This window comes from Eumetopias jubatus, unplaced genomic scaffold (assembly GCF_037043125.1).
Source record: "Eumetopias jubatus isolate StellerSeaLion01/CBP00866 unplaced genomic scaffold, mEumJub1_p1.0 scaffold_11, whole genome shotgun sequence".
NCBI classification, from domain to species: domain Eukaryota; kingdom Metazoa; phylum Chordata; class Mammalia; order Carnivora; family Otariidae; genus Eumetopias; species Eumetopias jubatus.
In genome coordinates, this window is record NW_028274817.1 from 97,794,455 (window position 1) to 97,938,633 (window position 144,179).

The 144,179-nt window shown below is 35.5% G+C and overlaps 2 pseudogenes; one reads left to right on the forward strand and one right to left on the reverse strand.

Moving 5' to 3' along the window:
* Positions 1–10,885: 10,885 nt before the first annotated feature.
* On the forward strand, positions 10,886–117,022 carry LOC114199436 (small ribosomal subunit protein eS8-like; annotated as a pseudogene).
* Positions 117,023–143,135: 26,113 nt separating this feature from the next.
* LOC114199440 (small nucleolar RNA U3) lies at positions 143,136–143,335 on the reverse strand (annotated as a pseudogene).
* Between the last annotated feature and the right edge of the window lie 844 nt (positions 143,336–144,179).

The window sequence follows — 144,179 nt, forward strand, 5'->3', positions numbered from 1 at the left end:
ATGGAGCCCTGCATCAGATTCCCTGCTCAGTGGGGAGCCTGCTTTTCCCTCTCCCTCTACTGCTCCCCCTACTTGTACTCACTCTCTCTCTCTCTCTCTCTCTCTCTGTCAAATAAGCAAATAAATAAATAAAATCTTTAAGAAATTAAAAAAAGAATTACTACTATTAGAGATGTTGCACATCAAACAGGAATTAAAGTTATTATAAAGTCATATTATTAACAATTCTATTCTAATACATTCAATAACCTAGATGAATTGGGCAATTTTGAAAGACATGAATTATCAAATTGACATAAGAAGAAATACGAAATTTGCATAGCCTCATATCTCTTGAAGAAATTGAATATGTATTTAAAAATCTATCTCAAAGTGAATGTCAAACCCATATGAATTTCCTAGTAAATTGTATCATATCAAGAAGAAATAATACCAATCTTACTCAAAATATTTTATTTATTCATTTTTATTTATTTGTTTTTATTATGTTATTTTATTTTTTTAAAGATTTTATTTGAGAGAGAGTGCATGAGTAGGGGGCAGGGGCAGATGGAGAGGGAGAAGTAGACTCCTTGCTGAGTAGGGAGACCAATGCGGGGCTCGATCCCAGGACCCCAAAATTATGACCTGAGCTGAAGGCAGACACTAACCAACTGAGCCACCCAGGTACCCCTCAAAATATATTTTTTAAATAGAGAAAATATATTAGAAATAACTTTATGAAACCATTATGACTCTGATCCCCAAATCAGCAAAGTATGACATGAAGAGGACACTAACCAGTATTCCTCATGAAGATAGATACAAAATTCCCTAACAAAATATTAGCAAGTTAAATTTAGTAATATTGAAATATATACTGCATTTAAACAAGATAAGTTTACCCTTGGAATTCAAGGTTGCCTTAACATTCAAAATTCAGTTAATAAAATTTACTATATTCATAGAGATTGAGAAAAGCTATAACAGATCTTCGGGAAGTGAGGGGAAAGCATTTGACAAAATTCAACACTCACTCATAATTTAAATATAAACTCATAAAACTAATAGAAGGGATTTTTTTCAATCTGTTTTAAGGCAACTATGAAAAAACTACAGCTAACATTTTACTTAATGGTAAAATATTGAATGTTTTATCAGTAAGATTAGAAATAAGAAATGGATATCCATTATCACAATGTCTATTTAACAGTGTAAAAGAAGTTACAGTCAGTGCAATAAGATAAGAAAAAGATATAGGAAGTAAGTAGATGGAAAATGAAAAAAAAGGAAAGGAAAAAATAATAAAACATTGTTTCTTGCAGATAACATGATTATATACATAGAAAATTCTAAATAATATATAAAATAACTACTAAATCTAATAAGTAAATTTAACAAGTTTGCATAATCCGTATTCAATGTACAAAGCACCAGGAACATTTAATATAGTGTATCAATGAAAAACTGGAAAAATAAAATAGTATTTAAAATAACATCAACAATTATAAAATACTTGAGTTTTCATAGATTGGAAGACTAAACATTATTAAATTACCAATTCTAATCCCCAGGAATTTCTACTGAGTCTCTTGACTCTCTATTGATTCAAGGCAAATCCCCCAATAAAAAATTTCAGCAAGCTTTTTTTTCCCTCCTCAGATATGGTTGTAGATGCCCCACATAAATAAAGGACACTCCTATGGAATTTGGAAAATTCCAAAGTTTGAGATTTACTTTCCAGGAGGTAAGTACAAAGGCCAAGCATGTCTTTTGGTGAGGCCAAATTCCTTGCAACATAGGCAGTAAGACAGGAATACTTAAGAAAATATCCATCTCAAACCAAAAACAACCACCACAACCACAAAACAATTAGAAGCATAAGCCTAGCATAAGCCTGCTAGTGATAATAGTCATTCTTCAATACATATATACACACAAAATAATTATCATACTAAGTTCTAAGCATTATTACCTCACATTATAATTATGCTTTAAGAACAAAATGATAATAGCAATTATACACAGCAATAGAAAGTCATTTCCTGTTTGTTTTTTATAAAAAGAAAGATTTTATTTTGGGGGGGAGCAGTTTTAGGTTCACAGTAAAATTGAGCAGAAAGTAGAAAGAGATCTTGTATACCCCCACTCCAATACAAGCACAACATTCCCTACTATCACCATTTCCTACCAGAGTGGTACATTTATTTCGATCAGTGAACCTACATTGGCATATCATTACTACCCAATGTCCACTGTTTACATTGGGGTCCGCTCTTGATGTCATATATTCCATGGGTTTTGACAAACATAAATGATGTGTATTCACCACTATAGTATCCTACAGAATAGTTTCACTGCCCTTTAAAAAAGGTCAGCTTAAGCTAAAATTTATATCAAATTCCAAAGGTCTTCAAGTAGCAAAGACAATCATGAAAAAGAAGAAGAAAATTGGAGGACTTAGATTAGTTTATTTCAATACTTTCCATAGAACTACTAAAATTTACAAATTGTGGTATTTGCGTAAAGATAGACAATAGAAAAAACAGAGTTCAGAAAAGGACTCACAATTATAAGATCAATTGATTAAAATCAGGCAATGATACATTTGAATGGAAAAGATATTTTCAGCAAATAGTGATGGAACAGCTGTTTTGCACATGGGTAAAATAAACCTCAAACCATACACAAAAATTATTTGATACAAATCATAGACCTAACAATATGAAACTTCTAGGAGAAAAAAATAGGAGAATATCCCCACAATCTTGAAGGATTGGGCAAAGTACCTCTAGAAAGCACTAACCAAAAACAATTTATAAATGGACTTCATAAAAAATCAAAACTTTTACTTAATAAAAACAGAAAAAAATTATACATGCTACAGACTGTGAGAAAATATTTGCAAAATATATGTATATATTTTTTAATTTAATTTAATTATGTTATGTTAGTCACTGTACAGTACATCATTAGTTTTTGATGTAGTGTTCCATGATTCATTGTTTTCATATAGCACTCAGTGCTCCATGCAATATGTGCCCTCCTTAATACCCATCACCGGGCTAACACATCCATCTATCCCCCTCCCCTCTAAAACCCTCAATTTGTTTCTCGGAGTCCAGTCTCTCATGGTTTGTCTCCTCCTCTGATTCCCCCCCTTCATTTTTCCCTTCCTTCTCCTAATGTCCTCCATACTATTCCTTATGTTTCACAAATAAGTGAAATCATATGATAATTGACTTTCTCTGCTTGACTTAGTTCACTTAGCATAACCTCCTCCAGTCCCATCCATGTGGATGTGAAAGTTGGGTATTCATCCTTTCTGATGGCTGAATAATATTCCACTGTATATATGGACCACATCTTCTTTATCCATTCATCTGGTGAAGGGCATCTTGGCTTTTTTCACAGTTTGGCTATTGCAGACATTGCTGCTATGAACATTGGGGGCATATGGCCCTTCTTTTCACTACATCTGTGTCTTTGGGGTAAATACCCAGTAGTGCAGTTGCTGGGCTATAGGGTAGCTCTATTTTTAATTTTTTGAGGAACCTCCACACTCTTTTCCAAAGTGGCTGTACCAACTTGCATTCCCACCAACAGTGTAAGAGGGTTCCTGTTTCTCCACAACCTCTCCAACATTTGTTGTTTCTGCAAAATATATATTTGACATAATATATAAATGACTTCCAGAACTCAATAATATCAAAATAATAAACCCATTTATTAAAGGTCAAAAGGTTGAAAGACTTGGTAATGCACATTAAAAAAAGGTTTTATGAATAACCAGTAGGGATAAGAAAATGTGCTTGACATCATTAGTCTTCATGCAAATACAAACATACTATTATATACACCATAGAATGATAAGAAAACTGACCACTGTAAATGTTGGTGAGGATGTAAGCAACCAAATTTATCATATGGTGATAACATATGATATGTTATGATATATGGTAAATTCCTATCAAGGGAGTAGTAGAATAAAATGGTAAAACCTCTTTGGGAAGTGGTCTGGCAATTCCTCATAAAGTCAAGCATGACCTACTACTCAGTGTTTATACAGAAAAAGTAAAAACATATGCACAAAAAATGTGCATGTTTTGAAGTATGATCATAGCGGCTTTGTTCAAAATAGCCAAAATCTGTAAATGAACCAAATGTCCACCAAAAAGAGAATAGATTGTTTTTAAGATTTATTTATTTTAAAGAGAGAAAGAGAGGGGAGGGGCAGAAGGAGAGAGAGAGAGAGAGAGAGAGAGAGAGAGAAGCAGAATCCCCACTGAGCCTGATGCAGGGCTTGATCTCAAGACCTTATATCAAAAACTAATGATATATTGTATGGTGACTAACATAACATAATAAAATAAAATTTAAAAAAAAAAGACCCTGAGATCATGACCTGAGTTGAAATCAAGAGTCTGACGCTTAACCGACTGAGCCACCCAGGTGTACCAAGAATAGATTATTAAAAAATATGGCTTAGCCATCAAATAGGACAGTGTTCAGTATTAAAAAGGAACTAATAATGTACATACAACATAATGGGCAAACCTCAAACCATAGTAGTTGTCAAGTTGAGACAGTTTGGCTCCTCTCCCCCAGTATATTGGCAATACTTGGAGATATTTTTGGTTATCACAATGGGCAGCAGTGGGACATGCTATTGGCATTTAGTAGGTAGAGGTTAGGGATATTGTTAAGCATCTTACACATAGGATACCCTCACAACAAATAATTATCTGTCTCAAAATATCAACATGCTGCTTGTTAAGAAAGCCTGAGTTTTGGGACACCTGGGTGGCTCAGTTGGTTGTTAAGCATCTGCCTTTGGCTCGGGTCGTGATCCCAGTGCCCTGGGATCGAGTCCCGCATTGGGCTCCTTGCTCAGTGGGGAGGATGCTTCTCCCTCTGCCTGCAGCTCCCCCTGCTTGTACCCTTGCTCACTCTCTCTCGCCCACACACTCTCTCTCTCTCTAACAAATAAATAAATAAGTAAAAATCTTAAAAAAAAAAAGAAAGCCTGAGTTTTGCTGAGAAAATGAAGGCAGATAAAAAAAGTGCCTATTTAATTATTCCACTTAAAAACATTCTAAAACTGGTGAAACATCTATGTTGGAATAAATCATTAAAAAACTTGCTTCTTTAAAGTATAGGGCAGGGATTGATTGGGAAGGAAATGAAAGATGTTCTGGGGTAAGGGAAATGTTCTATATTATCAAATAGGAACAAATCTGGACTTAAGTAAGCAGAAATTTCGTTTGAAAGGATTATTGCAATAAAGGAAGGGGGGCTGTTACAAAAGGGAGAACACTAGGACCATACAGTCTGAGTATCTCAATGGGTATTCAGAAAAGGGCTTTTCTTTTATAGGGAATGAAAAAAATAAGTGGAATGATCTGTTGAACATTTTGTTAGACTGACATTTGTTGGATGGTCTTAGAAATCCAGCACTTGATGACGAATGGCTAATAATATAACAAAATAATTACTGAAGGCTGAATAAGGGAGTAAAACTGAGTCTTAAGGCCTCAGGTTTACTAATTAAGAGGATGCCAGTAATGAACTATAGAAAAGAGGATGCCAGGATATTGGCCCTAATGTCTCTCTAGATGGCAGGGTGAAGGTATCATCATTACCCAACACATTTCTCTATTTATATCTATTTTGCAAATATTTTTTAGTTATGACATAGATACTGGGGTTGTTTCAGAGACCACATGCCCAGCAGCCACTTTTGACCACTGTACAAGTGTCCTCTCTCAAAGTCAGACTCTCATGCCATGCCTAATGGTTGTGAAAGAATGTTCCTTGGAATTCTTGCAGTTTTAGGGTTATGGTATTGGTAGTTTCAGTGAGATTGTCCATAATTCTTGTTACTTTCTAGAACAAATATTGAAAAAATGTTGGAGTTTTAATATACTTTCTAAGTGGCTCACCCAAAGGAGGCTCCAGGCAAGAATGTTGCCTATGCATGATCCTCAATAGCAGGTAAATCCTCTAGTTTTACTCACAGTTCCTTGGCTTTGCATTTCAAGGACTCTTCACAGCCAATGAAAAGGGAGAGTCACAGTTTCCTTTGAAGCTGGATTCTTCTGTAACTAAGTGGAGAGGTTTTAGATTGGTTAGTTCTGTTGGAACTAAAAATAGGTCTAAGTCAGAGGTATCAGAAAGGTTAAGATGAAAGAAAGACAGTGTGGTTAAAGATCTTGTAAGGGCTAATGAGATCATCTAGATAGGAGGATTAGGTCCAATAGGAAGGTAGATACCAATAAAATTGGTTTCCACAGGCAAAATAAATATTACTGGGGGTTGTCTAAAGAGAGTAAAAATAATTATTAAGTAACTTTCCAGTTCAACCTCTGCAGAATCAGGTTGAGATTTTTTCTTCTAAAAATGGATCTGGAGATGTGAGTTTTAAGGAAAAGGGCATCAAATTGTAAATAAGTCTAGGAACACAGGGAAGGGGGTTGATATTCTGAAGAACAGTGTTAGAAACCAGGTGGGTATGTAAAATTGAAAAAGGCAGTGGATACTAGGACTTAAGAGCTGATCAAGTAGTAATTCCCTCCTAAAGAAGGACTCAGTGAAATTGCTATAAAAACACGTTTCTATAAACTTAAGAGACAAGGATATTTAAAATATCAGGGCCCTCTTCAGAAATAAATTCATGGATAATCAACTGATCTTCAACAGTCTACAAAAGACACACAATGGGGAAAGGATAGTTTCTTCATTAAATAATATTGGGAAAACTGGATAGCCACATGCAGAATAATGAAATTGAACCCTTATCTACACCATATAGAAAAATCAACTCAAATTGGATTAAAGACTTCATTTTTTAAAGATTTTATTTATTTATTTGAGAGAGAGAGGTGAGTGAGAGAGAACATGAGCCAGGAGAGGGGCAGAGAAGCAGACTCCCCGCTGAGCAGGGAGCCTGGTGTGGGACTTGATCCTAGGACTCCAGGATTATGACCTGAGCTTAACTGACTGAGCCACCCAGGCACCCTGAAATACATATATCTGATAAAGAGTTAATATCTAAAATTTATAAGGAACTCATACAACTCAATAGCAAAATAAATAAATAAATAAATAACCCTAAAAAAACCCCTAAAGATGGGCAAAGGACTTAAATAGACATTTCCCTGAAGAGTACATACAATTGGCAAACAGGTATATGAAAAGTCTTCATTATCACTAATAATCAGTGAAATGTAAATCATAACCTTGGTGAGATATCACTTCACACCTGTTAACAGTGTCTGGCTATAATCAAAAGGACACAAGATGAGAAATTCTGGCAAGGATTTAGAGAAAAGGGCACCTTAGTACACTGTTGGTGAGATATAAATTGGTACAGCTATTATGGAATACAGTATGGAGATTCCTCAAGAAATTAAGACTAGAACTACCACACCTTCCAGCAATTTTATTTTTGGGTATATATCCAAAGGAAATCAAATCTGGATCTCAAAAAGTTTTCTGTACACCCATGTTCATTGCAGCATTATTTACAGTAGCCAAGGTATGGAAACAATCTAAATGTTAGTCAACAGATGAATGGATAAATAAAATGTGGTCTATATATACACACTGAAATATTATTCAGCTTTAAAAAATAAAGGAAATCCCACCATTTGCAATAGCCTGGATGAACCTGGAGGACATTAAGTAAAATAAGCCAGACACAGAAAGACAAATATTGCATGATCTCACTTAAATGTGGAATGTAAAATAGTCAAACTCATAGAAGCAAAGAATAGAATGGTGGTTTCCAGGGGTGTGGAGAAGAGGATATGGGGAGATGTTGATCAAACATAAAGTTTCAGTTATGCAAGATGAATAAGTTCTGGAGATCTATTAAACAGCATGGTGACTACGGTTAACAATAATGTATTATATACTTGAAATTTTCTAAGAGGGTAGATCTTTAGTGTTCTCACCACAATGAAAGAAAGAAAAGAAGATGGTAACTATGTGAGGTGATGGATATGTTAATTAGCTTGATTGTGGCAGTCATTTCACAGTATATACATATATCAAATGGTCGTGTTGTACATCTTAAATATATACAATTTCTTTTTCTGAGTTACACCTCAATAAAGCTAAAAAATGTATTATGGCCTTCTGTAGCTTATAATTGTGATTGTAAGCAGAGTATATTCCAAGAACAGTGTAAAGATGGAAGATCATGTCTATAGTATTGTTTCCAGGTAGGGGAAGGAGTACTTGTGGAAAGCTGGAAAACTCTAGGAGTACATAACCAACAATCAGAGCTAAGGTTATAGGTTAGAGGTATAAGCTGGGGAAAAGAATGCCATAATTTGGGGGGTCTTGGAAAGGATGGAGGAATGATCAGAAGAGGAACAGCTTGCATAAAGGGGAGAGTAGGAAAATAATACAAGTGGAGAATCATCATGGAAAGCTGCGGAGAATTAAGTGGATGTCAAGGATGATGTTGGTGGTAACATAGAAGAAAGATGCAGCAAAGAAGGAAAATGAGAATGTTAAAGATAGGAAACAGATACTGAGAGGTCTTATTTTGACATTTTCAGCAGAATCTGACTGTGTGGAGATGTCATCTGCTTGATCTGCAGTTCTTAGGAAAGCTGTTTACTTCATAAAGCCTTCTATTTCTGAGGCTCTGGGAGGGCTTCAGTTTAAGATCTCCAGGTGGAGTAGATTTCCATTCTATGTATATCTTGTGCCTTCTTAATTGTGCGATGTGGAAACAGGGTTAGATTCCCTGAAGTTTGGTTGGCGTGATAGTGGTAAGAAAGACCGTGGGGCGCCTGGGTGGCTCAGTCGTTAAGCATCTGCCTTCGGCTCAGGTCATGATCCTAGGGTCCTGGGATCGAGCCCCGCAACGGGCTCCTTGCTCAGCAGGGACGCCTGCTTCTCCCTCTCCCACTCCCCTTGCCTGTGTTCCCTCTTTCGCTGTGTCTCTGTCAAATAAATAAATAAAATCTTAAAAAAAAAAAAGATAGTATTGGTGCCCTACCAGAGTATTTCAAGGTTAGTTTTTTGGTGATGTCATCTCCAGAGGAAAAAGTGTCCAGTTTCTAGATTGTGAAGTAGTTTTGGTGACTGCAGGAAAAGCAACCCTAACTTATTTATTTATTTATTTATTTATTTATTTATTTATTTATTATTACATTCAGTTAGCAAGTATTTAGTATATAGATTTTTATGTATTTATTTGTTATTTATTTTTTATTATGTTCAGTTAGCCAGTATTTAGTACATCATTTTTAATGTAGTGTTCGATGATTCATTAGTTGCAAATGACACCCAGTGTTCATCATAACACGTGCCCCCTTTAATGCCCATCACCTGGCAACCCTAGCTTATTAATAATAAATGTAGGTATATTTAATAAGTCCCTCACAATTTTAAGAATATTTGAGTTAATTAGATTGAATTCTTTTATCACCCATGTGGAGTATGGATTTCTTACAGGTCTGCCAGTAATTATTTCCTAGGGGAATAAAGGTGAGGTTCAGTAAAAGAGGACCTGAGACCAATCAGGGCCAAAGTCAAGATGTTGGGCCATGAAAGACTGAGTTCTTCTGAGAGTTTTGCAAATTTTAGTTTTAATTGTCTGGGCACTCAATCATTTCAGATAACTAGGTGTGGTAAGGACAGTGTTATTTGTAGGACAAAGGAAGAACTCAGATTTCTCTGGTAACTTTACCAGTGATATAAATTCCCTGTTCACTTGAGAGGGCAAGTGGACTACCCTAGGTGGGGAAGATTCCTGGTACAGAAGTGTGACAGTAGTAATAATGGCCCTTTTACATGGGGAAGCTTCTAGCCACTGAGAGGACATGCAAATAACGGTAAGGAGAGCCATCAGATTTAGGGAGTTAAAGAAAATCTAATTTTCAATGGAGAAAGGGTACTACTGAAGGTGTGGCTCTCTTTCTTAATCTGCCCTTACAGCTTTGCCAAGATTATGGTTTTTGGCAGATGTGGCAAGAGAGTACCACTTGTTCCAGGTAAGGAGTGAAGTTTACGCACCAAAAATTGTGGAAAAATTGATTTTTTCCCATGATTGGTAATCTTGTGAAGGTCATAGGGCAAATTTCGAGTAAGGGAACTGAGTAGAGATGAAGTGGTCTTCTGGGTGTCTCAGAATCTCATCTGAGTGGATACAATATCCATCTTGTTTCTAATTGGCCTTTTAATCTTCAGGAGCCTTAAAACAAGAGATTTTGATTTCCTTGATTAGAGGATCAGGTGGTAAGTGGAATGAATAATATCTTGTCTGATTATAATGGGATTAGGACAGATTTATAAACTGCTAACTCACATATTGTAAGCTAATGAGTTTCCCCTTGCCTCAAGTGTTTTATCGCCAATATGGGCATTGATTTTGAGTATAATCACCTCTTATGGTAATAATAAGGCTTTAGAAGGTCAACCAACTATTTCCCATTTTTGATTGGTGTTCTAGCTGCACTCATAAATCCCTTGGCTTTCCATAACATACTGAGTCATGGAATACTCCAGGCAATTGGTATAGACATTAACTCTCCTATCTTTAGCTAAAGTAGAAGCTCTGGCAAGAGCCATGAATTTTGCTATCTTAGTTGACTTTGCATTAGAGGTTCATATTCTACAGGGTTTTGGAAATTTGTGATGGCATATTTTACCTGGAAACACTGTTTTGATCTGTGGAGGTATGAACCATCAGCAAAGAGAATGAGATCTGGATCTACAAGAGGAATTTCAGTAAGACCAGGGCGGGGATGGGTTGAAGTTTGGGTGGCTGCAACGCATTTCATGTGATCACTCTTCAGTCAGAAGAGAAAGGCTAGTGGGATTAAGATTTTAAAAACACTGTTTAAGAATGTGAGAAAGAGTAGAAAATAATGTTAAAAATAGAAGCAATATGGATCTCACTAGAGAAGGGAAGAGTTTGAAAAATGTTGCATATTTTCAGTCAGGAGAAGATTTTGGACAACATGGGGTATATGAATATTCAAAGTATGACCTAGCACGTAAACTGTGGTTTGAGCACCGATCTAGAATGAGGGTAAGTATCCAATGTGCCTCTGTTTCCCGTTATGATTCTGAGATGCTTAAAGTATGTCCTTTCTTACAAACAAATAGAAAAAAGGGCAAAGGAATTTGGGAACTCCAAATTGAAGGCAGAGGAAAGGGAGATTTTTAAGGATTCAAATGCTCTTCACATATTGAGATCCATTGTATGGATTCAGACACTGTTTCCATAATCATATAAAGGAAATCTTATAGTAGAGAAATTAGGAATCAACATCCTACAATAGCTAATCAGTCCCAGGAAGCTCGGAATTTATCTGTTCATTTCAAATACAGGCTAATTCAGAATGACCTTGGTACACTCTGGGGACAAAGTTTTTCCCTTAAGGAAGATATCATGTCCTAAATAAAGAGCCTAAGGACTGCAGTATTGTATTTTTTTTCTCAAAACTTTATACCCCTTTCAAGCCAGAGCTTCTAATAGGTATTTGCCTATCTGTCAGTGAATTATCAATTTTACTGGAGAAAAGAATGAGGTGATCTACATATTGAAGGGGTATTGAATTATGTGGAAAAATAACATCCTTTAAATTAATTTAATACCTGAGGAAAAATAGGTGGGGGCTTCCATAAACCCCTGAGACATAGCACTCCAAACATGTTGTTTTTCCAAAGTGAAGGCAAATAGGTCTTGGAAATCATAGTGGAGGAATATACTGAAGAAGCTGGAACATAAGTCCACAAGAGTGAAGTAATGGTAACAGGGAGTATAGAAGTGAGAAGGCTATTAAATTTGGGACTAGAGGGAATCTAAGTCTTAGTAGTTTATTTTTGGCCCCCAGGTTTGGAACCGATGGATATTCTTTTTTGTTAGGCTTTTTCACAGGAACAGTTGGGGTATTATAGAAGCTTGAGTAGGGACCAGGAATTCTTTGTTAAAAAGTCCTTAAATAATAGGTCTAAAACCTTCAATTGCTTTAAGTTTTAAAGGATACTGGGGTAGCTTAAGGAGGGACGTAGTGATACCTATTTCCACTTTTAAGGACTCTGATTGTCAAAATATATTCTGTGTCTGTTGATTCTATATCCCAAAGAGACTCAAGAATATGAGCAAACATATTCTGAATGCAAGAACTGTTAAGGGATTGGGGAAGTACAATGAGAGCAAGGAAATTTGGGGTGACAAAGCTGTTAGAGAAACGGTGAGTAGGGGAGGATTCCAGGTTTTCAAGAGTTAGTCCTTCAGGGGGTGCCTGGGTGGCTCAGTCGGTTAAGCATCTTCCTTTGGCTCGGGTCATGGTCCCAGGGTCCTGGGATCGAGCCCTCCATCGGGCTCCCTGGTAAGCATGGAGCCTGCTTCTCCCTCTCCCTCATGCTCCTCCCCCTGTACATTTTTTCTCCTGTTCTCTCTCTCTCAAGTAAATAAAATCTTTAAAAAAAAAAAAAAAGTCCTTCGGTAGAACATACACATTAATATTCCAATTAGGAAGTAAATATCTGCCTAACAGATTAACAGTTTGTAGAATCATTTTTGTTGGGTATCATGATCATGGAGTCCAAGAAATAGAGAAGGTAGTTTAGAAAGAGACAAATCATGTTTATCTAACACCACCACCAGGATGGTTTGTGTACTCTGAGCCATCATGGTGGGGAATTGTAAAGTATTAAGGGTGGAATAGGTGGCTCCAGTGTCTACGAGGAAGTTGGTTGGGAGCCCACTGGCTGGGAATTATTTTATCCAGTGTGTTTAAGAGTATTTGGGGGCAGACAGAAGCAGATCCCTTTGAGAGAGTCATTGAGACTTCGATTTATTTTCTTTTTGGTTAATCTTTAGTCCAATAAACCTTTTTCCTTACAGTATCTGCAGGTGTTCTGATCTATGGGAGACTGAAGGGAACCTGAGGATGGCTTGAAGTCCTTCGTATGATTACCCTCAATTGGTTTCAGTTGGAGAGCCGTGAGTAAATACTTTTAAGTTTTAGTAGCCTGTACATCTTCATGGTATTTTGCTAAAGCATGGATCTCAGAGAGGGATGCAATTAATGCAGTATTTTGAATATGTTCTCTCAGTTCAGCACGGAACCCATTAACAAAACTGGTGACTAAAGTGAATGTCATGTGATCATTTAGGATTCTATCTGAATGATTCTTCCAAATGTTTTCTAAGCAGTGCCTCCAGTTAGAAACTGATCCATCTCTTTGCTGTCTGCACTCCTGAATCTTTGACTATTTACTTTTTGATGGGAATGGAATCTAACATTTTTCCTTTTATTTCCTTAGCCCTGTTGTAGGTTATGGATATATTTTAGTTTAATTGTAAGTCATCATGAATTTTGACACATTTGGCCTTAAGGCCATAGGACCACAAGGCCATCGGGACACCTTCAAGTCCTTGAAGAAGTTGGACTAATTGGCACAGGTCAGGAAGCTCAGGAAAATATACCCCGAGCAGTAACTTAAATTTTATAGAAAATTCATCCCTATTCTTTTTTGGATAAGGGGAATCCTTTATGATGGCATGTAAGTCAACTCAAGACCAAGGCTTAAATATGACTTGTTGTGGGGGCTGGCAATTGAGGTTCTGTAGCTTCTTGTCCATGGGAATCCAGCACGGGGGGAACAGAATCAAGATCTTGAATAACTGTAGGAAGTGAGAGGGCTGGAAAAGTAGTGTTAAATTCAGGAAAGGCAGGTAAATACAAGGAGAGTGGAACCTGGAAGTGAAGGAGACAGAAACAGGTTTGGAGAAGCTGAGGGTGAACGAGAGGGAATTGAGGAACATATAAGTGACTTTGTGTTTGGAATGGATGATAGAGCAACAGGAGGTTGGCAGATGATCCTTCAGAGACTGAATGGACTCAGATAAGATAGACTGATATTACTAGATAGCCTGATTAAGCTTGGACTGAGAAAGAAAGTACTTATTCACCTTCCTAATACTGTGAGAAATATGCAAATTGTTCAGAGGGCGTTTTGGATTACCAGGATTCAAGGTACCCCCAGAGATGAACACATTTAGGGAGATCACAAGAATCCCAGAGAGTCATTGCAGTTCCAGATTAACCTTAGTGAAATAATGTTACATTTAGAGATGGATGTTTAACTGAATTAGTGCCATAACGTTGAAGCATAGTCAGTGGGAGGAGCAGAGGGAGGGCAATTGATAGGTAGAGGTCCCCATGGGATTAGAAAATGGAATCAGAGCTAAGATCTTAAATGAAACAGTAAACAGTCCTGCTTGATTAATTTTCCTTCACAATTTTCTGGTCAGAGAAAATCCCCACCCCAAGCTTCCCATCCCTGCCAAGGAAATTTGTTAAAATGATCTCCAAATTTAAGAGCAGAGGAAAAACCAGAGGAGTTTACAAAGAAGGGCCAAAGAAAAGTTTCTTTGCCTTAAGGAATCAAAGTAACTCCTTACAACAGATAGGACATGGCAGAACACTGGTTTGAGAGTGGAATTCATCAAATATAGTTGAATTGCTGAACAGAAGACCAGTTTGAAGGACCTACAAAGTGCCATTATTGCCACAGAGATGGTGGGAGTCTGTAAGTGAGGCCCATGCTCCATTGGAGTCAGAGCACCAATGACTGTCAAGTGAAAATAAATCCAGATTTTGGTAAGGAGAGTACTTGAAAGATTTAATAGCAATAAGGGGAGGAGGACTATTACAATAGGGAAAATTTTCAGACCATAAAATCTGCAATCATCTCAAAGGTCAGGCAGAAATGGCTTTTCCTTTTAGGGAGGAGTAAACAAGGCTTAGGGCTAGAAAGGACCAGGTAGAGGAAAGTGGGAGGAGAGAGGTGTGATTGAAAAAAAGATCAGAGATGACTTTACCCTGAAGTCAGCCTATTTTCAGAAGGGGCCATTAAGCAGGGTAGGGGTAAGAGTGGGTCACAGTTCAGGAACCTAGGGAAGGAGAGAAACTTAACCAAAATTTATGTAACAAATATTTGGTTCTGTTTGATCAGTGGGGACAAAACAGTTTAGCTAATCATTTATGAGGCAAAGAATGGACATTGGTAGGGTCTGTGTTTTTCCTTGTCATATAGGGCCAAGGGGACATTTATGAGTCTTAGGTCATATAAGGAAGGTTGTTTCTTTGTGCTAAGCTGTTTCCTATAACACAAATGGGTGGGAATATTTCTTTCTATCTTTCTTTCTTATTATTGAAGTATAATTGACCTACAATGTTATATTGGTTTTAGGCGTACAATATAGTGATTTAACAATTCTATACATTACTCACTGCTCACCACGATAGGTGCAGTCACCATCTGTCACCATATGCTATTACAGTATTTGACTATATTCCTTATGCTGTACTTTTCATGTCCGTGACTTAGTTTATAACTGGAAGTTTGTGCCTCTTAATCTCTTTTATCTATTTCGCCCATGTGCCCACCCACCTCCCTTCTGGCCATCACCAGTTTGTTGTCTGTATTTAAGAGTCTGTTTTTTATTTGTTTGTTTTGTTTTTTAGATTCCACATATAAGTGAAACCATATGGCATTTGTCTTTCTCTGACTCATTTCACTTAGGGTAATACTCTCTAGGTCCATCCATGTTGTCACAAATAGCAAGATCTCATTCTTTTTTATGGAGGAGTATTTTTCCATTGTATATACATACCACTTCTTTATCTATTCATCTATCAGTACACATTTCATTCCCTCTCTTATCTTGGCTATTGTAAATCATCTGCAATGAACATTGGGGTGCATATATCTTTTCAAATTAGTGTTTTCATTTTCCTTGGATAAATACCCAGTAGTAGAATTACTTGATCATATGGTATTTTATTTTTAACTTTTTGAGGAACCTCCATACTGTTTTTCATAGTGGCTGCACCAATTTACATTCCTACCAACAGTGCACAAGGGTTCCTTTTTTTCCACATCCTCATCAACATTTGTTATTTCTTGTCTTTTCGTTACTAGGCATTCTCACTGGTTTGAGGTAATATCTCATTGTGGTTTTGATTTTTATTTCCCTGATGGTGAGTGATGAGCATCTTTTCATGTGTCTGTTGACCATCTGTATGTGTTCTTTGGAAAATGACTCTTCAGGTCCTCTGCCCATTTTTTAACTGGATTGTTTGTGGGGTTTTTTTTTTTTTTTTTTTTGGTATTGCGTTCCTTATATACCATTGGATATACCATTGGAAAATATCTTCATCCATTTACTAGGTTACCTTTTTGTTTTGTTGATGGCTTCCTTTGCTGTGTAATTTTTTTTTATTTTGGTGTAATCTCAATAGTTATTTTTGCTTTTGTTTTGCCTGAGGAGACATATCCATAAATATGTTGCTAAGGGCAATGTCCAAGAGATTACTGCCTATGTTTTCTTTAAGGAGTTTCAGGTCTCACATTTAGGTCTTTAACTCATTCTGAGTTTATTTTTGTGTATGGTGTAAGAAAGTGGTCCAGTTTCATTCTTTTGCATATAGCTGTCCAGTGTTCCCAACACCATTTATTGAAAACACTGTTTTTCCCCATTGTACATTCTTGCCTCCTTTGTTATACAATAATTGACCATATAGGCATGGGTTTATTTCTGGGGTGTCTATCCTATTCCATTGATAAATGTGTCTATTTTTTGTGCCATTACCATACTGTTTTGATGACTACAGCTTTGTAGTATATATTGAAATCTGGGATTGTGATACCTACAGCTTTGTTCTTTCTTAAGATTGCTTTGACTATTCAAGGATTTTTTGTGGTTCCATACAAATTTTAGTATTATTTGTTCTAGTTCTGTGAAAAATGCTATTGGTATTTTGACAGGGATTGCACTGAATCTATAGATTGCTTTGGGTAGTATGTACATTTTAAGGATATTAATTCTTCCAGTCCATTAGCATGAAGTATCTTTCCATTTGTGTGTATCATCTTCAGTTTTTTTCATCATTCTCTTATAGTTTTCAGAGTATAGGTCTTTCACCTTTTTGGCTAAATTTATTCCTAGGTATTTTATTCTTTTTTGGTGCAATTGTAAATGGAATTGTTTTCTCAATTTCTCTTTTTGCTACTTCTTTATTAGTACATAGAAACACAACAAATTTCTTTATACATTAATTTTGTATCCCGTGACTTTACTGAATTCATTTATCAATTTTAGTAGTTTTTTGGTGGAGTGTTTAGGATTTTCTATATATAGTATAATGTCATCTGCAAATAGTGGATTTTGCTTCTTCATTACCAATTTGGATGCCTTTTATTTCTTTCTGTTGTCTGATTGCTCAGGCTAGGGCTTCCAGTACTATGTTGAATAAAAGTGGTACAAGTGAACATCCTGATCTTAAAGGAAAATATTTCAGTTTTTCATCATTGAGTATGATGTTAGCTGTGGGTTTTTCATGTATAGCCTTTATTATGTTGAGATATGTTCCTTCTAAACTCATTTTGTTAAGTTTTTATCATTAACAGATGCATTTTATCAAATGCTTTTTCTGTATCTATTGGGATGATCGTGATTTTTATCCTTCATCTTGTTCATATGATATGTCACATTGACTTGCAAATATTGTACTACCCTTGCATCCCTGGAATAAATCCCATTTGATCATGGTGAATGATTTTTTAATGTATTGTTAAATTTGATTTGCTAATATTTTATTGAAGATTTTTCCATCTATGTTCATCAGAGATATTGGCTTATGGTTTTCTTTTTTATAGTGACTTTATTTAGTTTTGGTATCAGGGCAATGCTGGCCTTGTTAATAAATTTGGAAGTGTTCCTTCCTCTCCTATTTTTTTGGAATAGTTTGAGAAGAATAGGTATAAACTCTTCTTTAAATGTTTGGTAGAATTCACATGTGAAGTTTTATCGTCCTGGACTCTTGGTTTTCGGGAATTTTTAAATTACTGATTCAATTTCATTGTTAGTTATTAGTCTGTTCAAATCTTCTACTTTTTCCTGATTTACTTTGGAAAATTGTATATTTCTAGGAATTTATTCATTTCTCCTAGGTTGTCAAATTTGTTGGCACACATATAATTTTTCATAATATTCTCATAATATTTTTGGTATTTCTGTGATGTAAGTTTTTATTTCACCTCCTTCATTTCTGATTTTATTTATTTGAGTCTTCTCTCTTTTTTCCTTGATGAGTCTGATGAAAGGTTTAAAAGTTGGTTTCATTGATCTTTGCTATTGTTTTTTAATCTTTATTTCACTTGTTTGTGCTCTAAGCTTTATTATTTCCTTCCTTTTACTGGCTTTAAGCTTTATTTTTCTAGCTCCTGTAGGTGCAAGGTTTGGTTGTTTATTTGAGATTTTTCTTGTTTTCTTGAGTTAGTCCTGTCATTTCTATAAACTTCCTTCTTAGAACTGTTTTTGCTGGGTCACAAAGATTTCAGACTTTTGTGTTTTCACTTTCATTTCTGTCTATTTGTTTTTCATCTTGGAGTTTTCCATTGACCCATTGGTTGTTAAGTAGCATGTTGTTAACCTCCATGTGTTTGTATTTTTTCCAATATTTATTCTTGTAATTGATTTCTAGTTTCATACTATTGTGGTTAGAAAAGATGCATGAATTGATTTCAGTCGTTTTGAATTTGAGACTTGTTTTATGGCATAACATGTGATCTGTCCTGGAGAATGTTCCATGTGCACTTGAAAAGAATGTGTACTCAGCTGTTTAGGGATGGAATGTTCTATATATATGTATGATAGGTCCATCTGGTCTAATGTGTCATTCAAAAGCTCTGTTTGTTGATTTTCCATCTGGATGATCTATCCATTGATGTAACTAGGGTATTAAAGTCCCCTACCATTACTGTATTACTGTCAATTTCCTGGGGAAATTTCTTTAATTGTATCTGTTTATAGGATCACAGGGCCTGGGTAAAAACAACGTTGTCAATATCTTGATAGCTGTATACATTATACCATGTATTGTAAGCTATTGTCAAAGCTCATCAATCTGTTCATTTAAGATCTATATATTTTATTGTATGCAAATTTTCTTCTCTAAGTGGGTACTAAAGAGTAGGAATATTATGGATATGTGTGTGTGTGTATGTGTGTGTGTGTTTATGTGTAGCACTGAGGAAAGGAAAACAGAATACTTTCCATTCTAATGATTTAAAAGAAAAAGAAAATGATCAATGCTGACCTAAGAGATGTTGTGTTTTTTGTCAGTTTTTCTGGAAACTTCCAAGGTGTCCCTGTGAAATAAAATCCTTTTGAAAGATCAATATACATTGACAAACCAGGGTTAGCTGAAACTTTTGTGAAAAGTCATAATCTATATTCTGCATCTGTATTCAGGCCTGAATTATCCATGCAGATTATCTGCTTTGATCTACATTGCTGGGTAATTTCTTTCATTGTGGCTAACTTCTTTTCATTCAGATCATATTCACATATGCAAACTGAATGGGCCACCCTCCTGACCCATATGATTATTTTGGCTGTCTTTATGATCTGTGCAGGTTATTGCATGATTAGTCCAGCTGTGACCAACAGTGCAGATTTTAAAGATGGAATTATTGAGTCTGCACATATACTGACCCAGTCATGTGCTGTTCACTTTTTCTCCTTGGATTCTATATTATTTGTTTTTTCTATTTATACTGATGAAAGAAATGGACAGTTAATTCCCAGTTCACTGTATGCTGTGAGGATACAGTAAGTATTTTAAGCTAAATGTTTCATTTGGTGTTGTATTTTATAAATAATAATGACCCAATTACATATTTTTGCATTAATAGAATTTTGAATCATTATACTTTATATGCAGTTCATTTTTTACTGTAATAACATAACATTTGAATCCCAATTTCTCATTTTCGTTAACACTAGGACAATTTTCTTCGTGAGAGTTAAAAAGATAAATATAATCATAGGTTTTATAACTTGAATAATGGACTTTTTCCTTAGATTTTCTAAGCAATAGCTCAACTTTTTAAAGAGCACTTCTTATGCTAATCCAAGATTTAAGGCATCTCTCCATGTTGTTTGAGGACTGGATAAATAAATTTTTTGCGATTTCTTTTGAACCAGTATAATTTATATTTTCCCTTTTACTATATTTGGTGGATCCAGGAAGACGCACACCTCCTTGTCTTAAGTGACTATTATAGTTAACATTATCTTCATGTTCACATCTTTATATTCTTTTAAGTTTTAATAGTAAATTACTTAAAGAAAGGGGATATCTGTAAAAGTTAAATGTGTTAGCTTTTTCCATTGTATTTTTCTATTACTGTTATATAGCTACTGTGTTTATGGCCAAAGTGAAGATTGATGTAGGTTCAGGTACACTGATGATTACAATTGCACAAAACAAGGAGTTTTCAATTCACATGGAATTTCAGCCATCCTGTTAGTTGTTCCTTCCTGTGAGTATGCACACTCTTTAACTTTGAAGTGTGAGCTTCTGACCATAGATGAATAATATTCCAAACTGCAAAGTTATGATTAATACATAACTTTTTATGACTTTGCAGAATGATGCAGTTCTCAATTTCATAGTCAGATTTCTTAATGCCTGAAATCAGATTGGTCATGAGTCATCCTAGAGAGGGCTTCCATAAAAGAAAAAAAAAGGTGGGGAAGGATGTGTTATTTTATTTTGATTGTTGTTCTGTATTTGTGGCCCCCCCTGGTTAAAGGACATCTGCTTAAGAATGACAGAGATTCTTTTAAGTCTAGAAATCATGAATGTTATTTTTAAAAAAGCAATTCGCTAAGAAGTCCTTATTTCACTTTATGGAATTAATCATATGTAAATACCTAACAGCCTCAACTTCAGTATACACTACAGGTATACAGCAGGGTAAAAAAAAAATCATACTGCCTGGTTGCTAATTTGATTTCTAACAGTCGCGGCATAGTCCATATCCATAGGAAGCAAAAATTTATACTGCTCTTTTCAAATTACAAAGACCAATGGGGGAGAGAGAAAAATATATGGAATTTTGCAGTTGCTTCCAATTGTTTTCTGATGCTAAAAGTGGAAACCCAGTTATTATGGCCCTTTGTCAAAGGATGCACAATGAGTCCTTACAGAAAGCGTACTAAGAATAACTGGGCCTCTGATACTAAGTGCAAAGGGTTCCTGAAAATGGAGGAGTAAAGAGAAATGAGTTATCTTGAAGGGAAAGAAAGAATTTAGCAAATTGTTCTGGAGCCTGTTAAAGGTTAAGTTTCAAAAAAGTTTATAATCATGACTTCACACAAATATAAAATGAACACATGTTAAAGATATTCTTTAATTCATTAATTAATAAGGAAATCAGTAAGATGTTATGACTAGTTTAAAAGAGATTTCAGGGAACCACCCATACATAAGCAATAAGTAATGCTTAAAAATATTTACAGTGAAATGTAAAAGTGATTTATAATGGGAGAGATCAATGGCATTTCTACTGGACAAAATTTACTTATATGTCTGTGGATAAGAGTCATTTGTATTGATATCTATGTGTGCTTATACAATGTCTAGCTTTCCTTTGAAGACATTCAGCAATTTTTTAGAACCTATATCCTGAGAAAAGTGGCCAGTAGAAAAATACCTGTCAAGTACTAAAAAAACTTTTGCAAACTGCAATTAATATCTAAATATAATATATTGCTTGATATAAATCTTCTTCATGACTCCAAACATTTTGTAAAATATGCTACATACAGAGATGATGTAAGCAAGTTAATTTTTTTTCCCAGTAATCAAGGAACACAGGCTGAGTTGCACATCTGCATATTAGGTAACAAAAAGAAGACAAGAGCAGTGAAATGTAAGATCTGGAGTTTGCTAGCGGAAGGTACTAGGAACAAGAATTTGCCATGAGAAAAAAAATTCTAGGATATTTACATAAGTCTGGAGGAGGCAAGTGAATTTCCCACAGAATTAGAGATCTTAGACTTGAATCAATTATATATAAATGTGAAATAAGAGTGGTTTTAATTGCCATCTGTATTTCAGTGCTTTTGTTGTTAATTATTAAAACTTTTTACGAGTGTATTGGCAAAATCCTTAGTATTGAATGATTAAGATGATCTCTTTTCTACCCCAGTTTTTATTCCATCAGTCTAGTTGAGCACACCAACAGCGTCTTCCTGTTTATGTGGTTCCCTGGCTTGTGCAAGTGATATTATTTCAGGCCGAGAGCTTCTCTAGGTCACCCCATCAAATTTCTTTACTTCTAGAGTTATTTCTTGTCTCGTTTCAGACAGCCAGGAAATTATTTGCCTGTGGGATTGAACTTCAACTCACCAGTTGAAGTAACACTTTGCTGTTTTGTGGTTTTATGCCAACTACATCTGTGTGTATGTGTGTTTGCATGTTATAAACTATCTTGCAGAGTTGCTAGATTGCAATAACATTTAATTCCCTGACCATACCTGCCTTGTTTACTGCTGTATCCCCAGTGTATAATGTAGAGCCTGGCACATGATATGTTAAAAAAATACTAGTTTTGTAAATGCATGCAGTAAAGGGTCACAACCAGAAGTTGTTTACAAAGCTAACTCTAGGGAAACAGATGGCAGATAGTGTCAAAGAGATTTTTTTTTTCTCTTTCTATTCAGAGAATGGACATAGTGTACTTGAGGAAAACGAATCAATTAATAAACTTGAAGCAATCCTTTATGACTTTCTTTCTTTTTTAAAAAGATCTATTTATTTATGAGAGAGAGAGTGAGCGGGGGCGAGGGCAGAGGGCGAGAGAAACTTAAGCAGAATCCACGCCGAGCACAGACCCTGACACAGGACTCAATCCCATGACCGTGAGATCATGACCTGAGTCAAAACCAAAAGTTGTATGTCCAACTGACTGCACCACCCAGGCTCTCCTCTTTTTTTTTTTTTTTTAAGAGAACATGTGAGAGCTCGAGAGCATGGGGGGCGCTGAGGAAGTGGGAGAGAGAATCTTAAGCAGGTTCCACACTCAGCATGAAGGCTGACACAGTGCTTGATCTCACAACCCTGAAATTATGACCTGAGCTAAAATCAAGAGTTGGACACTTAACTGACTGAACCACCCAGGCGCCCCTATGACTTTCTAATATATATATATACATATATATATGTATATATATATTTTATATTTCAAGATGGTGTTGCAGATGGTTTGAATAAAATGTCCATGTTCAGCATTTTTTTTCAGCACATGTGATTAATATTAGTCCTGTGACTGTATTTTAACAAATAGAGCCTGTTTATAAAGTGGCTGCCAGTGTGAGAAGCACACTTACAGAGCGTGGATAAACATAAGGCTAATAGGCAGGGTTTTCTGGTGCTATAGATCATGGACTCAGTATAACTTAAAACATGCATACTTATACATACGTATATATAATGTCCTGACTTTTAATACATTAAGAATGATGAGAAGCAACAAAATGGTTTGATTCCTTTTAGCACATGGATGGCCTTTCAGAGTAATCCTCCCTCTCACTCTCTGATATTAGCACATGTCACATTCTTTACTTCTAAGAGGCAGAGTATTAAACAGTTGAGACAGCAACATTTATGATGACGATCAGCAACACAATGAGCAGGATAAATTTTGTGTCTTAATAATATGAGCCAAAATTCTCACTTAAGAATGTGTTTTCCAGGGACACCTGGGTGGCAGAGTTGGTTAAGTGTCCGACTCTTGGTTTCAGCTCAGGTTGTGACCTTGGGGTCATGAGATTGAGCTCCATGTCAGACTCTGTGCTCAGTGGGGAGTCTGCTTAAGTTTCTCTCTCCCTCTCCCCTGTCTCTTCTCTCTCTGTCTCTAAAATAAATAAATCTTAAAAAAAAAAGAATGTCTTTTCCATTGCTTAAATATAGTCACTTTTCTAAATGGAGCACAGGTAGTTCTTCCCTGAAAGATGAGGAAAATTTACAAATTTGAACTTTGTCAGGGCTTACAGCCTAACTTGGGGTGCAAAACAGTATGGTATCTTCATATTGTCAAGTGGAAAGAGCTTCAATTTATAACTTCCTAAAAGATGGCTGCTCTGGCAATACTGGCCTGTCATCTGACCTGCATATGGAAAATCTGATAGTTGGGTTTTGAGTCAGACTGACTGAACAGGGTGATGTTGCATTCTTAGTCTCCAAAGCTTACAAGTAATCATACTAGTTTTCCATTGAAATTTGCCATCAAAGTACAAAAAAATCAGTTTATGAGATCAGAAAAAAGATAGGACAATGAAAGTCACAGAGCCTACATTCTGTGTCTTAATTAAATATTTTCTGACACAAACATTTTTCCCCTAGGCCAAGTTCATTTCAGTGAAGAACACTTTAAAAGTCTTGTATAACAAGCAGCATCTCTATAAATAAATGTGATTTTTAATAAAAGCCAAAGAAGTAAACAAGCAACAAGTATATTTTACTTTTGTCCAATTCTATTAAAGTGATGTTATTAACATAAATGGATGAAGACAAAATTTTATACATGCCAAACCTCTCATATAGTTACTTGCTAATTCTACACACATTTGGTATCATCATAATTAAGGACATATTACTTTTATTTTATTTATTTTTAATTTTTTGGAACTTTTTATTTTTTTAATTTAAATTCAATTAGCCAAGGTATAGTACATCACTGGCTTTTGATATAATGTTCAATGATTCATCAGTTCAGTATAACTTTTAAATCTCAGATTAGTAAAGTTTGGTTGCAGTAAAATACGATAATCTGAAATAAGATGACCAGCATCAATTTTAAGGAAATTGTTGAGGTCTTTTTTTTAAGGTTTTATTTATTCATTTCAGAGAGAGAAAGAGAGAGCACATAAGCAGGGGCGAGGGGCAGAGGAAGAGGGAGGAGCATGCTGCTGGCTGAGCAGGGAGCCTGATGTGGGGTTTGATCCCGGGACCCTGAGATCATGACCTGAGCCTAAGGCAGATGCTTAACCTACTGAGCCACGCAGGCACCCTGAGGTCTGTCTGATGCCTATTATCAAGTCCATCAAACTTTCACTACCATTATTATTTCTTCTAACATATAACCATTTTTTGTTGTCATATGACTACCAAATGATCCATTACAGCCCCCTATATAGGTCTTTCCTTCTTTCTGACGCATTATTAAACAAATACCGGAATTATATTGTTCTTTTGCTACTCCTTCACATGCTGTCCCTCCTTATATTTTGTCAACTTCATAATAAACCTGAATAGCATATTTGTTATATATCATTTATAGATATTGAAGTATTAGTATGTTACCCCTCCCAGTTGACTAGCATGTATTATATAGAGACCTTCTGTGTGCAACACCCAAAAATTTTTTAAAAATATCTCTAAATTTAAGCATTATTGCATCCAGTGAGGGATATGCTCAAGGGGAGCATATAACAATATTCTATTTGTTAACAATCCCATTCTGGCCCTTTCCTTTCTGTATCATAAAAATTTGCACTATTCCTGCTGGCCTTCTTTTTAAATCCACTTCTCAGCTTTATAAAACAAAAAGCATTGTAGTTTTTCCATGAAAAAATCTCCACCAAAAGGAAAAAAATAGTCCCTCTCTACAGATACAAAAAAAGGACATTCTTTCTTCATCTTAAAGCTTTTCTTACTTAAAATTTTCCATACATCTGACAAAAATATTTAGGGCACCCTGAAACAAGATGGTTGCTAAAGCTTTTAAATGCTAACCTTTAAAAAGTTTGTAATTCTAATTGGATATCTAACTTAGTAACTGCAGCCCCAGTAATTCTGTTTAAATGGACATCTCTGTCTGATAGCTATAAACTTATGTGTTTTCTTTGCTGGGTCAGAAAAGCCTCATTCATATTTCACTTTTTTCTTATATTCATGGGGAATCCAAGTCTCTGTGGATTTCTTATTTAAAAAGAGTGACTGAGGGGTGCCTGGATGGCTCAGTCGGTTAAGTGTCTGACTCTTGATTTCAGCTCAGGTCGTGATCTCATCATTGTGAGATTGAGCCTGGCTTCAGGCTCCACGGTCAGTGTGGAGTCTGCTTGAGATTCTCTCTCTCTCTCTTCCCATGCCCCTCCTCCTGCTTGCTCTCTCTCTCTCTCAAAATAAATACATAAAATCTTTAAAAAATTAAAAAATAAAAAGTGAATGAACTTTTTATCATTCAAATTAATAACAGTTATAGTGGGGACATTAGCACAACTCACTAATATTTCCAGTTATTCTCTTTTTGGGGATACTGAAGCATTGCATGGTCCTATTCCCCTTTGAAGCTGAGAGAGGCCACATGACTTGCTTTGGCTAAAAAAGAGTGAGTGGAAGATATATGTACTACTTTCAGATGAAAGTAATCAAGAACTTTAACTTGGTTGACCAACCTGCTTTTTACTCTTTCATGACATGAGGTGTCATAAAATCCCTGCATTCTGGAAAGCTGAATGAACACATGGAAGACAGCTGAACTGGAATGTCAGTCAGAAATGCAACATACTTTGCACAAGATACTTGTATTAGATTAAGCCACTGAGATTTGGGGGCTGCCTGTTAATACCACAAAGCTCATCTTTTGCTGCCTCTGTCTTCTATACCTGTAAAATACCTATGGTGATTATTAGACTATGTTTGAATATAGCTGAACTTACTTTATCAAATATTAAATGCTATGTTCTGATTAGGTGAAATTTGGAAATCTCTTAGTATCATAGATTTTTAAATTAGCACAAGTATTTGAAATACAGAGCTCTGTATTTGAAATACAGAGAATAGTATATAAGCATGGCAGTGATAGGACACATAATTTAGGAAGCCTGCCTTACTGTTTATAGTGCATCTATATGGGCACCTAGCTAGCTCAGTCAGTAGAGCATGACAGTCTTGACATCAGGGTCATATTTGAAGCCCCATGTTGGGCGTGGAGCCTAGTTAAAAGTATAAAATAATATAAAGTGCATCTATACAGTCTTTATTATCCTGAAATATTTAGTTCATTGAATACAATAGCATTATAGTAGAGGAAACATCATGAATAGATAAGATGTAGTTATTCATTTATTTTTTATTTATTTGTTCACCAGGAAAGTTTTTCAGTGTGTTCTTTTATTTGTAAACAGCTCCTTGGTAACTAAGAGACATTAAATTAAAAATTAAACTGACTTTGCCAGGTGATAAAATTCTGATCCATAATAAACTTTGTGTATGAATAAAAGCAGATCTGTTTTTTCCATCCAAGAGGTATTTCTTTACATTTCTAAATCCCAGTGTCTCAATATTCACTCCTTGTAGAATTTTTATAAGTGTATAAAGGTAAATGTGCAAATAGTCAAAGAAGTATAAGAGGGTATTGTGGATTATTTGCAATGATGACTAGAATTATTCTCTCCCATTGCCCATGCCCCTTTGAAATGTGACTTTGTAGCTCATCCCATCAAGAGAAATATTCTGTTTCCCACCACACGGATCTAGGTTGTTCCTGTGACTTCTTTCACAGATAGAATGCAGCAAGAGTGACCTGACAGTTATAAACCTAGAACTCAAGAGGCATGGCATGCTTCCACTTACTCTCTTGGAACTCTGTCATTATCAAGTAATGACCTCCAAGGTAACCTGTTGAGTGATGAATGACACATAGCTCAGCCACCCTCGTCCCTGCCACCACCTATTTGTCCTATCTCCAGACATGTGAAGGAGACTATCCTGTAAGAACCAGCCTATGGCCAACATATTTGCTAAATAAAGAGATATGAGCAAACCATCCAATATCAGTCATGGCTGGCCCAGATCAGCAGAACTGCCAACTCAGTCATAGATTCAAGAACAATGATAAATTATTGTTTTAAGCAACTATGTTTTTTATTCTCAATGCATAATTATTGATACAGACCATTAATTTATACAGTTATCCTGTTTTTGTAAGATTTGGATCGCTGGAATGACATGCAACAGTGTATGAAAATTATGGATATAAAATTAAAATATGTGTTCAGATTATACATAAAATCATTAGCATCATGACTTGGTGATTGATGGCCAGAAAATATAAGATATTTAAAATTAGTCTGGTATGCTATATAATATTAACAGAGATGTTTAGAAAAAGGTCAAAATTTATCTTAATTCTTTGAAAAGTGAAAAAATTAGGAATTATTAGAAAAGCATATTTTATATAATCCTCAATTTTTTTTTCCAACAGAGTTTTCTTGTCCAAATATTTACTCAAAAGGAGCAAAAAACAATGGGAGTCTGGTAAAATGAAATATTATTCTTTCTTTCTCTCCTCATTTAATTTAATTATCCATAAGAGATCAATAAAACATCCAAATGGTAGGAATGTACTTGTAGACAGGAGGGCACAAGGAATTCTGGGAGGGCACAAGGAGGGCACAAGGAATTCTGGGAGCAAGGACCCATGAAGAAGTTATAAAGAGAAGTACAAAGCTACGGACTTTGGTAATAGTGATTTACTAAATAATCAACAGTTACCTGAAAGAAAATACAGCCAAAAAGGAATATTAAATACATCTTTGAAAGGTATCATGGAAAACACCTCATGATAATGGTCTCAATTTAATGTTTCCATATAGTCAAAGCTTACTTCTTAAATGAAAAAATAGATTAATATTAGCCATTTTGCATAGGAAAAATTAAAAGTTATATACATGCCAACCTGTTGGTGTTTATTTAACATATTTTAACCTGAAAATTTGATTCATTTTATTGTCAAATCCAGTAATTCGAGGGTAATAATAATTATAACAGTTACATTTACATAGCTCTTTCTATTTCATCTAATTTAAGGTCCAAAACAATCCTTTGAAGTAGATACTTTATTATCCGAGCAAACACTAAGGCACAGAGATGTTAAGTAACAGAGCCACTAAGGACTCAAATTAGGGAGTGAGGTTCTAGATTCTGTGTCTAACACCAACACCCTAAAGCAGACACATGGAGCAGTGTGGAGAGGATGATACTATGTTCTCATTTAAGTCAAAGTGTTAAATGTTGCCATAATGGACTAGCTATGTCTTTCATGGATGAAGAAGGATGGAGTGGCAATACTTGTGTTTTATATTTACTATTCCTCTGTATAAAGTAGTATAGTATTCATGCATATCTATTCAACTCGTGTGAATATGTGAGTCATAGCAGTTTTCATTTGCTTTTGAGATTTTTGTTCCTTTTTTTTTTAACCTTTTTCCCTCTCTGTTTTTCAAGTTATCAGCAGGATCTGCTCTGTGCTGTCTGTAAACCAGATTTTAACATCTTCCTCCATTTTACTGATCATAGTCTACCCTTCATTATGATTTATGCATATCATTAATAAAAATTGAGAAAACACAAACATATTTTGAAATTATTTACTGAAATGTTTATTATAATTAAGCATATTAATTGAGTTAAATAAAATAGCTGATCCTGTGTGCCTACTATACTGAGCTAAGAGAACTACATATATTTCTATGTAAATACTTCACCATAGTTCACGAAGAGGATGCAGGGGGAGAAGGGGGTATATGGTAACTAGAGTTAAAATGGTTGAGGAACTTAAAATTTGCAGAAGACAATTTGAATTTGGCATTATAGAAAACTAATTGAGCTGCTTTTCCTTAGGATTTGAAATTGGAAAAGCCTAGGTTTGAAGCCAGGGAGCCCAGTTCTTGATCAGTGCATTATGTTACCATTCAAGGAGAACACATGTTTCCTCTTGGAATATTGTATTAGTATTTTGGGTGCTTAAAATTATTTGACTCTTCACTCATGTTTTGGGGCATTGCATGTCAGAATTTGTAGATACAAAAATCTGATTTCTGAACCAATTAGTTGTCACTTTAATAACAAAAGGGCAACATAATGGATATGGAAACAATCTTCTTCAATTTTATATTACCTTACTATAGAGGGAAAAATGGTTTTAACATGCAAACATTTGGAATCTTTGTCAAGTATTCATCATCATAAAGAAGGAAATATAGTTTCTTACTACCATGGCCCTAAGGAACATGCCTTACACAGAGTAGATGTTCAATCTGTTCACAGAACACATACAAATAGTTACACACATGTGCACACATATACACACATATCTTTTTTAAACATTCAAATCTATGATACAAACCATGTTTTCTTTTTTGCAAATCGAGATACTCAAAATGATGATTTATGAATAAAGAGAAAATGTTATAGCATTGAAGGGATTAAGAAATGCTTTGATTTCTGTGGAAAGAGCTATCACATACAGATTTACAGATAAGGTGCATAACATAATTCAACAGACTGCCTAATGTTTATGGGAGACAAAAAATGGAATGAATTTTTAAAGTTTGATTTAATCAGAAATTATAACTGGATGTGAAGGAGTGCCATGATTGAAAACAATCTTGTTTCTTAAAATTGAACAATCTGTAGTAAAAAGAATATACTCAAATTAGGTGAATGGTAGATTTTGTACTCTAATAAGCAGTCTTTATAGTGGAATCAACTGGAATCAGCAAAACAATTATTGGAAATCTATGTATGAGATAATGGTCCAGGGCCAGGTATAATTCTTTATCCTTTGTTTTATTTAAAATGGTAAAATTTTACTCTCCATGGATAGAAATACAAATGGAAACTTCCTGTAACATTAACAGTTTGATTTGATTCATTCTCTAAGAAATGAGAATGTCCATGGATTCACTTATCTATTTTATATCTGAAAGCACATATAATTTCAGTCCCTGCAAAAATCTGCATGAATTTTGTCTGAATGAACATCTAGTAGTGACTTACTCACACATCCAGTTAATCCTTTTGGCATTTATAGCATTAAAATTGTATTAAAATGAGGATAATAATTTTCATGTTTAATCTAGTGTAGTATCTAATGAGTGTCATCTCTAATATTTGTAAAATACTAGAATCCAATAATATCTTAGAATTATGACACAGCTCTCCGATAACATCAGTGCTTTTATTGTACATATGCTAATGGAATGCCATATGTTAATGAATCCTTCTTTTTATGTTGGATATATTGACCTGAAACCTAACCAGCTAAAGGATGCTGATTGGGAAAAACCCTTTTATTTCCCTCACATAATGTTGTTTATTTATGTACTTCTGTAGGCTTTAGAAATGTTAGATATGGATCTACTAAGTACAAAAGGAAATTGGAGTTTTATTGATTGCAGTTTCTTTTTTTTAATTTTATTTTATTATGTTATGTTAGTCACCATAAAATACATCATTAGTTTTTGAGGTGGTGATCCATGAATCATTGTTTTCGTATAACCCCCAGTGCTCCATGCAGTACGTGCCTCCTTAATACCCATCACCGGGCTAACCCATCCCCCACCCCCTCCCCTCTAAAACCCTCAGTTTGTTTCTCAGAGTCCATAGTCTCTCATGGTTCATCTCTCCCTCCAATTTCCCCCCCTTCATTTTTCCCTTCCTTCTCCTAATGTCCTCCATGCTGTTCCTTAGGTTCCACAAATAAGTGAAACCATATGATAATTGACTTTCTCTGCTTGACTTACTTCACTTAGCATAATCTTCTCCAGTTTCTTAAAGTCAATAGACAAAATCTAAAGAACAGTGGCTGAATTATTTTTCTAGGTAGCCAATTTAAAGTTCTCCTTTGTGAGCTTTTATTTTAGTTAATTTGATTCTATTTACCAGGCATCCATACCTTCACCTGAATCCTAGCACTGGGTCTTCATTTAGTCATGCCTTGACTAACCCAACTATTTCTTCACACTGAGCAAACATATGAGAACCCCATGACCATCCACTGGAACACACATATCCTAAGTCCAAATCCATTGAACTCCCTATTCCCTTCACTACATAATAGGTTCATATTAAAAATATGTAGTAAATTGACCTCCAGGGAAGATGGTAGAGTAAGAGGATGCTAAGCTCAACTTTTCCCCCAGATAACAACTAGATAACACTTACATCAGTGAAAATAACCCAGAAAATGACCTGAAGACTGGCAGAAGACCCTCCACAGCTAAGTGTAGAGAAGAGGCCACATTAAAGAATGTAGGAAAAGAAGAGACATGGTCGGGACCTAAACAGACACATGGGACTATCTGTGGGAAGGTCATCATAGGTGCAGAAAGGGGAGAGGACCAGACCAGACTCTCATAGCAAGCACATCAGGCACAGGGAACCTGCATGAAGACCAGAGGGGCATAATTTCATGGGTTTTTACAGTCAGTGGGTCTCAATACTGAGAACTTTAAAAATCATTGGGCTTGGCTCTGGGAGAGCCAGGAGGGCAAGAGGAAACTGAGTCCCTGCCCTTAAGGAGACAGCACAACAAGCAGCCCCACTGAGATGCAGCATAGGAACAGCAGTTTGAGGGCGCCTGGGTGGCTCAGTCATTTAGCATCTGCCTTCAGCTTAGGTCATGATCCCAGGGTCCTGAGATCGAGCCCCACATCGGGCTCCTTGCTCAACAGGGAAGCCTGCTTCTCCCTCTCCCACTCCCCCTGCTTGTGTTCCCTCTCTTGCTGTCTCTCTCTCTGTCAAAAAAATAAATAAAAATCTTTAATAATAATAAAAAAGAAACAGTAGTTTGAAAATGAAAAGGAGGGAGATTTATTTACTAATCTCAAAGCATATGCTGGATGGACACAGATCATTGGGAGACCTCCCCAGGAACGAAGGAGCTGGTGGGCACTATTTCCCTCCTCCACCCCCCCAACCTAGACATAGGGACACCTGCCAGAACCAACACAGCACCCGAACTCTCCACCTAAGTCACTAACAACAGGCTCACTGCTGAATCCTCCTGTAAAATGCCCCCTCCAGCCAGGCCCCAGCTCCAAGTCCCCTCCCACAGGAGACCATGCAAAGCTTGCTAACACTGTGCACCCCAACCCCTTGTTTTCCTGTCGACCCGCCCCGTCCAGTATGCCCCTGGTCAGACCCCATCTAAGGCAGTACCACAAGCCGTTCAGTGTGCAAGCAGCCCTGACTGGCCAACACCACTCCAAAATGACTCGGGCCCTAGGGAGAGGAGACAATAACCACCCACACGCACCAGTCTGACTACAACCCCAGCAGTGGGCTGGGGGCAGACATCTGGTATGACTTCAGGTTCCACCCACCAACTCCAAGCTTCTCAGGGATAACACAGGGACAGTGCCCAGCAGTACAGTGCTACTGTATATCTGGAAAATGCCTGGTCTGACTTAACTTAAGCCCAAGGTGGCCCCAGACTGGCCCACTAACAACACAGGGACTAAAATCTTCCCACAACAGGCAGAGAGCCATTGTAGATGACTGGATTGAAGGTAAAAGTGGCTAAGCCACAACACTGGGGTGCATGCAACACACATAGGACATAACCCTGAAGTGCCAGGTTCTGTCAACAGGGCACACTGCACTGCAGGGCAAATATTGGGAAAAACCTTAATAATGCCCATTCAAAGAAAAGAAAGCGGTTGAATAGACTATGGCACATACGGAGAAATGATTACTAAAAAGGTATAAAAAAGAATTTTGGAGATTTTTATGACTTGACATGGATTAATTTCCAGTATATTGGTAAGTGAAAAAAATCAAAGTACAAAAAGTACCTGTAGTAGGCTGTCATTCATGTAACAATGAGGATGCACACAAGCATGCTCAACATAATTATGGAAAGGACAAAATAGAATCTGATGATATTGATTACCTATAAGAAGTGGGTGGTTGTAAGAATGGAGGATGAGAATTGGGTAGTAAGGATAGAAGGGTGACAGTTCTCTGATGATACCTATTAGTATAGCTTTGACTCTAAGCTGTGTTAATGTTGCACATACTGCCAAAATAAATAAAATTAAGAAAGAGTTAAAAGCAACCCAAAATATGGGAACCAAAAAAATAGAATGCAAACAGTAATAAATGAATCTAACCCTATTATAATTGAAACTTATAGCCAAACTGAAGGGAACGAAGAAAAGAACTAACCCAACTAACTTTGAAAAATAGTAAATGTATCCTGTAAGGCAAAACAGAAACTGAAACACAAATACTCTAGTTAATAAATTTGCACTCAAAAGAGTATGAGTTAGAAATACTAAACTACAATATGTGTATACTAGAAATAAGTAAATATTTTGTGGATAATGAGAATTGGGTTTCTCAATGTCAGAGAAAGTTGTTACAAATAAGGAAAGAGAGAAGACTAAAATGGACCCTAGACGTTCTATTGGAATTGGATGTATCAGTATGAAATAATGGATATTACTATATATACTGATCAGTAGATTTAGAAATAAAGATGATTTTGTGTGAAGATGGATGGATTGATAGATAGATAGATAGATAGATAGAGATTTCTTAGCTCTGTCTGATGAATGATCTAGAAGCAATGACAACCGGTAGCAATAAATGGTCAAACTTAGTGCTACTGTCTTAGTTTTTAAATACTATTCTCTGATTAAAGGAACCAAGGATTCTTGGAGAAATAGTTGATACCTGGGATAGAGTAAGGAAAAGGGAAGATATTTCTTGGTACTTCTGGTACTGCCAGAAAGTAAGAAATCCCTAAAAAATGATGGGTTTGCAGTAGGATGAATGTTTATATTCCCTCAAAATTCATGTGTTGAAATCCTAACCCCCAATGTGATGGTATTAGGAAGTGGGGTCTTAGGGAGGTGATTAGGTCCTGAGGGTGGAGACTTCATGAATGAGATTAGTGCCCTCATAAAAGAGACACCAGAGAACACTAAATCTCTTTGCCATGTGAGCATACAATGAGAAGTTAGCAGTTTACAACCTAGAAGAGGACTCTCACCAGAATTAGGCCATGCTGGCACCCTGGCCTGGGACTTTCAGTCTCCAGAACTGTGAGAAATAAGTATCTGTTATTTATAAGGCACTCGTATGGTTTTTTGGTATAGCAGCCCAAACAGGGTGTATGACTAAAAGGTACACAGAAGCCAACTTCTTGGAGTTCCTAATGACCGATATGGGAATAAACATCCATGAGTCCATATTGACATAAATAATCATGTAAATAAATAAATAACAGGGGGGGAGGGACAGCTCTTCCTTACAGTAGAATTCCAGTTAATAAGTACAGGAAAAAATGATAGAAACAGAAAATCATAATTAGGTAAATACTGCAATAATAATTATTATAAGCAGGAATCATTAATGGTTACTAATATTTGTGGGTAAAAGCAGGAGGAACATGATATTTATAGTCTTAGCTTATCATCATAAAGTATACTTATTAATGACAAAGGGGGAAAATTGGCCAACACAACCTAAATTAAGGGACTAAATTAACATAACCAATAATAATACATGTTGATATCACATAGCCCCAGAAATGATGCACTGGCAAAGGGACATTGTCACTTCTGTTGTATTTGTGCCAAAAATGCATAATCTCTATCTAATCATTTTACAAAATAATTGGCCAGTAATCTTCAAAAGTGTCAAGGTGTTGAAAGACAAAGTAAGGCTGAGGAACTATCATATAATAGAGGACTTAAGGAGACACAAAAATTGATGTATGTGATCCTGAATTAGAATCTAGACTACAGGAGAGGCATAAAGTAGAAAACTGGGCAGAAATAACTCTAGATTAGTTAATAGCATTGAATCAGTGTTAATTTCCTGATGCTATAATAAGGTTATGTAAAATAAAACCATTTTGGTTTAGCTCAATTAGGACATTTAGGTACTCTCTCTGTACTATTTTTGTAACTTTTCTGTAAAATTTAAAATACTTAAAATTTTAAAAAGTAAAAAATCATTCTGTGTTAAATAATAAACCAGATGAGCCTCAAGAACAAGACATAAGTCATGATTTTTTGGATAAACTAGAAATATGCTCTCCCTATATGATGAGCCTTTAAAATTTTATATTACAAACATAAGTATTTCAGAAAATAAAAGTCATTGTAATTAAAAATTATATATATGATAAATAATATTTACAACAACATATTCATATTCAGCAAATGTGAATTAGAAAAATATAATTCTTCAATATATTATTCTCCATATAACAAAATATCAACATAGCTATAATTTATTCTGTAATAGCAAGTTCATAAAAATGTAGATTTAACAAAGATAAGATAACTATTATATTTAGAGATAACATTTGAATCTGTAATTTTCAGTTGAGGAATATTTCAAATTTCACATTATGTACACTGTCCTATGAGTTAGAAATATTGATATCTTATTATCGCAACTTTCATATTTTCAATTCAAAATTTTAGAATAAGTCCTTAAAAACTTATTTTGGAGTTTTGGATTTTATTTTCCCTGAGTAGCTGACTCATTCCAAGTTTGGTATGAAATGCTGTCACCTCCATATCCTATTAAAAAAATCTCTGTCCTGCCAGAGGTATTTTCTCATGTAACATTCTGCCTCATAGCAAGAAGTAAAATAAGTCAAGTCACACTTACATAACACTTTTCCTCTAGAGAGCCTAAAAAGTTTCCACAGTTATTTCATATTTCAGATATTTTACTTACATAAATAACATCTGTCTGAATGTTTTCTTCTCATATATATTTTCTGACTTACCATCGCCTTCTCATTTAACTTACTTATCATTTTGGGTAGTGTGTTCCTCCTCTCCTAGCTTTCTTCTCTGTCATCTTTTACCATGTCAAACTTATTTCTCCTTCCTTTAATTTCTTTCCTTAGCCACATTCTGATCCATTGTCCTGTGTAGTACTGCTTGCCTGAAATAACTTATTATTTTCTAAATTGGAAATCTACTTCCTTCTCTTCAGATGTGACCCACTTATTCTGGAATTGCTATAAAAACTTGGAAAAGGACAATAATAACTGTAGTTCTTAGACACTTTCAGGATTATGTATTTATTGTATTTATAGTTTCTTTTTTTCATATAACACATTTAATGTAAATTTATGAATTTGAGCAATTTTGGAAATTGATGTTTGTGTTAGATCAAACCATTAGCTATTTTTTTCAATATAGCATACCATAGCAACTAGACTACCAGAGGTCAAATCCTGCCTCTAATGCTTGATATCTGTGTAGACTGGGAAAGTTAGAAAAACATTTAGTAGCTATAAAGCAAAAGAGATGATTTCTTGAAACTAAAGCAAAAAAAATCTACAAATAATAAATGGCATATGATTTTTTTAAAAAATGAAAAAGGTCCACTTCCAGTAAAAGTGGAGTAACTTGCATAATAATCTTTTCACAGATAATACCTATAAACTCTGGATAAAATAGTAAAACAAACAAAACCAAAATGAAGCAAACAAAAACACTTGTTAAAAGTAATGGAGAATAATCAAAAGCAGGCAGAAACTCAGAAAGTGGAAGGAATCCACACTTGAAAGAAGGGATTTACACTGGGTAACATTAGAGTTTAAATAGCTTTTTATAAGAGCGTCCACCCCAGATTATGGACAACATGAAATCACTAGGACTCAAAAATAAAGCTGTTATCTTGTTGGCAAAAGCAGTCAGAGAATGGAGGTTAGGGCTGCAAGAGCATCTAAAATGTGATGTAGGAAATCAGAAAACAAAGCGAACCATGGAAGAGAAAGCATCAAAATATGCATAAGATCATAGAAGAAAACAAGAAAGGCTTAAGGAACTGAGCAGACATTTCACCTACTTCCCACAACAAAGAAGACAGATTTAACAGCCTTTTTTTTAAGATTATTTATTTATTTATTTATTTATTTATTTGAGAGAGAATGAGAATGAGAGAGAGAGAGAGCACATGAGAGGGGGGAGGGTCAGAGGGAGAGGCAGACTCCCTGCTGAGCAGGGAGCCGGATGCGGGACTCGATCCCGGGACTCCAGGATCATGACCTGAGCTGAAGGCAGTCGCTTAACCAACTGAGCCACCCAGGCGCCCTTAACAGCCTTTTAAAACAAAAAATAAAATCAACACTCATCAGAGGAAGATAAAATCAGACTATTTACATTGTAACATTCACAAGTCAAGCAAAGAAATGGAAAAATGTGACCTGTAGTGAAGAGTCAAAGAGTAAAAGCAGTTAATAGACACAGACTCTGAGGTAACTCAGATGTATTATTTTTTTAAGATTATTTATTTATTGGGGGAGGGGTAGTGGGACAAGCAGATTCCCTGCTGAGCAGGGAGCCTGATATGGGGCTCCATCCCTGGACTCTGGGATCATGACCTATGTCGAAGGCAGACACTTAACTAAGCCACACAGGCACCCCAACTCAGATGTTTTAATAAACAAACTAGGACTTATAACTATTGTAAATGTGCTTCAGTATTTTAAGGAAAAAAAATGGTCTAAATGAGTGAATAGATAAAGAAAAATAAGTGAATAGATACAGAAAAATAACAGAAATTCTAGATTTAAATGTACAAAATACAAAATTAAAAATCTCTTTAAAGGATTAACAGGAAAAAAGAGATGACAGAAGAAAAAGTCAGTGAATATAAAGATAGATCAACAGAAAGAATAAAACCTGAAGAAAATGGAGGATAAAGACTAAAAAGAAATGAACACTACTTCAGTGATATGTAGGACAATATCAAACAGTTTAACATACATGTTTGCACTCCCCAAAGGAGAGAAGAAAGAGAATGGAATAGAAAAATATACGAAGGCATAATAGCTGGTAACTTACCAATTTTATGAAAAACTCAGACTGAAAAATCGAAGTGTCCCATCAAGCCCAAAGAGGAATAAATAAGAAAATCAGATCTAAGTACAGCATATCTGATTTCTCATCAGAAACAACAGAGGCCAAATATCAAAGGAATTACATATTTAAAGTGCAGGAAGTAAGAAAAAAAGTCAACTTATAATTTTATACCCAATGAAAATATCTTTCAAAATACCTATCTTAAGATAAATGAAGGGACGCTTGGGTCGCTCACTTGGTTAAGCTTTTGCCTTCAGCTCAGGTCATGTTCCCAGAGTCCTGGGATCAAGTCCCTAATCAGGCTTCTTGCTCAGCGGAGAGCCTGCTTCTCCCTCTGCCTGCTCCTCTCTCTCTCTGACAAATAAATAAAAGATCTTAAAAAAAAAAAGATAAATGAAAACTGACAGAATTTATTGCCAGCAGAACTAGAATACAAACGTTTCAAAAGAAAGTTCTTTGGTCTAAAGGGAAATTTTACCAGATGCAACTCAAATATACAGAAGGATAAATAACAGATATGGTGAATATATGGAGAAATTTAGTGTTTTCTTTTTCTAAAATAAATTAAAAGTATTTAAACCTTTCCAGGAGGAAAATACAATATTGTGAGATTTATAATTTATATAGATGTAATACATACTATAATGATAGCTTATAGGGGTGCCTGGGTAGCTCAGTCAGTTAAGCATCTTCCTTCAGCCCAGGTTATGAACCCAGGGTCCTGAGATCCAGCCCTGCCAAATAAAAAATCAATCAATCAATCAATAGATGATAGAGAAAAATCTTTAAAAAATAATAGCATATAAAATGGTTACTGAATTTTATGTAAAGTGGTAAACTATTAACTTTGAGTGAACTTTATAACTTAAGTATGAACATTTTAATCCATAGAGAAAATACAGTAAAAAAAAGAATAATACAAAGGGGGTATTGCTAAAAGACCACTAAATGAATTGCAATGTGTTTTAAAAAATACTCAAACAATCATAAGGAAGGCAGTTAAGAAAGAAAAGAAAAACAAAGAACAGATGGGCTAAATAAAAATAGTAAAATAATAGATACAACTCAAAACATATCAAGAAAAAGAGTAATATCACAAATGCAAGTTATTTCATAATGATCAGAGTTAATACATCAGAAAAATATAAAAGTGACAAAGTGTATTTGCTTATTAAAAGAGTTAAAAAATGCATTGTAAATGGGTTGAATTGTGCCTCCCCCAAAAGAATATGATATGTTGAAGTCCAAACCCCAAGTATCTTAGAATGTGACCTTTTTGGAAATACTTTCATTGTAGATATAATTACTTTTGTTAGCATGAGGTCATACTCAGGTAGGATGTACACTTAATCTAATATGACTGGTGTCTTTATAAGAAGATGGCCATGTGAAGATCCAGAGACATAGAATACCATGTAAAGATGGAGGCAGAGATTAGAGTTATGCTCTACAAGGCAAAAAATGCCAAGGATTGTTGGCCATCCCTAGGATTCAAAGAGAGGCCTGGAACAATTTCTCCCTTAGATCCCTCAGAAAAAAAATCAACACTGGGACAGTCTGATTTCAGACTTCTGACCTCCGTAATGTTTAACGGTAAATTTCTGTTGTAAACCATTAAGTTCGTGATACTTTGTTATGGTAGTTTAGGAAGCTAATATATACATGAAACAAAAAGTGACACAATCAAAAAAGCTGATGAATCCACAAATTTAGAGTTTTATTATACCTATACAATCACTCGATTGATTAGCAAAAAAAGGTAAGAATTTAGAAGAGATAAAAACATTCTTTTTTTTCCATCTTAACCCAACCACATCGGCTTTAATTGTCCACTACAATCAATAATTTTAGAATACACATACTTTTTAGGTTCACATAGAATGTTCAATAAATATAAAAAGATTTAAATACTACAGATTATCATTACTAGCCACAAGGGAATGTAATTCAAAATAAGAAAAAAAACATAAAATCTTCAAATATTTAGAAGTTGATCAAGACACTCTAAAATTCCCACATGTTAAAGAATAAATCATAGAAGAAATAAAATATATTATTTCAAGCTAGATGACAATAAAAACATCTGCTTTTGTTATGGAACAACTCAAGCAGAAACTACAGGGAAAGTTGTAGCTTTATTTTTTAAAGTTTTTATTTTAATTCCAGTTAGCTAACATACAGTGTTACATTAGGTTCACATGTACAATATAATGATTCAACAATTCCATACATTACCCAGTGCTCATCGTGGCAAGTGCACCTCTTAATCTCCATCACTTATTTAACCCATCCTCTTATCTCCCTCTCCTCTGGTAACCATCTGTTTGTTCTCTATAATTAGGAGTCTGTTCCTTGATTTGTCTTTCTCTCTCTCTCAGATTTTTCCCTTTGCTTGTTTGTTTTATTTCTTAAATTCCACCTGTGAGTGTAATGATACGGTATTTGTCTTTCTCTGACTTATTTTGCTCAGCATTATACTCTCCAGCTCCATACAAGATGGCAAGATTTTGTTCTTTTTTTATGGCTGAGTAATATTCCATTGTACATATATACTACACCTTCTTTATCCATTCATCAATCGATGGACACTTCGGCTGCTTCTATATCTTGGCTATTGGAAATAAAGCTGTAATAAACATAGGGGTGCATGTATCCCTTTGAATTAGTGTTCTTGTAATCTTTGGGTAAATACCCTGTAGTGTGATGGCTGGATCATGGCATAGTTATATTTTTAACTTTTTGAGGAAATTTCATAGTTTTCCAGGGTGGCTGCACCAGTTTGCATTCCCACCAACAGTGCATGAGTGCTCCATTTTCTCTATATCGTTGCTAACACATGTTGTTTCTTGTGTTGTTGATTTTAGCCATTCTGACAGGTATGTGATTATATCTCATTTTAATTTTTTAAATATGTATAATTAATTTTTTATTATTAACACATAATGTATTATTTGTTTCAGGGGTATAGGTCTGTATTTAATCAGTCTTACACAATACACAGTGCCCACCACATACCCTCCCCATTGTCCATCACCCAGCCACCCCATCCCTTTACCCCCTCCCCTCCAGCAACCCTCAGTTTGTTTCCTGAGATTAAGAGTCTCTTATGAGTTGTCTCCCTCTCTGGTTTAATCTTGTTTCATTTTTTTTCTCCTTCCCCTTGATCCTCTGCCTTGTTTCTTAAATTCCACATATCAGTGAGATCATATGATAAGAAAGTTGTAGCTTTAAATGCTTATATTGAATTATAAGCACTGGTGGTTTAATTTCCATTTCAAGAAGTCAGAAAAGGGGAGAGCAAGTTAAATCTAAAATAAGAAAGAAAGAGGAAATAATAAAAAATAAATGATATAGAATACAGATGAAAAGAGAAAATTCGATAAAACCAAAGTTTATTTTTCTGAAAGAGTAATAAAATTGCTAAATTGCTATCAAGAATAATCAGAGAAAAAGCATAATTTACCAATAACAGAAGTAAAAGAAATTATATCACTACATAGTCTACAGACATTGAAAGATAAAAAGAGAATTTTTTAAAAGCATTATGATAATAAATTTGATTACTTGGATGAAAAGGACAAATTTGTCAAAACCACAGTTTTCAAAAGGTGACATAAGGATTAAGAGAAAATATGCATAATCCTAAATTTATTAAATAGGTTGAATTTTGGGGGAAAAAAAAAGAGATTTAGGCCCAGATGGTCTCAGTGCAGAATTCTATAAATCACTTAAAAAGAAAATAATATCAGGGATGCCTGGGTGGCTCAGTCGGTTAAGCGTCCGCTTTTGGCTCGGGTCATGATCCCAGCGTGCTGGGATCAAGTCCCACATTGGGCACCTTGCTCGGCAGGGAGCCTGCTTCTCCCTCTGCCTCTGCTGCTCCCCCTGTTCTGCTCTCTCTCTCTCTCTCTCTCTCTCTGACAAATAAATAAAATCTTTAAAAAAAAAGATAATACCAATCTTACAAAACTATGTTTTTATTATGTTATGTTAATCACCATATATTACATCATTAGTTTTTTATGTAGTGTTCCATGATTCGTTGTTTGCAAATAACACCCAGTGCTCCATTGAGTACGTTGCTCTTTAATACCCATCACCAGGCTAACCCATCCCCCCACCCCCCCCAGAACCCTCAGTTTGTTTCTCAGAGTCCATAGTCCCTCATGGTTCGTCTCCCCCTCCGATTTCCCCACCTTCATTCTTCCCTTCCTGCTATCTTCTTCTTCTTCTTCTTCTTTTTAACATATAATGTATTACTTGTTTCAGAGGTACAGGTCTGGGATTCATCAGTCTTACACAATTCACAGCACTCACCATAGCACATACCCTCCCCAATGTCTATCACCCAGCCACCCCATCCCCCACAACTCCAGCAAAACTATTTTTAGAAATCGAGAAAGTAGGAAAATTTAGCAACTTGTAATATGACACCAGCATAACCCTGTAACAAAACCTGAGAAGATCCTAAAACAGAAAAATTGCACAATATTCATCATGAACCTAGAAGGAAACCTTTTTATTTTAAAAGATTTTATTTATTTACGAGACAGAAAGAGAGAGTGAGCACAAGTGGGGGAGAGGGACAGAGGGAGAGGGAGAAACAGATGGCTCCATCCCAGGATCCTGGGACCATGATCTGGGCCGAAGGTAGATAGTTAACCGACTGAATCACTCAGGTGTCCCTAGAAGCAAACCTCCTTAAAAATAAGAAAATCGAATCTAATATTATATGCTTCATGACCAAGTGAGATTCATCCAAGGAATGTATGGTTTGTTTAACATTCAAAAATCAGGTACTATTTTTCACCACATTAGCAAAATAAGGCAGAAAAACACTTGATTGTTAAATAGAGAGAAAAGCTATTAAAAATGCAATACTCATTTATAATAAAAACTTGCAAAAACTAGGAATAGAATGTTTTCTCACTTTGATATAAGGTATGTATGAAATTCCTTCATCTAAAATTATGTTGCATAATGAAATATTGAAAACATACCTCCTAATTTCCAAAATAAAGGAAGGGTGTTTAGCCCTAACACTTTTTTTTTTTAAATTCAACATTCTCTGGAAGCTTAAGCTAGAACAATAAAGCAAGGACAAAAAAATAAAAATCTAAAGGTTAAAGAGGAAGATGTAAAACTGACTATATTAACAATGTGATTATATGTAAAGTCCTATATAAAAAGTCCTAAGAAATCAACAAGGCAATGAGTATAATTGAACTTAGCATAGTCACGGTTTATTAGGTCAATATATAAAAATCAGTCATATTTCTTTATACTAGCAGTGGTAGCGCCAAAAGGACTGCTATACTAAAAATTACAAAGTATTAATGAAAAATATTAAAGATTACCTAATTATATGAAAAGATATATCACTTTCAAAGGTTAGCAGACATTATTTTTAATATGTCACCTCTTCACAAATTGGTATGTAGAATCCATTTCAATGACAATAATAACCCCATGAATCAAACAGAACTCATATATTGCTGGTGGGAGAGTAAAATAGTATTACTACTTTGGTGTACTATTTAATAGTTTGTTATAAAATTGAACATACACCCATATACAATGGAATATTATGCAGCCATCAAAAGGAATGAGATCTTGCCATTTGCAACGATGTGGATGGAACTGGAGGGTGTTATGCTGAGCGAGATAAGTCAATCAGAGAAAGACATGTATCATATGACCTCATTGATATGAGGAATTCTTAATCTCAGGAAACAAACTGAGGGTTGCTGGAGTGGTGGGGGGTGGGAGGGATGGGGTGGCTGTGTGATAGACATTGGGGAGGGTATGTACTATGTGAGCGCTGTGAATTGTGCAAGACTGTTGAATCACAGATCTGTACCTCTGAAACAAAAAATACAATATACGTTAAAAAAAAAAAAGAAGGGGCGCCTGGGGGGCTCAGTTCGTTAAGCAACTGCCTTCAGCTCAGGTCATGATCCTGGAGTCCCTGGATCGAGTCCCGCATCAGGCTCCCTGCTCAGCAGGGAATCTGCTTCTCCCTCTGACCCTCACCCCTCTCATGTGCGCTTGCGCTCTCTCTCTCTCTCCCCCTCCCCCCTTCTCTCTGTCTCAAATAAATAAATAAAATCTTTAAAACAAAAAAGAAGAAGATAGCAGGAGGGGAAGAATGAAGGGGGGGAAATCGGAGGGGGAGACGAACCATGAGAGACTATAGACTCTGAAAAACAAACTGAGGGTTCTAGAGGGGAGGCGGGTGGGAGGATGGGTTATTAAAGAGGGTGATGGGTATTAAAGAGGGCACGCTCTGCATTGAGCACTGGGTGTTATACACAAACAATGAATCATGGAACACTACATCAAAAACTAATGATGTAATGTATGGTGAATAACATAACAATAAAAAATTTAAAAAAAGGAAAAAATAAAATAAAATTTATGGAGGCAAAAAAAAAAAAAAAATTGAACATATACCCAATCTAGGTGTCAGCAATTTCAAGTTAAGTCTATATCATATAGTAAAGAAAATACGTGTTTACATAAGACTTGTACAGGAAAGTGCATCACAGCTTTTTTCCTAATTATGAAAAACTTTACAAAGGATCCAGTTTTCCATCAACATGAGAATGGATAAGCAATTGTAGTATATTAATATGAGAAATAAGATTCAGTAATTAAAAGGAACAAATTATGCATTCCTTCCACCATAGGAATGAATCTCACAGACATCATGCTGCACAAAAGAAACTGGTTATAATAGCACATACTACATTATTCCATTTCCATGAAGTTCTAGTACAGATAAATCTAATACGTGTTGAAAGCAATCATCAAATAAGTTGTTTTTTTGGAAAAGGGCATGAGGGGATATTCTGGGGTGATGAAAATATTCTATATCCTAATTCATTTGTGGTTTATACAGTTACATATATTGGTCAAACTCATTAAATTGTACAATGAGGATTTGTATATGTCACTATATTTAAAAATAAAATATTGAACTATAATTAGCAGGGTTATTTTCAGCAGTAGCATGGGCTTGTCAATTCTGAAATTATTTTCTGTGTATTATAGACAAGTAAATATATTGCAGGTAATTGGGATACAAGTTTCTCATTATTGGAGAATGGGGTTGCTGATAGGAAAAAAGGAAGATATACCTTGTACTATTGGACTGGAATCAGAAGTTTTTATATAAACTTAAACTTCTTGCTAAGAGACTTAAGAAGAAATGACATATGAGTAGCAAAGAGCATACCCAGGACATTGACCTTGGTTTCTAAACACCATTTATTCAGGGCTAAGGTAGGAAAAATGCAAGATGAGCCTAGAACATCCTTTTACACCAGAGAATAGTAAAGACTCAAAGAAATATGGATATATCAAAAGAACACAAGAGACTAACCTGAAAATATATGAACTCAAAATAAATAATAGTATTTATGGGTTATAATTGATTAAAGGAAATAAAAATCCGTTAGTCCATGCTGTTGAATAAATAATCAAATGGATTAGGATTTACAACTTTCAATTAATGCACAAATTTTATAGGGTAGGAATCAGGCATTTATTTGATCTTATAATTATGTTGCAAGTTAGGAATAATTATTTGTGTTATACATATGAAAAATAGAGACTGAAATATTTTGAGTAAATTTGTAAATAATACATATTTAATGCTAGGCAATCCAGGATTTATATGCTACTCTGTCTTACTCTGAATCTTAATTTTCTCTATTCTGTACCATCCTTTTTCTTAAATAAACAGCTAGCCTATTGGTTCACTGAATTGACTTCTTTTGAAACAACTTTAGTTAATATCTGAAAATAAACTTTTTTTTAAATAAACTAGAAAAAATATGAAAAACTCTACCATTCCATCTAACAAAAACAGTATTAAGTATATAAAAATACTCCCTATCTTGGAATTCTAATAGCAAAAAAATCTGAACACTTTGGAAGATTTAAATTTTTTTGAATGATTTCCTGGTTATGAAGATATCCATAGTAATACCCCCCCATACACACATATACACATACGTAGTTCACATATATGCTTTAACCTCTTTTTTTAAATGAAATAATTGTAGAAATCACTCATTTTGAAACACTGATAGGATGGATTGAGTCTTTTTCTTTCAGAGAATCTTCTCTCCATGTTTTCAGGTGGTTTCTTCATGGGGTTATAAGTGCAAACTGGCTACCCCAAGTTTGCCTGTCTAGAACCCATGTATTTTAAAAGGTGTTCCAACCAATATGACTCATAAGTGACCCTAATGTATCTACTTGGAATTGCTAAAAAAATATGATTTGTAGTGAATTCAGATTCTAAGAGAGATGACAACCTAGACTGCAGAACTCCCAATATGTTTAGAGGTTCAATAAAAACATTTTAATATATATAATAAATGGTTTTGTGGTATGACCGAACTTCAAGCTTTGAGTTACTTTTAAATGACTAACTGCAAACCAGTTGTAGGGTACATCATTTTGCTAGTAAGCCTATTTTTACATTAAATACACATGATAAAATATTTGTAATTTCTATTTTCTTATTGGTATAACATGCAAAATTGATTTTGCATTCTAGATTTGTCATTTACCTATTTTAATAACCAGTCATATTTGTGATATCCCAGATCTCACAGACACCTTAAAGTATTTGTTTTTTTATAGATATCTTTACTTTTAAGCACTGCCGACATTCAAAAAAAAAGGAAATTAAAAGGTAAAAAAAACCAATACATATACACATAAACTATAGATAACTACCACTAAATATTTTGCGTATATAATCAGAAAAATGTGAGAATACAAACATTTCACCTATAAAATTGGCCCTTGCTATTTCATACAGCTTGTGGAAACTCAACACAGCTCTAATCTACTAGCTTCTAAAAAGTTCCTAATTTGGACAATTCACTTCCAATTTAGCAAAATGTATTGCATCCAGGAAAAAAGTCTATTTACTGACACTTTTCTCAACTATATATACAACTAATCTTTCTAGTCAGAAACATTGAGGTTTTTCACCAACAGAAACTCAAAAACAACAAAAAATGTACTTGAATTTCTACTGTTTTCAACATCAGAAATATATTTTATGAATTTAATTTAGTAAATATTAGCAAGGTTTACCTCTTTATTGCTAAGTTTTGAAGTATTCGTAAGTTCCTTAATTTCTAGGTTTAAAAAATTCTTTTCATGACTTTTTACAGCAAGGTTTGGTTTTCTCGATCACTTACTCTTACCGAGTTCAAGGATACAATCTTCTGTGTATGGGTGTGGGTGTGTGTGTGTGCGTGTGTGTGTGTGTGTGTGTGTGTGCCTGAGTGTTCTCTAATTACATCATAGCAATACAGAAGAAAGTCTAGAGTGAACCTCTTTCTTTTCTAAAACTGTTAGTCTCTAAATTTTAAGTGGCAGTCAAGTCTAAAATGGCTTGATACATAAACCATGCCTGATACACTCTAGAATTTCAATATTCCCAAAATTTAAAAATGAAACATTTCTACATTGATGTATCAAGCTCCTGATAAAGTCTTTCTAAGTGCAGATTAGGCAGTGATTTCAAAAATGAAGGAAAAGATCAGAATCAAAGTATTGTCAAATAATTCTATTCAGAAAGTAGAGCCATCTGGTTGTATATATGTAATTTAGGGCCTTTCTCTAGATGTGTTCCCTTCTTCTACCAGGCGAAATGTTATTTCCTCATCAGCTTAGACCCACTAAAATAATTAATAAAGGAGAAAAACAGATTTGTTTTTCCCCTAAAATATGCACTCTTTATTACTTAATTTCATTGGCATAAAGCAGTATAGTATTTATATTTCTGAATGTGCTTTTGAAAAACATCACAAAACAAATATGTATAGGATACTATTGATGTCCCTTTCAATACTTTGTTGGTTACCTGAGTAACATTACAGCTGAGAAAAATGCCTAGCATGCTGAAAGCTTTCATTCAAAACACCTGTGTCTATATTTTTTCTTCTCTGTCTGAAGGATTTGTCCAAGAATATGGAACTTGCTCAGTTGCAAGCTGTTCATGTTGGGTATTTAAGCCCATGCATCTCTTCCCATACAACTCTCAGTCAGTAAGGGATGGGAATCAATAAAGAAGTGTCTACAGCTGCTTCAGCTGTACCAGCTGCCCTGGCTACCAGTGAGGTAATTCCAAGGCATGTTCTGCGTGGTACCTCAGAGGACCCCTTTTGGACTAAGTCCCAGTTTCTCTCAACAACAACAACAACAACAACAAAATATATTTGTTTCCACATCCTTTTTTGACTTTTCCTTATTTTTTGCTATATCTTCCTCATTAGTTTCCTTTGATCACCTCCAAATAAATGATCTATATTCAAATCTTTGTCTCACCCTTTGCTTTTGAAAGAACCCAAACTAACAAAGCGTTTACCCAATTTAGTTAGAGAAGCTAATATCTCTGGATGCTTTCATGGTAAAAAAGAAGGATTCAAGATCTTATTTGTAGTGAAATTTCAATCACCGTTACCAACTCCCTGAGCTGGGTCCATGCCCTTTTCTGTTTGACTTGCTGTGCAAGAGGGATGCATTACATATCTGGAAGTTTGATCCAGTGCTTCAAAATCCTATGATATACTCTCCTGTAGTAATGCTGGACTCATGCTGAAAACATTAAACATTTCCATCTCATAAAGGGAAGTCTTTGTAGCAAGTTCTCCTAAGGGTTAATAGTTTGCAGCCCTGAGAGATTTGTGTAAGATATACTAAAAGAGCTTGCATTGACAAATAAAGAAAACAGTAAAGACCTAATAGGAGATGCACACTACAAGGCTCTAAATGGCATTTATAACCACAAAATTGTGCCTGGATTTACATGTGTCATCAAATTTCTTCATGACTTGACATTTAGCTACTTCTAAAAGCCAATCATCTTACCAGGGAAATATATTTTGATAAAGGAGAATTTGAATTTATCTAAATCTTTTCAGTCTTCTCACTACACAGAAGACCTTCCAAAATGTATGAAATCACTGGTCAGTGGTTACTTCCTGTGGAATACAGATCTCTGACTCCTGACAACAAAGTGTCTGGATCATCTCATTTAATGATATAATTTATAATGTAACTTTTATTGCCTGCTTGGTTTTTGACAGATGCTGATTTCATAACCCACTGAAATGAAGCAAGAGAGTTTCTCGTTACTGGCAATTTTTTGTGTGTTCTTTCTCTTCATTTCCACTTTTTTGTCATTTTATGTCTATACAAGTTGCACAAGAACGTCCTTCTGAGCATCACTAATACTCTGCTCTGCATAGCAAGATCTTTAAGATCTAACTCAGCAGACAACTGATTTCATTTTCCATGTTACTCTTATCTGGTCTATTGCGCTGAAGGAAATATACATCTTTAAGATTTTGATTGTCAGATGTTGCAACACCTTGAATGTTTTGCTGTTGTACAAGGCACTTAAGACCGTCGTATTAAGACTGAAGCGATGTTGTACAAACACTGTTAGTGTCGAATCTCTTTTGTATTGAATATTATACTCTGCATGTCCTACATTGCAGTCAATTATTTTCAGCCCATTGACAGTTTTAAAGTCCCTTGGATTAAGCACCTTGCTAATTAGTCACACCATGAAAGTTCTACTGAAATGTGAGGGTCTGTACAACAGGATGCCTGTATCGTGTTTAACACTAACATGTCTGTTCCACTTCTCTGAAGGAAATATGGACATATACTGTAAAATATCTCTTTCCAGTAACATTTTGCTGGCAAACTATCCCTTTGATTTTAGTGCTTCAAATTGATAGAATATATTTTTACATTGTACAATATTTCTAGCCAGTGTTTATATGTGACTTTTCCCTTGTAACTAAATGCATTTGAAAAAAAAATGATCATAAAGTCTTGAATTACAGCCCTAATTCCATTGGTACAACATCAGAATCATGAGGAAATATTTAGAAATCCATATCAAGTATCAACAAGGGCAAGAGCCTATCTATTTTGTTTGACATTCCTAGATCACTAATACCTAAAGTATGTGTTCAGAAATGTTTTCTAACTAAGCAATTAATTTAAAATGGATTACTGGGCCCCCAAACGTCTCATGTCCTATTCACGGTGAAAAAGTCAATTTTCCAATATTGCTTATAAATTAGGTTGATAATTTTCACATTTCAACTTAAATTCTCCCTTCATTCTTAGATGACATGGCCCATATTACTATTGCACTGTAGGTCTCAAATCAATCTGTGAGTTAGCTTGCTGGTGTGTGCATGATGCAATGGCCATTAACAGCATTATAATATTCAAAAGAAATAACTGAGAGAAGAGTCCAGAGAAGGCACTGAAATTTTTATGAATGTGGTTTTCTGTAGTCAATTACTTTGTTCAGTACCATAATGTAGGTGCTAAAAGCCATGTCTTTTTGGTCTCTGGGGCTCTCTTGGAATTTTCCCAGATCTTTGGGAACCTCAGGATTGTGTTTTATGAACATTTCTCTTTATATCTGACATACCAGAACACAGACTAAAATAATAAAGACACATTATTAAAATAAATACTATATAACTTGAAAATGTATTTTGAATTTTATTATCTATATCCATGTATGATAAAGTATATTGTAACATAAATGTGCTGTAATTATTTACCTGCAGAATGCCCTAGAATACAACATAAAATCAGCATTATGTTCCATGGTTCATTTTATAGAAAATTACTGGACCATCTCACTTTATCCCAGTCTTGCCTTTTACCCCATTTCAATTTCTAAATCTCCCCCACTTTAACTATCATGTTTGACTTCTGCTATTTGTTTGTTGTTAGCCCCTTTGTTCAGCTTTTCTTGTTTTCATTCTCAATGCTTTCTTGCATTTACTGCCTGGATCTTCCTCCTTCCAGCCACTGATCCTGGTAATTGCTACACTAAGACAAGCCCAACTCCGTGAAGGTAAGGGAAAACTTTCTCTCTTTCTCTCCTCCTGTCTCTCTGTCTCTCTCTTTCTCCCTCAGTGTCTCTCTCACAATGTAGTTATCTTATTTTTATTTAAAAAATTCTTTTTCAAACAAAATATGCATAATTCTGATTCCTAAAAAATGCATAGTAAATTCAAGACAATAATCTTTGTCAGTTTAGGTGCATCCGGAAACAAACACTAAGATAGAAATAAAAGTGTAAGGGGCACCTGGGTGGCTCAGTTGGTTAGGCGACTGCCTTCGGCTCAGGTCATGATCCTGGAGTCCCGGGATCAAGTCCTGCATCGGGCTCCCTGCTCAGCAGGGAGTCTGCTTCTCCCTCTGACTCTCCCCCCTCTCATGTGCTCTCTCTCTCTCTCTCTGTCTCATTCTCACTCTCTCAAATAAATAAAATTAAAAAAAGTTTATTATAAAAAAAGAAAAGTGTAAGAGATTTACTGGGGGAAATGCCTGTGAAGGAAGAAGTGGCAAGGAAACAGGAGTAGGAAGGGAGAAACATAGACCATGAATCAGATCTGACACCAATGAAAAGAGAGTTGAAAAGAAGGAAGATTAGATAGGAAGAGCCCCAGACTATATTTCAGATCTTCATATTACCCACTATAGGAGTCACACATTGAGCAGAAATGGGCATGCTCTAGTTAGTACCTCTGTCGTGTTCAGTCATTGGCTAGAAGCAGTCCTAGGGAGAGCTTGCCTTCATTGTAAGCATTGTGAATTTCATAGGTGTTGCAGCTGGAGGCTATCAGCTAACTTCATACCTTGCAGCTGCCACATATTCTAATATTGAACCATTTCTTTATCAAATATTTTGGAAAGATCTAAAACATGGTTTTAGGCACTAGGGAAATAGCAGTGAACAAAACATGATATACGATATCCTTTCTCTCCTGGAGATTACACATAGTGAGGGGAATAGAAATTAAACAAATGAAGTAAATTTATTATATGACAGATGATGACAAGTGATATGAAAAAGCATGAAACTGGTTAATGGTAGTAGGGATATAGCTTACTACTTTACATAGGGTATTGAAGAAAACCCTTTCTGAACATGCTACATTTTAGCAGAGACACAAAAGAACCTATGGAGCCTCGCAAATATCTGAAGGAAGATGATTCCTGACAGAGGGAAAAACAATTACAAAGGCCCTGAGGCAAGAAAATGCAGAGTTAATTGGAGGAACAATAAGGAGACTTCTGTGTCTAGGGCCTGGTGACTGACTGAAGAAAAAATTATGTCACAAGGATAAGATGGAATCAGCTGGATAAGATAACTTCAGTTAGGGTGGTAGCATTGGGGAGAATAATAATTGGTTGGATTTTTTATTTTAAATTTCTTGAAAGAAACTGACAAAGCTTACTGATGCATTTGATTATGAATTATCAGGGAAGAATAGTCGAGAACACCTCCAGTATTTTGGTTTGAGCAGCCAGTAGCATAGAAATACACATTCTCTGCGTTGAGGAAGACAATGGGAGAAATAGGTTTTACTGTCACTATCACTATGTTTTTGAGGGAATCTTGGGTGGCTCAGTCAGTTAAGCGTCTGCCTTTGGCTCAGGTCATGGTTCAACAGTCCTGGGATCGAGTCCCAAATTGGGCGCCTTGCTCAGGGGGAGCCTGCTTCCCCCTCTGCCTGCCACTCCCCCTGCTTGTGCTCTCTCTCTCTGACAAATAAATAAATACAATCTTTAAAAAAATGAGTTATGTTTTTGACATGTTAGGTTGAAATGTTTACTTACTTTATCACTTTAGTGAATAATATTGTTTTGATATATAGCCAAAAATGACAGCAGGAAGCCCATTCTCATAAAGACACATTTTAATTACGTGTTTAATATTTTAGTATAATATCAGTGTTATCATCAAATTTATTTTTGTGCCTTTTCTAGTTATATGTAATTAAGACTGTCCTGAATCTCACAAATACGTAGTTTTGTTTCCACTTCTACTAGTTTGAAAATGGAACGTTATGAAGGCCTAAAATTAAAAATAAGGAAATGGTGGATGAAATTTTCTTCATCAGAAGATCTTTTTTTAATTTGCAGCAAATATCCAATGTGTATTGCTCATACATATTACTCTTTTTTTTAAGTTAACATACAGTGTTCTATTAGTTTCAGGTGTACAATATAGTGATGCAACACTTCCATACGTCACCAGATGCTCGTCATGAAAAGTGCTCAACTTAATCCCCATCACCAACTTAATTAACCATCCCCCCGACCTCCCCTCTAGTAACTATCAGTCTCATCTTTCTAATTACAAGTCTGTTTTTTGATTTGTCCCTCTTTCTTCACTTTTTTCCCTTTGTTCATTTGTTTTGTTTCTTAAATTCCACATATGAGTAAAGTCATATGGTATTTGACTTTCTCTGACTTATTTTGCTTAGTATTATACTCTCTAGCTCCACCTATGTCATTCCAAATAACAAGTTTTCTTTCCTTCTTTATGGCTGAGTTTTATTCCATTGTATTCTTTTTTTAATTTTTTACTTTAAATTTTAGGTAGTTAACATACAATGCAATAATGGTTTCTGGAGTAGAATTCAGTGATTCATCACTTATATACAACACCCAGTGCTCGTCATAACAAGTGCCCTCCTTAATCCCCATCACCCATCTAGCCCATCCCCCAGCCACTTCCTTCCATCAACCCTCAGTTTGTTCTCTATTGTTAAGAGTCTCATATGGTTTGTTTCCCTCTCTCCCTTTTTTCTTTCCCCCCTTCCCATATGTTCATCTGTTTTCTTTCTTAAATTCCACATATGAGTGAGATCATTTGGTATTTATCTTTCTCTGATGGACTTATTTCATTTAGCATAATACTCTCTAGATCCATCCATGTTATTGCAAATGGAAAAATTTCGTTTTTTTTCATCAGCTGAGTAATATTCCATTGTGTATATAGACTACCTCTTCTTTATCCATTCATCAGTTGATGGACATTTGGGCTCTCTCCATAGTTTGGCTATTGTTGATAATGCTGCTATAAACATCAGGGTGCATGTATCCCTTCGAATCTGTATTTTAGTATCCTTTGGGTAAATACCTAGTAGTGTCATTGCTGGATCATAGGGTAGTTCTACTTTTAACTTTTTGAGGAACCTCCATACTGTTCTCCAGAGTGGCTATACCAGTTTGCATTCCCACCAACAGTGCAAGAGGATTCCCCTTTGTCTGCATCCTGACCAACACCTGTTGTTTCGTGTGTTGTTAATTTTAGCCATGCTGACAGCTGTGAGGTGATATCTCATCATGGTTTTGATTTCTATTTCTCTGATGAGTGATATTGAGCATCTGTTCATTTGTCTGTTAGCCATCTGGATGTCTTTTTTGGAAAAGTGTCTATTCATGTCTTCTACCCAGTTCTTAATTGAGTTATTTGGTTTTTGGGTGTTGAGTTTGAGAAGTTCTTGGTAGATTTTGGATATGAACCTTTTATCATATATGTAATTTAGAAATATCCCATTCCATAGGCTGCCTTTTAGTTTTGTTGATTGTTTCCTTTGCTGTGCAGAAGCTTTTATCTTGATCAAGTCTCAGTAGTTCATTTTTGCTTTTGTTTCTCTTGCCTGTGGTGATAGGTCTAGTAAGAAGTTGCTTTGGCCGAGGTCAAAGAGGTTGCTGCCAGTGTTCACCTCCAGGATTTTGATGATTTCCTGTCTCACATTAAGGTCTTTCATACACTTTGAATTTATTTTGTGTTTGGTGTAAGAAAGTGGTCCAGTTTCATTCTTCCGCATGTTGCTGTGCAGTTTTCCCAACATCATTTGTTGAATAGACTTTTTCCCATTGGTTATTCTTTCCTGCTTTGTCAAAGATTAATTGTATAGTTGTGGGTTCATATCTGGGTTTTTTATTCTGTTCTGTTGATCTGTGTGTCTAATTTTGTGCCAGTACCATACTGTCTTGATCACTACAGCTTTGTAGTATACCTTGAAGTCTGGAATTGTGGTACCTCCAGCTTTGCTTTGTTTTTTCAAGGTTGCTTTCCTATTCAAGGTCTTTTGTGGTTGCATACAAACTTTAGGATTGTTCTAGCTCTATGAATAATGCTGTTGGTATTTTGATAGGAATTGCATTAAATGTGTGGATTGCTTTGGGTAGTATAGACACTTAAGCAATATTTGTTCTTCCAATCCATGGACATGGAATGTCTCTCCATCTCTTTGCATCATCTTCAATTTCATCATTGTGTTATAGTTTTCAGAATATAGGTTATTTCACCTCTTTAGTTAGGTTTATTCCTAGGTATTTTATTGTTTTTGGTGCAATTGTAAATGGGATTGTTTTCTTAATTTCTCTTTCTGCTGCTTCATTATTGTTGTATAGAAATGCAACAGACTCATGCTTTTTATTGTTATGTTAATCATCATACATTACATCATTAGTTTTTGATGTAGTGTTCCATGATTCATTGTTTGCATATAACACCCAGTGCTCCATTCAGTATGTGCCCTCTTTAATACCCATCACCAGGTTAACCCATTCCCCCACCTTCCTCCCCTCTAGAACCCTCACTTTGTTTCTCAGAGTCCAGAGTCTCTCATGGTTCGTCTCCCCTTCCGATTCCCCCCCCTTCATTTTTCCCTTCCTGCTATCTTCTTTTTTTTTTTTTAACATATAATGTATTATTTGTTTCAGAGGTACAGGTCTGTGATTCAACAGTCTTACACACAAAAAAAGATATAGTAATAACAATAAAAAAAGAAATGCAATAGATTTCTATATATTGATTTTTGTATACCACAACTTTACAGAATTAGTTTATTAGTTCTAGCAATTTTTTGGTGAAGTCTTTCTGGTTTTCTATATAGAGTATCATGTCATCTGCAAATATTGAAAATTTTACTTCTTTGCCAATTTGGATGCCTTTTTTTCTTTTGTTGTCTGATTGCTGTGGCTAGGACTTCCAATACTGTGTTGAATAAAAGTGGTGGGAGTGGACATTCTTGTCTTGTTCCTAACCTTAGAGGAAAAGCTCTCAGTTTTTCACCATTTATGATTATATTAGCTGTGGGTTTTTCATAGGTGGCCTTTATTATGTTGAGGCATGTTCTCTCTAAACCTATGTTGTTGAGAGTTTTTATCATGAGTTTTATCATTCTTTGTCAAATGCTTTTTCTTCATCTATTGCAATGATCATATGGTTCTTATACTTTCTCTTATTTATGTGATGTATTACATTGATTGATTTGTGAATATTGAACCACATTGCAAACTGGGACCAAATCCCACTTGATTGTGGTGAATGTTTTTTTTAAATGTTTTGTTGGATTTGGTTTGCTAGTATTTCATTGCTAGTATTTCATTTGCATCTATGTTCCTCAGGGATATTGGCCTGTACTCTTTGTGTGTGTGTGTGTGTGTGTGTGTGTGTGTGTGTGTGTGTGTGGTTTTGGTATCCAGGTAATGCTGGCCTCATAGAATGTATTTGGAAGTTTTCCTTTCTGTTCTATTTTTTTGGAATAGTTTGAGAAGAATAGGTATTAACTCTTCTTTAAATGCTTGATGGAATTTTCCTTTGAAGCCATCTGCTTCTGGGCTTTTGTTTGTTGGGAGTTTTTTTGATGACTGACTCAGTTTCTTTGTTGGTTATTCATCTGTTTAAATTTTTTATTTCTTCCGATTAGGTTATATGGTCCTAGAAATTGATCCATTTCTTCTAGGTTGTCCAATTTGTTGTCATATAGTTTTTCATAATGTTCTCTTATTATTGTTTGTATTTCTGTGGTGTTGGTTGTTATTTGTCCCCTCTCAGTTGTGGCTTTATTTATTTGATCCCTTTCACTTTTTTTCTTGATAAGTCTAGTGAGAAGATTATCCATTTTATTGACTTTTTTTTTTTTCAAAAAACCAGCTCCTCATTTCATTGATCTGTTTTATTGTGTTTTTGTTTTGTTTTGTTTTGTTTTTAGTTTCTATTTCATTTGTTTCTGGTCTGATCTTTAATATTTCCTTTCTTCTGTTGACCTTAGGTATTGCTTTTGTTCTTTTCCTAGCTTCCTTAGGTGTAAGGTTAATTTGTTTATTTTGACACTTTTCTTGCTTCTTGAAGTAGGCCTGTATTGCTATAAACTTTCTCAAAGCCACTTTTGCTGCATCCCAAAGGTTTTGGACCATTGTGTTTTCATTTCCATTTGTTTCCATGTAATTTTTTTTATTATGTCCATGTAATTTTTTATTTCTTCTTTTATTTCCCGGTTGACCCATTAATTGTTTAGTAACACATAACTTAACCCCCATGTATTTGTAGTCTTTCCAGATTTTTTCTTGAGGTTGACTTCTAATTTCAAGCCTCGTGGCTTGAAAAGACACATTATATGACTTTGATCTTGAATTTATTGAGCCTTGTTTTGTTGACTAATATGTGATCTATTCTGGAGAATGTTCTGCATGCCCTTGAAAAGAATGTGTATTCTGCTGTTTTAGGATGGAATGTTCTGAAATATCTGTTAATTCCATGTGTTCCAGTGTGTCATTCAAAACTATTGTTTCTTTGTTGATTTTCTGGTTAGATGATCTGTCCATTGATGTAAGGGGGGTATTAAGTCCCTTAGTATTATTGTATTATTATCAGTTAGTTCCCTTATGTTTGTTATTTACTGTTTTATATATTTGGGTGCTCCCAAATATTTGGTGCATAAGTATTTATAATTGTTATATCTTCTGTGTTGGATTGTCCCCTGTATTATATCTTTATTTGTCTCTTGTTACAGTTTTTGCTTTAAAGTTTAGTTTGTCCAAAATAAGTATTGGTATTCTGTCTTTCTTTTGACATCCATTTATGTGATAAATGTTTCTCTTCCCCATCACTTTCTATCTACAGGCATGTTTGGATCTGATATGAGTGCCACATATAGGCCACATATAGATGGGTCTTGTTTGTTTATCCATTCTGTCACCCTTTGTCTTTTGATTGGAGCATTTAGAAGGAATTATTAGAAGGAGTTATTGATAGATTTGTATTATCATTTTATTATATTTTTTGTATTTTTTTCTGAGGGTTTTCTCTCATCCTTTTTGTTTTTCTCAACTTCATGGTTTGCTTATTTCCTTTAGTGATATATTTGGGCTTCTTTCTCTTTATTCTTTGCAAGTTCATTAGTGGTTTTTGATATATGGTTACCATGAGGCTTGTATATAACCTTTTCTGCATATAACAGTCTATATTAAGTTGATGGTTGCTTAAGTTTGAACACATTCTTTTCAAGTCTCCCCTCCATGTTTTAGGTATATGTTAATATATATGTCCTTTGTTTTGTGAGTTCCTTGAATGATTTTTTTACAGAAATATTTTTACTGCTTTTCTGTTTCCTGCTTTATACTCTCACTTTTGGTCTTTCTCTTCCGCTCAAATAGTCGCCTTTAATATTTCTTGCAGGCCTAGTTTAGTGGTCACAAACTCCTTTAGTTTTTGTCTAGGAAACTATTTCTCCTATTCTGAATGATAGCCTTGCTGGATATAGTATTCTTGGTTGAAGATTTTTCCCATTTGGCACTTTGACTATATCGTGTCACTCCCTTCTGGCTTGCCAAGTTTCTTTCTGTGAAAAATCCCCAGCTTGCCTTTTGTGTTTTCCCTTGTGTGTTACTGTCTTCTTTTGTCTTGCTGTTTTAAATTTTTTTTCTGTATCACTATATTTTGCCAACTTAATTACAGTATGTCTTGATGTGGATCTGTTTTTGTTCACTTTGATGGGAGTGTTCTGTGCTTCCTGGATATACGTTTTTTTCTCCTATTAGGGAAGTATTTTGCTATTGTTTCTTCAAATACGTTTTCTGCCCCCTTTTCTCTTTCTTATTCTTCTTTTCAGACTCCTGTAATAAGAATATTATGTTTAATGGAGTCACTGATTTCCCTAAGTGTATTATCATTTTGCATAATTATTTTTTTTCTTTTTTCAGCTTGATTACTTTCTATTACTCTGTCTTCTAGGTCATTAATTCATTCCTCTGCTTCTTCCAGCCTGCTGTTCATTCTGTCAAGCCTGTTTGTCATTTTGTTTATTGAACCCATTATCTCTACTATGCTGCTCCTTATCTCTGTGTTAAGGGTCTCACTCATGTCTTCCCCTCTTTTCTCAAATCCAGTGAGTATCCTTATGATCATTACTTCAAATTCTCTATCAGGCATGTTATTTATATCTGTTTTGCTTAGATCTCTGGCTGTGGCCTTGTCCTGTTCTTTCATTTGGGATAAATTTCTCTGTCTCCTCGTTTGGTCTGCCTTTCTTTCTCTGTTTCTGTGTGTTAGAAAGTCAGCTGTATCTTCTGTTCTCGAAAGTAGTGACTTTATGAAGAGGTCCTGGAGTGCCCTGCAGTGCAGTGTCCCCCATTCACCAGAGCCTGGCACTTCAGGAGAGTATCCTATGTGTGTTGCTTATGCCCTACTGTTGTGTGTGACTCATTTTTCCTTTCAGTGCAGTCATCTATACAGCCTTTCTGCCTGTTATGGGCTGTGTTTGCTCTCTGTGGTGTTAGTGGGACCCAGGCAGGCCAGCTCTGAGGAGGCTTACCCAATGGGGAACTTGGGAGTGGGGCAGTGTTGTTAGCAAAATTTGTCCTGGGCCACTAGTCCTATGCTGGATTCTGGTAGCACTGCGGCAGCTGTGGGTATAAGGCTAGTCACGGTGCAACATGATAGCTGCGTGCGGCTGGGCTCAGCGTGCAGTGGTGGCAGGGGGCATGCAGCTGGGTGCTGTGTTAGGTGGCAACAGTGCACCAGGAGCCTGGACATGGTGTGCACACATAGCTTTAACACAATTTGCCCTGAGCCCTGGGGCAAGGCTACAAATGGCTGTGCAGCCCTGCCCCTAGCAGGTGGCTCTGTGTTTATGCTGGGAGTTGGGAGGGAAAATGGTGCCACCTCCCTTGTTTTCAAAGAGGTCCCTCAACACATGCCAAAATCAGTATGAACAGATCTGTCTCCTCTTTGCCCCTTGCATTGTGCAAACTGCCATTTTTATGTTGCCTCTCTGTGCAGACTGCTCTTTTTTTTTTTTTTAGGATTTTATTTATTTGTTTGTCAGAGGGAGCACAAGCAGGGAGGATGGCAGGCAGAGGCAGAGGGAGAAGCAGGCTTCCTGATGAGAAAGGAGCCCTATGCGGGGACCTCAGGTTTATGACCTGAGCCCAAGGCAGATGCTTAACCGACTGAGCCACCCAGGCATCCCAGGCTGCTGTCTTTTTAAGGGTGGCAACACAGCTATCACTTGCCCTCAGGTTTGCCCAGTTCTGAGTCAGCTGACTTCCAAAGCTCCAAGCTCCAAGACCCACTGGTCATACAAACTCGTGGAATTCACCCCATCTAGTTTTAAAAACCAAATGTTATGGGGATTAGTCTTTCCTGTGTGAGCTCCCTGCTATGAGGGCCTGTTTTTCTGCCCTCTCTATGCACACACCTCCCTCCCTCCTGGAGGAGACTCCCTCTGCTTTTCTGACCTTCCCAACCTTTCAAATGCAACTTCTTCTCTATTTTTAGTTGTAAAGTTTGTTCTGCCAGTCTTTGAATTGCTCTCCTGTTTATTTACTTTCATGTGGATGATATCTAGCTGTAAACGTGGGATGAGGTAAGCTCAGGGTCCTCCTACTTTGCCATCTTCCCAAGGTCCAGTCTCATCAAAGATCTTTTTTATTTCATCATCAGGAAATATGGTAGGGAAAATTTTTGTTCAAAGGTATTTTATTTGTTCAGTGGCATTAATGGATTACTGGGAGTTTGTTGCCAGATTTATAATATTTAAAATTTCTTGAGATATTACAATTATGGGGCATTGAGTCAGGAAGTATCTATTAATATTTATCCTTTATGGTGTTTGTTTCTACTCCTGAACACAATGAAACATGTATAGATTGAAACCAAAATGGCCCAATCAATGCGGTCAGTCTTTGGTGAATAATGTCGATCTTGGCTAATAATATCGGAAGTGGAATAGTGGACTTGGAGTCATATCTGAGCATCTGGCAATAGTGCATTGAAATTTTAGTTTTAAGGGATCTATAACCCACTGGCTTCTAGATCATATGTTCAAGATAAGACCTGTATTCTGTTCTCCTTATTCTAGTACCTACCACAGAACATTGCCCCCCAAGTTTAATGAATGAATAAATTCTTTAAAAATTACTTAATTTTCTTAGCTATGAACCTGCACTCATTTTTTATTAGCCATCATTTCATTTCCTGCCAATTTGATAACCTCTTTTTATTTATTTTGTTTCTGTCCTCAGCAGTTTGCCACACAGTTTTTCCATTTCCTTTCATTTAGAAGTCTAATTAAATGCTGTTATTCTCCACAAATGTAGAAACGAGAAAAAAAAAAGAATATAGGAAATGTTATGGAGGTTATTTAATCAATAATGCTTACCTGTGTGTTTTGTTGTCTATGTGTCAGTAATAGATGCTTGCATATTTATGGACCAGAATAGAAAAGAATTTAAGTTAGGACATTGGTGTGATAGTCTTTGCTCAAAAAATGTAATGGAATGAAATGAGGATATCCTATGAGTTTTTTATATTTTAATTAGATCATAGTAAATAAATATGATTAATGTTACAACTTAGAACAATATATAGAGATTAATAACTCTCACAAATAAATATGTATTAGTATAAACAAGAATTATTTTTTAAAAAAGAAAAGAGGGAAATTCAGAAGCCAACTTAAACACAGATTTAATGGTCTTCGTAGCTCTTAAAGAGATCATTATGAAAATAGAAGGAGTATAAAAAACAAAACCAAAGGAAAACATTGCATGAAGCATTTCAGATATAGTACAGAGACAAACCAATCAACTAACCAACCAACCAACCTACCAATAAACCAAAATTCTAAAATACCAAATAAATGGAGGTTTGTGATAAAATATTATGATAACAGAATAGAGTTATTTCAATTATGCTTAGAAAAGAGAAAAAAAATGACTATGGGGGTTGATGTTACTAGAGAACTAAGAGCATAAAAAAGAGAAAGTTAAACTGCATAGTTCATAATTCTTTCCATCTTCCCTGTCATAGGAAATAAAGGATGCCAGTAAGAAGACATTGAGTCCCAAAGTAATCAAGGTGATTTTATAGAAATTGCTGAAAACTTTCTAGATTTTTTAAAATGGAAGATACTATAGCCTGTCAAGATTGATATTAACCTAAGATATAAATCTATAGTAGATTATTAAACAGATCATCGATATTTTAAAATATAGGGAGTCATGCCTAGGATGTAAGATACATTTAATAAGAATAACCAAAATGAGATGCACCTGTGTGGCTCAGTTGGTTAAGCATCTGACTCTTGGTTTTGGCTTAGGTCATGATCTAATGGGTCCTGAGAGCCATGCCCCTGCATCAGGCCCTGTGCTTAGCAGGAAGTCTGCCCACCCCTTCTCAAATAAATAAATCTCCTCCTCTGCCCACCCCTTCTGAAATAAATAAATAAGTCTTAAAAAAAGAATAACCAGGGGCGCCTGGGTGGCTCAGTTGGTTAAGCGACTGCCTTCGGCTCAGGTCATGATCCTGGAGTCCCGGGATCGAGTCCCACATCGGGCTCCCTGCTCGGCAGGGCGTCTGCTTCTCCCTCTGACCCTCTTCCCTCTCGTGCTCTCTATCTCTCATTCTCTCTCTCTCAAATAAATAAATAAATAAAATCTTTAAAAAAAAAGAATAACCAAAACAAGGGTAAACATATTTGTTTTTAAATATTTTCTGTATCAAGGAATAATCACTGGACATGTATTATTGATTTCAAATATATTTTAATACATTTTTAAAAATTAAGTTATATTATAGGAAAGTAAACTGGGTACATTAATACTTAATTGAAATATATTGTTGGTACATAAGCATAAAATTATGACACTTCAATATTTGGGAACATTATTTCTTACTTAACATAAAAATGTGGAAGAAATAAAGGCAGCATGTAATAGTTAAGATTTTTGATTTGTAGAAGCATTCCAAATTTAGCTAATAATCCTTAAATTAATTATTTCACAGTATTGGTGTATAAGTGATCTATTGTTTTATAGCATATTATCTCAAAATTTAGTGCCTTAAAACAATAAACATTTATTATTGCACAATTTCTGTGAATCAGGAATCTGGTCATGGCTTAGCTTGATGCCTCTCCTCAAGGCATCTCATGACAAACCTTAACATTGGCCAGGGCTGGGTCACCTGGGTGGCTCAGGCATTAAGCATCTGCCTTCAGCTCAGGTAATGATCCCGGGGTCCTGGGATGGAGCCCTGCATCGGGCTCCCTGCTTGGCGGGAAGCCTGCTTCTCCCTCTCCCACTCCCCCTGCTTGTGTTCCCTCTCTCGCTGTCTCTCTCTCAAATAAATAAATAAAAATCTTAAAATAAAAAAAACATTGGCCAGGGCTGTGGTCTTATATGAATATGTGACTAGAGGAAGAACTGCTTACAAGCTCACTTATGTAGCTTTGACAGGCCTCAGTTTTGCCAGAGACATCAGTTCATTGTCATATGCATTATCTCCATAGAGTGACCCATAACAGGACATCTTTTTTTCTCCCAGAATGAAGGGGAGAACAGGAATGGAAACTACAGTCCTTTTGTAACCTAAACTTCTGAGTGATATCTTACCATCTTTGTGAGATTCTTTTTGTTTGAAGGAAGTCACATAATCCAGCCCACATTCAAGAAGTAGGGGATTCATAAGGGTGCAAGGACAATAATACCAGAAGGTGAGGATCATTAGGGGACATCTTGGACATTGCCTACTTCTCTCAAATTATTCACATTCCCCACATGCAAAATATACTAATCTGCTCTTCATTCTCACAAAAGTCTTATCCCATTACAGTATCATCTCAGAGTCCAAAATCTCATCATAAAAAATAGATTCAGGAATAGACAGACCTTTTGGATGTAGTTCAGCTATTCCTGCACAATTCTCAATTTGTAGACCTGTGAAACTAAAGAGACAAGTTGTCTGTTCCTCACGTACCATATATACATTGATGAGACAGGCATGAGATAGGTGCTTATAGACACTCCTGTTAACAAAGGGGCAAAATGGGAGTCATAAAATTTCATTGCTCCATGGAAATTCTGAAATTGACCTGGATAAGTATTGGAAGTTCCTTAATAATTGTCCATGGCTGTCACCTCCACCCTCTGAACTCTAACTTATGCATTGGTGGGAGCTGGTTAAGCAGTATCTGAGAACCTGTTGTTTTTACATTTGATGGTGGTGGAGCTGGAAATACAGGGTAGGCTGTCAAGTAAAAAAAAAAAAAAATGGGTGTAAATGCTGAGAACAAGAATTAATTGGAACCCAAAAGCACAAGGTAAAGACAATGAGGACAAAACCAAGCCAATGTCAGTTCTTGCTTCCCCTGAGCTTGGTAGTTTGAACATCCTGCTGAAGCTAAGGTTCTTTGTCATGGAGATTAACATTCACACCTAGCCTAGGAGTTGGAGAAGCTGTAGAATTGCAAGGGAATAAATTTCTGTTGATTTTAGCCACCAAGTGTGTGGTAATTTTTTATACCAGCCTCTGTAAACTAGTACAAAGGCCAGTGGTTCCAAATGGCCCCTTATCAAATTGTACCAGTATCTCTATTGGTCTAATTCAGTCTTACTTTATTCTATATACTTTTCAATGGTTCTAACAGGGGTAAGAATTACATTTTTGAATGATGAAAGCTGAGAGTTTCTCAATAATTTTAGATAATAGAAGGGATTTCAACCTTATCTACCAGCACTTCAATTTTTCGTGTGTACTACAACTACTAGCACATGCACTACTAAGCTTTTATTCAAAAAACTTGATTGGTGTTACCAGTTCCAGAAAAACTTGTCACAAATTGATAGTAATATTCTGTCCTTATGCCCAAGATTCAACTGAAAAATACAATACGAAAAAGACATGACCTAATAAAAGGGGTAAATTTATTCAGGTTTTTAATGGACTCAAACTAAATATGAGTCATTGTGGTGACTGAATTAAATAAAAATGGTGGCAGTAAGGGGATGAGACTTAGATTTCAGTGGCTGGATGATTATGTTTTCTACCCAGGGCATCTCCCTCCCAGTAATAAGGCCTTTGAGAAATCAAATGAATAATCAGACAGTCTCTTGGTGACCAGGAAAAAAAAGGATAACTTGAGAGATATTTCATCTAGGACATTCCTGTAGCATTCCTGCAACCTAAATCCAATGTCTGATAAAACTGAAAAATTCTTTACATTCTTTTCAAAATTCCATACTGACTACTCCCTTAAATTAATACAGTTTTTACTCACTTAAGGTAAATGTAATTGATTTTTTTTTTCATTTTTCTTAGCTAAAATGATATTCTTGCCCTGTCTTCCCGAGATTTCATTGATAAAATGTTTAGGATTAGAGATTAGGAGGCTAATAGCATTGTATTCTTCTGCCTCAAAGTTCTTGATAATTACATAGGTGAGATCCTAATTTTTTTTATTATATTTGATCCTTTCTAATTTCATCCATTCTAAGGAACTGGGGTTTGGGAGGAAAAGGTGACCAATTTCCCATTATCAGGTTTTGATTCCACACAGTAAGTAAGGAAAACTAACTTTTATTTTATCAAATCACATGAACACTTCTCTTTGGTTACTACAATTTAAAGAGAACATTTTCAAACTGGAATACCCAGAGGAGAGCAATCAGAATTTTTAACGACTTGCAAAATCAGCATTTATGAGGATTCATTGAAGGTGTGGGGGATATTTGGCCTGAACAAAAAGAAACATAAGACGTCTATTTTAACTATATGTTATGTTTTAAGGCTATCACATGAAAGGGATGAATAAGTATCAGTGAATAAAATTATAAAAGAATCAGATTTCTGTTAAGTAGAAGGAAGAACCTTTTTTAAAACAATTACATATATCCAAAAAATCAAAATATTGCTGACACTAGAGGTATTCAAGAATGATCAGATCATCATTTATGTAGGTGATGAAGCTGATTAATGCTTGTTATAAAATATGTGGACTGGCTAAATCTAAGGCAAGGGTTTTTAACCTGGAATATATGGTCCCTTAGATCTTCAGAATATCTTTATTTTTTTTAAAGATTTTATTTATTTATTTGAGAGAGAGAATGAGAGATAGAGAGCACGAGAGGGAAAAGGGTCAGAGGGAGAAGCAGACTCCCCGCCGAGCAGGGAGCCCGATGCGGGACTCGATCCCGGGACTCCAGGATCATGACCTGAGCTGAAGGCAGTCGCTTAACCAACTGAGCCACCCAGGCGCCCTAGAATTTCTTTAAACTACCTATAGTGAAGCAAGATTTTAAGTATGCTTCAGGTGTATATTTTTTAAAGAGAGAGCTCATAGCATTAATCAGATGCATGAAAGAATCTTGTCTCTTGAAAAAGTTAGAAATCCTTGCTCTAAGTTTTCTTGTAACGCTAAAGTCTCAAGATTGTACTCAAAGTAATAATGTGCCTTTAGGTATATAGCTCTGTGGTAATTATTTTTTCTTTGATCTTTTACGATTTTAGAAAAATTCTAGCTTCTTTTATCCACATTGTTGTTAGTTCCTTTTGTTAGTTCCTCTGCCCAGTGTTTATTTTTTATTTTATTTATTTTTTTAAAAGATTTTATTTATTTATTTGAGCGAGAGAGTGAGTGAGAGAGAGAGAGAGAACAAGCAGGGGGAGGGGCAGAGGGAGAGGGAGAAGAACACTCCCTGCTGAGCAGGGAGCCTGACGTGGAGCTAGATCCTGGGACAAGATCCTAGGACTCAATCCTGGGACTCTGGGATCACGACCTGAGCCAAAGGCAGATGCTTAACCAACTGAACCACCCAGGTACCGCTCTGCCCAGTAAGTGTTTAATTTGGTGTTTATTACTTTATTTGCCATAGAAAAGTAAATGGCTTCCGCTTGGAATTACTTTAAGAATATCGGTTGTTTATTTTCAAAGTTATGAGGCATCTGTTACATCAGAAAGATATATTGAATGAGTCCACATAATATACTCAATATCTCTGGAGCTTTGAAACTGTTAAATAAAAATGATTAATAATTGTCACAATGGGCAAACTCAGGGGAGATAGATTTCTAAACTGTTAAATATAGCTGAGAGACTATTAAAAATGGCAATTGGAATGAGCTCAGATGAATTCAAAGATCTTTTTATGAATTTATATATGGAAGAAAATGTGCCTCTAAGGGCAAAATTGTTCCCCACAGTCCCAATATCAAGAACTTTAGCGCACTTTGTACTTCTTTATAATTATTGCTGGGAGTTGAAGGGCTCTGTTTTCTGTTAGCCACTGGGGAAATCAGATGAAAATGACCTTTAAATAAATAATTATAAACTAGGTTTCATTGCAGTCTTCAATCACTTCTCTCCTTTTAAATGCACTTTTAATATGTTTTTCTGATTATTCTGAAGAGTAGATTTTGAATAAATTTGGGCTTTGAAGTACTTTAGAAAGATTTCTATCCAGATTTCTCAAATATGTAAAAGAGAGAGGAATATAAACTGATGCAGTAGCTTAAGTGCATCCAGAATAAGCAAGAAAGAAACATATTAAATTTAATTAGGATGAAAAAGTGGCTTTTATCTCATACTTATATGGATGAAGAAATGATTCTAAATTATAACTTTTTTTCACTAAATTAGCCAAATGCATATCCAGGGAGATAGAGATTTTCAGCCTGAGACTTCTAGACCACTTGGCTAGTTATCTTACCTCCATCAAGATAAGTGGAGACTTACAGCTCACTGTGGGTTGTTGCTTCTTTCCCCTTTCATCAAAAATGAGAACATCTGTAATCATCACAGCACGTTGCTGACCTGTGCCTCTTGGATGGTGTCCAACAAAGACCTCCATTGGGCAAAGCTTGGATAGCCCCACCTGAGGAGAATAGACAATTACTGAGAATGGCTGAGAGAAAGAAAATTCTGAGTTTGTAAAACAAAAATAGCTCACACTGTAAAATAAACTAGAATGTGCAATATGAATGCAAAGAAATGAGATATATTCAAGTATAAACTTAAAGATGTATTTTATAAGAAATGCATTTTAAAAGTTCAGAAAGATTATCATGATAATTTCCATTATTATTACATAAAAATGTACAAAGTAGGAATACATTCATGTGTAAGCTGTAGCTTAGTGTCTACACACAGGGAAATGATTTTTGAGAGGAAAGGGAGTGATATGGGGGTGGGCTTAGTTCATATTTTACAATGAGATAAAGTGATAAGCATTTAGTGACTGCATTCATGTTTAAGAACAGACAGTATTATTATGTGATAGGGCATGGAATGACAGACAAACCCAGGGAGAGAGATATGAAGAAAGAGGAAGCAAATTATGGAGGAGAATGATAACTAAAAGGTATTTTAAAAAACAGAAAAGGGAGAGAGGAAAGAAATTAAAGAGATAATAGAGGTGTGAACAGAAAGAATGAAAAAAAGTAATTATTTTTATGCCTGGTTTGTATCTGTACTGACATGTTTCTCATATTGCACCTGCAATCCTAATTTCCTTCTTAGATTACCTGCAGTAGTGTCAACTATTCCTTTGGGGAAAAAAACAAGCAACAAAGACTTTTTTAAGGATAGTTTCAGCTAGGCTTCCACAGTGCTCTCAAATTATAAACATAAGCTGTAATTTACATGGGATAAAAGATATATTTATTTTAAAGTTCCAACAGAGAAAACCTGCAAAAAGAAAAATATGTATTGTTCAACCACTGCTATGTTCCATCTTATCTTAGAGATTTGGCCGTAATGTTTTCCCCTAAGCAGCATTAAAATGCACAAGTAGATGATCCCTGAATTACTGCCCAGATCCTTTACTCTAAGTGGTTTTTCCCTAAGTCTTCTGTATATCTACCTGGACTCACAAAATATACAGTTAAGACATAGTCCTTCATCTTTTGTCCCATACTCCAGATTCTGAACTGTCACTAAGCTTTACTTTACTCCTGATGTGTACCATAGAGGTAATGACGTAAAGCTTAGAAAAAGATCTGAATATGAATCCCAGTTCTGCCTCTATTAGCTCTGTGACCTTAGAAATTTATTCAATCTCCCTATAAAATGCCAAGAATATGAGCTACCTTGAGGTATTGTTTTGAATATTAAACACTTAAAGAACATACCATAGCACAATGCATGACACATAAGTGTTCAATATATATGGGCCATTGTTTTTATTATTTTTTTGAATTTTTAAATTTTTTATTAACATATAAGGTATTATTTGTTTCAGGGGTACAGGTCTGTGATTCATCAGTCTTTTTTTTTTAAGATTTTATTTATTTATTTGACAGAGAGAGAGATAGTGAGAGCAGGAACACAAGCAGGGGGAGTGGGAGAGGGAGAAGCAGGCTTCCTGCGGAGCAGGGAGCCTGATGCGGGGCTTGATCCCAGGACCCTGGGGTCATGACCTGAGCCTAAGGCAGATGCTTAACGACTGAGCCACCCAGGTGACCCTTTGATTCATCAGTATTACACAATTCACAGCGCTCACCATAGTACATACCCTCCACAACGTCCATCACCCAGCCACTCCATCCCTCCTACCGCCCCCTCCACTCCAGCAACCCTCAGTTTGTTTCCTGAGATTAAGAGTCTCTTATGGTTTGTCTCCCTCTTCTTAATGGTACTCTGTATTCTCCAGCTAACCTTAATAGATTGTTCCTTAAGTTCCGCATTCTGGCCAGAATCAAAACATTTTCTCAAAGACACTTTTAACTGTTTGTAGAATTGGTGGTAGAAGACAGGTGTGTCTGTGTATTGTGTTCAGTATCTGGAAGAAATAAGCAAAATATAGGGAAGCCTTCTACATAATACTTTAATACTTCCAACAACATCTGTTTCAGTTTACCCCTAAATTATTGTAGCAGGCAATAATATGAAATCAAATGGAACTTAATCCTTAAAAATGCCCACTTATATTATTTTTTAAACTTTAAATGGTATGTTTTATGGAGATAATTACAATTTCACATGAGGTTGTAAGAAATAATAAAAGGAGATTCCATGCGCCCTTTATCCAGTTTCTCCTCATGGTAACACTTTGAAAAACTATGGTACAATATTAAAACCAGGATATTAGCATTGATACAATCCATCTATCTTATTTAGATTTCCTCAGTTTTATGTGATATCATATGTATGTGTGTTTGTGTGTGTGTATTTGCTCATGTTTGTGTGTTTATTTAGTCTTATACAGTTTTACATATGTGTACATTTTTCTATCCAGCACTAGAATCAAGAAACTAAATAGTTATATATCACTACGAGAATTCTTTGTATTGACTTTTGACAACCACAACCCCCCTTCCCATTGACTATACTTTTTTTTTTTTTTTTGCCAGAAAGCACTAATCTCCATTTCAAAAAGTTTGTCATTATTTCCTCTTTATACATTAGTGAGAATTTTTACAGCAAAGGAGAGACTGGGGATATATATAGATAAAGTAAGACTCTTCCCCTTTAGAAGAAAAGTCTTGGCTAGAAGGAAGGATTGTGACACTCATGCATTTATTAATATTTGGTCAGCTTACCATAAATAATATTTGACTCTACTATATATATAAAATAATTACATGGCGTCTGACACATGGTTATCATTTGCTAAGTGCTCTTGGGTCATCATCATCATATTATTATTACTATAAATAATAAATATTATATATAATTTATTCTTCTACTTCCTTAAATACATCACTACCTTTCATGCCACTGTGACTTTGCTTTCTTGAGTATGTGTCATTATTCAGTGGCATAATTTTTATCTTCAAGACCTAGATTTTAAAAGCTTTCTTTGGAACTGTATCCTTTCTCCTGGTAGTGGATATAGTGGATGACATCAGGTAGAGTCCAGATCATTCCTCAGGGTGGACTCACTCATTCTCCTAGCTGCTCATAGTCTTCAGCTATGGTGGATATTTCACTCATTATAAACAAATATGGTATTTAGTAACACACCATTTCAGGTGAAAAGGCAGCATGACGTGTAAAAAAGATCTACCCTCAAATATTAAGTGAATTTTTAAAAAAACATTAAACACATTAATTTTATAAAATACTTGAAATTGCTTATCTACTTAAAACTGAACACTTGGTAAAATAATGAGTCCTTATTTCTTAGTTGGCATTGAAATTTGAATATTTTTGGTCTTATTTCTCCCCGTTTTGTTAAACATCCATGTGGTGAAAAACTGACTTGTACATGTTGAAAAATTGTTCTATATTATTTTATGTAGACTTTTATCTTCAAAGAGTATACTTGTAATAAGAAAGAGTTTAATGATGATTTATGAAATACAACTTTTTAAAAAGTTTGTGGTTATTATGATTAAAACTTTTTAAAAAGTTTATGATTATTATGATTAAAAATTTGAGGGGCACCTGGGTGGCTCAGTCGGTTAAGCATCTTGCCTTCAGTTCAGATCACGATACCAGGGTCCTGGGACTGAGCCCAATTTAAGGCTTCCTGCTCAGTGGGGCTTTTCCATCTCCCTCTGCCCCTTCTCCCACTTGCGTGCTGTCTCTCGAGCTCTGCTCTCTCTCTCTCAAATAAATAAAAATAAAATATTAAAAAAAATTTAAATCTACTAAACCTTCAACTTGTGGGAGAGGAACTATGTCCCAACACAAAATTTAATCTTTTGTAATCATTAATAACGGATGGCGTAGTGTTTGTCTATAGACAGTCTCTTTAGACTTATGAAATATAGGATCTCTGAATAGCCTTTGGAGTACATCCTCTCTGTATTCTGCCGCTCATTCTGATGGATCTGCCCCCTTATTCACCATTTGGTATTGTATTGACATAGTGGCTAAATTCAAGAGAAGAACACAAAGTCATATAAATAAAATAATTTTAGATGGAAAAGAAGGTACAAGTTAATTTTAAACTATTCTCTGTATAACTGATTAGATTTTGAAAAGACACATGAATATTCTCTAAATTTTCTTAGTGTCCTGAGTGACTTGATAAGAAACTGTTTTAGAAACTGATACAGAACTGGAAGAACTTTAGAGATCACTATGATAAGATGACTTGTAAGCAACTGGTTTTCCTTTTTAAATATCCTAACATATTTTTCAAACTATAATCAAATCAAAGAAAGTTTTAGAGTTAAAGTCTTTTTCAACATCAGAATCATAAGGAAACTCATCCAATATATCTTATGGTTTTTTTATACTAGAGCATTTTCCCCCAGATGCCTAAAAGTACATTCTATTAATTTGTTTCTTCTTACTAAATCCTTGGGTGATGCTAAGTGAAACAGGGAGAAAAAATATGACCAATTTCATAATGATTCACCACTCCAGTAATGATTGGATTATATAGAAGAACTTCAATGTGAAAATCTATAAAATGGTGATATATGGCCTATATATAAATACACAATTTTAATTAAGAATCTGACAGGATATAGCATGTGTTATATCTTCTAGATAGGGTGGCCCTCTCATCATGTTCACCTTAGCTTTTCCCTTTCATAGTCCTTTTCTGCCTTCCATTCTCAATGAAGCATTTCCTTAATAATTACCAGAAATAACACATTGTCAAGTTTCTATGCTACATCTACTTGACATCACATTTTCCAGCCACTCTATGAATGCTCTTATCACTTTGTTCTTAGCTAATATAAATGTTTTCCTTTAGCGTCTACATACCCAATATTTTCTAAATTATTCTAATAATGCAGTAAAAATATTTCTGGAATTGGACTGAGAATATCCATGCCAAATTCTACCTCAACTAGGGTTTGAGAGAAAATGGGCAATTCACTTATACCTTGTGTTTTAGTATCCTCATTTGTAAAATGGAGATGACATCTACCTTACAGAATTATTATATTAAAATATTAACTCATATAAGGATGTAATTTGTACAGTAACACTAAAATGATATACACAAAACACATGCAATACAGGTGTATCTTATATTCAATGTAAAAAAAATCACTATATTGTATACCTGAAAAAATAAAAATAAAAAAATAATTCTGATATTGGGCCTTTGCTCTTGTGCCCAATTATAGCTATCATTAATTCTGTGATGCTTTCTACCATCAAAGGTGTCATAGAATCAAGGAATTATAATATATATGTATCTGAGATAAAATGCTATTTAAAGTCACAGCTGACACAGACACGTTTGCTTCCTGAGATCTCAGCATAATCTCACTCTCAGGTGTGTGGCCTTTTGTTAAAGAAAATACCTTAATAGACTATTATGAACACAATAGAGAAAATCTTTAGGGCACTCTCTGGAAGCCCTTAAAGAGAACTAAATTACTCTGTGTAATGAAGTATCAATTTTGAGCTACCCAAATTGTCCAGGAAGAAGACAGTTTGGACTTCAGTGGGTGAGAGGATGGCTTATGCAAAAGGTGAGACACAAAGGAGAGATTGAGGATCAAGGGGGCAAGAAAATGAAGCCAGAGATAAGGAAGAAAAATGTAAGATATCCAGGGATCCTCAAGGATAATATGGACACTGGATTTTATACCGTGTGAAGTATGAACAGTTTTATTGCAATTTTAAAGTTCAAAGTGACTCCAGCAGGCTAGAGGACATAGAGCATTTTGGCAGTAGATACCTATGTCACATTGGACTCTATCAGTCAGGTGACTTATAATTTTATCCCATTTTTATAGAAAATGGATACTAAGAAATGGATTCAAATGGATATTCAAATGGATACTAAGAAATATGTTTTGAAAATATACTACCATGTAAAGATAAAATACTTAACCTACCAAGAAAGTGGTCAACCATATGTAGAAAAATGCATAACCATTCAGATAGGTAACTTAGTTATGTCTAATACCAAACCTGGCAAAGAAACAATTGAAGAATTAGAAGGGATCTACCATTTTGACTAAAAGCCTTAGTTTTATATATATGAATTAACATATAATCTATCTTATGCTTAAGAAAAATTTAAAAATAAAATATAATTGACATGTAATAATAAAAATGACTGACCTAAAAATTTAAGAGATAAGATTTATGTGTCCTAAAGTGAAAAGTGAAAATTTTTAGATATAAAGGCCTTATTTTCATGAAATTATTATTCCTTAATTTGATGGCTCTTTGTAATATTTTTCCATTTATGATAGCAGTATATTTTATAAAATCTTATTTAAGGAAATATAACTTAATACTGATATTTAATCTTAGTATTTAAAAATTTAGTTTTTTTAGGGCACCTGGGTGGCTCAGATGTTTAAGCGACTGCCTTCAGCTCAGGTCATGATCCTGGAGTCCTGGGATCGAGGCCCGCATCGGGCTCCCTGCTCAGCAGGGAGTCTGTTTCTCCCTCTGACCCTCCCCGCTCTCATGCTCTCTATCTCTCATTCTCTCTCTCTCAAATAAATAAATAAAATCTTAAAAAAAATAAAAAAAATAAAAATGTAGTTTTTGAGTGAAAACATTGGAAAAAGTTTTTTCTAACATATCACACAAAATATACAAAATACTGCAAATACTAAATTGATTTTAGTGCCACTGTTCTCCTTTGTGTTAATATATTTAATTCTGAAAACAATGGTACTTGAGATTGACAAATGCAAAATTTATTATATTTTTCCCATGCACGTTATTTTAAATAGGAATTTTCATTTTTTATATCTCAAAATTCTTTTCTTTTTTTATTATGTTTAGTTAGCCAACATATAGTATATCATTAGTTTTTGATGTAGTGTTCAATGATTCATTAGTTGCGTATAACACCCAGTGCTTATCACATCATGTACCCTCCTTAATACCCATCACCTGGTTCATATATACAATGGAATATGACTCAGCCATCAGAAAGGATGAATACCTACTATTTGCATTGGCATGGATGGAACTGTAGGGTATCACGCTAAGTGAAATAAGTCAAGCAGAGAAAGACAATTACCATATGGTTTCACTTATTTGTGGAACCTAAGGAATAGCACAGAGGACCACAGGGGAAGGGAGGGAAAACTGAATGGGAAGAAATCAGAGAGGGAGACAAACCATGAAAGTCTCTGGACTCCAGGAATCAAAATCCTTTTCAATTAGTGTCTCACAACATACTTAGGATAAAAGTAAATGTAGGCAATACCTTCCTCATTTTAGAGAGGAAAAGTTGGAGATTAGAGAGATTAAGTGATTTTTGAAATGTGTGCTTTTCAAATTTCACTGGATTTGCCACACAGAAATTCCTACCACTGTTTTTTCATTAGGTTGCATTGACTAGTAATTCTTACTCTAATGGCCTACACCCCCCTGTTTTCGCACACTCCCAACTCCATAAGATTCCAAGAAGCTCCTATTTCTCACCAACAGATTCTAAGAAATATGAAGAAAATGGTAATGAGATAGATCTTCTACCTAAATATGGGCTTGGCATTCAGTGCTGTTTTTTTTTAAGATTTATTTTATTTTTTTTATTTTAGAGAGAGAGTGCATGTACGGGGGCAGGGCAGGGGGAGTGAGAGAGGGGAAGGGGACTCCCCACTGAGCATGGAGCCTGTTGCAAGGCTCAAGGTGGGGACTCAACCCCAAGCCCTGAGATCATGACCTGAGCAGAAACCAAGAGTCTGAGACTCAACTGACTGAGCCACCCAGGCACCCTGCAATGCTATTTCTATTTTGAACTGACAATGGTAGAAACAGAGGCTATTTCCTCCTAAATACCAGGATTGCAGTTAGTCTGAGCTACCCTGGGGTGAGCCTATATGCATATTAAATTAAGGCAAATGTGAAGGTAAGCTATTTCCACAAACTGTGTAACAAAAGAGAACACTTAAGTAAAATAGTGACCTCTGACACCTATTAGAATTATTTTAATCCTGAAAGCAGAAGGTAGTGTTTGATAGAACTAACCTCATTTTAGTTCCTGACTTTATTTAGCATGTGTAAGAAATTTAGTTTTGACAGATCCAGTTTATTCATTTTAATTATCGTATCGACCCTATTCAGAGTATCTCCTTAGCTTAAGTAGGATTTTATTCCATATATATGCTGTTATTTCAGCAATGTACTATGCCAAAAACTTAAAATCATCATCACTCTCATTTGACACATTTTTAAAACTGAGGCTTATGGATACTGAGTGACTTGACTTGTTAAAGCACATGCCACAAATATGTAGCATATTTAAGGTAAAAGCTCAGTTCCCAAATATTAAAAATACATGTTTTTCTTTCCTACCATAATATCCAATCAAAGAAAGACTTGATGAATTTTCAAACAATAATTCAAAACTTTTACAAGCATTTATTCTATGTCAAATGCTGTTTAAGGTTCTAAGTGTAAAAAAATAAGTAAAAGCCTATACCTATTTTCAAGGTGTTTATAATCTAGTGAGACATACCAAATACTCAACAGATCTCACTGTATTAAATAAAAACTACAGCAGAAAGAAGAAACAGACTGACAATAGTTACATACAGTTGACCCTTGAACAATATGGGTTTGAATTGTGCAGGTTCACTTATATGCAGATTTTGCATAGTATAGCACTATAAATGTATTTTCTCTGTCTTATGCTTTTCTTAATATTTTTTCTTTTTAAAAAAGATTTTATTTATTTATTTGATGGAGAGAGAGTGAGAGAGAGCATGAGAGTGGGGTGAGGGGCAGAGGGAGAAGCAAACTCCCTGATGAGCAGGGAGCCCAACGTGGGACTTAGTCCCACGACTCTGGGGTCATGACCTGAGTTGAAGGTAGTCGCTTAACCGACTGAGCCACCCAGGCACCTCTTAATAACATTTTTTCTCTTTTCTTTCTTTTTGCTTACTTTATTGTAAAAATACAGTTTATAATATATATAACATACAAACTATGTGTTAATTTACTATTTGCATTATCAGTGAGGCTTCTGGTCGACAGTAGGCTATTAGTAGTTAAGTCTTTGAGGAATGAAAGGTTATATATAGATTTTTGACTGTACAGGGGGTTGCCCTGTGGTCAGGGTCAACTGTAATGTGCTTGTTGATAGTATTGTTTTTGGAATCCTTACTCTGCCATTGTGTGATTTTGGACAAGTGATTTAAACTCTAAGTCTCCATTCCCCAAGTTTCATATCCAGTAAACGAAGAAAGCTCTGCATGATAGTATTGAAAATTAAGCATTAACAAGGTGATTGACATGTGGTATATATTCAATAAAAGTTTAACAAAAGTTGGGATATGGGGAAAAGGGGAACGTTTGATCATTTGAGATATATGGAGAGAGAGAGTGAGTTCAGCAAATAGAGTAGGGGAACATGTGTAGTCCAGATTACAGGGAGATCTTATGCTAAGGTATAGAGAGAACAAAAATCCATATACTTTGGCTACAACAAAGGGTATAAGGAATTGAGGGACAAGGAGAACATGGGCTATGGGAGGAAGATAACTCTGGAAAGGTAGCATGGAATCAGCTGACTAATTAAAATAAATAAGATGGAGGAGTTGAGGATATCCCCAAGATTTCAATTTTGTTCATCAGGATAGACAGTGATGGCATTACCATATTTTGTCAAGTTTAGGTACTATGTATTACAGGGTATAGCAGTAATTTAGTCACACTGTTTCAGGGTGGGGGAATTACATATTACATTTTGCCATTCACCAAAAATCACTGATGTTTACAAATATAATTATATACATTCTGTTTTTAAAGTATCTTAAAATGTGAGGACAAAGGCACTATTCTTCAGTTTAATACATTTCTTGAGCAAAAAATTACAATAACAGATATTCATTGAGTGTTTACAGTATGTAAGACATTGCCTAAGGGTGTCATTTCTTTATTTTTTAAAACTTTAATACAGCTCTACAAGTAGTATTAGCTCATTTACATATGACAAAATTCAGAAAACACTACCACGATTATTTCATAATCTTCCAACATTGATTTTGTTATGCATTAGACTTAGAGAATCTTTAGAATGATTCAATAGGACTAACAAGTCAAGGAATTATAATTATTCCGCATAAGAGTCAAACAAGGAAATGGGGTGGTCCAAGATGGTTAGCAAGTGCAAATGGATATGGCATTCTCCTGCTCCCTTGCTAAAGCTGGCAAGGACAGGCAGTTGCAGCACTCTCCCCACTTCCTGGGCTGGGACTAATGAGCTTGAGTGATCACAGCATTTTCCTTCTCCCTTGCTAAAGTCAGCAGACACACACAGACAAAGCCCTCTCCCACTGCATTGCTGAAGCTGACAGGCATATGCAGTCAAGGCATTTTCCTGCTGCCTTTCTCAAGCCAGTGAGTACACCCCATGCCCTACACTTTCCAGCTGGCTTACTAAAGCTGATGAGTATGTGCATTTTACACAGAGTACATCCCTTGATTGCATGGCCCATGTGGCCAAGAGAGCTGGTGTTCCACAGCTCCACAGGACTGAAACAATTGAATAGACAGTTCTTGGCAGGCCACCCCCCCCGCCCAGGGCACTGCAGACAGCTGACTGAAACACAGTCTCAGTCTTCCTGAGAAGAAGGCCTATTATCTTGTCCCAGAGCTTCAGCCTAAGTGACAAGCTTCAGATTTGTCAAACATCTAGAGGCTAAAGAGGTGCTCCCAGGGAATGTAAGCAGGGAGACAACACCCTTGCTCACTTCCTTGATGTCACGACAGCTCAACAATACCTACCAGAAGGGAGCTTGCAACTGTCGCCCAGGGGCAAATACAGATCTCTTCGTCTGGAGGCCAGCAGGGATTATAACTGTGGTCCCACAGGACTGTATATATTTGCGTATTTTAAAATTTGTTGCTTGAGGCTCTGGCTTCCATCAGCCTGAAACTAAGTGCTAAATGATATTCCTCCTCTTGGATCACTGATAGGTCTTGGAATCCTCAACAATGGGAGCATATCAAGAATAAATTTGAATGCTTAGACAATCACAATGGTTTGAGAGACAACCAAGAGCTAGCATAAGGATGAACAATAAGGTTCATCACCTACACAAGGCTACTTCTTGAGGACTGGTAGAGGTAGCTGCTTCACATAATAAATAAAAACAAATACACAGAGTCAAGCAAAATGAGGAAACAGAGGAGTGTGTTTTAGATAAAAGAACAAGATAAAACCTGAGAAAAAGATCATAATGAAAAGGAGATAAGTATTTTACCTGAGATTGTCACTGAACATGGAAGAAGAATGGATAAACACAGAGAGAATTTCACAAAGAAATAGAAAATATAAATAAAAACCAAACAGAAGTCACAGAGCTAAAGAATACAATAACTGAACTGAAAAAATAACACCACAGGGGTTCAAGAGCAGACTAGATAAAGTAGAAGAAATCTCACTGGTAAAGAGAAATATATAGTACAGGTAGTGGATTAATTACTTATAAAACCAGTATGAAGGTTAAAAGACAAAAGTGATAAAATTAGCTAAAACTAAAATGATCAGTTAAGGGATACATAAAATGAAAGGATGTAGAGTGTGACATCAAAATATAAGATGTGTGGTAAGGAGCAAATATGTAAAGTTTTGGAATGTGTTCAAATTTAACTTCCTATCGACATAAAACTGACCATATGACATAGGACGTTATATGTGAATCTCATGGAAATTACACAGCAAAAACAAAACAAATAAAACATAAAACAAACAAACAAAAAACCCCGTCACAACAACAACAGAACCTGAAAAACATACAACAGCCCTAATACATGTTATTATATTTTACTATCTGCAATTATATCTTCTCAAAACTGGTCATGCCTTAATATGTAACTTAAAATCTCCTATAACCTCATATTTTTTCAGTGTAGTTTCTTTCAATCTCTTTTTGTACTAAAATCTAGCTTTTCCCTTTTGAGACTACTCCTCTTTCAGTTTTTACATTAATGACTGGTTTTCCTATATCCTCCTGGAACTAAACCTTGGAAGAAGCCTAAGTGTTCTGTTTCCTGTTGTGACTTCCAAAGCATTCTCTCACCCCTCCATAAAAGTTTTCAACTATGAAGTTTTCAATCTCCTTATTAGAATATAAACCCTAAGTTCAGTATTGTTTTTCTCCTTTTGGTATTTGCCAATTCAGAAGGAGCAGTTAAGTTTGCATAGAAGTGAGAAGAATGTGACAGCTAGTAAACTAAGAATCTATGAAAATCTTTCAAAAGTTTTGTGGGGTTGAGGAAAAATGGAAGTTCAGAGTCTTCCTAGTAAAGGAACCTAACTAGCACCCTAAACTTTCTGTTGCTATTCCAAAAGGCTATCCTCAATAAGGACTAAAGCCCAACTTCCAATTGTAAGGTCATTCCCATTTGATAGAAGCAATATTCCATCAGCATAATTGCCTAAGAGAAGCAAAATAAATCTCTTAGGTGAATAATATCAAATAGAGCTTCAAAGTTTAAGTGCACTTTTTATACATACTATCCTATACTCAATAGAAAGTAGTAAGACATAGGAAAAGATACAACTTAAGGAAAAATTAAGAGAGAAAAATGACAATCGTAGATAATCTACAATATAGTCCAATAATGGAGATATTAGACAAAGACTAAAATTACTAACATTAATGACATGTTGGAAAATTTTAGCGTAAAACTGAAACTCTTTTTAAAAAATTGATAGCCTAGAAGGGCAACTGGGTGGCTCAGTTGGTTAAGCACCAGACTCTTGGTTTCAGCTCAGGTCATGATCTCATGGGTCATAAGATGGAGCCCTCTGTTGGACTCTGCAATCAGTGAGGAGTCTGCTTGAGATTCTCTCCCTCTGCCTGTCCCCCAACTCTCTCTCATTCTCTCAAAATAAATAAAATATTTAAAAAATTGATCCTCTAGAACTGAAATATATAATAAATAATCAGAAGTACTCAGTGAATGGGTTTAATACCTGGTTCAGTAGCTTATGAGAAAAATCCATGGCCTGGAATGTAAACCAGAAGAGAATGTCCAAAATCAATTGTTTATTGAAAAATGGGATATATACAGGGAAATCAATGTAGGGGATATTTGAGACATGGTGAAGAGGTATAACAAATGTATATTTAGAGTTCCAGGAGAATAGAGAGAAAGATGGCATAGCAACATTTGAGAAAAAGGCAGAAATTTCCAAAGCTGGAGAACATTACTGACACAGATTCAAGAAATGTTACACAGTACAAGAAGGATAAGTAGAAAGAAAGCCACACCTAAGCATATAGTATTAAAACTGCTGAAACCAAACATAAAGATGAATATCTTAATATCAGCAGAGAACAAAACATTGATGAAAGAAAAACTAAACAAATGGAGAGACATTGTGTATATTAACTAGAAGATTCAAAATAATAAAAATGTCAGTTATCCACAAATTGCTGATAGGTTTAAAGTGATTCCTATAAAAATACCACACATTTTTGGAGATATAGATAAGATTATTCTTAAATTTTTATGGAAAGTTAAATATACAAATTTTAAAAAAGAAGAAAAATGTTGGATGTTTACTCTTCCTTTTTGGAATATACATATATGTCTACTCTGTAATTACAGTAAATAAGATTATGGTATTAGCAGAGGGATATATACATAGATCAATGGATAAGATTAGAGAAGCTTGGCATATGTACATACAAGGATGGACAACTGATTAATAACCTCAAATGACATGGTAATGTTGTCTCAGAATGCCTTCATTCCTCCAATTTTCTGGATAACCATTTTATAACTCTTCTCTTCAAACCTCCATCACTTCTCCTAACTTGACCTAGAGGTGATGATGTTGCTTTCCATATGACAAAATGGATGGAATCTACTGATAATTGCTGCGGTCTCCCATTACACCATCTACCAACTAAACTGCTCTTGTGCATATAAACTCTGTCTTGCTTCTTGTTATATTGAATGAACTTTCCATGAACCTATCTAAGTTCAAAAAAATTTTTATGCAGTATATATACCCACTTTCTCATACTCAAGAATTTCACTGCACAATGTCTCCTGCATCATTTTTACCTATTGGATCATTTTCAGTATTATATGTGTTCTAATTTTCCCCGTTACAAAAATGACCTCACTTTCCATTTAACTACCTTGAAATTCCTCTGCTCAACTTGGCAGAAAAATTACTTAAGGATTTGTAGTCATTGCATCCTACCTTTCCAAATTTCTAATGAACCTACTTCAATCAGGCATCTGGCCCCACTGTTCCACCAAGGTTTTTATGAAGGTTATCCGTGCATTTTTAAGGCTAATTACTAAACCTCTGTCTTCATCTTATTTTGATACAGATGGTCAGTCCTTCCCAAATTAAATGCTTTTTCACTTTGTTTCTATGACAGTATACTCTCTTGATTTTTCTCCTAAATTATTGGCTGCTTTCAATTTCATGTCCTGGTTCTTCCCTATTCTATGTCTTGACTTCAGAATGTCTCAGATTTTTTTGTATCTCCTCTTTACTCTGTGTGTACTGACTGGTAAATTCACTATTCTTACGGTTTTAATATCTATATGCTGATAATTCCAAAGTGTCCAGAAAGACCTTTTCCTTGAACTTCAGATTTGAATTACTAGTGATTTAGATATATAGAAAGCATTTCAAATTCAATATATCTGCACTGGATTATTCTATTTTCAAGTTGGTTAAGCTTGGAACTATAATGCATGAAATCTGTTTCTCTGTGACTTCAAGTTAGAGTTGTCCAAAAGATGAACTTGTACAAAATTAAGGAGGGTATTACTCCCTGAAGATCATCATGGCTAAATATGGTGATAGATGGATAAAGAATTTCCCTGTAATTTGCATCTTGTCCTTGTTCTTCTCTCCTCCATGTCTATCTCTTCTTTTTCACTGCTTGACCTTGAACTATGGTCTGGTAGATCATCTTTGTTGTTACAGATCTAATCTCCTCTTACTCATTTTACCCTTATAAGAAACATCAGTGGGCCTCCTTTGCCCTTGTGTTCCAGTTAGTTTCAATCAGTTAATTGCCCTGGCAGAAAATTGGAGAACAGTAAGAAAATTAATTTATGATACTTATTCATCTGGCTCCCACTCTTTTGGGCTGTCAATGGCTATGTTCCTCTGAAGAAGGTAACAGCTGATTCTGTTTGAAATCCTATATGTGTAGCTACAGTCTCAACCACAGCTCTTTCTGGCAAGCACTAAGTTTTCTTTTCCCTTTCATTTCTAGGGTGGATATGTTTTTTCCTAGTGTTTTTACTACCATGATTCTTCAGTTTGCAGTGACCCATAACTTCCCTTGTCCAAGTCTGTTCCTTAAACTCTCCACTGTTTCCCCATTTGAATGTGACATCACTTTCCTATTGACATCTAGATTAATATATACTGGATGTTTTTCATATTAAAGATGACACTTATACCCTTTGAATCATGATATAATAGGAAGAGCTGTATGAATTATACCTTATTAATGTCTAATGCATTTAACTTCATTTTCACAACTGTCCTGGAAAACATCATTCATGTAAAGATATTCATGATTTTTAAATTGCACCTTTACAAGTCACAGCCATTTTCTTTTGTTATTGATTTTCTCTGCTGATTTTCCTTTAGTAAAGTAAAAATAAATAAGTACATAATGAACATGATACTCTTGCAAATAAGTAGTCTGGAGATCTTAATTCTAGTCACAACTCTGCCATTATTAGCTCTATGGCCTAAAGTAATTTAATCACTTTGGAGCTCTTTATTTTTTGTAATCTGTAAAAGATTTAAACTAGTTGATCTTTAGGGCCTCCCTACTCTAACATTTATGATTCTAATCTAAATGATTTTCACATTTAATAGTCTGAGATGATTAATTGTTTACCATAAATGGATAATGGTTAAACAAACCTTCAATAGAATTGCACTATATATTAGCAAAAACTATGTTAGCAGCATCCCCAAACATTTTAGCTTAAAAAGATCATAACAGCTGAAAAGAAAACGAGGTACTAAGATCATATCCTCTCAATTATAAAACACACCAATCCTTAACTGACCTCTTGCTCCCTAGCTAATAATACCATTTTAAAATTGTCTTTATTCTTTCTATGTAAAATGCATTTTTATATAAAAGAACAATAAAGTATTTACTAGATAAGAGTTTTGAAATATCGAAATAAATGTGGGAGGGAATTAAAATGAAATATAATCCTAGTACTTAGGGATAATTAGTAAAAATTTAACTTAAATCTTTCCAAAAATTTCTTTTATTTATATAAAATATTCATTATTTATAAAACAAATTGTAACATTTTACTATTAATATTTATTTTTAATTAATTCAGACATACAGAAAATATCCTGATAGCATGTCAAGCACCTACCACAGAGATTTAAGAATTGTTAATATTTACCATATTGAGAATGACATCAGCAAAATTGTACAATAAGAATTTTATTTTTTTTATTATGTTATGTTAGTCACCATACAGTACATCATTCGTTTTTGATGTACTGTTCCATGATTCATTGTTTGCATATAACACCCAGTGCTCCATGCAATACATGCCCTCCTTAATGTCCATCACTGGGCTAACCCATCCCCTCACCTCTTCCCCTCTAAAACCCTCAGTTTGTTTCTCAGAGTCCATAGTCTTTCATGATATGTCTCCCCCTCCGACTTCCCCCTTCATTTTTCCCTTCCTTCTAATGACCTCCATGCTATTCCTTATGTTCCACAAATAAGTGAAACCATATGATAATTGACTTTCTCTGCTTGACATATTTCACTTAGCATAATCTCCTCCAGTCCCATCCATGTTGATGTGAAAGCTGGATATTCATCCTTTCTGATGGCTGAGCAATATTCCATTGTATATATGGACCACATCTTCTTTATCCATTCATCTGTTGAAGGGCATCTTGGCTCTTTCCACAGTTTGGCTACTGCAGACATAACTATGAACATTGGGGTGCATATGGCCCTTCTTTTCACTACATCTGTGTCTTTGGGGTAAATACCCAGTAGTGCAGTTGCTGGGCCATAGGGTAGCTCTATTTTTGAGGAACCTCCACACTGTTCTCCAAAGTGGCTCTACCAACTTGCATTCCACCAACAGCGTAAGAGGGTTCCCCTTTCTCCACAACCTTTCTAACATTTGTTGTGTTTTGCCTTGTCAATTTTTGCCATTCTAACTGGTGTAAGTTGGTATCTCAATGTGGTTTTGATTTGAATTTCCCTGATGGCTAATGATGATGAACATTTTTTCATGGGTCTGTTAGCCATTTGTATGTCTTCTTTTGAGAAGTGTCTGTTCATGTCTTCTGCCCATTTTTTGACTGGATTATTTGTTTTTTGGGTGTTGAGTTTGAGAAGTTCTTTATACATCTTGGATATCAGTCCTTTGTCTGTAGTGTCATTTGTAAAAATCTCCCATTCCGTGGGTTGCCTCTTTGTTTTATTGACTGTTTCCTTTGCTGTGTGGAAGCTTTTTATCTTGATGAAGTCCCAAAAGTTCATTTTTGCTTTTGTTTCACTAGCCTTTGGGGGCGTGTCTTGAAAGAAGTTGCTGTGGCCAATGTCGAAGAGGTTATTGCCTTTGTTCTCCTCTAGGATTTTGATGGATTCCTGTCTCACATGGAGGTCTTTCATCCACTTTGAGTTTATCTTTGTGTATGGTGTAAGAGAATGGTCGAGTTTCATTCTTCTGCATGTGGCTATCCAATTTTCGCAGCACCATTTATTGAAGAGACTGTCTTTTTTCCATTGTATTTTTTTTTCCTGCTTTGTTGAAGATTATTTGACCATAGAGTTGAGCATCAATATCCGGGCTCTCTATTCTGTTCCGTTGGTCTGTGTGTCTGTTTTTGTGCCAGTACCATGCTGTCTTGGTGATCACAGCTTTGTAATATAGCTTGAAATTGGGCAACGTTATGCCCCCAGCTTTGTTTTTCTTTTGCAACATTTCCTTAGCGATTCGGGGTCTTTTCTGATTCCATACAAATTTTAGGATTGTTTCTTCCAGCATTTTGAAAAATGTCCTTGGAATTTTGATCGGGATGGCATTGAAGGTATAGATTGCTCTGGGCAGCATAGACTTTTAACAATGTTTACTTTCCAATCCATGAGCATGGAATGTTTTTCCATCTTTTTGTGTCTTCTTCAATTTCTTTCATGAGTATTCTGTAGTTCCTAGAATATAGAACCTTTACCTCTTTGGTTAGGTTTATTCTGAGGTATCTTATAGTTTTTGTTGCTATTGTAAATGGAATCAATTCTTCAATTTTTCTTTCTGTAGTTGCACTGTTAGTTTATAAGAAAGCAACTGATTTCTGTGCATTGATTTTGTATCCTGCCACATTACTGAATTACTGTATGAATTCTAGTAATTTGGGGTTGGAGTCTTTTGAGTTTTCCACATAAAGTATCATGTTATCTGCAGAGAGAGAGTTTGACTTCTTTGCCAATTTGAATACCTTTTATTTATGTTTGTTGTCTGATTGCTGTTGCTAGGATTTTTAGTACTATGTTGAACAATAGTGGTGAGAGTGGGCATCCTTGTTGTGTTCCTGATCTTAAGGGAAAGGCTCTAAGCTTTTCCCCATTGAGAATGATATTTGCTGTGAGTTTTTCATAGATGGATTTTATGAAATTGAGGAATGTGCTTTCTATCCCTATACTCTGAAGAGTTTTAATCAGGAAAGGATGCTGTATTTTGTCAAATGCTTTTTTACATCAATTGAGAGGATCATATGGTTCTTCTCTCTCTTCTTATTAATGTGTTCTATGACATTGATTGATTTGTGAATGTTGAACCACCCTTGCATCCCAGGGATAAATCCCACTTGGTCTTGGTGGATGATCCTTTTAATGTACTGTTGGATCCTATTAGCTGATTTTCTTGAGAATTTTGGAATCCATATTCATCAGAGATATCGGTCTGAAATTCTCCTTTTTGATGGGGTCTTTGCCTGGTTGTGGGATTAAGGTAATCCTGGCCTCATAGAATGAGTCTGGAAGCTCTCCTTCTGTTTCTATTTTTTGAAACAGCTTCAGGAGAATAGGTATTATTTCTTCTTTGAATGTTTGGTAGAATTGCCCAGGAAATCCATCAGGCCCTGGACTCTTGTTTTTTGGGAGGTTTTTGATCACTGCTTCAATCTCGTTACTGGTTATTGGCCTATTCCGGTTGTCAAATTCTTCCTGTTTCAGTCTTGGTAGTTTATAGGTTTCCAGGAAGGCATCCATTTCTTCCAGGTTGCTCAATTTATTGGCATATAGTTGGTGATAATATTTTCTAATAGTTTTTTCTATTTACTTTGCATTAGTTGTGCTCTCTCTCATTTCATTCATAATTTTATTAATTGGGTCCTTTCTCTTTTCTTTTGGATAAGTCTGGCCAGTGGTTTATCAATCTTACTAATTCTCTCACAGAACCACCTTCTAGTTTCGTTGATTTGCTCTATTATGTTTCTGGTTTCTAATTCATTGATCTCTGCTCTAATCTTAATTATTTCTCTTCTGATGCATGGCTTAAGCATCATTTGTTGTTTTTTCTTTAGTTCTTTAAGGTGTAAAGATAGTTGCTGAATTTGGGATTTTTCTGTTTTTTTTTTTTTTTTTTTTTTGAGTGAGATTGGGATGGCTATGTATTTCCACCTTAGGACTGCCTTTGCAGTATCCCATAGGTTTTGGACCTATGTGTTTTTGTTCTCATTGGTTTCCATGAAATGTTTAAGTTCTTCTTTGATTTCCTGGTTGACCCAAACATTCTTGAGCAGAGTGGTCTTTAGCTTCCAAGTGTTTGAATTTCTTCCAAAATTTTCTTGTGACTGAGTTCCAGTTTTAAGGCGTTATGGTCTGAGAATATGCAGGGAATAATCTCAGTCTTTTGGTATCAGTTGAGACCTGATTTATGACCCAGTATGTGGTCTCTTTTGGAGAAAGTTCCATGTGTGCTCGAGAAGAATGAGTATTCTGTTGTTTTAGAGTGGAATGATCTGTATATATCCATGAGGTCCATCTGGTGCAGTGTGTCATTCAAAGCTCTTGTTTCTTTGTTGATTTTCTGCTTAGATGATCTGTCTATTGCTGAAAGTGGAGTAGTGAGGTCTCCTACAATTAATGTATTATTATCAATATGACTATTTTAGTTAACAGTTGGCTTATGTAGTTGGCTGCTCCCATGTTGGGAGCATAGGTATTTACAATTGTTAGATCTTCTTGTTGGATAGACCCTTTAAGAATGATATAGCATCCTTCTGTGTCTCTAACTACAGTCTTTAGCTTAAAATCTAATTTGTCTGATATGAGAATTGCTATCCCACCTTTCTTTTGGGTTCCCTTGGCATGGAAGATGAATCTCCATCCCTTCACTTTCAGTCTGGATCTATCTTTAGGTTCAAAATGAGTCTCTTGTAGACAGCATGTGGATGGGTCCTGTCTTTTTATCCAATCTGCAACCCTGTGCCATTTTATGGGAGAATTTATGCTGTTCATGTTGAGAGTGATTATTGAAAGATATGAATTTATTGTCATCATATTCCGTGATGTCCTTGTTTCTATAAATTGTCTCTGTAAATTTCTGTTGTATATCACTCTTGGGGTCTTTCTCCTTTTATAGAAACCCCCTTAATATTTCTGGCAGGGCCGGCTTAGTGGTCACATATTCTTTCAGTTTCTGCCAGTCTTGGAAGCTCTGCATCTCTCCATCCATTCTAAATGACAGCCTTGCCAGATAGAGTATTCTTGGCTGCATGTCCTTCTCATTTAGCACCCTGACTATGTCTTGCCAGGCCTTTGTACCTTGCCAGATCTCTGTGGATAGGTCTGACATTATTCTGATGTTCCTCCCTCTGTACATAAGGAATCTCTTTCCCCTAACTGCCCTTAAGATGTTTTCCTTGGTTCTAAGATTTGTGAGTTTTACTATTACATGCTGGGGCGTTGATCTCTTCTCCTTGATCTTGGGAGGGGTCCTCTCTGCCTCTAGGACACGAATGTTTGTTTCATTCCCCCGATTAGGGAAGTTCTCAGCTACAGTTTGGTCAAATATATCTTCTAGTCCTCTCTCTCTCTCCACCCCCTCAGGGATCCCAATAATTCTTACACTGGAACGTTTCATGGCATCACTTATTTCTCTAATTCTGTTTTCATGGATTTTAAGCTGTTTCTCCCAGACCTCCTCATTTTCCTTCTTTTCTATCAGTTCGTCTTCTAGATCACTAATTCATTATTCTGCCTCATTTACCCTAGCTGTTAGAGTATCTAGATTACATTGTATCTCACTGATAGCATTTTTAAGTTCTGCCAGTTCAGCTCTCATTTCTGCCCTTAGAGATTCTGTTGCCATTAATCGATTTCTCTATTATAGCTGTTGTCTTCATAACTGCTACCCTGAAGTCTATTTCCGTCATCTTTCTTATATTGATATCCATTAGGTCTGTGAGAGAGGCCATTGTCTCTGGGTCTTTTCTTTGTTGGGAGTTCCTCCTCCTAGTCAGTCTGTTGAGTTGTGGTTGAGGGGATGTATAGTTGAAAATATCAACCACAATTCAGGCAAGGTGCACCCTGGGAAAGTTTGGAGCAATTGGAAGTCAGCACCAAAAAACCCAGCCAAAATGAAACCCAAGAATAAGATTTATAAAGTACAAAAATAAAAACAAACAAACAATACCCACACACACACAAAAAAACCCAAAACCGACAAAAAAACAAACAAAAAAAAGGGGGAGGTGCAGGGAAGGTGGCTCTAATTCCTCTATGTTGGCAAGGTACAGTGTTTGAGCTCTTCCTGGGTGTATTTTGTTCTCTTTGTTAGAAAACAGTACTTCCCAGAGATACAGGGTTATTAAAACTGGTATATATATAAAGGTAGTATTGAGTAGGGAAAAAAGGACTACATTGAAGCTTATATCTATATATAAGAAAGAAAAAGAGAAAAAAAGCATATGTGTGAAAAAGTTCAAGTTAAAAAGTTACTATGGAGTATATTGTATTAAACATCTGGTTTAAATGATAAGTAGGAAAAAAAAACCAGAAGAGACATGAGAAAGAATTAAAAACAAGAGAGACAAAAGTTGTATCTAAGAGAAACACAGGCCATGAGGCAACACCAGGAGCTTAATATACTAATTTTCCCCTGGTGTTGGCGTTTTACAATTTTATGGGGACCCTGCGGTTGTTGTCCTCTTATTCTTCCAGCTTGTCCTCTGGGGGAGGGGCTTGCTGCCCAGGCCACAGCGGTAGCAGTGGCTGGCCTGGGGTCTGTGGGCACAGTTTTAAGCTGGGTTCTCTCTGGCACAGGTGTAGGTGCAGGCAGCGGTTGGCGGCTCTGTGGGCCCCTGGTCCCAGTGTTTGCCCCTTAAGCCCCTGTGTTCTGTTTGATCACTGTTATCATTCCCTTCCATCCCTTGGCCACTGCTCCCCAAGCTATTGCTAGTCCCCAGGCGCAGGATGCTTTTGCACTGGGGTATTACTTTCCAAAGGCTGGCTTCTGGTGATCCCCTCCCCCTTCTGTTTATCCTCTGGCATCTGTCTAAGCAATCCCAACTCTGTCTTTCCTACCTCTCGACTGATGATCCTCTGCCCTTGTAGAGATCCAGACGTATAATCTTATATCTCAGGCTGACTTTGTTGGTGTTCAGAGTGGCTTGGTAGATATCTAGCTAAATTCAGGGGACTGGTTGAAACGGAGTCCCACACTCCTCTGCCATCTTGCTTCCTATCCAATAAGAGTTTTCTACCATCTTTTGTATCAAAGAACACTAATTAGTTAATTGATTAATTAATTAATTTTTTAAAGATTTTATTTATTTATTTGAGAGAGAGAGAGCACAAGCTGGCAGAGAAGCAGGAGAGAGAGAAGCAGTCTCCCTGCTGAGCAGGAAGCCTGATGCGGAGCTCAATCCCAGGACCCCGGGATCATGACCTGACCTGAAGGCAGACACTTAACTGATTGAGTCACCAAGGCGCCCCAAAGAACACTAATTTAGGTAGCCACCCATGGACAAGAGTACTTTTGTGGAAGCTGAGAGTCCAGAGAAGAACTTTCAGCACAGCATTGGAGCAAAAAATCTGAGATTAAATGCACTGAAAAGGATAAGGGAAGTAGTTTTATTTTATCCACGTTACTGCTCCCCCAAGAAGGCACAACTCAATGCCATGGGAGACCCTCCTGGCCTGGTAATTTCTCCCATAGGGGAAAGTGAAAATCTGAGAGTGAATGCCTGGCTTCCCCAGCTATGTTGGATGCTTCCAGTGAGGCCCACTCTGTCTCAACCTACCCATAATACTGAGGCAAACCGAATGACTGATGTGCAGAGAGGGGCCAGGAAAATAGGCAGGGCTTAGAAATTATCAAAGTGACATAGATCCTATAAACTGCTTTTGCAGACTCCATTGGAAAGCCCACCCATGGGCCACTGGGGATGCCTCACCTGTGGACCACTCCAACTGGCCCATGAACACACCCATCACTTTCTAGGTATCTCCCATACCTGTCCCACACTGTGGCTGGCTTCCTGTGCATGCCCCTGAGGACAGTGAGTATGAGCCCTTGCAGATGGCTGGTGAATATGTGCTGAAAACCAACCCAACTCTGTGGGACTGAAAGAAATTACATAAATTTGAACATTCAGCACCATCCCAGAGAAAGCAAACGGGAAGTTGTTGAAACTTGGTCTGGCTTTGCAGGATCAATTTATCTCCCCTCCCCCCAAAAAGAGAATTCAAAACGGCTGTTTTAAGGAAGCTCAGTAAGCTACAAGAAAACACAGAAAGACAATATATTGAAATCAGGAAAACAGCACATGAAAGAAAATGAGAAAGATAGATGATAAAAAAAGGACAAACCAGAAAATCTGGAACTGAAGAATTCAGTGAATGAAATGAAAAATGCAATAGAGAGCATTGACAACAGACTTGATCAAACAGAAGTAAGAATCTGTAGGATTGAAATAGGTCATTTGAAATTATCCAGAGGAGAACAAAGGATATAAAAGAGTGAATAAAACATACCCAAAATATGAGAATCAATCAAATGAAATAACTTACACATTGTTAAAATTCTAGGAGGAGAGAGGGAGAAAGGGATAGAAAGCTTATTTAAAGAAATAAATGCTAAGAACTTCCCAAATCTAGGGAGAGGTTTAGATATCCAAGTTTATGAAGCTATAATCTCTCACCAGATTTTTAACTCAAAACAATCTTGTTCAAGACACATTATAATAAAACTGTATAAAATAGAAGAAATTTATTTTTTAAACATTTGAGCAAGAGAGAGACAATGAACAGATGGGAGGGGCAGAGGGAGAGAGAGAAGCAGTCACCCCACTGAGCAGGAAGCCTGATATACAGATGTAGGGCTCTATCCCAGGACCCTGAGATCATGACCTGAGCTGAAGGCAGATGCTTAACTGATTGAGCCACCCTGGTGCCTGAAGACAAAGAATTTTAAAAGCAACAAGAGAAAAAAAAAATTCCTCACATCTGAGGAAACTCCCATAAGGCTATGAGCAGATTTCTCAGCAGAAATCTTGCAGGCCAAAAGAGAATGGGAAGATATATTCAAAGTGCTGAAAGAAAAAAAAAAAACCCTGCAAGCCAAGAAATCTTTCCCTAGTAAAGAGGTTTTTCAGAAATGAAGAGGAGAAAGACCTTCCCACAAAAGAAACATTGAGGGAGTTCATTACCAGTAGATATGTCTTACAAGAAGTGTTGAAAGGAGTTCTACAAGTTAATGAAAAAATGCTAATCAATAACATGAAAACATATGAAAATATGAAATACTTGGATAAAGATAAGCCTATAGTCAAATTTAGAATACTCTAATACTATAATATGTTGATATGTTAGTCACTTTAGTATAAAGGTTAAAGGACAAAAGTATTTAAAGGCAACTATAGCTACATTAACTTGTTAATGGATAAACAATATAAAAATATGTAAATTGTAACATCAAAAGTATAATGGGGTGAGGAATAAAAGGGAAGTTTCTATATGTAATTGAAATTAAGTTCTAGCAGCTTAAAATATACTTTTATAAGATGTTTTATATAATCCCCATTATAGCAATAAAACATAAACCTACAGCTGATCCACAAAAGATAAAGACAAGAGAATCAAATTTTTTTATTGTATCTGTAGGAGGTGATGGATGCTAACTAAACTTATTGCAGTAATCATTTCATAATATTTTGAAGTGAGACATTTATGCTGTACACCTTATACAGTGATGTATGTCAAATTTATTTCAATAAAACCAGAAAAAAAGACATGGGAACCACAGCATACCACTATAAAAAATCATTAATTCACAAAGGAAGCCAACAAGAGAGGAAGAAAGGAGAAAAGGAAATACAGTCCAGCTATAAAAAAATTAATTAGATGGAATTAGTAAGTCCTTTTCTATCAATAATTATTTTAAATGTAAATAGATTAAATTCTCCAATCAAAAGACATAGTGTGGCTGAATGGATACCCATGCAAAAGGATGAACTGAATAACTATATCCCATCAATATCAAAAACTAACTCTAAATAGCTGAAGGACTTAAATGTAGGACCTGGAAAGATAAAACTCGTAGAAGAAAATAAGGAAAAACTTAACATCAGTCTTGGCAATGATTTTTTTGAATGTGACCCCAAAAGCCCAGGCAATAGAAGCAAACATAAATAAGTGGGTCTACATCAAACTAAAAAGCTTCTTCACAGGAAATGAAGCAATCAACAAAGTGGGAAGGTAACTTATGTAATGGCAAAAAATACTTGAAAACTATATATCTTATAAGTGGTTAATATTGAAAACATATAAGGACTTTATACAACTCAATAGCAAACATAAATAAATAATCCAATTAAAAATGAATAAAATGCCCAAATAGACATTTTTCCTAAGAAGACATAGAAATGGCCAATGGGTACATGAAAAGATGCTGAACATCAGTAATTATCAAGGAAAATGTTATGATTTCTTTTATTAAAAAGAGAAGAGATAACAAGTGTTAGCAAAGTTGTAGAGAAAAGGGAACACTTATACAATGTTGGTGGGATGTAATTACTGTAGACATTATGGAAAACTGTGGAATTTCCTCAAAAAATTAAAAATAGAACTACCATATGATCCAGCAATTCCACTTCCGGGTATAAATTCAATGGAAATGAAATCTGGAATTTGAAAAGATAATCTGCGTTCCCATGGTCATTGCAACATTATTCACAATAGCAGTGATATGGAAACAACCCAAATGTCCATCTTTGGCTAAATGGATAAAGAAATAAAGAAAATGTGACCACACACACACACACACACACACACACACACACACACACACACACACACTACAATATTATTCAACCTTAAAACAGAAGGAAATCCTGTTGGGCGCCTGGGTGGCTTGGTCGTTAAGCGTCTGCTTTCGGCTTGGGTCATGATCCCAGGGTCCTGGGATCGAGCCCCACAGGACCTGCTCCGCGGGAAGCCTGCTTCTACCTCTCTCACTCCCCCTGCTTGTGTTCCCTCTCTCACTGTGTCTCTCTCTGTCAAATAAAATAAATAAATAAATAAATAAATAAATAAATAAAATCTTAAAAAAAAAAAGAAATCCTGTTAACTGTGAAAATATGGGTGAACTTGGAGGACATTATGCTAAGTGAAAAAGCCAGACAGAGAAAAATAAGTCAGATTGGAGAAAGATACATCATGCTAACAGTAATCAAAAAGAACCTGAAGAAGCTATATTAATCTTAGACAAAGCAGACTTCTGAGGATGAAAAGTTATCAGGGATAAAAAGGAGCATTGCATAATGATAAAATCATTACTTCCCCAAGAAGATGTAATAATCTTTCATGTGCATACAACTAACAAAAGAACATCAAAGTACATGTTGCAAAAACTATAGAACTGTAAGGGAAAAAGATGAATCCACTATTATAGTTGGAGACTTTAACACACTTCTATCAGTAATTGACAAATTCAATTGGCACAAAATCAGTAACATAAACTGAATAGTATCATTGACCACTTGGATCTAATGTACATGTATAGAATACTTCATAAAACACTAACAGAATACACATTCTTCTGAAGCTCACCTACAACATTCACCAAGATAGAGTATATTCTGGATCATAAAACAACCACAATTTAACTAATTTAAAAGAATACATATCATACAACATATGCTATCATACCACAATGAAGTTAAACTAGGAATCAATAACAGAAGGATAGCCAGAAACTCCAACATACTTGAAGATTAAACAACACATTTTTAATTAAGCTTTTTATTTTAATTCCAGTATGGTTAACATACAGTGTTATATTAGTTTCAGGTGTACGATAGTGATTCATCAATTCTGTACATTACTCATTGCTTATCATGATTAGTACACTCTTAATCCTCATCACTTATTTCACCCATCCCCCCACCAAACTCCCCTGTGGTAACCCTCTGTTTATTCTCTATAGTTAAGAGTCTGGTTTTTGGTTTGTTTCTTCCCCTTAACACACTTTTAAATTACACATGGATCAGAAAAGAATCCTCAAGAAAAATTAAAAATATTTTGAACTAAAGGAAAATAAAAACACAATTTATCAAGTTTTGTGGGGTACAATGAAAACAGTGCTAGGGGAATTTTACAGAATTGAATGCATACATTAGAATTGAAGAAAGATCTAAAATGAATAATCTAAGCTTCTACTTTAGGAAACTAGAAGTAACAATAAATTTCACCACAAGAAGAAAAATTAAAAAAAATAAGATTTAGAGCAGAAATCAATGAAATTGAAAATAGGAAATCAGTACTTTAATTTTGCTAGTAGTATAGATCTTAAAAACTCTCACCACACACACTCAAAATATATGAAGTAATGGATACGTTAATTATCTTGATTGTGGTAATCATTTCATAAGGTATACATATATCAAAACATCAGGTTGTACACAGTAAGTCAATCAAACCATTAGCTTACTCTTTGAAGAGATCGATAAAATTGATAAAACTCTACCCAGGTTAAGTAAGAAAAAAAGCAATAAGACATAGATTACTAGCATCAGAAATCAAAGAGGGGACCATCACTACTAATCTAATGGACAGTAAATGAGTAAAAAATATTATGAACCATTCTATGACCATAAATTTGATAACCTAGATTTTGTCAAATCACAAAAAAATCAATCATAAAATTGATAACCAATTTCTTAAAAAATACAATTTACCAAAAATCACAAAGGAGAAATAGTCTGAAGAGGACTGTTTTTTCAAAGACATTCGATCAGTAATTAATAACCTTCTCAAATAGAAAGCACTACAGAGCAGTTCATAAAACAATGGAATATATATTCCTAGTCTGATAATCCTCAAACCCCCGCCATATCTGAGCCTGGTTTGATGATTGCTTCATCTTTTCCAATTGTATTTTTGTCTTTTACTATGATTTTTAATTTTTCTTGAATGCCAGATATGATGTATTGAATAAAATAGAATTGAAGAAAATAGTCTTTTAGTGTTAGGTTTTAGATTTTTCTGGCTAGGCATTAGACTGTACCTGTAGGTGTCAGAAGCTAATATTTCCTCCCGTGGTGGTGTTTTTGCCTTCCCTGTTGTCTTAGGGTTTCCCTAGAAACTTATTCTTTTTTTTCTTAAATAAGTCTGAGATATGCTATTCTTTCGATTTTATTCTCCTATTGTTATTATACAGGACCCCTACTGATGTGGTAAAATGTGGGAGGAGAAGTGTTCTATACTTCTATGATTGGGTCTTAGACTATTGGTAAACCTTTGCTCTGGTTTGTGACCTTCACAAGTGCTTCTCAGGGACTACCACCCCTTTAGATGAGACAGGAAGGTCAAAGGGGGTTGAAGTTGGTGTTATCCTTCCCCCACATAGAAGGCTAAATGGGTTGGAGTTAAGTAGTTTGACTCTAGTAAAACTGATACTCTTGAAGGCAAACCTTGTTAAGAACAAAGAAGCTCTGGGTGAATTTCAAAAGAGCAATTTTTTCTTCACTACTTGCTAGAAGCTTAAGGGGATTTTCTTCTGATCTTCACTGTGAAAACCCAGGAGGCTCCTTGAGGTAAAACTCACCAAAGTATGAGGCCCTCTACTGAAGTTTTTAACCTTCAACTATATCCGCACTGGACCTCCAGAAATTCATCATAATAGCATATGTTTGCCTACTTTGCACTAGTTCCCATATTTGTTTTTGCTCCTGAACTTCTGCTCCCTTAAGTTATGATTCTTTGTATGTACCTTCCTGTCTCTTCAATTATGGATCCTGTAGTTTGCTCTGTGGCCTTGATTCTCTGATGGGTCTAAGAAGAGGTGTTCATTTTTAATTTGTTCAGCTTTTTTCTTGTGAGGATTAGAGTGAAGACTTCCAAGCTCCTTACATGCCAGAACAGAAACTAGAAGTCTCTATTATTTTTTAAATTTAATCATTTCTTAAACTCAGAGTTATATTGAGATCACTGAATTCTCACTTTTAATAGCCTCTGTTATTTCATAGATGCTTTAAGGCCTCTTATTTTTGAGGAAATTTGTATTTGTTATTATTGCTTTATTTTCTTCTTCTATTTCAGAGTTTCTTAATCTTGGTCCTACAGACACTTTGAGCAAGATTATTATTTGTCCTGGGGGGATATTTTGTGAATTTTAAGATGTTTAGCACCATCTCTGGCCTCCACATACTAGATTCCAGCAGTACCTCAGTAATTGTGATAATCAAACTATCTGCATAAATTGCAGAATGTCAGTTGGGAGAAAAATTGTACCCAGTTGTGAGCCACTGTTCAACCTTTACTGTCTCTTCATTTTTTAATTTTCTTTTTCAGATTTTTTGTCTTGGTCTCATATGTTAAGGCTTTCCTAAAAATTTTGGAAGCTTTAAAAAAATGAAGAATTAAAAAGCCAATTGTAAGCCTTAAACATGTGAGTGGGGCTTAGTGAGCCCAGTGCTTTATGGTAATGACAGTGGTTGACTATTGATAGGTCCTTTCCTGGATCCATTCAGTTTACCAAAGGTAAATTTTCTCATATCCATTCTGGCACATTATATACCTGGCTATAGTAACTTCTTTTCATTTCACCCTTAAAACTTTCTGTTCCTCTAAATTTTCTAAATCACAGCTCTAATTAAGTTATTCTCTATTTAAAACTTCAGTGGTTCTTCACTACCTAGAGAAGTAACAGTGGTGCTATTGACTTTTAAGGCAATGTACAGTATGACAATTCATTCCATTTTCTACATTTATTTACTGCTATTTACTTTATGTCAAATAGAACCTGTGCTCTTCCTACCTTCAGAGCTTTTGTTCCTATTGTTTCTTCCTGGTGGAACTACTTTTCTCTTTCAGAAAACTAAAATCCTAACCTTTCCTTTGAACACCATTTGAAATGCCATGTTTTAAATGCCATGGCATTTTTCTGAATTTTTTTATTTACTTGTGATAACTCCCTTCTCTGAATTTTGTATACTTTTATTTTATATTTTGTTTCATTTGCAACATATGATATTTTGCCTTATATCCCAGTTATTTGTGAAATCATTATTCTCCTGGATTATAAAATCTTTGAGGACATGGTTCAATCATTTTTATATGTTCTGCACCATATAGCACAGAATCTCACACATAGATGGTGCTAAAATATGTTGTTTGGTTATAAATTTTAAAAAATTTAAACTGACAGCAAAAATGCCATTCTCTTTCAAGAAGACTTCCTGATCATTCAAGTTTTCTTCTATTTCTCTCTAGTCTGAAATTCTATAGTACCCAATCTTTGTACCAGTTATTTCAGCAGTTAGTTACTTATTTAATGGTGCCATGTGTCATCCCCAGTAGTTTAAAAGTTGCCTGAGGGCTGGGGCAGTTTTCATTATCTCTTTTGTATTCTTTATAAGTGCCTTGAATACGTAAGTGGATTCATGAATACTTGTTGAATCAGATTGAACATAGTAGTCTTTCGTACTTCTTTCAAAATGCCACACATTTGGCATGCAAATTAAGCATCAATAAATTAGTGGACTATTGTGAAAATATCCTGAAAGTTGCACATAAAATTCAGCTTCTTGAGAGGAATATTTTTCTCATCGAGATAGTCGGCTAACTCCATTCCAGCTTCATTTACTCTAAAATGATTTATTACAAAGCTAGAGTTTGGTGTACAACTATTATTCTGTATAAGCAGCCATTTGTTCATCCTTTAAGTCTTTATTTCAAAAGGATTTTTCCCCATTACTCATTTCTTTGTACTTTACAAAATATAAATATTGTACGTGCTATCTTGCCTTTGCCTTCTTTTTTGGCAGGATTCCAGTCACAGTGAATTATCCTCAAAATAATAAGTACATTTGTCAATCAAGAGAAAAACTGTATGTAAATAAGTCTTCCTTAAAGTTTCTCATAATTCCCAATGTGAGAAATACATTCTCAAAAAGTAATGTACAATCTGGTTACAGAGAGGAATATGATTCCCTCTTTAAGCATTCATCTGCCATTTATAGGTTTTATAGGTTTATATAATATGTGACTTCAGAATTGATCAGGGCAATACTAATACTGTTCCTCCCTCTTGAAGTTGATAGTTATTGAAAGCATTATAATTAACAGAACCCTCTATTACTTTTTACAGAAAATTAACATTTTTATTTTATTTTTTACAGAAAATTAATAATTAAAAATTTTCATAGAATTTGATTATATTGTTTTAGTGAAACCAGTGAACTTGTATAAATCTAGAAGCTAATTATGATGTTTTATTATCATTAACAATTATTAAATCATCACATTGTGATAATTAGAATTTTTAAATTACTAATTACTTCATAATTTGATCTGTCCTGAGTGTTAACATCTGGGTCTAGACAATAAAAAATGCTAACCAATATATATGACAGAAAATCACTGACCACACTAACCATATTTTTTTTACATATATGTCACTTTTGTAAATCAGGTCAGTATATTTTACAAAGGGCCAGAGTTGCTCAAAATCATTATTCCTCAATTCACATTAATCAATATGCTAGATGCTTTTACTGATATATTTATTACTCACACACACAGAAAAAATCCTTCAAGATTTTTATTTCAAAGATTTCAAGAGGAAGCTGCAGGGAAATTTGCCAAAAGTACCACAAAAATACCACTGTGGAATCTTCAAATTTAAAAGAGAAGAATGAAAAAAGTGTAAAATTAATTGTATTGTTTTCTAGTGATGACCAGGATGTTTAAGTATAAACACTTCATAAAAAATGGGCCTCAGACATATGCAATATTATTGCTATATCACTAATGGTGTTCTTTCAAGCCTGCCTTCACACCCAGCGCTTTTAAACTGCTATTATAATGCTTTTTTATAACAATTTCTATTTAAATGCAAAGTCCTATGGGGCTAAGCATTGCTGGCTTTTTCTTTTATGTGCATTTTTAGTATATAATTCAACTTAACATTTCCTCCATTTATTGATTTTATGATGAAAATAAAATGCCTTAAAATATTTTGTAAATAACATTATTTTTATATTTATTGCAATATATCAGACTGGAAAATTAACATATAACTAAAAATTTTTACAATTATTGGAACTTTTTAAAGGTTATTACTCATCTACTATCTCTTACTCTTCTAAGCAAAACCTTTATTTCATCATAATGATGTGTCTCTTCAGAGAATATATACTTTCGTGTTGCTTTAAAATACTATTCTCTTTATAGCTGTGAGCATCCGTAAGATTGTACTATGGCTTGTTATATGAGCTAAAATTTTCACTGTGTGAATTCTTACTTGCTGGTAACTTTTAATTAGCTATGCAGGTAGACCAAAATACTAATAAAAATTTCAATTAGGATAAAAGTTCTGCCTTAATCCCATGTTTTGAAATTTAAAATATTTTACTCTGTCCCTTCCCCTTCTGTTTGGGGTTCTATAAGGCACTGCATCATTACAGTTTGTTTCCCATTCCTTATTATCTGCATATTGAAAGTCTCCATCCTTTCCTAAATTTGCAATCCCTGTCCAATTTCATTGCTAGTCTATTTTAGCTCCCATTCTTTCAAAGACTGGAGAAATAGTAAAATAAAATTCATGAAGAATAAAGTGGAAAGGAAAGAAGATGGCAAAAATAGAGGGAGATTCATAGACTGCTTGAACTTTCAGCTCAGAACTTTCAATTTTGGATTAAGACAGAGTAAACTCATTGCATTGCATTTCTCTCACTGTATACAGCTATAAAACTTGGATAGAATGCATAAGGCAGCTATCTGAGATTTCTAAAAGGTAAATATTAAAGTCAGGTTAAGGAAAATGACTGGAATTTGAAATGCCCCCAAACTGGTGGCAAATTTACCATTTTCTCTTTACCAGTACCTCCCAGCCTGAAGTTAATGAATCAAAGTGTCACCAGAATGCAGAAATAGACCAGAGAAGCCCTCTAATTCTAGCTAAAGGAGAATGAAAGGGAACTCTTAAAGTTCAGAGTGTGAAAATCCCTCATAAATGTGTGTGTGCACGCACACACACACACACACACACACACACACACATATATATATATATATACATATATATATATATATATATAATTTTCTCTGTTCTTTCACTCTCCAATCCCCAAGTAATTCTATAATTCTATGGTGGTTGTGGCAGCAGGAGCCAAAACTCTGATTAAGAAGAACCTTCATTTCTTTTCAGTGGATTTGTGGTTCCAAGAGTACGAGGACAAAATTTATTTCTCTTTTTCTTTCTCCCTACAGCTTGCCCCTCTCATACAGGTAAAACTCTGTAAGTGTATAGTAGAATCAGGAAATCAAAGCCCAACTTTCTGGACAAAGAACTAAGAGGAGCCTCAGGGGAAAAGAGGAAATGCCACTGAGTGGGAGGAGCTGGGACAGTGACCTCATAACATTCTTTTGTGAAATTCTAGGCTTGTCCTTAAATGGCTCATACAGTGGATCTTTTCCTATTTAGCACAGCAAAAACAGAATAAACTAATGAATAGACCAAGGTTCAGATTCCAGATTGTTGGCACACAGTAGACAAATCAGAACAGTACCACAAATGCTTTGAAAACTGAACTGTCATTGGAACCATAGCCCACAGAATGCAAGATGGAAATGTGAGATGGAAATTTGAGATGGAAAAAAACAGGTTGATTAGCTTCTAAAACAAAAACATTGATGTTATCTTAGAATTTAAACAAAACTCAGTGTTTTATAATATATTCAAAACATCTAGGATATGTAAGTGAAGCCAATATCAATGCATAGGGAAAAGAAGCAAATGCCAAGATGACACAGATGTTGGAATAATCTGACAAATATCTAAAATAGCTATCACAAAAATGACCTAGGAGGCAATCACAGATGCTCTTAAAACTAAGGATATCTCGGGAAAAAAATTCAATTATTAAAAGGAATCAAATGGAAAGTTTAGAACTGGTAGTAGTTTAACCAAAAAAAAAAAAAAAAAAAGGAAATACACACAGAAACAAAGATGAAAACAAAAAAAAAATTCACTCGATAGAACAAAACAGCAGGATTGAAATAATGGAGGAAACAGTCAGTGAATGCAAATAAATCTGTAATTACATCAAAATTTTAAAAGTCTGACTCCTCCAATTTGAAGATTATCAGACTGGATCAAATTCCAGCTGTATGTGCTGAAAAGAGACAACCATTAAATATAAGTAAGATAAAATTTTTTTGTTCTTTAAATTTTTTATTGTTGTGTTAATTGCCATACATTACATCATTAGTTTGTGATGTAGTGTTCCATGATTCATCGCTTGTGCATAACACCCAGTGCTCCACACAGAACATGCCCTCTTTAAAACCCATCACCAGGCTAACACATTCCCCCACCCCCCTCCCCTCTAGAACCCTCAGTTTGTTTTTCAGACTCCATCCTCTCTCATGGTACATCTCCCCCTCCGATTTATCCCCCTTCATTCTTCCCTTTCTGCTATCTTCTTTTTTTTTTCTTAACATATATTGCATTATTTGTTTCAGAGGTACAGATCTGTGATTCAAGAGTCTTGCACAATTCACAGCACTCACCATAGCACATACCCTCCCCAATGTCTATCACCCAACCACCCCATCCCTCCCACCCCACCCCCACGCCAGCAAACCTGTTTGTTTCCTGAGATTAAGAATTCCTCATATCAGTGAGGTCATATGATACATATCTTTCTCTGATTGACTTATTTCACTCAGTGTAACACCCTCCAGTTGTATCCACATTGTTGCAAATGGCAAGATCTCGTTCCTTTTGATGGCTGCATAATATTCCATTGTGTATATATACCACTTCTTCTTTATCCATTCCTCTGTTGATGAACATCTTGGCTATTTCCACAGTTTGGCTATTGTGGACATTGCTTTAAACATCGGGGTGCACGTACCCCTTCAGATCCCTACATTTGTATCTTTGGGGTAAATACCCATTAGTGCAATTGCTGGATCATAGGGTAGCTCTATTTTCAACTGTTTGAGAAACCTCCATACTGTTTTCCAGAGTGCTTGCACCAGCTTGCATTCCCACCAACAGTGTAGGTGGGTTCCCCTTTCTCCGCATCCCCGCCAACATCTGTCGTTTCCTGACTTGTTAATTTTAGCCAGTCTGACTGGTGTGAGGTGATATCTCATTGAGGTTTTGATTTGGATTTCCCTGATGCCGAGCAATGTTGAGCAGTTTTTCATGTGTCCGTTGGCCATTTGGATGTCTTCTTTGGAAAAATATCTGTTCATGTCTTCTGCCCATTTCTTGATTGGATGATTTGTTCTTTGGGTGTTGAGTTTGAGAAGTTCTTTATAGATTTTGGATACTAGCCCTTTATCTGATATGTCATTTGCAAATACCTTCTCCCATTCTGTCGGTTGTCTTTCGGTTTTGTGGACTGTTTCTTTTCCTGTGCAAAAGCTTTTTATCTTGATGAAATCCCAATAGTTCATTTTTGCCCTTGCTTCCCTTGCCTTTGGCGATGTTTGTAGGAAGAAGTTGCTGTGGCTGAGATCGAAGAGGTTGCTGCCTGTGTTCTTCTTTAGGATTTTGATGGACTCCTGTCTCACATTTAGGTCTTTCAACCATTTTTTGTCTATTTTTGTGTATGGTCTAAGGAAATGGTCCAGTTTCATTCTTCTGCATGTGGCTGTCCAATTTTCCCACCACCATTTCTTGAAGAGACTGTCTTTTTTCCATTGGACATTCTTTCCTGCTTTGTCAAAGATGAGTTGACCATAGAGTTGAGGGTCCATTTCTGGGCTCTCAATTCTGTTCCATTGATCTATGTGTCTGTTTTTGTGCCAGTACCATACTTTCTTGATGATGACAGCTTTGTAATAGAGCTTTAAGTCCGGAATTGTGATGCTGCCAGCTTTGCTTTTTTTTTTCAACATGCCTCTGGCTATTCGGGGTCTCTTCTGGTTCCATACAAATTTTAGGATTATTTGTTCCATTTCTTTGAAAAAAGTGGATGGTATTTTGATGGGGATTGCACTGAATGTGTAGATTGCTCTAGGTAGCATTGACATCTTCACCATATTTGTTCTTCCAATCCATGAGCGTGGAACGTTTTTCTATTTCTTTGTGTCTTCCTCAATTCCTTTCATGAGTATTTTATAGTTTTCTGAGTACAGATCCTTTGCCTCTTTGGTTAGATTTATTCCTAGGTATCTTATCGTTTTGGGTGCAATTGTAAATGGGATCAACTCCTTGATTTGTCTCTCTTCTGTCTTGTTGTTGGTGTGTGGGAAAGCCACTGATTTCTGTGCATTGATTTTATATCCTGCCACTTTACTGAATTCCTATATGAGTTATAGCAGTTTCGGGGTGGAGTGTTTGAGTTTTCCACATAAAGTATCATATCATCTGCAAACAGTGAGAGTTTGAATTCTTCTTTGCCGATTGGATGCCTTTGATTTCTTTTTGTTGTCTGATGGCTGTGGCTAGGACTTCTAATACTATGTTGAATAGCAGTGGTGACAGTGGACATCCCTGCCACGTTCCTGACCTTAGGGGGAAAGCTCTCAGTTTTTCCCCATTGAGAATGATATTCGTTTTGGGTTTTTCATAGACGGCTTTTACGATATTGAGGTATGTACCCTCTATCCCTATACTCTGAAGAGTTTTGATCAAGAAAGGATGCTGTACTTTGTCAAATGCTTTTTCTGCATCTTTTGAGAGGATCATATGATTCTTGTTCTTTCTTTTGTTAAGGTATCATATAACATTGATTGATTTTCAGTTGTTGAACCAACCTTGCAACCCAGGGATAAATCCCACTTGGTCGTAGTGAATAATCCTTTTAATGTACTGTTGGATCCTATTGACTAGTATTTTGGTGAGAATTTTTGCATCCATGTTCATCAAGGATATTGGTCTGTAATTCTCCTTTTTGATGGGGTCTTTGTCTGGTTTGGGGATTAAGGTAATGGTGGCTTCATAAAACGAGTTTGGAAGTTTTCCTTCCATTTCTATTTTTTGGAACAGTTTCAGGAGAATAAGTATTAATTCTCTTGAAATGTTTGGTAGAATTCCCCTGGGAAGCCATCTGGCCCTGGGCTTTTGTTTATTGGGAGATTTTTGATGACTGCTTTAATTTCCTTTGTGGTTATAGGTCTGTTCGGGTTTTCTATTTCTTCCTGGTTCAGTTTTGGTAGTTGATACATCTCTAGGAATGCATCCATTTCTTCCAGGTTATCTAATTTGCTGGCATAGTGTTGCTCATAATATGTTCTTATAATTGTTTGTATTTCTTTGGTGTTGGTTGTGATCTCTCCTCTTTCATTCATGATTTTGTTGATTTGGGTCATTTCTCTTTTCTTTTTGATAAGTCTGGCCAGGGGTTTATCAATCTTGTTAATTCTTTCAAAGAACCAGCTCCTATTTTTGTTGATCTGTTCTACTGTTCTTTTGGTTTCTATTTCATTGATTTCTGCTCTGATCTTTATTATTTCTCTTCTCCTGCTAGGTTTAGGCTTTATTTGCTGTTTTTTCTCTAGCTCCTTTAGGTGTACGGTTAGGTTGTGTATTTGAGATCTTTCTTGTTTCTTGAGAAAGGCTTGTATTGCTATATACTTTCCTCTAAGACTGCCTTTGCTGCATCCCAAAGATTTTGAACAGTTCTGTTTTCATTTTCATTGGTTTCCATGATTTTTTTTAATTCTTCTTTAATTTCCTGGTTGACCCATTCATTCATTAGTAGGATGCTCTTTAGCCTCCATATATTTGAATTCTTTCCGACTTTCCTCTTGTGATTGAGTTCTAGTTTCAAAGCATTCTGGTCTGAAAATATGCAGGGAATAATCCCAATCTTTTGGTAGCAGTTGAGACCTGATTTGTGACCTAGAATGTGATCTATTCTGGAGAATGTTCCATGGGCACTAGAGAAGAATGTGTATTCCGTTGCTTTGGGATGGAAAGTTCTGAATATGTCTGTGAAGTCCATTTGGTTCAGTGTGTCATTTAAAGTCTTTATTTCCTTGTTGATCTTTTGCTTAGATGATCTGTCCATTTCAGTCAGGGGGGTGTTAAACTCCCCCACTATTATTGTATTGTTGTCAATGTGTTTCTTTGCTTTTGTTATCAATTGCCTTATATAGTTGGCTTCTCCCATGTTAGGGGCATAGATATTTACAATTGTTAGATCTTCTTGTTGGATAGACCCTTGAAGTAGGATATAGTGTCCTTCCTCATCTCTTATTACAGTCTTTGGTTTAAAATCTAATTTGTCTGATATAAGGATTGCCACCCCAGCTTTCTTTTGGTGTCCATTAGCATGGTAAATGGTTTTCCAACCCCTCACTTTCAATCTGGGGGTGTCTTTGGGTCTAAAATGAGTCTCTTGCAGACAGCATATCGATGGGTCTTGTTTTTTCATCCAATCTGATAGCCTGTGTCTTTTGATTGGGGCATTTAGCCCATGTACATTCAGGGTAACTATTGAAAGATATGAATTTAGTGCCATTTTATTGCCTGGAAGGTGACTTACTGTATATTGTCTGCGTTCCTTTCGGGTCTGTGCTGCTTTTAGGCTCTCTCTTTGTTTAGAGAATCCCTTTCAATATTTCTTGTAGGGTTGGTTTCATGTTTGCAAATTCCTTTAGTTTTTGTTTGTCCTGGAAGCTTTTTATCTCTCCTTCTATTTTCAGTGATAGCCCAGCTGGATATAGTATTCTTGGCTGCATATTTTTCTTTTAATGCTCTGAAGGTATCATGCCAGTCCTTTCTGGCCTGCCAGGTCTCTGTGGATAGGTCTGTTGCCAATCTAATGTTTCTACCATTGTAGGTTGCAGATCTCTTCTCCCAAGCTGCTTTCAGGATTTTCTCTTTGTCTCTGAGCCTCGTAAGTTTTACTATTAGATGTCGGGGTGTTGACCTATTTTTATTGATTTTCAGAGCGTTCTCTGTGCCTCCTGGATTTTGATGCCTGTTTCCTTCCCCACTTTAGGGAAGTTCTCTGTTATAATTTGCTCCAGTATACCTTCTGCCCCTCTCTCTCTTTCTTCTTCTGGGACCCCAATTATTCTAATGTTGTTTCATCTTATGTTATCGCTTATCTCTCAAATTCTGCCCTCGTGATCCAGTATTTGTTTATCTCTCTTTTTCTCAGCCTCTTTATTTTCCATCATTTGGTCTTCTATATCGCTGATTCTCTCTTCTGCCTCATTTATCGTAGCAGTAAGTGCCACCATTTTTGATTGCATCTCATTAATAGCCTTTTTGATTTCAACTTGGTTAGATTTTAGTTCTTTTATTTCTCCAGAAAGGGTTTCTCTAATAACTTTCATGCTTTTTCAAGCCCAGCTAGTATCTTTAAAATCATGATTCTGAACTCTAGGTCTGACATTGTACTAATGTCCGTATTGAGTAGGTCCCTGGCAGATGGTACTACCTCTTTTTCCTTTTTTGAGGTGATTTTTTCCGTCTTGTCATTTTGTCCAGAGTAGAATAGATGAATGAGAGAACAAAATGCTAACAGGGTAACAACGTCCCCAGAAAATATACTCTAAAGAAATCAGAAGAGACCTGAAACTGGGAGAAAAGAAAGGGAAAGAAAGAAAAAAGAAAGAGAAAAAAAAAGAAAAAGAAAAAGATAAAAACAAAAACAGAACAAAAGAAAAAAAAAACAGAATATGATCAAATATGATCAGGCTGGTGCATAGTTCCCTGCCACACAGTAGATTAGTAAGATAAAAATTTTAAATAAAATAATAAATATATGTGATGAAAACATACAATAAACTTCTAGAGCTATACACATTTCAAATAAAATTTTCTTAAATTTTAGAATTGTTATTAATTATAAGGAAAGATATCATAATGATAAAATTGTCTATCAACTAGGAACGTATAACTATTCTCAATTTTTGTGATCTTAATTACATATTTTAAAAATATATAGAGAAAGGAAATGACAATTTAAAAAGATAAATAAACTTCACAATCAGAGTGTGGGATTTTAACAGATGTCTCTCAGTACATGTTAGGGAAACAATCAGTAAGCATAGAAAAACTGACACAGTTATCAGATTTTGATTCCTAAATCTGGCAAATACATTTTAATAAATGTAACAAATCCAGATCAATCTCTTTTACAAACATAGATAAAAAAATCCTAAATAAACTTTTTCCTACACCAATCAATAATATATGAAAAGGAAAAAAATCACTATCTGTTTGTATTTATTGCTAGAACACATAGCTTAACATTTAAATATCTGTAAACAGAATTTACTATATTAATATTTGGTTCTACCTCTCAATATTGGGACATGCTCATTCAGCCAATATTTGTTCATGAATTTCACAATCAAATTCTTTGATATGCTTATCTTGTTAAAAATCTCAATATCACGTGACTGTTTTGATCACTCCTTCCTGGACAACTGTTTCAGTTGCAACAATGTAGAAAAAAAACTGTTACTTTTTCTTCTCATTTATATCTTTTGAGCAATATAAAACCAACAATTCACTCAGGGTTTTGGTGGGCATGAACTCCTAACTATAGGTTACATTTTCCAGAAGCTTTTGAAACTGCATGTGGCAATTTGACTAATTTTTGGCTATTGTAGAGTGAATAGAAGGATGTGTGCAACATTCTGCTTACATTATTTTAAAAATAAAATTTCTTTCCCTCCAGTTTTTCTTTTACTCCCCTTATGGGTTAGAACAGTGATTGATATGGCCATTGTGTCAATGCTGTCCCTGTTGATGAGGGCACCACCAATGGAGTGGGGAGGGATTGAGAAAGAAATGAAATAGAATACACCTACTTCCTTTCCCAGCATTGTAGAATCAAGCAGCCTACTCACCCTGGACAGCCCGTACATCACTGTACTGTTACATACAGGAAAATAAAACCTCATCTGGTTTGAGCTATTATATTTGTGGTTGTCTTTGTTACAGCAGAGTAATTTATATACTAGTTAATAACTAAAGAAAATAAAACTCTACAATAAAGATGTTTAATTATTATATAAGAAGAAATTTGGAGGTTCCCAGATTTGGCATAATGCCTAAGAAATGGTGGCAGATAGCTAGGCTTTTTTTTCCCCCTATATATCTCCTATGCCACTCTCAGCACATTATTCTTAGTTTTACACTCTCATGGTCCCAAAATGACTGAAGCATCTCCGAATATCTTTTTCTTATAAAATAAATTTCATTTAAAGTTAAAAGGAGTATAATTTTCCCCAAATCTCCAGTATCCTTTACCTTATGGCTCTGCACATAAGTGTGTTTACCTTCTTACCCCTAAAAGGAATCACTCACAAAATGGTAATGGGATTATTTTGCTTGGTTTAGGTCAATCATGGTTTCCCTAAGGCTTGGAGAATGACATACATATTGCCAGTGACATGTCCACTTATTTCTTGTTTAAATATACAGGTGCTTTCCCCCAATATATACATATTAATTTTTTTCTTTTCTTTTTCAATGCATTTATAGCCTTTCAAAGTGAGAAATGCTGAAAGGCTCATCTAGTTAACAAATCTAGCTTGAAACAAATGATGTTTGGTTTTTGTACTTATTTGTTAAATTCGGATGTGGCTCCTCTATCTAAAAAAAGATAAATTTCCTGCCCCCAATGTATTCATTATACAATGATGGAGAAGGAATAAGATAAGTTCATTTTAAGGGGAAGCAGAAGGGATTCACAGTTGTTGGTCTACAGTATGTATCATAACTTACTGGAAAGGATTAGTATTGATTTTCTGCCATCAGTGGGATAAGCTATTTGCTGATGTGATGGATTAATTATATTAATTGATTTTTGAATATTGAATGAGCATATTGTATCTGGAATAAATCCCACTTGGTCATTCTGTATTATTCATTTTATACATTGTTGAAGTCAATTTGCTAATACTGTATTGAGGATTTTTGCATCTATGTTCATTACAGATACTGGTCTGCACTTTTCCCTTCTTGTAATGTTTTTATGAGGTTTTGGTATTAGAGAAATGCTAGCCTCATAGAATGAGTTAGAAAGTATTCCCTCTGCTTCCATCAGCTGGGAGAGATTGTAAAGAATTGGTATGATTCCTTAAATTATGGTAGAATTTACCAGTACAACCATCTGGGCCTGGTGCTTTGTTTTGGAAGGTAATTATTAATTCAATTCCTTTCATAGATATAGGCTTATTCCAATTATATATTTCTACTTGTGTGAATTGTGGAAGCTATCTTTTTCAAGTAATTTGGCCATTTTATCTAGATTATCAAATTTGTGGGTATAGAGTTCTTCAGAATATTCTATTATCCCTTTAATGATTTGGGATCAGTAATAATATCCTCCTTTTTTTCTGATATTAGGAATTTATGTCTTTTTTCCCCCTCTGGGTTAGCCTGGCTAGAGTTTTATCAATGTCTCGAATCTTCTCCAAGTACCAACTTTTGGTTTTACTAGTTTTCTATTGATTTAGTGTTTTCCATTTCATTCATTTCTGCTGTTTTTTTCTTCTCTTTGCTTTAGGTTTATATTTGTCTTCTTCCTGTAGTTTCCTAAGGTGAAAGCTTGTACTATTAAATTTAGATATTTTTTCTTTACTAATATATGCATTCAGTGTTATAAATGTCCCCTTAAGCATGCTGTTTACCAAATCACACACAGTTTGATGAGTTGTGTTTTCACTTTCATTTAGGTCAAAATAATTCTAAATTTCTCTTGGGATTTCTTTGACCCATTTGCTACTTATAAGTTTGCTGTTTACTCTCCAATTATTTTCCAGCTACCTTTCTGTTATTTTATAGCTTAATTTCATTATGGTCTGAAAGTATGATTTATCTTTTTAAAAAGTTTCTTAAAGTGTGTTTTATACCCCAGAAGGTGGTCTATTTTGTTGAATGTTCTATGTGAGCTTGAGAAGAATGTGTATTTTCCCGTTGTTGGATGAAGTGTTTGATAAATGTCAATTAGATTCAGTTGATTGATGGCATTGCTCTGTTCAGCTGTAACCTCACTGATTTTCTGCCTGCTGGTCTGTCAATTACTGATAGAGGGGTGTTGAAGTCTCCAACTATAATAGCACATTCATCTATTTTTCCTTGTAGTTCTATCAGTTTTACCTCACTCATTTTGACATTCTCCCATTAAGCACATGCACATTAAGATTGTTAGGTTATATCATTTTGGGAAAATGATCAGTTTATCATGATAAAATGTTCCTTTTTATTCCTGATAATTTACCTTGTTCTAAAGTGTGGTTTACTTGACGTTAATATGGCTATGCAAGCTTTTTTGATTAGTGTTAGCATTATATATCTTTCTCCATCCCTTCACTTTTAATATAGCTGTATCTTATATTTAAAGTGGGTTTCTTGGGGCACCTGGTGGCTCAGTCAGTTAAGCATCTGCCTTCATCTCAGATCATGATCCCGGGGTCCTGGGATCGAGTTCCGCATCAGGCTCTCTGCTTAGCAGGGAGTCTGCTTCTCCCTCTGCCCCTCCCCACTGTTCATGCTTGTGCTCTCTGTGTGTCTCTCTCTCTCTGAAATAAATAAATAAAATATTTGAAAAAAATAAAAGTGAGTTTCTTGTAGACAACATGTAGGTGGGTCTTGTCTTTTTATCCATTCTTTAAGTCTCTGTTTTTTATTTGGCATATATAGAACATCACAGTTTAAAGTGATTATTGATATAGTTGAATTAATATGTACCATATGTGTAACTATTTTCTATTTTCCTTATTTTTTTGTCCACTCTTTTTTGCTTCTTTGGTTTTAATTATTTTATATAATTCCATTTTTTCTCTTCTCTTAGCATGTCAATTACACTTCTTTTGGAAGTATTTTATGGTTGCTCTAGAATTTATAATGCATGTACATTTATGAGTAATTTAAGTTCATTTTCATATAACACTCCACTACTTCATGGGTAGTGCAGGTACTTTATGACAGAGTATTTCCAATTTGTCCCCCTCATCCCTTAAATCATTGCTGTCATTAATTAACTTATCCATAAGCTCTAATTACTCAATACATTGTTGCAATAATTATTATGAACAGGTAATGCTGTTAAATCAAATAAGGATGAGAAAAATGAAAATTTTATTTTACCCTCATGTATTCCTTCTCTGATGTGTTTCCTTTTTCACATAGATTTTAGTTTTTGACCTGTCTTATTCCTTCTCTTTGAAGAATATATTTTAACCTTTGTTCCAAGGCAGGTCAATTGGTGACAAAATCCCTGTTTTTATTTGTGTGAGAAAGCCTTTATTTTTCCTTCACTTTTTAATTTTTTTAAATCTAGGTGAAATTCACATAACACGAAACTATTTTAAACTATACAATTCATTGCATCACCCTAAAGGGAATTTCCATACCCATTAAACTATCACTCTTTATCCACCCCCCACCCCCCAATCCTTGGACCCTGACAATCACTAATCTGCTTTTTTTGTCTATGGAGTTACCTATTCTGGAAATTTTCTATAAATGAAAGCAAATTATATACCACATTTTTGGTCTTGATTCTTGCATTTAGCATTGTAGGTTCATTTGTTGTATTGTATTGAATTGGTATCCTGCTGCTTTGCTGAATTCATTTGTTAGTTCTAACAATTTTTTTTTTTTTAGAGTTTTTGGGTGTTCTACATATAAGGTTATATCATCTGCAAACAGAGACAGTTTTACTTCTCTTCCAATTTGGATGCTTGTTCTTTCCTTTTCTTGCCTAATTACTCTGGCTAGAACTTCCAGTACTATGTTTAATAGAAGTGGTAAAAGCAGGCATCCTTGCCTTGTTCTGGATTTTAGTCGAAAATCTGTCTTTCACCTTTGAATATGATGTTCACTATGGGATTGTTATATAGGGCTTTTATTATATTGAGTAGTTTCTTTCTATTCAGTTTCATGTTTTTATCATGAAAGATTACTGAATTGGGTCAAATGCTTTATGTACCAGTTGAGATGATTTTTTCCTCTTCATTCTGTTGATGTGGCATATTCCATTAATTAATTTTTGTATGTTGAACCATCTTTGCATTTTAGGAATAAGTCCCACGTGGTCATGGTGTATAATCCTTTTAATATGTTGCTGAGTTCTGTTCACTAGTTAGTACTTTTTGGGGAGCTTTTCATCAATGTTCATAAAACATATTGGTTTGTACTTAACTTTTCTTCTAGTATTTTTGTTGGCTTTGGTATCATGGTAATGTTTGCCATTTAGAATGAGTTAGCAAGTATTCTCTACTCTTGAATTTTTTGGAAGATTTTGAGAAGGAGTATTATTAATTCTTCTTTAAATGTTTTGTAGAATTTGCCAGTGAAGCTATCAGATCCAGGGCTTTTTGTTACTGGGAAATTTCTGATTATTGATTTAACCTCCTTACAAGTTATAAGCCTATTCAGATTTTCCATTTCTTCATAATTTATTATGGTAGGTTTGTGTTTCTAGGAATTTGTCTATTTCATCCAAGTTCTCCAATTTGAGTTTTACTGATTTTCTCTATTGTTTTTTTCTTCTCTATTTCCTTTATCTATGCTCTTATCTTTATTATTTATTTCCTTCTTCTAGCTTTGGGTTTCATTTGTCCTTAATTTTTTAGTTCTATCTGACTATCCACATTTAACCTAAGCACCCCTCTCTCTTCTGGAAGCTTCAAGAAAGAGACAACACATGGCAACACCCTGAAATTTCCTCTTGCTTCTTATGATATGTCATCATTTGGCATGTAGGTTGAATCACAGGATATAATAAGAAAAAAATTGACCACATGTTTTGCTCCATATAAAAAGAGTAACAAGTTTCTCATCTTGATATGATTGGGTCACCACTTACCCTCATTTGCCCTCCTTTACTTATCTATTTTGCACAGTTTAGGGACTGTTGTTTATACCACCCATTTTTTTAGTAATCAAGGTATTTATCAAGTATGGGATGTTTGGATAAAATTAATAGCAAATATTACGATTAGTGGCTTAAATAATAAAGATCTCTAATTACATACAATCACAGAACTGTAATCCTTTTTTAGAACCCTCCAGAAGATTTCCCCTGACTTCTCATTGACTAGCATTTTGTCACAAACAAATCTATAAAATAATCACCAGCAAAGGAGTATGAGATTAGCACACTTTATTAAGACCAATCATAATTCATCCTCTGTGGCTATAGATATTTCCCCCCTTCTCTGGGCATATTGCTGACTCAACACAATTTAGAGTTTGTAAAATTATGTTGAAGGAGGGAATGGTTATTAAGTAAGCAACCAACTCTATATCAAGCATACATTTCCTTTGATTTGATTATATCACAGTCTCCTGAGTTTTCTCCCATTTCTCTAACTGCTCATACTTATTTTATGAGGCTTGCTTCTGTTTAATTCTTAAATACTGGTGTTATTTAGAGCTCTGGCTTTTGCTCCCCCCCCCATTTTCCTACTCTTCAGATTATTCTACAATATACTCATCTAGTTTCTTGATTTCAGTTGCCTCATAAGTGCTGACAATTGCTATATATATATACACACACATACATACACACCTGCACTGAATATATTTTACTATTTAGGACTGTATACCCAGCTAGCTACTGAATATTTCTCACTTTCAATAACAGGCATCTCAAACTCATGATGATCAAAACTAACAATTATTTTCTTACAAAACCTGCTTCTTCTGTTGTCATTATAATAGCAGTTCTTCAACTGCCCAATCAAGGACCATAGGTATCATCTTACATTCCTATCTTTCCTCAGTCTCTACATCCAGATAATCACCAAGTCAGGATAAATCTAGTTTTGAAAAGGTGGAAGAAGATAAGATTAACCAAAGGAATGTATAGAGTAAGAAATAGACCTAGTAATAAGTCTAAGAAATGCTAATACCTAAAGAATAGCCATGGAGAGGAACTACAAAAGAATGCATAGTAATTATAACTAATAATGTATTGTATAATAGAAATTTGTTAGGAGAATAGATCTTAAGTGCTCTCTTCACACACACAGAATGGAACTATGTGAGGTGATGGATATATTAGTTGAGTATGGTAATCATTACATAAAATATATTTACTTCAAAACACCGTATTGTATACTTTAAGTATATATACTTTTAATTTGTCAAATGTATCTAATAAAGCTGGAAAAAAATTAAAAAATAAAGAATATACCTAATTGACAAAAAAAAACAGGTATAAAGAGAAAAATATGACTTTCTGAGAGGAAAGTGAGAAAAGACTTTCAGGAGGGTAGAAATAATTCTTTCACAGCCAGTGCTGATAGGGGTGGGCATCTCTCGGGACTAGTGCCACAGACGTTGCAAGAGCGGGGGCAAGAGAAAGACCTTCCACAAGAAGTGAAAGTATGAGCTGGGATGCCCTGCTGCCAACACTAAGATTGGCCCCCACTGCACACACACAGTCTGTATTGAGGAGTCAATAAGAAGTGCCGTGCTGGGGACCTGGGTGGCTCAGTTGGTTGAGCATCTGCCTTTGGCTCAGGTCATGATCTCAGGGTTCTGGGATGGAGCCCTGCATTGGGCTCCCTGTTCAGCAGGGAGTCTGCTTCTCCCTCTCCCGCAGCTCATACTCTTTCTCAAATAAATAAAATCTTTTTAAAAAATTTTATTTATTTATTTGACAGAGAGAGACACAGCGAGAGAGGGAACACAAGCAGCGGGAGTGGGAGAGGGAGAAGCAGGCTTCCTGTGGAGCAGGGAGCCCGATGCGGGGCTCCATCCCAGGACCCTGGGATCATGACCTGAGCCAAAGGCAGACGCTTAACGACTGAGCCACCCAGGCACCCCTAAATAAATAAAATCTTTAACAAAAAAAGAAGTACCATGCCTTGGGGCTGGACATGGGGAATGGGGAACTTTCTGGGGCTCCAAGTGTTGTATGTGCAAAACAAGGATTATTGATGTTGTCTGCAGTACATCCAACAATGAACTGGTTAGCACCAAGACCTGGTGAATAACTGTATTGTGATGTCAATCACACCCTACTGACAGTGGTACAGGTCCCACTATGCAATCCTCCTGGGCCTCAAGAAGGACTCCCAAGGAACAAGAGATTTTAAACAAAAAAATGATCAAAGGAAATTCAGAAGAAATATAATGAAGGAAAAAGAATGCCAAAACCAGCGGTCTTCTGGAGGAGCAGTTTCATCAGGGCAAGCTTCTTGCATGCATCACTTTAAGACCAGTCCAGTGTGGCCGAGCAGAAGGCTACATGCTGGAGGGTAAAGAGCTAGAGTTCTAGCTGAAGAAAATCAAAGCCTGGAAAGGCAAATAAATCTTCCTCCCTCCTATCTTCAGTCATGTAATAAAAGTGTTTATTGTTCTGAAAAAAAAAGGTAGAAATAGTTATTTTAAAATAAGGCAAAGTAATTTAACATAAGTGCAGCAAAATGTCCATTGTACTTAGCAAAAAAAAAAAAAAAAATGTTGGGACAGAAACCTGATTTTGGTTGGCCAAAAAGTGAATATAGAAAGGAAATTTGGGGATATGGTGATCTGAATACATGTTATTTTTCTCATTTTTTAATTAAAAAATATTTTTTGAATATGTATTCTTCTTCATCTGTTCTTACACTCAGCTTCTTGGATGGAAGGTTTTAACTAAAATGTGCTTCATGGTAACATATATTTGTTGGAAATTTTAGATGTATTTGTGGAAAGTTTTCTACAAGAGAGTAGGTTTTAAAGTTCATTGTTTGTAATAATTAGTATTTCTCCTTTAGAGCCTGGGGTGAAGAGGATGGCTTCCCAGCTATTCCAGAGACACAAAGTTGCAGTGTACAGGAACTCTAGGCAGTATAAGTAGCTATATGCAATCTTTGAAGAAACTACCTCATCATGAAAAAATAGGCAGCCTCCAGTTATTTATCCTAACAAACTAAATTGATCCTAGTCAGGACACTTAGGAGCTGACTGCCTTTCTTTTGTACTAATAAAATAAACATTATTAGATGGTTTACCTAAAATAAGATGAAAGAAAACCAATTATATCAGTTATCGTAATAAATTAGAATAGACTAATTCATCCTAAATGCCAGACATTAAAGTGAAAAAATATTTGGGCAAATATTTAGTTCCCAAACATCACTTTTGAAAGATAACACAGATATGTTGGGGAAAAAAAGGAATGAGAAACAATTCACTAAATATGAACAAAAATCAATCAAAAGAGGCAATATTTATATCATAAAAGGCAGCATTCAATACCAGAACCAAGATCATTAATTATGACAAAAGAGAGAATATTCCCCCATCCCAACATGTGGATGCTCCAGTCCCTGTAATTTGTGAATATGTTAAACTAAAAAGAGAGATTTTGGAAATGTGACTCAGGTTAAGGGTCTGGAGAAGGGGAGATTATTTTGGATTAGCTGGGATGACCCAACCTAATCACTTGAGTCCTTAAAAGCAGAGAACCTTTTCTGGATGTGGTCAGAAGGAGATCTGATTACAAGAAGGATCAGAGTTATAATGTTACTAACTTTGAAGATGAAGGAAGAGGGCCATGAATCAAGGAGTGTGGGTGGCCACTGGAAGATGAAAGTGTCAGAGACACTGATTTTCCCTTAAAGCCTTCAGGTAGGAATGCAGTTGATTTAAATCCAATGAAACCCGTGTCAAACTTTTAATCTACAAAACTGTAAGAAAGTAACTGTGCATCATTTTAAGCCACTGAGTTGTAGTAATTTGTTACAACAGAAATATAAAACTAATACAGGTTTTTACAATAATACAATTAATAATTAACAGAGTATATAAAACAGCCACAATTTTTATGCCCGAAACAAAAAAGCAATGAAATACATAAAGCAAAACTCCTAGACAATACCTAAATCCAGAAACATCATAGTAAAATGTTTTAATATATTTGTTTAAGCCAAAGGAGTGTGGTTGCTTGGGATTTAAGCAATACAATAACATTTTTTTTTATGAGTAGAGACAGTGAGGGGAAGGGATTAGCCTCTGTAAGAAGCTAAGTTTTTACCCTATATAAGAAAATATATATTAATCTATTTTATTTGTATAAAGCTTACAAATATAAATTTTGAGCTTGACTGCAAGCAAAAATTGAATATATTCTCCCAAACAAATTTTTATAGGCCATATTCCCAGACCTTAAAAAATTGGATGACAAAAGCACAGAATCCAAAAAAAGGTATGATCCTCTGAAAATAATTTTTCTTTACTGGGAAATAATGAATAGTCATCTAAATACCTTATGGATTAAAGAGAAAATATATAAATTTTGAAACCAAATAGCATAATGTAAAAATCCATTGTGTTTAAATGGAATTCCATTTGGGTTTTTTAAGGCTGTATATTTCAACTATGTAAGTGTATAGCTCATGTGTGGTTACTCCTGTTCTTTCTGGGTGATTGCTATTCTCATTTTATTGAATAGTCCTTGCTTCTTTAAGATGGGTATTAATAAATTTTTTCACATGGCACAGGAAATTTCCACCTGATCTATTTCTGATAACCTTATTTGTATAAGGTAGGCATTACATAAACAGTGTTTAGTAGTTACAGCTTAAAAATGATCACCTGAAGAGAGAAATTTTCACTTTTTGAAAAATCCAAATCTATAAGAAGTTTAAATAAAAAGCAGAAATGTTTAGATAAATTTAGAATTTCTTATAATTTGTAAGGATGGATTTTTTTGTCGTAAACTAATTAATTATTAATTTCCAAGTAATCAACCATATTTTTAACTTTAAACTTCAAAGAGACTGAAATAGTAATAAAACAGCCTCCTCTCCCATATCCCAAGTATCCAATTACCGTTGGAAGGTATGTGATGATCTACACAATGAGATATTTTTACACAACAGTTTTAAAAATGGTTCTGTAGAATTCCCTCAATTCACTCACAAATCACTCATCTTATGGAACAAAATGGAAGTGTGAAAGCAGGATTGTTTCTTCTGTGGGATTTTAGAGGCATTCATTCACTGCAGAAAACATTCTTGTCCAAACAGGAAAAATCATCAGCTAGAGGTCTGAAATTATTCACCGTGATGCTCTTTGCAGTAAAGAAACCAGGAACAATGGCCTTGACACAGAAAATCTGAATGTCTTAAAACCTCCTCACCTGGCATTTTGAGACTTCCAGATGTGGTTGTCTTATTCTAGTAACAAAGAATAAAATAGCTGGCAAGGTACATCTAAACATCTAGAGAAAGCTGAAAGCAGTATAAACGAATAGGGATTCATTGACTTTTAATAAAGGTTTGAACATTATTTTAATTATAAAATGAATTAAATGTATAACCTATAGGCCACATATCAAATTAATGCCTATTAATCCTTTACATTTAAGAAATAGCTTTCTGAAGAAAATTGCAAATATAAATACTGGTATATTTTTGTTCAAGAGTGTGACTTTTTTTTCAGGCAATCAAGGCTGGACATCTTGTCATTTTTTGATGTGTTTAATGTGTTTCCTACATACAAGCTGTTAAAAGTTGAAAAATTCTTTCCTTGAATTTCCTCTCAATTATGTCTCCTTCTTTCTTTTTTCCTTGCCATTGTCTTTGTTCTGAATTATGTTAGCCTGTGTCTGGATTATTATAACAGATTATTAGCTGTATATTTTTGATTGGTCTTCATTACTTCAAGGTCATCCCAAATAGCCCCTGTTTAACTGTCCTTACAAAATAATATCAACTTCACTACAAATGCTTTTCATGGAAAACAGTCCCAGAAGCTTTCAAAAATCTCATTTATGAGGCATCTTCACTTTATCCACAAGGCTAAAGGAGTCAGCATCACTTCTGATGTTCCAAGGGTAGGCATCATCTTCAATCTACTGGGATGCACAGGACTGCTATCATCAAAGGCTTATGCGGAATGGTGTAATTGACTTCCTAGACTAATCTGTCAACTTCTACTTTCTTGTCAACTTCCTTGAGGCCTCTCCTTCAAATATATCTTTTCATATAAATGTGTGATTGAGCAATAATTACTTTTTAAATTATATATATGTAAATGTGTGTATTTATAGGTACACACACACATATATATCCATATAAGCTTTTCATATACATGTGTTGCTAGAGCTATGATTACTTAATTATATTTGCATATGAAACAACACACTCAGTCTATAAATATGGAAATCTCAAGAAATAGTTGATGGTCTTTTGTCTGGCATTACAAATGATGGCTGGGATTCTATTTTTTTTCCCTAGCAAATTATTTATTTATTTATTTATTTATTTATTTATTTATTTATTTATTTAACATATAATATATTATTTGTTTCAGGGGTACAGGTCTGTGATTCATCAGTCTTACACAATTCACAGCACTCACCATAGCAGATAACATCCCCAATGTCCATCACCCAGCCACCCCAGCCCTCCTACCCCCCTCCACTCCAGCAACCCTCAGTTTGTTTTCTGATAGTAAGAGTCTCTTTGGTTTGTCTCCCTCTCTGGTTTCATCCTGTTTCATTTTTCCCTCCCTTCCCCTTTGATCCTCTCTCTTGTTTCTCAAATTCCTCATATCAGTGAGATCATATGATACTTACTTTTCTCTGATTGACTTATTTCGCTTAGCATAATACCCTCTAGTTCCATCCACGTCATTGCAAATGGCAGGATTTCATTTTTTTGATGGCTGCGTAATATTCCATTATATATATACACCACATCTTTATCCATTCATCTGTTGATGGACATCTAGGCTATTTCCATAGTTTGGCTATTGTGGACATTGGTGCTATAAACATTGGGGTGCATGTGCCTCTTTGGATCACTACATTTGTATCTTTGGGGTAAATACCCAGTAGTGCAATTGCTGGGTTGTAGGGCAGCTCTATTTTCAACTTTTTGAGGAATCTCCATACTGTTTTCCAGAGTGGCTGCACCAGCTTGCATTCCCACCAACAGTGTAGGTGGGTTCCCCTTTCTCCACATCCTTGCCAACATCTGTCATTTCCTGGCTTGTTAATTTTAGCTATTCTGACTGGTGTGAGGTGTTATCTCATGGAGGTTTTGATTTGGATTTCCATGATGCTGAGTGATATTAAGCACTTTTTCATGTGTCTGTTGTCCATTTGGATGTCTTCTTTGCAAAAATGTCTGCTCGTGTCTTCTGCCCATTTGTTGATTGGATCATTTGTTCTTTGGGTGTTGAGTTTGAGAAGTTCTTCATAGATTTTGGATACCAGCCCTTTATCTGATATGTCATTTACAAATATCTTCTCCCATTCTGTGGGTTGCCTCTTGTTTTGTTGACTGTTTCCTTTGCTGTGCAAAAGCTTTTTATCTTGATGAATCCCAATAGTTCATTTTTGCCCTTGCTTCCCTTGCCTTTGGTGATGTTTCTAGGAAGAAGTTGCTGCGGCTGAGGTCAAAGAGGTTGCTGCCTGTGTTCTCCTGAAGGATTTTGATGGATTCCTGCCTCACATTTAGGTCTTTCATCCATTTGGAGTCTATTTTTGTGTGTGGTGTAAGGAAATGGTCCAGTTTCATTCTTCTGCATGTGGCTGTCCAATTTTCCCAACACCATTTGCTGAAGAGACTGTCTTTTTTCCATTGGACATTCTTTCCTGCTTTGTCAGAGATTGGGTGAGAATAGAGTTGAGGGTCCATTTCTGGGCTCTCTATTCTGTTCCATTGATCTATATGTCTGCTTTTGTGCCAGTACCATACTGTCTTGATGATGACAGCTTTGTAATAGAGCTTGAAGTCCAGAATTGTGATGCTGCCAGCTTTGCTTTTCTTTTTCAACATTCATTCCTCTGGCTATTTGGGGTCTTTTCTGGTTCCATACAAATTTTAGGATTATTTGTTCCATTTCCTTGAAAAAAGTGGATGATATTTTGATAGGGATTGCATTAAATGTGTAGATTGCTCTAGGTAGCATGGATTTCACAATATTTGTTCTTCCAATCCATGAGCATGGAGCATTTTTCCATTTCTTTGTGTCTTCCTCAATTTCTTTCACGAGTATTCTATAGTTTTCTGAGTACAGATCCTTTGCCTCTTTGGTTAGATTTATTCCTAAGTATCTTACGGTTTGGGTGCAATTGTAAATGGGATCAACTCCTTAATTTTTCTTTCTTCTGCCTTGTTGTTGGTGTATAGGAATGCAACTGATTTCTGTGCATTGATTTTATATCCTGCCACTTTACTGAATTCCTGTATGAGTTCTAGCAGTTTTGGGGTGGAGTCTTTTTGGGTTTTCCACATAAAGTATCATATCATCTGTAAAAAGTGAGAGTTTCACTTCTTCTTTGGATGGCTGGGATTCTTGCTGCCATCTTATGATCTTGAGTATGTGAGCCATGTGAAAAAGGATAAAAGGCAGAAATATAGAAAAAGCCTAAATCATTGATGTATCCTTAGAAAACAAGATTAGCGCTGGACTGAGCACCTCAGATTTTTATTATTTCTAAGAAATTGTTTTTAGGTTTCTGATAAGAGTAGCCATAAGCTATTCTTACCTATGATACAGCATGATCTAAATTGCATTAAATTGGAAACAACCATTAATAGGTGTTTGGTTTTGCACATTATGTTCAATGAACATATAGATTTTGGTCAAAAGATCCAGGAAAAGGATTTTGCATGGGATAACTCTTTCCCCTTTCTTGAGTGTGACCTATACTCTGAATTCCTACTTAATCTTGTTTCTATGCAGCCTTTAATATAACAATTATGGAGTATAATGCATAAAATATTATATATTTATATTTATATTATGTAATATACACACATATATATGTGTTACATAATATATACTTCACATATAACATGACAAGTTATGCAGAATATCTATGTACATAAAAAACTTAAAGCTTATATGCAAAAATGAAAATTGTGTTTAGCTTGTGGGATCATTACTGATTTTATTTTTCATTTTTCAAAATTATTTTTGCTATTTTTGCAGCCTTCAAATTAAACATTTAAAGATTTTTATAAAGCAATTGATTGTGATTATGTCTGGGATTTGGGACTATTGGGGATGAGGAATGATTTTCTATGTGTATATTTTATATTATTTAATACTTAAATTTTAGCTAAGTGTATCAGGAGAGAGAAGTGTGATTAGAGTTTGGAGGTTATAAAGCAATTACATGGAAAGGAAAAATGCAATATAACTCTATAAACACAGTAAATTGAATGGTAATATTTTTTCTTCTTCAATTTTGACACTACTGATAATTTCTTCAACATTTCATTTTAAAATATATACTGTCTTCTGAGATGTCAGTCTAAAAATGTTGTTATATCCATGTCTATATTATGCTTGCTGCAAAAGCAGTAAAGTTAGCAGAGTTGAGAGCTTTCACAATGTAAGAGCTCTATCCATGAATTTCAAGTAATAAGCATCCTTTATCTAAAAATGTTCCTTTCCTTTTACCTTTTGAAACAAGAATAACATGAAAGAGGAATGATTTGTTTAAGAGGAAATACAGTCCTCCACAAAGTTCAAGCCTTGTGAGCATTTTCATTGCCCTTGAATATTAGGTTAATAGCCAGTTGCCAGTAAAAAATTCTATACAGCACACTAGATTAATACGTGCCTAACAGAGTAATATAAAAAACATTCAGGACTAGTGTGTTAGTTAGGGTTCTCCACAGAAAGAGAACCAGTGTGTGTGTGTGTGTGTGTGTGTGTGTGTGTGTGTGTGTGTGTGTGTGTGTGGAGAGAGAGAGAGAGAGAGAGAGAGAGAGAGAGAAATGTCAAGACATTGAAATATATAATTGTGGGGACTAGCAACTCTGAAATCTGTAGGGCAGGCTGGCAAACAAAACTCTCAGGCATGAGTTAATGCTGGAGTTTTGAGGCAGAATTTTTTCTTCCCTAAAGAAAACATAGTTTTGCTTTTAAGGACTTCCAACTAATAGGCTGAGGCCATCCCACATTATAAGAATGATCTCTTTTGCTTAAAGTCAATTGATTATAGATGTTAACCACAACTACAAAATACCTTCACACCAACACAATTGATTAGTACTTGAATAACTAGGTACTACAGCCTAGCCAAACTGATACATAAAACTAACCATCAGTCTATCCCTTGTCAACTTGGCACCCATATACATCTTCTTAACAATATTTAATCTATAAATAAACACAATAACAATGCCATAATTCCATCTAACATGAGACAACTGTTTGTGTACAAACAAGAATGTATAACTCTTAGAAGGAGATTTGAAATCTTTAGGAGATATTCTTCTCCACGTTATTCTGTAACTTAAATTCTGTCATGTGAACTTAACTATTATGAATACATCTTATGATGTATAAGTAGTTAAGAAAAGGAAGATAATAAAATATTTTTGTATATATTTTATATGCATACAGATATATTTACAACAAAATAAGGAAAAAATACTCTTAACAGTTACAGTCTTCATTTCCTCAAGTAGTCACATGATCATAGCTGGTATTTATAACTACTTTCTTTCACTACCCATTCTATATTTCCTTTGTCTTCAGCAAGTCACGCAGCTAGTAATGGTTCTTTGCCTAATGGGGTGCCCCAAACCTTCGTTCATAATGTGTCTGGGTCATTAGTAGTTTTTCCTGATTTGGGGTTGTTGAAGTTTTCTGTTGATCATAATCACGGGGCATGGTAGTACTGAGATACCCTAAGGGATCTCCTATATTACAGACATATTCTTCTTTACTTCTATCATGTGGAAGCAAATCAATTTCCCCTTACTAATAAGAATAAATTAACCCAGCAGGTCTAGTAATTATTTTCTTAGCCCATCAATTCAGAGACATGATTAGTCAAATTGGTTGCAACTTTTAAATCAGGTTCCTTCCAAGTCCCTGACCATCCAAACCACTGGCCACAGCCCACGAAGAAGTATACAAATCACACATGTGGCCATTTTTCTTTCCAAAAAAAAAAAATTAACCACCAGATATACTGCTTGAAGTTCTGCCCACTGGAAGGATTTCTGTATACCACTGTCCTTTAGCAAGGTTCTAGAAAAGGGCTTTAGTGCTGTAGCTGTCCTCTTTGTGGTGGTGCTTGTATATTGCACAGAACCATCTATAAACCAGAGCTGAGTTTTCTCTTCATCAGCCAACTGCTAGCAATGAACTCCCCATGAGCGCATAGATGCAGACTGGGAGAGAGAAGAAAATGCAGCAGAAATGGGAACCATGGGCATTTGGGCCACTTCTTCATGTAATTATTGTGCCTTCAGGACCCGCTCAGGCCCAGTGTTTTCTATACCACTTCCATTTGATAATGGAATACTGTTGTGCATCCCCAACTTTGTGGCTTAGTGGGTTAGCTAAAACCCAGTTCATGATAGGCAACTCAGGTTCCATGGGAATTTTGTGATCCATATTTAAGTGGGTCTCTACAAGCCCTAGTAAGCCAAAAGCTGCTTCTTAAAAGAGTAGTTACCTACAGAGGATGGCAGAGCTTTACTCCAAATTCATAAAGATCTGCACTGTGATCCATCTATAGGGACCTACCAGTTTCCAAATAGTATCTCCATCTTCCACTGAAACCTCAAGTATCAATGGATCTGCTGGATAATATGGTCCACATGGTAGAACAGATGGCATGGTGGCCTGGAGCTGTTGCAGACCACTTTCTTCTTCTCAAAACTAGCCCCATTCAAACCTAGCAGCCTTTTGGGCCACTCAGTAAATGGGATGGCTTAGCACAACCAAATGAAGAATCCATTACCTCCAAAATCCAGAGGCCTATTTGGCATTGGGCTCCTTTTTTTTTTTTTTAATCATAGGAGGAATCAGATGCAATACCTTAGAAAGGTATCTTAATATGCCCCACACCACCAGACACCTAGAAATTTTGTTGGAGTGGAAGGTACCTAAATTTTTGTTAGATTTATTCCCCACCATTTGGCAGTTTGGCCAGAGTTGTTGCTATTACTTATTCACTAGGTCCAATCAGCAGAATGTCTTCAACTTAATAGAATAGTGTGATGATGTCTTGTGGAAGGGAAAGGTGAGCAAGGTCTTTGTGGACTAAATTATGACAGAGGTCTGAGGAGTCAATATACCTCTGAGTTAAGAGAGTGAAGATTTATTGTTGGCTTACCAGATGAAAACAACCTGTTTCTGGTGGTCTTTACCAACAACAGGTTTAGAGAAAACAGGTTTGTCAGATCAATTCTATATACCAGGTACTAGGGATATGTTAATTTGCTCAGGTAACAAAACCACATCTCGAATAGTAGCTGTGATTGCAGTCATCACCTGGTTATGTTTATGATAATCCACTGCTCTTTTTCAAGATCCATCTGTTTTCTACATAGACCAAATAGGCAGATTTAATGGGGATGAGTTGAAAATCATGACCCTTGTTTTCTTCTAGTCCTTGATGGTGGCACTAATTTTTTCCATCTATCCAGGAATGAGGTATTCCTTTGGGTTTACTATTTTCCTTAGTGGAAACAATTCTTGTGGTTCCACTTGGCCTTTCCTGCTATTACATCCCTCACTCCATAGTTGAGGGAACTAGTATTTGAATTTTGTTAGTTGTTGAGCATGTCTCTTCCAATTATGCATTCCTGAAGGGTACAAATAATGACAGGGTATGTTTAGGGACTCATTTGACCCACTGTGAGATGGTCATGACCTAGAACTCACTTAGCTCTGTAGCCCCTGCTCTGACTGGTAGATCATGATGATGTTTCAGCTCTCTTGGAATTAGCATCAATTCAGTGCCAGTGTCCGTCCAGTAATCACTAAAAAAATATATCTCCTTTTCTTCAAAGCAGAGTTACTCTGGTAAAAGTCTGTATGTCCCTTGGGGAAGGCTGGGAAAAAGACTAAAGGTATAAACAGTATAGCAGAATTCTTCTACAAGGGTACCCAGCCTCTCCTTCATTCAAAGAGCTCTGGGTCTATAAACTAGCTCAACTCTGGGAATTGATTGAAGAGTCATGATTCTCTGTTTTGGTGATTCAAGTTAGACTTCTGTTCATTCCACCTAGAATTCTTCCCTATATACAGGTCAAATAAGAATTTTGTAGACTGCCCATCTATTTCTCTTCTGGGGATGCCGTAATTAACTAGTCATCACCATAGGTTTCTGTAAGTTAGACTATTCTGATTACTGTTTTAACTCTGCTTTCCATTATGGTAACCATACCCACCTATCTTTGGTGAACATATGCTACCACTTGGTGCCTGTTATTTTGGGATAGGATTACCACCATTGTATGTAAGAATCTCAGTTAACTGGCACCAGTTTTTGCTGTAATTTCTGACCTACAGAGAAGAGTGACTATAGAGCTCTACAAGAATGCTGTGGCTCCCCTCACAAATTTATTTCTCATAGTTGTGGTGAAATGTGTGTCCTCTGGACCCTACCCAGATGGGTGAGCATTTCTTACATAATAAAACCAGGCCAATATCCCAATCTCTCTAAGCCTTTAATCTATAGTATACCAGTGCAATTATGGCACTGCAATTCATGTTTAGTATGCACCTTTTGGTCCATATTTCAGCCAATCAACTAAATAAACTGTTTGATCCCTTTCTAACCCTTCAAGCTACAACATTGAATTCAAAGTCTCTCTTTAGTGGACCCATATCAGTAAATTGGCCTAAACCAACTTTGTTTCTTTCCACCCTTAGCCCACACCCTTAATCTCCATTTTCACATATGTTCTCCATGTCTCTATCTATATAAACTGGAAAAAATCATTCAATTCTTTTGGAGCACACTTCCTCATGGGCCAAACTTTATTTCACCTTCACCTCTTAAGTCTTGCTGGAAATTGAGTCTTTAGGTCTAGAAGCAAAGACAATAGAGTGGGTCCAGAAGAGAATCAATAATATCTTGCAAGGCAGTTACCTCATTGTGGGTGTACTTTATGGTTCCTCGGGTAAAGCGGTGTTAACCTTAGATGGGGGTTAGAAAGACTGCCTCTACTCGCAAAGTAGGTTTAACGGAACTTACGGATTTGATGTCCCCAGCTTTATTTGAGATCTACTCATATGTGCCCATTCCAATATTTACTATCTGGTTCTTTCCTAACATATGACCTCACTTTAATAGAAGATACCTACAAGGTTAGTTATTCAATTTGTGATGAATTTAACTACTCACAAGATGAGGTTCTGTGTTTGGTTTTCAACAATGTCAGCCCTGTGGCTATAGGAGATAAAGGTTTCCTTCAGGTCAGACATAATAACTCATATGTACTGAATTGTGCCCTTCTCCAAACTCATATATTGAAGCCCTACTATTCGGAAATAGGGCTTTTAGGAAGCAGTTAAGATTAAACAAGTTCATAAGGGTCGGGTCCTATACTAAAAGGATTGGTGACCTTTTAGAAGAGAAGGAGAGAGACATGCATCAAGGAAAGACCATGTGAGGATACAGCAAGAAGGTGACTGTCTACAAGTCAAGAAGAGAGCCCTTATTGGAAGTCAAACCCTGCTGGACCTCTATCTTGGACTTTCCAGCCTCAAGAACTCTGAGAATAAATGTCTATTGTTTAAGCCAATCTGTATTCTTTAAATAGCAGCCTGAACGGATTAAGATGCAGTTTAGCTGACTAATACAGACATTTTCCTTCATTTATAAGGTGCTTGAGCTGGGAATTTGAAGCCCTGCATTCATCCGTATCTTTCCCCACTTTCTTCAGTACAGTTAGGACTAAGCAGCCAGTCTCATTATACTTGTGAGTTTGACAAAAATGTTCTAAGGTATCAAGTTTATGATAACCTAGAAACTTGCCTTTTTATAAATATTTTAAGTATTCAATAGTGATATTTTACGTATATCTATTGCCACATTACAGCATGGACTTTCAGTGCCATCTTTACACTGGAAATAGAGTCATTAGTGCTTTAAATCTAATCAGATTACAGAACCAATTTCAGAAACCCCAAAATCAATTCCCTCAACTCATTCTGAAGTTTATGTTCCTTTAGAGCTACTCTTGGTACCAAAATCTGTATCAGTCATGGTTCTCCAGAGAAAAAGAAAAACCAGTAGGAGGTAGATGTATATAAACATGTTATATATATCTTGATAGTGATACAGATGTAGGTAGATCAATCTATTTCAGGAAATTGGCTGGCCGTTTGTTCAGGCTGGCAAGTCTGAAAAGCTTAGGGTGAGCCCTTACGCTGGAAACTGATGCAACAGTTGATGCTGCTGTGTGAGGCAGAATTTCTCTTTCTTCAGGGAAACTTTGGTTTTGCTTTTACAGTATTTCCAGTGATTGGATGAGGCCCACTTACCATATTGACAATAATCTCCTTTACTTAAAATCTACTGACTGTAGATCATACATCATCCACCACATCACCACATCTACAAAATATCTTCACAGCAATATTTAGAATAGTGTTTGAACTGTGCACTATAATTTAGGCAAGTTGACACATAAAACTAACTTTCATAAGTAATATATGATAACTTATTGGATTTACACTATCTGATGGCCTGATTCTCACTGGTCTCTTCATACACTTTATGCATGCTTATTTGTGAAAATTTACCTAACAATTTTTTATTTAACTGTTTTTGCTCCAGTCAGAACTATATATGCACTGTGTATATTGCTTAATGAAGGCATAGTAGAATTTTCATTTTCTGAGGACTAATTATAAAATTCCTCTGCTTAATGAGGTTGTGTCTGGGAAAACATTTTTAAAAAATACAAAGATATTTATGAACAAAAATATTCATAGTAATTTATAAAATTATTCACTATCCTGGTACTCTTCCTCTCTTAAAACAAATATCTCTTCTCCTGTACTGTGTGAGCATTATTCTTAGTCATCTCATAAAATGTTGTCAGTTTATAAAGTACATTTGCATTGCCTGTTGATATTCCAATGTAAGAATATTCCATTATATATTTATCCATTCTATCATTGAAAGATGTTTAGGAAGGTATCACTTTGGGGCTATTATAAATAATGGTGCTATGAATATTACTGTGCATACCTTTTGGTCAATACACACATGCATTTCTTTTGTGTATCTGTGTAGGAATGAAATTGCTATAACAAATGGCATGTTCATATTAAACTTCAATAGAAAGCAGATTCCCAAAGTGATTCTATGTATTTACCTATTTAAACTTCCAACAGTGTGTGAGAATTTCATTTGCACTGCATCTTTGCCAGAGTTGGGTATTGCTAGCTTTCTTTTCCTTTCTTTTGAACCATTCTGGTGGGTGTGTAGGAGTATCTCAGTGAGATTTAATTTTCATTTCTCTGATGAATAATGAGGTTGATTTTCAGTCCTTAAGTTTATTAACCATTGGGAGAACTAATATATATATGTATTTGTTAGCCATTGGGAGAACAAATATATATATTTATTATGTTGATATCTATATTTAATCTATATAGGTACATAAAGATATATATATCTTTATATAATATATATGTATATAGTGAGGTATCTCTTCATTATTTTGCTCGGTTTTGAAATTCAAAATTTACATCTTTATATGCCAAATCTTCCAATCTAAGGACCTGCTATATTTATTAGGATATATGAACTTCAGTTTCTCAGAATGTTTCATAGTTTCCTGTGTAGAATTTTCACTTCCTATACTGTATAATCAGGTATTTGATTCACTTCTTCATTCTAGGAGTTCATCAGTAGAAACTTTTCAACTTTATACACAGACAGCAGTGTTTTAACTCTTTATGTCCACTCTTACCCCTTGCCTTATTGCGTCATCTAAAATTTCGTATGGTAATTAATGCAGGCAGTCAGTAGATAATCAGATTACAGAAGTTCCATTCTATTCCTAACAGATTTTCCTTCTAATTGCTATTTTTTGTTTGCTATTTCTATATATATTGAAACGATAATATTCTTTTTTAATTTTCTTCTTTTAATAGGGGGGATTACATTGATTCCTGTAATATAACCTACTTGACCATTATGTGTTAGTTTTCATCTAACACTGTACTTGTTTTATCAATATTTTGTTTATGATTTGGCACCTATTCATGAGAAAAAAATAGCATGAGTTGGGATTTTTCCTTCTTATAATGTCCTATGTCAGGTTTTAAGATAATTATACTATACCTATACAGTAAAATAAATATTCTTTCATTTTCCTGTCTTAAAGAATTTATTTAAAAATTGGTAATATTAAGGAGGGCACATGATGTGATGAGCACTGGGTGTTATATGCAACTGACGAATTACTGAACTCTACATCGGAAACTAATGATGTACTATATGTTGGCTAATTGAATTTAAATTTAAAAAACTGGTGATATTTATGTTAAAATATATATAAGAATTTACTTGTGAAGTCATCTGAGTATGGGGTGTACTTTGTGAGAAGTTTTTTTTAATTTTTTTTTTTAAGATTTATTTATTTATTTATTTGAGGGACAGAGAGAATGAGAGAGAAAGCACATGAGATGGGGGGAGGGTCAGAGGGAGAAGCAGACTCCCTGCTGAGCAGGGAGCCCGATGTGGGACTCGATCCAGGGACTCCAGGATCATGACCTGAGCTGAAGGCAGTCGCTTAACCAACTGAGCCACCCAGGCGCCCTGTGAGAAGTTTTTTAAAAGGATTGATTTTAATGGAATTTGGATTATGACATCTTGTGTTATTTGTGTTTCTTTAGGATAGGGCCTATTTTATGTTAATTGTTAAATGTATTGGCATCAAGTTATGCATAAAATATTCTAATTTTCTTATAAGGACAACCTTTAGTTTTGTGCTTTCCCTTTATTAATAATGTATGCCTTATATATCATTTATTCATCAGTCTAGCCCTAAGTTTATTAATTTTGTTACTCTCTTCAAAGAATCAATATTTATCCCTATTAATTTTTCCATTTTTTAAAAAATTGAAAAATACACATAACATAGAATTTACTATTTAGCCATTTTTAGATATACAGTTTAATGGTATTAAATATGCTCATGTTGTACAGTGTACATCACTACCATCTATCTCCAGAAATCTTCTCATCTTGTAAAACCAAAACTCTGTACATATTAAATAATAATTATTCATTCTTCTCTCTACCCAGTCCCAAGCAACCACCATTCTACTTTCTGTCTCTATAATACTGACTAAGTACCTCATGTAAGTTGAAACACATAGTATTAGCCTTTATGTGACTGGCTTATTTCACTTAGCATAATGTTCTCAAGGTTTATCCATATTGTGAAATACTGCAGAATTTCCTTCTTTTTAAGGCTGAATAATATACCATTGTATGTATATACCACATTTTGCTTTTCCATCCATCTCTTGATAGACACTTGGGTTGCTTTTGTGAATAGCTATTGTGAATAATGCTGCCATAAACATGGGTGTACAAATATCTAAAGACACTGCTTTCAATTCTTTTGAGTATATACCCAGAAACAGAATTACTAGATCATATAGTAATTCTATTTTTTAAGTTTTTGAGGAAGCACCATACTATTTTCCACAGGAACTATATCATTTTACATTCCTACTGATAGCGCACAAGAATTCAGATTATTCTACATCCTTACCAACAGTTGTTTTCTTTCTTCCTTCTTTGTTTATTATTATTATTTTTTGATAGTAGCTATCCTGATTGGTGTGAGATGGTATCTCCTGGTAACTTTGATTTGTATTTTCCCAGTGATTAGTGATGTTGACCATCTTTTCATCTGCTGATTACACATTTGTTTATCTTCTTTTAAGAAATGTCTATTTAAGCATTTGCCAATTTTTTAATCAGATTATTATGGGCTTTTGGTTGTTGTTGAGTTGTATGAGTTCTTTTTATATTCTGAATAAATATTCATCCTTTATTAGATATATGATTTTCAGATATTTTTAGATTCTGTAGGTTGCCTTTTTACTCTGTTGTTTCCTCTTATGCACAGAGTTCTAATTTTGATTTAATACAGTGGTACGATTAACTTCTACTTTTGTTGCCTGTGCTTTTGGTGTCATATCAAATAAATCATTGCTGGATCCAGTGTCATAAAGCTTTTCCCCTGTTTTATTCTAAGGATTTTATAATTTTAGGTCTTACACTTAGATTCTTGATCCATTTTGAGTTAATTTTTACATATGGAATAAATGTTTAACTTTATTTGTTTCTATGTGGAAAGCCAGTAGTACTAATACCATTTGTTGCAAATACTGTCTTTTCCCCCATTTTAAATTCTTGGCATCCTGGCAGAAAATTACTTGACCATATATGTGAGGGCTCTTTATCCTGTTCTATTGGCTTATTTTTCTGTCTTTAGGCCTATACTACACTGTTTTGATTACTGAAGTGTTGTAATAAATATTGAAATCAGGAAGCATGCAACCTCTAGCTTTGCTCTTTTTTTCAAAATTATTTTGGCTATTCGGGGTCCTTTGAGGTTCCATATGAATTTTAGAAAGGATTTTTCTTTTTATATAAAAAACATTATTGCAATTTTGATAGGGATTGCATTGAATCTGTACGTTGTTTGATTGAATGTGGAGTATGTTAGGAGTGGGTTGCATATGAATGTATGAGTTTTCCATGACTGCTATAACAAATTAGCACAAATTTAATATAAGCCCCAAGCAACACATACTTATTATCTCACAGTTTCTATAGATCAGAAGTCTGGTATGTGATGAGGAGAACAAAGCCAAGGGAAATGTAGATAAAATTAAATTTTCTCACAACTTTCAGCCCACTGATGAATAAAGAGGTTGATTGCCTGAGATATGCAGAGCTTAACATTCCTCTAGGAACTCATGGCTCTTTTCTTTTTTTTTCTTTCTTTTCTTTTTTTTTTTAATTTAAATTCAATTAGCCAACACACAGTACATCATTAGCTTCTTTTTTTATTTTTTTAACATTTTTTAAAGGTTTTATTTATTTATTTGAGAGAGAGAGAGAATGAGAGATAGAGAGCACGAGAGGGAAGAGGGTCAGAGGGAGAAGCAGACTCCCCGCTGAGCATTGAGCCCGATGTGGGACTCAATCCCGGGACTCCAGGATCATGACCCGAGCCGAAGGCAGTCGCTCAACCAACTGAGCCACCCAGGCACCCACATCATTAGCTTCTTCATCAGTTGCATATAACATCCAGTGATCATTCCATCACATGCCCTCCTTAATGCATGGCTGCTTTAATGTTAATGTTTTGCTAGAGTCTAAAAACAAACTTATCTTGACAATAGCCAGACCTCCAGGATCCTGTAACTCTTCTTTTACATACAGAAATCCCTTTAGAGACTTACATTATCTCTACCCTCCCCCCGAAACTTAAAAGTATATAAGCAGTCTCCTTACAATCACAAGTGCAGCTCTTTCTGCCCATGGTCCTGTCCCCATGCTATAATAAAAGCACCTTTTTGCACCATAAAACATCTCAAGAATTCTTTCTTGACCATTGCGCTCGGCCACCCCACATCATAGTAGGCTTGACTGATTTTTCTTGTTTAAGTTTCCAGAAGGCTAAGATCAAGGTGTTGACTGACTTAAGCTATTTTCTGAAGGCTCTAGGGAAGAATCTTTTTCCAAATTCCTGTAAGTTGTTGGCAGAATTAAATTCCTCTTGGTTCTAGGGCCAAGTTCCTATTTTCTTGCTGGCTCTCAGCTGGGGTCACTTAACTTAACGTTTACCTCATCATGCTGCCGCTCCATCTTCAAATCAGAAACTATAGTCAAGTCCTTCTCTTGCTTCAAATATTTCTGACTTATCCTTCTGCTTCATCTCTTCTGCCCCAGCTGGAGAAGGTTATTTTGCTTTTTTTAAAAGATTTTATTTATTAATTTACACAGAGAGGGAGAGAGAGAGAGAGAGAGAGAGCACAAGCAGGGGGACTGGGAGCGGGAGAGGGAGAAGCAGGCTCCCCGACGAGCAGGGATCCAGACACGGGGCTCAATCCCAGGACCCAGTTATTTTGCTTTTAAGGACTCAAATAGTTAGATTTGGCCTACTTGGATAATCTCGGATACTCTCTCTTAATGTCACTGATTTGTAACCTTATTTACATTTTTAAAGTTCCTTTTGCTGTGTAACAGAACATATTCACAGGTTCTGGGGATTAGGGCATGGACATTGTTGGAGAGTCATTTTTTCCTACCACAATGAGGAATATTACTTTCTGTAGAGCCATGGGAGAGGAAACAAATGAAAGGAAATCATTGCACAGAAGCCTCAACTTCTTGCCAAGATGTTTAAAAGTGCTGGTTACATCACCAAAAAATTACACGGAAATTATAGAAGGGGGAAGAAAATAAACATTTCAAGAACTAAACTGTAATTTCATAAGAAACCACTAAGGAGACTAAAGATCTTTTTGCCCTAGGTAAATGTGCAGGGGTGAAGTTTGAGGGTGTGTGTGCTTGCAGCCTGAGCTAGGAAGGAGCTGAGGTTGACAGTTCTTGACAAGAACATGATTAGAGGAAATAATTTTAAAAAAGGGGGCACCTGGGTGCCTCCATTAGTTATGTGTCTGCCTTTAGCTCAGGTCATGATCCCTTGGTCCTGGAATGGAGCCCTGCGTTGGGCTCCTTGCTCAGCAGGGAGTCTGCTTCTCCCTCTCCCTCTGCTCCTCCCCCAGCTCATACTCTTTCTCTCTCTCTGTCAAATAAATAAATAAAATCTTAAAAAAAAATTCTTCCCCTACTGCTGTCTCTCATTTCCTTGTGCTATAGTCTATAAATATTTGTGTCCCCCTAAATTTATATGTTGAAATCCTGATGCCCAATGTGATAGTATTAGAGGTTGGAGCTCTCATAAATGAAATTAGTGCTCTTAGAAAAAGAGGCTTCAGGGGCACCTGGGCAGCTCAGTCGGTTAAGCGTCTGACTCTTGATTTTGGCTCAGATCATGATCTCAGGGTTCTGAAATTGAGCCCCATGTCAGGCTCTGTGCTATGTGTGGAGCCTGCTTAAGATTCTCTCTCCTCGCCCTCTGCCCCGCCCCCAACCCCTGCACGCACCCACTCTCTCTCCCTCTCTAAAAAAAAAAAAAAAAAAAAAAAGGAGGCTTCACAGAGCTTCCTAGCCTCTTCCATCATGTGAAGATACAAAAAGTCTGTGACCTGGAAGAGGGCTCTCACCCAACCATGCCTACATCCTTATATTGGACTTCCAGCTCCTGGAACTGTGGGAAATAAGCTACCCAGTCTGTGGTGTTTTGTTATAGCAGCCCAAATGAACTAAGGCACCTTGGGAAAATTTTAACATGCTTTTCAGCTAAGGAATGGTCCAAATCATTGGGGTCACTAGTACTGTTGCCTGTAATGTAATAAGGGCAATGAAAAAAGCCCTGCTGAGATAGAAAGTTCACAAACACTGGCAAAGGCTTTCTAGCCACCTTCAGGCATTCTTTCTCTGACCTCTTCCCTGGAAACCAGGGCGTGTGCCTGCTTCTAGTGTTGATTCCTCCTAGGGCTTTAAAGATAAATTTAATGACTATGTCTGTTACCTGGTGGAGTGACAGTCAAAAAAAATCAAGTGTGTCTTGATGGGACTTGTGCTTCTGACTGTGATAAAATAGTTTGTGAAAGACCAATGTTCCTGCTACAAAACAACTAAAAGAGCCAGATTTTTTTAAAGATATATTCAAGCATGTACCTTCAATGGCATCTCATCAGATTACCACTGAATCTTATAGAAGCTGAGGAAACAAATCCCCAGAAATAAGTCAACTGCAGATAAGTGAGCAGATATTCTGTGAACTGAATTTTTTAGGGAACATTTGCTAATTCTTAGCATGGAGCAAGATGCTGCAAATCTACTCAACTACCACTTTTTAAGGCAGTAGAGCCAGAAGAGCTTTTAGCAGCCTCAAAAAGAGACAAAAATTGAAGTGTGGGCCTACCAAGGCTGCCAGGACCTGAGAGACTAACATCCCTAATAAGAAAGAAGAGGCAGAATGTGAAGTCAAGTTTCACTTGAAACATTGCTTAATTATTAAGCTGTTTGAGGGCAAAAGGCAGAGAAACTAAGCTAAAAGCTGCTAAAATTCAAGTAGAGGTTTCAACAATCTCTTGATATTAAGGAGGCACAAATGGTAATCAGAACACACCAAGGAAGAAGGGGTCCTAGTAAGTGCCCTAGGGTATTAGTTGGAACTATGGAAGTACTAATCTTGAGGGACAGATGAGAAATGAAAATAGAATAAACCTATCAGAAACTGTAATGCAGTCTTAGTCTTCTGAGTCCCTGTTCAAATTAAGATCATCCTATACTTAGTTTATCAGGGTATGGTAGAGTAAAGCCACTCTAGAGGAAAAGAGCACTATGTAGAGACTTAGACTTAACAGCAATTGCACTACTGGGTACCCGAAAGACACAGATGTAGTGAAAAGAAGGGCCATATGCACCCCAATGTTCATAGCAGCAAAGTCCGCAATAGCCAAACTGTGGAAAGAGCCAAGATGCTCTTCAACAGATGAATGGATAAAGAAGATGTGGTCCATATATACAATGGAATATTATTCAGCCACCAGAAAGGATGAATACCCACCATTTGCATCGACATGGATGGAACTGGAAGGGATTATGCTGAGTGAAATAAGTCAAGCAGAGAAAGACATTTATCATATGGTTTCGCTTATATGTGGAACATAAGCAATAGCATGGAGGACCATAGGGGAAGGGAGGGAAATCTGAAGGGGGAGAAACCAGAGAGGGAGATGAACCATGAGAAACTCTGGACCCCAGGAAACAAACTGAGGGTTTCAGAGGGGAGAGGGTTGGGGGAATGGGTGATGGGTATTAAGGAGGGCACATGTTGTGATGAGCACTGGGTTTTTTGTTTTGTTTTGTTTATATAATTTTTTTATTATGTTATGTTAATCACCATACATTACATCATTAGTTTTTGATGTAGTGTTCCATGATTCATTGTTTGCATATAACACCCAGCGCTCCATTCAATACATGCCCTCTTTAATACCCATCACCAGGCTAACCCATCCCCCCACCCCCTCCCTTCTAGAACCCTTAGTTTGTTTCTCAGCATCCATAGTCTCTCATGGTTCGTCTCCCCCTCCAATTCCCCTCCCTTCATTTTTCCCTTCCCACTATCTTCTTCTTTTTTTTTGCATATAATGTATTATTTTTCTGTGATTCATCAGTCTTACACAATTCACGGTGCTCACCATAGCACATACCCTCCCCAATGTCTATCACCCAGCCACCCCATCCCTCCCACCCCCCACCACTCCAGCAACCCTGTTTGTTTCCTGAGATTAAGAATTCCTCATATCAGTGAGATCATATGATACATGTGTTTCTCTGATTGACTTATTTCACTCAGCATAATACCCTCCAGTTCCGTCCACGTCACTGCAAATGATAAGATTTCATTCCTTTTGATGGCTGCATAATATTCCATTGTGTGTGTGTGTGTGTGTGTGTGTGTGTGTGTGTGTGTGTGTATCACATCTTCTTTATCCATTCATCTGTTAATGGACATCTTGGCTCTTTCCATAGTTTGGCTATTGTGGACATTGCTATAAACATCGGGGTGCACATACCCCTTCAGATCACTACATTTGTATCTTTGAGGTAAATACCCAGTAGTGAGCACTGGGTTTTTTATGCAATTAATGAATCATTGAACACCACATCAAAAACTAATGATGTACTATACAGTGGTCACTGAACATAATAGAAAAAATGAAATAACATCTGTCCTGTTGTTCTTTTAAAAGCTATTTTTGGGGGCACCTGGGGGGCTCAGTTGGTTAAGCGGCTGCCTTCAGCTCAGAGTCCTGGGATCAAGCCCTTCACTGGGGCTCCCTGCTCAGTGGGGAGCCTGCTTCTCCCTCTCCCTCTGCCTCTTCCCCCCCACCCCACTTATGCTCTCTCTCTCACTCTCTCTCTATCTAAAATAAATAAATAAAATCTTGGACAAAAAATAAAAAAAATAAAAGCTATTTTTGTTTTGGTGTGCCTGGGTGGCTCAGTTGGTTAAGTGTGTGCCTTTGGTTCAGGTCATGATCCCAGGGCCCTGGGATGGAGCCCTATGTTGGGGGCTCTCTGCTCAGCCCCCTCTCCCTCTGCCTGCTGCTCCCCCTGCTTGTGCTCTCTCTCTCTCTGTAAATTAAATAAATAAAATCTTTTTTTAAAAAGCTATTTTTGTTTTATAGAAGTCAGGTGAATAGTCTAAATGTTAATGTATAATGTGTACATTTAAAACAATGAAACATCAAAATGAATATGTAAACACAGAATTATGAAAAATAACTGCAAATAGTCAGGTAGGGGAGTAGGATTGTCCGTGCAACAGCAATTTTTAAGCATGAACAAATGCAAATTTCCAGTCAATGGCTTGATGCCATAATGATGTTATGGAATAATATGCATAACATTTCTGTAATACTGAAACCTGGAGAATTTCATATTGTTGTATAGAAGGCAAACAATTTTGTCTTGCCCACTGTTATCCTCTTGTCTTTATATCAAGAACTAAAATATACAAAATACTCTATTTGAAGGGCAAAAAAGAAATTCAGAGGTAAATTACAAGATTTGAGTATATTAACTTATCAGATTTAGCCAACCATCTTCTATGCATCATAGAAAGGACTCAGTCTGGAGTATTATAAATGAGTGCCTCTGAATAATGAAGACACTAATGAAACATCTACAGGTTGTAACTCCATCTGCTCTTCTGTTCAATTTGCCTTGTGAGTTAAACGGTGGAACAAGAGTCAAGGAGTGATGAGGGAAAACTGCTTCAAACCACACCAGACGGCTCTATAAATTTCTTAACAGCTTCAATTTGTACAATTTTATGTAATAAGATAAAGAAACTTCTAAACAGGAAAGAAAATTGATAATACATCTTCATAAGGTTTACTTTCCAAAAGAAATCGGCAGCAGGAATTTGGTTTCCAGTTAATAAAGAATCAATCACATACACATCCTAGATTCACCCAATAGCAAATATAAAAGAGACAGAACATGACTTGGTAATATCCCATTTTCAATTCTATTGGACTCTTTCTTAAGACTTTTACAGTAATTATGACAGTGCTATACAGAAAAATATTGCTCAAGGTTCAATTAATTCATTGAGTTTATCAAGAAATACTTACTGAGCAACACATATATGTCAGGAGCAATTAAGTTATAGAGTTTCTGCAATAAACAAAAGAAATCCATCAGGGATTTACACTACAGGGTAGATGGTAAAAATATATAAATAAAATACATAATGTGTTATTATAATAAGTGTTGCAGTGAAAAAGAAAACAGGAATAGAGGAGGCATTGAATTTAGAATAGAGTGATCAGAGAAACTTCCCTGAGAAGGTGGCATTTCAGCAAAACTTAATGGAAATAAAGAAGCAAACCATTTTATAACTAATGGAAGAGAGTTCTTGTCAGAGGAAATTAAAATTACAAAAGCCCAGAGGCGAGAACATCCCTAGTTGACTGAGTTCAGCAAAAAAGACCACTGTGGTTGAAGAAAGGAAAGTAAGGCGAGAGCCATTGGAAATGAGATCAAGGACATATACAATCTAAATGCTGAGTATCTTATAAAACCCTTGCAAAGATTTATTCTTAACCTGAGTGAGATGACAAGCTACAGGTAGGTTTTTACTAGTGAGGTAATTTGTGCTTAAAGTTTTAGTAGTATAACTATGTATTGAGAGTCAGAGTAGATGGTTAGAAGAAAAAGTGGAAGGAAAAATAATATTTAAATCCTTATTCTTGAATTTTATGTAGTATTATACAATTACAATATTGTATCTAATACAGTCTAAAATCTTTGTGATTACATAAAATTTAAATATCTGTATTAGATGAAATAGAACAGAACATCTTAGGGAAATACAAAAAATTTGAATATTGCATGAAAGAGTAGACAACTAGTTGGTAGTTTAAATTGTTTTACAATATGGAAAATATGTATTATCATTGGTATTGGTTGAATGATTTGAAAACATACGTATGTATGTGCACATTGGGAAGCAATTGGAATAATACAGAACGATGATGGTGGCTCAGGTCAGGAATGGTGACAAGGTTTTCTGACAGATTTGAAACAATAGTATAAAAAAAGAAGGGTCAAGGATGACTCCCAAGATTTTAGAGCTGAATAACTTAGCATGAAATTGCCATTAACTGATATGGGAGGGTTATGAGAAGAGCGGTTTCAAAGGAGGAGGATCAAGAATTACACTTTGGACTTGTAGACTGCAAGATGCCTGTTAGATATCCAAGTGCAAATGTTGAAGAGTCTGTTCATTTAAATATTTTTAAATTTTAATTCCAGTATAGTTAATAATATAGTGTTATATTAGTTTCAGGTATACAATATAGTGATTCAACAGTTCCATATATTACACAATGCTCATCAAGATAAATTTACTCTTATTCTTAATCCCCCATCCCCTACCTGCCTCCCCTCTGATAACTGTTGTCTATAGTTAAGAGTATTTTTAGGGGTCACCTGGGTGGCTCAGCTGGTTAAGTGTTTGCCTTCGGCTCAGGTCATGATCCCAGGGTCCTGGGATCGAGCCCCGCATCCGACACCCTGCTCAAGAGGGAGTGTGCTTCTCCCTCTCCCTCGGCCCCTCCCTGAATTCATGCGCACTCTCTCTCTCTCTCTCTCTCAAATAAATAAATAAAATCTTTAAAAAAAAGTCTGGTTTTTGGTTTGTTTCTTTTTTCCCCTTTTGTTTGCTGTATTGTTCCTTAAAAAAAAAAAAAGATTTTATTTATTTATTTGAAAGAGAGCACGAGAGTGGGGTGAGGGGCAGAGGGAGAAGCAGACTCCCCATCAAGCAAGAAGCCCCACGTGGGGCTCAATCCCAGGACCACAGGATCATGACTTGAGCCAAAGGCAGACAGCCAACCAACTGAGCCACCCAGGCACCCTGCTGCATTATTTCTTATTCCACTTGTGAGTGAAATCATATACTTGTCTTCCTCTGACTGGTTGTTTCTCTTAGCATTATACTCTCATCCATCCATGTTGTTGCAAATGACAAGATTTCATTCTTTTTATGGCTGAATAATATTCTGTTGTATATATACACCACATCTTCTCTATCCATTCATCTATCGATGGACACTTGGGCTACTTCCATAGTTTGACTACTGTAAACCAGGCTGCAATAAACATAGGGGTGCATATATCCCTTCGAATTTGTGTTTTTGTGTTCTTTGGGTAAATACCCAATAGTGCAATAACTGCATCATAGGATGGTTCTACTTTTAATTTTTTGAAGAACCTCCATACTATCTTCCAAGGGGGTACACCAGTTTGTATTGCCACCAACAGTGCATGAGGGTAACTTTTTCTCCATATCCTTACCAACACTTGTTGTTTCTTCAGTTTTTATTTTAGCCATTCTGACAAGTGTGAAGTGATATCTCATTGTAGTTTTGATTTGCATTTCTCTGATGATGAGTGATGTTGAGCATTTTTCATGTGTCTGTTGACCATCTGGATGTCTTCTTCTTTTCTTTTTTTTTAACATGAAACCACTCAGACTGCATTCTCTCCCTCTAACTCCCCCAAAGGAAAAGTAGAACGATCATCAATGACAATCGGCAGTTACAAAGGCAATACCGAAAGCCGTCTTCATGCTCAGAAGAGAACACTGTGCATCCTCCTCGTGGCATCTGGATGTCTTCTTTGGAGAAATGTCTGTTCATGTCCTCTGTATGTTGTTAAATTGAATTATTTATTTTTATGGTGTTGAGTTGTATAATTTCTTTATATATTTTGGATACTAACCCTTTATAAGATATGTCATTTGCAAATATCTCCTCCCATTCAGTACATTGTCTTTTAGTTCTGTTGGTTGTTTCCTTTGCTGTGCAGAAGCTTTTTATTTGATGTAGTCCTAATAGTTTATCTTTGCTTTTGTTTCCCTTGCCTCAAGAGACATATCTAGAAAGATGTTGCTTCCTAGGAAATTATCAGAAAATTACTGCCTGTCCTCTCTTCTAGGATTTTTTATAGTTTCAGTTATCACATTTAGTTCTTTAATCCATTTTGGATTTCTTTTTATGTATGGTGTAAGGAAAGTGGTCCAGTTTCATTCTTTCACACATAGCTAGAGACTTTTTTCCATTGGATATTCTTGCCTCCTTTATCAAAGATTAATTAACCATGTAATTGTGGGTTTATTTCTGGGCTTTCTATTCTGTTCCATTGATCTATGTGTCTATTTTTGTGCCAGTACCATACTGTTTTGATCACTACAGCTTTGTAATATAATTTGAAGTCCAGAATTGTGATGCCTCTAGCTTTGCTTTGCTTTTTCAAGATTGCTTTGGCTATTCAGGGTCTTTTCTGGTTCTGTACAAATTTCAGGATTGTTTGTTCTAGTTCTCTGAAAAAATGCTGTTGGTATTCTGATAGAGATTGCATTAAATCTGTAGATTGCTTTGGATAGTACAGACATTTTAATAATATTCATTCTTCCAGTCCATGAGCATGGAATGCTTTTCCATTTCTTTGTGCCATTTTCAATTTCTTTTATCAGTGTTTTACAGTTTTCAGAGTATAAACCTTGCAC